We start from the raw sequence: 140,326 nt of genomic DNA on the forward strand, positions 1-140,326 counted from the left end.
CAAGAGGGCTGGCTCAGGGTCCAGAGAAATCTAGACAACGGTGGAGTGGAAATGACAAGGCAGCTTTCCCAAGACAGAAAAGCATGTGAAAAAGTGAGCATTAACTCTTTTTCCCCACTAGCTTTTAAATTTGTTAATTGTTGGCATCCTTAAAGTCTCACTTCCCTAGAGCACGGCCTTAATTACCCTGCCTTAGCTGTGATTCAATAATAAGGAAGAGTTATCGAGTGCATGCAATGGGCTAGCACCTACCCTTGACATTTATTATCTCATTAACTCACAGCAACCCAGTGAGGTGGAAGGAGCCAATGTATGCCAGAGGTTTTTGTGTGTGCGGTTTTTTGTTTTGTTTCGTTTTTAGAGACAGGTCTCTCTATGTTGACCATGCTGGCACTCCTCCTACCTTAGCCTCCCAAGTAGCTAGGACTACAGGTGCATGCCACTACATCCAGCAGCAAAAGGTTTCAAATGACATGCCCAAGTTTACTAAGGTAACAAATGACAGAGCCAGAGTGAATCCAGGAAGCCCACACACTTAATGGCACAGTTTTACATGGCACAGCTTCTCTGTGTGGTAATGGTCAACCAGTTAGAAATGTTAAAGATGGAAGGAGCCTTAGGAGTTCCCTAATCCAAAATTTCTCAAAGTGCAATATATATCCCTATCTGGTATAAGAGGTGACTTTAAGGGGTGTAGAAATAAACATTTTAAAAGTAATATGTATGTTTTTATATTAACGTATAGTAGAAAATATAGCTAACATATCAAAACTGTGATTTCAGTCACAATGTATTAATATGTGTAAAGTGTTGGTATATCATAAGTGTTGTGTAAGTGTTTGCTATGACAACCTAGATCATTACGATGAGACTAATTTTTTAAGAGTCAATCTTGAAAATAATAATAGTAAAAGCAGTACATAGAAATAGCAAAAGTCATGAAATTGATTCTTAAGTTACTAAAGTTTGAAAATACTAAACTCTTCCAACTTCTTTGTAACAGTACAAGCTTTGAAATACTGTTCAGAATTATTAGGTTGAGCCATATTAAATTGCCATTTGTATAGCTTCGGTATGTTGACTGGAAATGCTGTTTGGCTCAACCTATTATTCAAGGCTCTTTCTATGCTTATTAACTGTGAGAACGTGGGCAAGTTATTTAACCAGGCAATAAAGAGGGTCTAGCTCTTTGTCTATATTGGCTATTATTGCTCCTTTTGCTTCTCTTGCTAAATGTCTCTGCTCTCAGGCCTGGTCCTGCACTACGTATCATCTCCTGCTCTGGGTGGGCTCAGAGAAAGCCCCATTGTGGCCCTTTCCACTGACCACAGGCATGGCCATGGAGGCTTTCACTGCCTTTCTCAAGATCAGAATAATTAGTGGTTGCCTCTTCAGGTGTCTCCTAGCCAGCCCACGCTGAGGGTGCTACGAGCAACTGGGGGATGATTTTTATCATTCATGAAAACCTTGATTCAGTGTTGGGGAAGCTAACTCTTCCACTCCCTGATAAGGTTTGTTTTCCCTGTATCAACTCACAGTATAAGCTTCCATCCCAATCCTCTGTACTCTATTCAGTTGAGTTTACCCTTATAAAAACACAGATGAAATCCGTCATCCTATCATATGACAATTTCTGCCCTGAAACACACAGAAAATTAACCATGTGCCCTCATTTAAAACAAAACAGCTCCAAACTCAGACTGCTAAAGCTGGTGTATTCTACCTATAAGGAGATGCAGAAAGTAAAGGGTATTTTCCATTATTGTGTGACCTTCTTATATTGGTTAAGAACTTGACTGAAATTGATATCTGTAAGTATCCTGCCACTTGGACCTTTCTCTATTAGTCTTGGAGTGACATGAAAAGAATATTATTTCAATTATTGCTGGGGTAGGCTTCAGTGAGGCAAAAATCACATGCACAGGAAGGTATTTTTCTTTGTGAAGAACAAGAATGTGAGTTACCAGGCTAGGTGTGGTGGCTCACGCCTGTTATCCTGACACTTTGGGAGGCAGAGGTGGGCAGATCACGAGGTCAGGAGATCGAGACCATCCTGGCTAATTTGGTGAAACCCTGTCTCTACTAAAAATACAAAAAAAAAAAAAAAAAAATTAGCCGGGCATGGTGGCGGATGACTGTAGTTCCAGCTACTCCGGAGGCTGAGGCAGGAGAATGGCATGAACCCAGGAGGCGGAGCTTGCAGCGAGTGGAGATAGCACCACTGCACTCCAGCCTTGGTGACAGAGCAAGACTCCGTCTCAAAAAAGAAAAAAAAAAAAAGAATGTGAGTTACCAGATCAAAACTGACTTGGAAGGCAGAATTTTAACACATTCTTTTTTGTAAACTAAGTGAGAAAGACACATTTGGAAAGTGATCACATGCTGTTAATGAGCAACTTAATCAGTTTTGTTCTGAGTTTGAGGGTAATTAACTGTTAAGAAATCATGGTTCAAAACAATAGAACTTCAACACACAACATGAACATGTTCCAGGATGGTCACAAATGTCCATATTTGTGAACACAGAAATGTTTAGGCAGATGCCTGACCTTCTCTCAAATCATAGATCCCACTGAGAGTCTCCTGTTTTCTGTGCATATTCTCAAGCCACAGGTGTTAACTCCCTTTCAACTTCTACTAAAGTTTCCTGTCCTCTGATAGACATTTTTCACATGTGAAAACTCGTTTCCATCTTTCACAAATGCTACAAAGAGTGGAATTCAGCAAAGGCAAGACGAGACACAGCTGAGTGGTCAGCTAGGCATGCTCTTTGTCAAAATAACTCCAGTTTTCAAATACCTGTGATTCAGGATCACTTGAGGCCAGGAATGAGCTAATATGATTCAAGCGGCCTTACAATCTGTTCAACAAATATTTTGGCATTACAAAAAGAACCTTTTCAAATTTATTTTTTAGTTTCCTTGGCAAAGGGGTTAACCAAAAGGATTTTCTGTAGGTGGACAAAGATTGAGAAAACTAAGTAATTAGATCCCTTGAACCTATTGTGACAGAAATGCAGTGGTTTTGCATGGACCTAAATAACTTGGGCAACATAGCAAGACCTCGTCTCTGCAAAATAAAAATTGAGGCCGGGCGCAGTGGCTCACGACTGTAATCCCAGCACTCTGGGAGGCCAAGGCAAGTGGATTACGAGGTCAGGAGATCGAGACCATCCTGGCTAACACGGTGAAACCCCGTCTCTACTAAAAAATACAAAAAATTAGCTGGGCATGGTGGCGGGTGCCTGTAGTTCCAGCTACTCGGGAGGCTGAGACAGGAGAATGGCGTGAACCCAGGAGGTGGAGCTTGCAGTGAGCCGAGATCGTGCCACTGCACTCCAGCCTGGGAGACAGAGCGAGACTCCATCTCAAAAAGAAAAAGAAAAAGAAAAATTGAAAAATGAGCCAGGCATGACATGTTTCTGTGGTTTCAGCTATTTGGGAGGCTGAGGCAGGAGGACTGCTGCTTCAAACCCAGGCAGTTGAGCCTGCAGTGAGCCATGATTGCACCACTGCACTCCAGCCTATGCAACAGAGTGAGAGCCTGACTCCAAAAAACTAAAGAAAATATATGTAAATAAGTGACACAATAAATATAAAATACTCAAACACACATGATGGGAAGGTGTGATCTCAAACACACATGATGGGAAGGTGTGATCACTTGCAGAAGAGTTATCATTGAAAAAGTTAAATTCATAAAAACTAAGCGTCTACTGTAGCAAAAATTACGTATCAAGTGAGAATGTAATTGTTTAAAAGTGCCTGAAACAGGTGCAACGGCACATGCCTGTATTACCAGCTACTTGGAGAGCTGAGATGGGAAGACTGCTTGGGCCCAGAAGGCGGAGACTACCCTGCGCAAGATAGCTAGATCCTGTCTCTAAAAGGAAATAAAAGTGGCTGAAAGAAAAAAAAAAAAAAAAAAAACTTGCTGAACATCCTTGTGAACATCCTTGTGTTCCAGTGCCCCAACTGCAATCCATACTATAGAACTGTTCAGAGCCTGGAAGCTGCTGGAGCCAGAGGGTAGAGATGAGCCATAGGAGAAAACTGACCAGAGCTGCTAGAAGAAATAGACAACAATTTGACCTAATAACAAGGGCAATTAAAGAGATATAAATATAGCAAAATCAAAATATATTGGGGGGCTAACAAGCCATTATTTGTAAACCTCCCTTCCCACCCAAGCCACCTCCTTTATGTGTGGTAGGATGTCCCCAGTCTAAGATTTAATATATGTTCAACCTTCCAGGTTCTGTTTTAAACAGGTATAACCCTAGCTTTGGGATTTCAGTAAAGACTAACCCTTTTCTCACCATGGACTTTCAAAAGCCTGGTTTGAAACTCAGAGCTGAGCAACTCCTTTCTGCCTAGACAGTATCTGCCTTTCCTTTTCTAGGGCAATAAACCTCAGCCTCAAATTCTAATCTTCCTGTCAGAGGGGTTATGAGAAGAATCCATTATCAAGAAAAGAAAATACTTCAAGTGGCATTTTGACATGATACCAGGACACAAAAAATGATTATACCCAATTCCCAGATAAAATTGTATTATGAGCACCTCCTCAAATTTGCATTCTCTGGGACCTAGGGATACCTCCTTTAAAGGTGCATCAGGAGGGAACATGTCAGAGCTCAACACTCTTTCTTTCCTAAGTCAAGTGCATGAGACTCCACACTCCTTCTGATTGTATGAACTCAAGGACTGTGCGTCATGTTTCTTTGTGTCCTCTCTGCTTTAAGCAGCACAGTGCACATTGCAGTTGTTTAGATCCATATAGAACCACTGCATTTCTGCCACAATAGGTTCAATGGATCTAATTACTTAGTTTTCTCAATCCTTGTCCACCCACAGAAGATCCTTTTGGTTAACCACTCTGCCAAGAAAACTAAAAAATAAACTTGAAAAGGTTCTTTTTGTAATGCCAAAATATTTGTTGAACAGATTGTAAGGCCACTTGAATCACATTAGCTCACTAAAACATCTATCGCAAAGTCACAGTCTTACATTACTGGATTCTTAGAATTCTTATTCTCCTCTAATCCCACAGAAACAAAAATTGCTTAAAGTTCAATCTATCTTTAAAGAAAAGTATTCAAATTTGTAATATCTGTGGATAACTAGGAGGCAAAAAAGTTGAAAACTGAAACCCTGCATCATATATCACTAGTAGGTCTTACCTCTCATTGTTTCTTGACATAAAGCAATTATTGGATAATTCAGCTTGGTAGAGAGGCTGAACTGTGATATTTGGGGTATCATAAAAGGCAGTATTTGCAAGATCAAGTGGGAGACATAATGCACACAGTAAAAAATACCCAGGGATGGGAACTAGACTACAGGCTAGATAAACCTAACCCATGGATAACTGAAGTTCTAGAATGAGAAATAAAAACAGATAGAGACAATAGAGACAAGGTAATAATACTAAACTATTAGAAGACAATTTTCCTGAAATTAAGAAAAATTTAAATCTGCAGTTTGAAGTATTCAAGTATGTATAGGAATGCTGAAAAAAAAAAAGCCTGATAAAATTTCTAAACTTTTAGGATAAATTTTAAAACTTCCAGACAGAAAGAATCTATGCTATTATATTAATAAAGATGCTTTGTGGTGGCAAGTATCAGAAACATCAAAGTAACTTTAAAAATAAGGAAACTGTATATATGCATATCTCATGTACACACACGTGCACACATATACACACAAAGCCCAGGGTAAAACCACTCTAGAATTAGTTAATTCAGTGGTCTAACTGCATTAGTAAAGAAAGACCAGGGTTTTTTCAAACTAATAATTCTGCCTCTATCCTCACACTACCTTCTTTCATGGCAAAAGTTACAGCATCACAATTTCCAAAAGCAGCAAATGAATTGTCTCTCCTCCTGTCTTAGTGGCAGTAGTTGTTGATTACGTATCCAAGATCCACCATCCTCTTCTTCTTCACTAAAAGAACCTTGATTTTGTGCCCAGCTAAACACACTTTCTAAGACTTCCTTTTGGTCAAGGGTGACCATGTGATATAATTTTGGACTATAAAATGTAAGCAGAAGTTTGTGTGATGGTTAATTTTATGTGTCAACTTGACTGGACCATGGGGTCCCCAGATGCTTGTTTAAACATTATTCTGAGTATATCTTCAAGGGTGTTTATGGATGAGATTAACATTTTAATCTGTAAAGCAGATTGCTTTCCATAATGTGGTTGGGCCTTATTCTATCAGGCCTAAATAGAACAAAAAGTCTGACTCTTCCCTGAGTAAGAGAATTTTCCGCCAGACAGCCTTTGGACTTCATCAGAAATATCAGCTCTTCTGACTGACGACCTTTAAAGGGGGACATCAGCTATCCTTGAGTCTCCAGTCTGCAACCCACTTTGCAGATTGGACTTGCCAGCTTTCATAATACTGTGAACCATTCCTTATTTATATTTATTCATCATATATATGTACACACACATACACACATATATATAGGTAAATATATATATATACAATATTCCATATATATATTCTGTTTTTCTGAAGAACTCTGACCAATCTAATATATTTTGCTAAATGGTTTCTGGGAAACTATAAGCTTTCTTAATATGAAAGGACAGTAGCATGTGGTATAGACATTATCCTACCTATTTTTCCTTCTTGCTTTGAAGCGATGACTGGAGCTAGAACTGCAGCAGCCGTCTTACAACTATGAGGGAAAGGTCAAAGAAACTGCAGATATATATACCCTGATATCAGAAATGCAACATCAGCAACTGCCTGCCTCTGGGCATTTTTGCTATGTGAGAAAACTATCCCCCAATTTTTAAAGGTCATTTTTGTTTTATGTTATTTTGACTTGAAAACTTTCCTAATTGATAGAGTAGTGATCTCAAATGCTACAAAACTTTCCAAAAAAATATTTCTTAATAGACTTTCCTTGATGTATCATTGACTAGAGCACAGTCACATGCTCACTTCTAAGCTAATTAGAAGTAAATGACCTTTCCATGATTGACTTAAACAAGTCAAAATTCACAATTCCAGAACAGGAAATATGATAAATACCATGGAGAATGGGATAATACCTGAGAAAATCAGTGCTGATGTTAGGAAGCCAGTAGATGTTGAGTGGGTAACCAAGAGTGTCTGCCACACTTATAAAAGAAAAAGAATTAGATTGGCCTCAAACTTCCCGAATATATACTAAAATCTAAAAACTAATTAGGTTATTTCTATAAGCTACCTCCAAAAATGAGCTGAAACCCAAAAATTCAATCTCTAGCCCAGTCAGGATAAAAATATATATATAGGCTGGGCGCGGTGGCTCAAGCCTGTAATCCCAGCACTTTGGGAGGCCGAGGCAGGCGGATCACGAGGTCAGGAGATTGAGACCATCCCGGCTAACATGGTGAAACCCCATCTCTACTAAAAAATACCAAAAACTAGCCGGGCGAGGTGGCGGGCGCCTGTAGTCCCAGCTACTTGGGAGGCTGAGGCAGGAGAATGGCGTGAACCTGGGAGGCGGAGCTTGCAGTGAGCTGAGATTCTGCCACTGCACTCCAGCCTGGGTGACAGAGTGAGACTCCGTCTCAAAAAAAAAAAAAAAAAAAATGTATATATATATATATATTTGCAGACACTCAGGAATTCAGAAAACATTAATCACATACTTCATGTGAGAAAAACACTGCTAAACTACAAATGTTAGAACAGAGATTTCAAAATGAGGGGAGAGGAGAAGTAATAAGTATACATCTGTCTCTATATGTAGAAAAATATAAGCGAATAGTGGCAGAGTGGCCAAGAAATTATAATTTTAATTATAAATAAGGATTTTTGAAACAAAAACTACATACTGCAAGAAAAAATATAAAAACCTTTGGGTCTTAGAGTAATGAATATTTCAATACTTGGATCTTAAAATATGATTTAAAAAAACTCCAGGATTTGATAGTAGTGGGTGGAAAACAGATTATGGGAAATAAAAGCATTCCAACAACAAATTAATTAGTTACAGTTTCTTTTCTTTTTTTTTTTTTTTTTGTAATTTTTTTTTCAGGGATTTTTTTTTTTTTTATATACTTTAAGTTCTAGGGTACATGTGCATAATGTGCAGGTTTGTTACACATGTATACTTGTGCCATGTTGGTGTGCTGCACCCATCAACTCGTCAGCACCCATCAACTCGTCATTTACATCAGGTATAACTCCCAGTGCAATTCCTCCCCCCTCCACCCTCCCCATGATAGGCCCTAGTGTGTGATGTTCCCCTTCCCGAGTCCCAGTGATCTCATTGTTCAGTTCCCACCTATGAGTGAGAACATGCGGTGTTTGGTTTTCTGTTCTTGTGATAGTTTGCTAAGAATGATGGTTTCCAGCTGCATCCATGTCCCTACAAAGGACACAAACTCATCCTTTTTTATGGCTGCATAGTATTCCATGGTGTATATGTGCCACATTTTTCACTGGCCATCAGAGAAATGCAAATCAAAACCACAATGAGATACCATCTCACACCAGTTAGAATGGCAGTCATTAAAAAGTCAGGAAACAACAGGTGCTGGAGAGGATGTGGAGAAATAGGAACACTTTTACACTGTTCGTGGGATTGTAAACTAGTTCAACCATTATGGAAAACAGTATGGTGATTCCTCAAGGATCTAGAACTAGATGTACCATATGACCCAGCCATCCCATTACTGGGTATATACCCAAAGGATTATAAATCATGCTGCTATAAAGACAGTTTCTTTTCTTTTCTGTGTGGCTTGTTTTCTTTTCTTTACAGCTGGCTTTCATTTCCTTTCAAATTTAAAAGAGTGTATTTAACATTCCATGTTAAGGCAATGTGATAACCATGAAGTCTTTGCGTGAGAAAGGAAAGAGGGAGGTTAATTTATAATGAAAGTTGATAGTGTAGAGGAAAGGGCGTCTTCCCTGGCATCCTTCAACCATTTACAACATTTTACAAAACAATGCAGGTAAGGGAAAAGCTTTCACCCATAACGAGGAAAAAAGGTTCTAACTGCCTACATTACAGCAGCCTGTGATGTGACTCAAGCCTCGTAATTCACATTTTTTTAAGGCTCACAATAATTTAGAGTTCCAACAGCTTTGATTTTGAATTACTTATTTTTACAATAACACAAATAAAACTTGATATAATAAATGCATATATCCTTAGAATTGACAATATATATTTTATATGACCATGATTTGTACAAAAATTATATTTGCTGCAGAAAACATTAAAATATAAAACAGTAAAAGTTTTTAAAACCACAAACTCTGATCCTAATCCAATAAAATCAGAAACATATCATATAAAAATGAAGTGACCGAGATGGCAGAATAGAAGGTAACCCACTCACATCTCCCTACAGGAATTCTGCATCCATCTATGGTAAAAAGTCACTCTGCAGGAGCCTCAGGATTGAGGTAGGAGTTTGTGAAACCCTAGTGAAGTCCAAGACATCAGAGGATCACTTGCAGAGGGAAGACTTACACATAGGTGGCTGATCCACCAAGCTTGTTCCTGGGTTCAAGCCAGAAAATGACCCAGTCTCCCAAGGGATTTGGTTTCAACCCTACTTGGCCTTGATCCTGCAACCAAAGCCATCTGCCAAGGAGTCAAGAACAAATTGTGCACACTAGTAGAAACGCTCATCTACCCACTGACAGTCGTGTTGGCAGTCAATCTGAACACTGCTGTCTGGTTCTGCTCCAGCCCCCTCAGGTGAGGTACCAGCTCAGAGCTACTCACACAAGGACCCAGAGGGAGACTTGTCCATAACTTGCCGCTCAGTAGTCTGAGCCTCTCGGACAGGCTAGCGCTCATAAACTTCTGTTCCACAACAGATACCAAGGAGGCCCAGTCTCAGCTCTGGCCTCTCATACTGCAACCAAGGAACTATTCCATCTGTACAGAAACTTGCAAGGAGAATGTGCCTCTCTGAGCCAATGAGACAGGGCTCTCCAGCTTCTGCCCCACAGCAGATGTCAAGGGGGCCCCATCTCAGCTCCAGTCCATCCTGCTGCAGTTGGGGAACTATTAAACATCTATGCTGAGACCTGCTTGGAGATGTATACCTGTTTGAACCAATGAGAAGGGCTCTTCAGCTTCTGTCCCACAGCAGATCCTGATGGGCCCCAGTAACCGCTCTGACTCCTCCTGCTGCATAGAACTATCCCATCTACCTAGAGACCTACTATAAGATGCATACCCATATAAACCATTGGGATAGGCATGCCAGTATCTGTCACACAGCGGGTCCCTTGGAGGTCCAGCCTCAGCTTTGGCTTTTCCTGCTGCAAAGAATTACTGCTGGGCGATACATACATGTCTCAGCCAACAAGACAGGCCCATCAGCTTCCTTCCCATAACAGATCCTGATGAGAGAAGAGAGACAGACCCTGGCACCTAGGAACCAGACCCAAAACCAAGAAACAGACTGGAAACCAGGTCTGGGCCTGCCTGACCTAAGCCTGATAGTTAAAGATTAATCCCTGACCTAACCGGTTATGTTATCTATAGATTTCAGATATTGTATAGAAAAGACATTGTGAAACTTCCTGGTCTGTTCTGTTTCACTCTGAATTACCAGTGCATGCAGTGCCTGTCACATACCCCCTGCTTGCTCAGTCAATCACAACCCTCTCAAGTGGACCCCCTTAGAGTTGTGAGTCCTTAAAAGGGACAGGAATTGCCCACTTGGGGAACTCAGCTCTTGAGACAGGAGTCTTGCCCAATGCTCCCAGCTGAATAAACGACTTCCTTCTTTAACTTGGTGTCTGAGGAGTTTTGTCTGCAGCTCTTCCTGCTACACTTCTTTGTTCCCTGACCGGGAAGCAAGGTGATTGGTGGATGGTTGAGGCAGCTCCTTAGGTGGCTTTCTGTCCTGTGGAACATCCCTGCTGGGACTCCGACCAGTCTGAGCGACGTGCATCCTGAGAGCGCTCCCGGGTAGGCATTTGCCCCGGTGGGACGCCTCGCCAGAGCAGTATGTGGCAGGCCCCCATGGAGGATCAACATAGTGCCTGAACATTGAGAAGGAACTGGTACTTGGAGTCTGGACATCTGAAACTTGGTAAGACTAGTCTTTGGAACTTGCCTACTCCGTTTGAGTGGAAGCATGGCCTGATCACCCATGGCGTGCCTTTATCAGCACTTTGGTTTGGTTTTGGTTTTGACTTGATTTGAATTGCTTGACAGGACCAGTCTTGGGAACTTGCCCACTCCATTTGAGTGGAAGCGTGGCCTGATTACCCATGGAGTGCCTTTATCAGCACTTTGGTTTTGACTTGGTTTGAATTGCTTGACAGACTTGTCTTGGGAACTTGCCTACTCCATTTGAGTGGAGGTGTGGCCTGATCACCCACGGTATGACTGTACTGGCACGATGGTTTTTGTTTTTGACTTGACTTGGATTGCTTGATACTTTGGTGTTGGTTTTGACCTGGCTTGGATTTCTGAATACTCTGATTCTGGTTTTGATTTTGGTTTGGTGTAAACTGCAAAAGTGTGTGTGTGCCCTTTTTACCCATTCTTTGTTTTGTGGTGTGTGTGTGGTGTTAGCATGAGCATGGTGTTTTGTCTTGAAAAAGCATGGGTCAGGCACAAATAAGCCCACCCTACTAGGAACTATGTTGAAAAATTTCAAGAAAGGATTTAAGGGAGACTATGGAGTACTATGACACCAGGAAAACTTAAAACTTTGTGTAAAGTAGACTGGCCAGCATTAGAGGTAGGTTGGCCATCAGAAGGAAACCTGGACAGGTCCCTTGTTTCAAAGGTATGGCACAAGGTAACCTGTAAAGCCAGGGCACCCAGACCAGTTTCCATACATAGATGCTTGGTTACAGCTGGTTTTAGATCTCTCTACAGTAGTTGAGAGAACTGCAGCATAAGCGAGAAGAGAGAGAGAAAGAGACAGAGGTAAAAGGAAAGTCAAAGAGAGAGAGATAAAGTCAGAGAGAGACAGACAGAGTCAAAGAGAGAAAGGAAGAGAAAGAGATATATACAAGTAGTTAAGAAAAAAAACAGTGTACCCTATTCCTTTAAAAGCCATCTATACCAATTCCAAATTAATTTAGACAAAATAAGGTCTTATTAATAGCAAAGGATAATTAAAATCCCAAACTTACAAGGTTTTCAACAAAAGTAAAGTTTGCTAAAAGTTAACAGTGTAACATGTATTATACTAACTTCTATTCTTGTGACCTTAGACAGTCTAGCCCACAGACATAAAAGAAGTTCGCTTTAGAAAAGAATGGTTACCATCTTCAGAAAAAAGGAAAAAAAGGCGGGGCAGGGGCAGAATTTATGTAAAAAGAGTATTATATGGTAAATTCTTGTCCTGAAATAAACTAACTGGTTGTTTAAAGAAAAAATTATTCGTAATAAGTTAGAAAGTTAAAGCATGTCAAAGAATTGTCTGCAAAAGTCGTGAAAGAGAAAAATGTTATAAAAAAAACTTTATGCAAGAAATGTTCTATAATTTAAAAGTAACTAGGTCTCCTTAATATAAAACTAAAGAAAAACCAAACAAACAAAAAAACAATAGTTTATGTGTAAGGTATATAAGGAAAGTAAAATATACCTTTGGTAAAAGAATTATAAGGAGGCATAGAATATAAATTTTTACCTACATTAAAAGGTTAAAAATATGTGTATATTATTTTAAAGGTTTAATCAAGTTTTAAAATGTCAATTAACATTTTAAAGAAAATTCTGTGTTTCTGTGTGTAAACATTGGCTAAAGTTAGAGGTATCATCCAGTTTTTCTGTGAACTGGACATTAAAATAAAAGCAAAGCAGGCTTTTCTTAAAGCACCAACCTGCTCTTTAGCAAAAATTATAAAAGGTTAAAAAGAGTCTATAAAATCTTACCTTATGGTCAAACATTAAAAATTGGATAAATATGTCTACAAGATTCTATTAAAATTAAATTTAACATTAAAACACACTAATATAAAGGTAAAATTTAGCTTATCTGGTATAAAATCATACAAAAAGCATTGCTTAAATATAAAATGGTACTTGGTTTTCTTTGGTTTAAAAACTAATAAAAATAGGTGCTAAAAGAAATTACTCAGTAAAAAGGCACTAAGGACTATAAAGTCCACTGCGAAGATTCCCACATTTAAAACAAAAGGTCAATTTCTTAAAAATTATATACTTGGTTTATCTTCCACTTTCCTTTCCCTCAAAAACTAAAAGTCTTTTAGCACATGTACCACCCCTAGAATTGCCAGTAAACTAGCACCAGCCTGAAGATCATGTTCTCATCAAAGGGTGGAAAGGAGAAAAACTCAAGCCAGCCTGGTAAGGACCCTACCTTGTGCTGCTAACCACCAAGACTGCTGCTCGTACAGCAAAAAAGGAGGTACTCATCACATCCGAGTCAAGAAAGCACCACCCCCTCCAGAGTTGTGGGCCATAGTCCCAGGGGAAAACCCTACCAAACTAAAGCTAAGAAAAATATAACTCTTTTCATCTATTCTATTACTCTTTCTTCTTTCCTTGTTCTATTGCTAACAATCTAGTTATTAACATACCAAGTCAATTTCACCTCAAACTATTGCATTTAATGCTTGCCTTGTTATACCCTGTGGAGACTTGCCTAGTCAAAGACAGCTTTCTACTTCAGAAAAGTAATTCTGTCCCTCCTGACTCTCCTCAGACTAGGCATTAGTAAACTAGGACCATTTAATCTGGGGAGATTTTGATAAAGACCCCAGTGCCAACCAAGAGTCTTGCCCCCAATATAGAGCTTTTATGCTGTAGTTGGTCCAACATTCTGTGGACCTCTAAAGAGCAAGGATGGGCAGCCCCAACCAGTTTTTGTAATTTCCTAAAATCATACATTCATTTTACTAGAGGATCATAGAAGTTAAAGACTTAAAACAAACTTTAGCAATTAAGACAGGATACCAAGATGCAAATGCCTGGTTAAAATGGATCAAATATTCCAACTGCACGTTAAACAAAAGCAATTGTTATGCCTGTGCACGTGGCAGGCCAGAGGCACAAATTGTCCCCCTTCCACTAAGGTGGTCCTCCAGTCAACTAGGCATAGGCTGCATGGTAGCTCTTTTCCAGGATTCTACAGCCTGGAGTAATAAGTCATGCCAAGCTCTCTTTGCTATATCACAAAGTCTGGCACCCTGCGGGTCAGTCCCCCGAGGGCCATCCAGCTTCTGTCTCCCAACACTAAGTTCACTTCGTGTCTCTCACAACAGGAAGGAAACTTAGCATTCCTTGGAGACCTGAAGGGATGCAATGAGCTTAAGAATTTTCAACAGCTTATCAGTCAGTCAGCCTTGTTCATCCCTGAGCGGATGTAAGTGGTATTGTGGTGGACCTTTACTGGGCACTCTGCCCAGTACCTAGAGTGGCACTTGTGCATTAGTCCACTTGGCTATCCCTTTCACCCCAGCATTTCATCAACCAGAGAGAATGTATAACCCTAAAAATTGATAGAGCTAGACTCGATCTTCAAGTAAATATCGTAGTTTGAGAAAAAGTTTATAAACGCTCTCCTGAGCCAGTATTTCAAACTTTCTATGATGAACTGAATGTGCCAGGACCAGAAATTCCAGGAAAAACAAGAAATTTGTTTTTGCAATTAGGCAAGCATATAGCCCAGTCTCTCAATGTCACTTCATGTTATGGATCAGCACAAGTGTACTATATGAATCATTAGCAATCTATTGCACAGGAAGACATAAGTAGCAAAAATAAGAGTGAGAACTCCCACTAATAAAAAGTGAGAGTCTCAAAGGGGGGGAAATGAGAGAAGGGAGACAGACCCTCTCATATTGTTTTATACTCAGAAAAGAAAAGAAAAGAAAAGAAAAGAAAAGAAAAGAAAAGAAAAGAAAAGCAAAACAAAAGGCAGGTAGCCCAGTGCCTAAGAACCAGACCTGAAACCAAGGAACCAGACCTGAAACCAGGCCTGGGCCTGCCTGACCTAAGCCTGGTAGTTAAAGATCAACCCCTGACCTAACTACTTATGATATCTATAGATTCCAGATATTGTATAGAAAAGACATTGTGAAACTTCCCGGTCTGTTCTGTTTCACTCTGACCACCAGTGCATGCAGCCCCTGTCATGTACCCCTTTCTTGCTCAACCGATTATGACCCTCTCACGTGGACCCCCTTAGAGTTGTGAGCCCTTAAAAGGGACAGGAATTGCTCACCTGGGGAGCTCGGCTCTTGAGACAGGAGTCTTGCCCGATGCTCCTGGCCAAATAAACCACTTCCTTCTTTAACTCGGTGTCTCAGGAGTTTTGTCTGCGGCTCGTTCTGCTACACTGAGAGGGCCCAGTTTCAACTCCAGCCTCCCTTGCTGCAGTTGGGGACCCATCCCACATGTGCAGAAACCTGCTGAGAGTCATGCACAGGTGAGATGGGTCCCCAACTGGGGATAGCCATCCATCTTGGCCACCAGGACAGTCTTCTGGATTCAGGTCCCTGGCCAGCATTCCCACACAGCCCAAGTGCCCTCCTTGGGTCTTCCCCTGATCCATCTGGGCTGGAAAGCTGTGCCAATCTCATAGTCCTCACAAGACTTGCAGCAAGCCTGTACTTAGAGCATCTTCTAGTGCTGAGACAGCTGCAGAGGGCAGAAGCTCAGTGAACACAATAGTCAGACTGTATAGAATCCCTACAAGGATAGGCATAAACAAGGCTAGACTACAAAGACTAAAATATTAAATAAATACCTAATCTATCAATACGCAGACATCATTTCGTGTTCATAGCATCAAAAACATTCAAGGAAATATGACTCATCATATGGAAAAAATAAGGTGCCAGAGGCTGACCCTAAAGTGATAGAGATATGCACTTTCTTAGACAAATAATACAAAATAGCTGTTTTAAGAAGCTTGATTGACTTCCACGAAATACACAGAATCAATTCAGAAACTTATCAGAGAAATTTAACAGAGATTAAAATAATTTTTTAAAAAAATCAACCAGAAATCCTGGAGCTGAAAAATACAATGAATGAAAGGAAAAATGCAACAGACATTATCAACAGCAGAAGTGATCAAGCTGAAGAATCAGTGAGCTTGAAGACAGAATATTTGAAAATATACAGTCAGAGGAGAAAAAAGAATGAAAAGTATAAAGAAAGCTTACAGGAATGACAAGACAACATCAAAAGAGCAATCATTCATGTTATTTAGTTAAAGAGGGAAATGAGAAAGACAGGAAGGTAGAAAGTTTATTCAAAGAAATAGTAACATAAACCTTCCAAACCTGGAGAAAGATATAAATACCCAGGTACAGGAAGGTCAAGGGTCACCAATCACTTTCAACCCATATAAGAATACACTTAGGTATTATAATCAAACTGTCAAAGGTCAAAGACAAAGAAATGATTATGAAAGCAATGAGAAAAAAGAAGCAAATAACAGATAAGGCAGATCTGAAATGCCTGGCAGCAGACTTCTCAGTAGAAACTGTAGAGGCCAGGAGAGGTGAGATGATATTTTCAGAGTGCTGAAAGAAGTAAACTGCAAAGCAAGAATACTGTTTCCAGTAAAGCTATCCTTCAGAAATGAAGGAGAGATAAAGCCTTTCCTAGACAAACAAAAGCTGAGGGAATTTGTTGCTACCAGACCTGTTCCACAAGAAATGCTAATGAGAGTTCTATTTAGGTCAAAAGAAAAGGATACCAATGTGATTGTTACACTAATATTGTAATTGTGGTGTATAAATCAATTAAATCTTTACTAAGAAGACTAAAAGATAAAACTACTAAAAATAATAACTACAACAATTTATTAAGAGATTAGCAACATAAAAATGTAAATTGTGGTATCAAAAATTCAAAATGTGTGAGGAGAAGGGAATTAATAAGTATAAGGTTTTATTTTGTTTGTTTCTTTTTGTTTTTTGTGATCAAAACTAAGTTGGAATCAGTTTTAAGTAACTTGTTATAACTATAGAATTTTTTGTAATCTTCATGCTAACCACCAAACAAAAACTTATAATAGATATACTGAAAATAAAAAGCAATGAATTAAAACATACTAAAAAATCACTTAACCACAAAGGAAGACAGTGAGAAAGGATGGAACTGGAGGTCATTGGTAAGCCAGGCACAGAAAGACAAATATCGCATGTTCTCATTCATATGTGGAAGCTAAGAAAGTGGATCTCATGGAGGTAGAGGTTAAAATGGTGCTTACCAGAGGATGTAAAGGAAAGGGGAGAGAGGTAGGGATGAAGAGAAGTTGGTTAAAGGATACAAAAACATAGAAGGAATAGGTTCTAGTATTTGATGTAGAGTAGGGAAAGTTAACTTATTATAACTTATTGTGCATTTCAAGGTAGCTGGAAAAGAAGATTTATAAAGCTCCCAACAGAAAGAAAACATAAATGTTTGAAGTGATGGCTATCCTCATTACCCTGATTTGCTCATTACACATTATATGTAGGTATCAAAATATCTCATATACAACTTTATATATCAATTTTTTAAAAATTTAAAAATCAAAAAATACTTTTCTAAAAGAAACCTGTAAGTGCTAATGCCTGTGGAGTAACCATAATACACATGAAAGGAAAATAAATTTCTATTTGGATAAAAGAAATACATAATATAAATATGATCTTAAAAATCAGAAAAAGCAATCAAAAACCCAAACTAAGAAAATAAAAGCTAAAATTGATGAAACAGAAATTTTTTTACATGCAAGAAGAATGCATCAACTGAAAAGCTATTCCTTTGAGAAAACCAATAAAAACAACAAGCTTCAGAGCCTGATTATGGCAAAAATAAAATATGCCCACAAGAAAAAATATACATGATTAGGTATGCAAAATGATAACTATCAAAGAAATAAAGATTTTTTAAAAATTGTTTAAGAGCCAGGTATGATGGCTCATGCCTGTAATCCCAGCACTTTGGGAGGCCAAGGCAGGAGGATGGCTTGGGACCAGGAGTTCAAACAGCCTGTGCACCATGGTGACACCCTGCTTCCCACAAAAAAAACTAAAAAATTAGCCAGGCATGGTGGCTCATACCTGTAGACCTAGCTACTCAGGAGCCTGAGGCAAGATGATTGCTTGAGCCCAGGAGTTGAGGATGCAGTGAGCTATGATTGCACCACTGTACCCTAGCCCGGGTAGTAGAGTGAGACTCTGTCTCAAAAAGAAATATATATATATATATATATATATATTATATGCAAATCTATAGAAACAAGTTTGAAAACTAGGAGGAAATTGCTGATTTCCTAGCAAAATACAAATGTCTAAAATTGACCTAAGAAATAGAAAACATTAAAGGGCTAATTTCCATAGAATAGATTTGAAAGGTGATAAACCATAGCTCTCCAAAGATGTCTGTGCTCTAATCCCTGAGTATGGAATAAAGTATGTTATTTTATATGGCAAAAGGAACTTCACAGTTGTGATTAAGGATCTAGACATAGGAAAAGTGCCTTGCATTATTCAGGTGGCCCCAGTGATGTAATCGCAAGGGTCTTTACAAGAGGGAGGGTGGTACACTGAATAATGGCTCCCAAATATATCCAAGTCTTGATCCTTGGATCCTATGAATATTACCTTATATGGCAAAGGGATTTTGCAGGTGTGATTCTATTAGGAATTTTTTAGATGAAGAGATTATCCTGTATTAGCTGCGTAGGCCCTAAATATAATCACAAGTGTGCTTGTAAGAAGGAGAAAGAGGGAGATTTGACCACAGTAGAGGGTGATGTCATCGTGGAAGCAGAGAGATTTGACGATGCTATACTGCTACCTTTGAAAATGGAGGAAGGTGCCATAAGCCAAGTATTTCAAATGCCCCTAAAAGCTGGAAAAGGCAAGGAAACAGATTCTCCTCCAGAGCTTTCAGAGGGAGTGCAGTCCTGCTGACACCTTGACTTTAGCCCAGTGAAGCTGATTTTGTACTTATGACCTCTATAACTACAAGATAATAAATTTGTGTTATCTTAAGCCCCTAAATTTGTGGTAATCTGTTACAGTAGAAATAGGAAACTAACACAGGTGAATATTGATCTACCATTAAAACAAGGTGACAGGACCAGATGCTTCATAAAGGTGCTCTCTCTAACTCTTAAATAACAGATAGTTCTAATCCTATTTAAGTTCCTTCATTTATTTTATGAAGTTAGCATAATCCTAATACCAAAGCCAGATGGAGAGTATAAAAACGTAAAACTCTTACAAACAAATCTGGATATAAAAATGCAAATAAATTATTAGTAAACAAAATCTAGCCTCTAATAAAATGAATATTACTAAGTTGTGTATATTTTAGGAATGCAAATGTATTGAGAGGGGACAATGTGCTAGCAGCCCTCACTCTCAGCACCTCCTCGGCCTTAGCATCCACTCTGGCAGCGCTTGAGGAGCCCTTCAAACCACCACTGCACTGTGGGAGCCCCTCTCTGGGCTGGCCGAGGCCAGAGCCGGCTCCCTCTGCTTGCCAGGAGGTGTGGAGAGAGAGGTGAGGGTGGGAGCCAGGGCTGGGCGTGGCGCTCACGGTCCAGCACGAGTTCTGGCAGGCGCGGGCTCGGCAGGCCCCACAATCAGAGCAGCCAGCAGGCACTGCCAGTCCAGGGCAGTGAGGGGCTTAGCACCCAGGCCAGCCGCTGCGGTGGGTGTGCCGGAACCCCCGCAGTGCCAGCCCACTAGGGCTCTGCTCGAGTTCTTGCCAGGCCTTACCTGCCTCCCTGCCGGGCAGGGCTCCGGACCTGCAGCCCGCCATGCCCTAACACCCATCCCTGCCCGTGGTGGGCTCTTACGGAGCCCGAGCCTCCCCAACGAGCATCACCCCCTGCTCCTCAGTGCTCGGTCCCATCAACTGCCCGAGGGCTGAGGAGTACGGGTGCACTGGTAGGCAGCTCTGTCCACGGCCCCAGTGCGGAATCCACTAGGTGAAGCCAGCTGGGCTCCTGAGTCTAGTGGGGACTTGGAGAACTTTTATGTCTAGCTAAGGGATCGTAAATGCACCAGTCAGCACTCTGTGTCTAGCTCAGGGTTTGTAAATACACCAATTAGCACTCTGTGTCTAGCTCAGGGTTTGTAAATACACCAATCAGTACTCTGTATCTAGCTGACCTAGTGGGGACTTGGAAAACTTTTATGTCTAGCTAGAGGATTGTAAATGCACCAATCAGCACTCTGTGTCTAGCTCAGGATTGTAAACGCACCAATCAGCACTCTGTCAAAATTGAGCAATCCGCTCTCTGTAATATGGACCAATCAGCTCTCTGTAAAATGGACCAATCAGCAGGATGTGGGTGGGGTCACATAAGGGAATAAAAGCAGGCTGCCCCAGCCAGCCAGAGGCAACCCGCTTGGGTCCCCTTCCACACTGGTGGAAGCTTTGTTCTTTCGCTCTTTGCAATAAATCTTCCTACTGCTCACTCTTTGGGTCCACGCTGCCTTTATGAGCTGTAACACTCCCCACGAAGGTCTGCAGCTTCACTCCTGTCAGCGAGACCACGAACCCACCAGAAGGAGGAAGCTCCAGACACATCTGAATATCTGAAGGAACAAACTCCAGACACATCATCTTTGAGAACTGTAACACTCACCACGAGGGTCCACGACTTCATTCTTGAAGTCAGCGAGACCAAGAACCCACCAATTCCAGACACAGTATGATCTAAAGTCAATCACTTATCACTCATTACAACAGCAAATTATGAAAGATAAACTACATAATCATATCAATTCTTACTGAAAAGGTATTGATAAAATTCATCCATCTCACCTAATAAAATCTCAACATAACATAGAAATAGAAGGAAATCAATGAAAAAACAATGAATGGCAAATACATGAGATATAGTAAGTTCTCATTCATTTAAAATATATTTAAGTAGTTCCTAGTACCGGGCACACACTGGTGATACAACAGTGAACATGATAGATACAATCTGTGCTCTGCAAAGCTTACAGTACAATGGGAATAACTGGAAATTTACTGGAGGCTTTGACGTGGAAGAAGGATATGGAAACCCATCAAAAAACAGTAAGCTCAGTCAGGGCCATGTGACAAAAGAATTCCTGCAGACAGTGACAATTAAATTGAGATCTGAAAACTGAGAAAGATGTATACAGATTAAAGGGAGGTTGGTTGGAGAAAATATTTCTGGGATACAGAATAATCCTTACAAAGGCCTGGATAGGAAAGAACCAAAGTAAGTCAAGTATGGCGGAAGCACAGAGCAAGAGCTCAGGATGAAGTATGTGATACAAACTGCTGAGAAAGGCTCAGCCCAGATCAGGAAGGCTTTGGAAGCCAAATCTAGCAGCTTGGACTTTACACTATATGCAATGTGAAGACATGGCTGAGTGTTAAGTAGAAGAGTTGCACTAGTTCTTTTGTTTCCCATACCTCCAGATCCATTCTCCACCCTGGAAATTAGATCCCCATAGGGTCTGTCACCCACTCTCCCTTGCATACTGGCTTCCAGATGGGATCAGTCAATGTGGTGCCTTTTCCCTGGGTCCCCTTGCTTCAGTGCTACACCCCTGATAGTAAATGCATCCCTCCTTTAACATAGGCCCTGCCAGGCAGCCCCTTTGTGGCTCCAGCTTTCACTGAGTAACTATTTCTTGTCTCTTCAGGCTACAGATAAATATGGCTTCCCCTGTTTCTAGTCTCTTTAATTCTGCCCACACCTCTGTAAGCAGCCCTTTCATCAAAGCTTTTCATTTGAACCATTTGAATTAAAGTATATTTCCTTTTGGGACATTATAGATACTCAATAAATGTGCACAACCTTCCTTTCTAACTTTGTATATTTCTCAGGATTGTGTTAAGAATCCCGAGTTAATTAAAGTTCCTGGCTAAAGACAAAGCTATGTCTAAATGAAAGCAGCTGTTATCATACTTGCAGATGCCATATTTCTTTAAATAATGAGTTTTACATATTTACTGTAAAGGATTCTTTTGGTTCACATATTATTTCTCCTAAACAGCAAAGGATACCACCTTTAAACCAAACCAAATGAAATCATGCCTCTGAGTAAAGTCGTAGAATAATTTTTTTGAAACTTTAAAATTTTAATTTTCTATCAGTAAGCTAAAACAAAGCAGAGGCTACATTCCACAGTCTCCAGAAATATGGGAATTGCTATATGTAAGTGTATTAGTCCATTTTCATACTGCCCAAGACTGGGTGATTTATAAAGAAAAAGAGATTTAGAAACTGGGTGATTATATAAAGAAAAAGAAGTTTAATCCCAGCTACTCAGGAGGCTGAGGCAGGAGAATGCTTGAACCTGGTAGGTGGAGGTTGCAGTGAGCCAAGATCATGCCACTGTACTCTAGCCTGGGTGGCAGGGTGAGACTCTGTCACAAAAAAAAAAAAAAAAAAAAGAAGAAGAAGAAAAGGAAGGAAGGAAGGAGAAAAAGAGGTTCAATGGACTCACAGTTCCACATGGCTGGGGTGGCCTCACAAACATGGTGGAAGGCAAAGGAGGAGCAAAGGCATATCTTGCATGGCAGCAGGCAAGAGAGCATGTGCAGGGGAACTGCCCTTTATAAAACCATCAGATCTTGTGAGAGTTATTCACTATCATAAAAACAGCATGGGAAAAACCTGCCCTCATGATTCAATTACCTCCCATCGGGTCCCTCTCATGACATGTGGGGATTATGGGAACTACAACTCCAGATGAAATTTGGGTGGAGACACAGCCATATTATATCAGTAAGTTCATCCTGAAAGGCTGAGAGTAAAGCAATCATAAAGATGGGGATTTCCTGCTTTTCTCATTCTGTTTATATTTTTACATACTGTTTTGTCTAAAGTGTTCTTTCGAAACAAAGACCTGGAAAGAATTCCAAGTAGACTCTGACCTCTCTTGCATCTCCTGTACCCATATTGGATGTATTACAGATATCATACTTCTATGAAAAGAATGCAGGTCTTGGAATCAGGCTGACTTGGGCTCAAATATGAACTTCATCACTAACTAGATATGTGAGCCTTAATTCTTCTATCTTTGTAATGAAAACTTCTTTGGGGTTCTGGTCTGGATTAAACAAAACATTGTGTATAAAGCCCCAGGCACATAGTAGCTGCTCAACATAGTAAGTGCTCAATAAGTGGTAGTCACAGTGATATTTATTATGAAGCGGGCCAGACTTTGGGAGGAAGAAAGAATGGAAAGAAAGATATAGACCAAGTGGGAAGATAATGTCATGGCTTTAATTCACTTTTCGTGGAAATTAGAAGAGATTGTGAGTAACAGAAGGTCACTTGGGGAGCTGTCCAGGGTGCAGAGGATGCCAAGAAATATTCATCTGATTGAAGAAGAGAGTTCAAAGTTCATTAAAACTTCTGTTTACATTTGAGCAAAACCTCCTCTTAATGATTACTCTCAAAAGTTGCAAGCTAAAGTAACTAGATAATTTAATAAGTATATAGATACCAGGTCTGAGGCTCAGAAGGACTGTCCAGGGTGGGTCACCAAGCTCCAGACCACCAGACTAGGGACAAGAGTTAGGCTGCAATTCCCAGGAAGGAAGAATGGAAGCCATTATCCCAGAGGAATATAGAATAGGCTATATTCTATAGGGTGGAGGGAGGAAACTAGAGAACAGTACCTGGCAACAGGGACTGCAGGGGTAGCTGGTTTTGTTTGTGTGTTTGCTTCCCAGGAAGAATTCCATATCTTTGGGTGACAGATCCGTATTTTACTTTGCCAAAATTACCTCTCCTAGTGAAGGTGCAGGCCTTCCCAAGACTGACTGATTCATTTTCTTCCTTTGAATGTTGAATCTTCAGGAGATATTTAAAAATGAAAAATGGTCAGTATGAATTCCTCTGAGCAGGAGTGCTTTGCCGAGCCCCTATTCCATCCTTATTACCAGATCCTGTTGTTTCCTAAGCTAGATTCTCCAGGTTTCTTGTAGTTCTGTGAATTGTTCAATATCCTTCCAACAAATCCATTTTCTGCTTAAGTAAGTAAAAGACAGAGACCCAGTCACTCATCCCTGGGACACTGACTCACAACACAGTTTATATGAAAAGAGGGGATGCTCACCATCCCCTGAAGTTCAAGACCAGGCTGAGAAACATAGTGGGACTCTGTCTCTACAAAAAAAAAGAATTCTAAAACTTAGTCAGGCTTGGTAGCATACACCTGTACTCCCAGCTACTCGGGAGGCTGAAGCCAGAGGATCACTTGAGGCCAGGATATCGGGGCTGCAGTGAGCCATGATTGCACCACTGCACTCCAGCCTGGGTGACAGAGTGAGACTTTGTCACAAAACATAACAAAACAAATAACTAAATAACAAAACAAATAACAACTCCTGGGAAAGCTGACTTTTAGCTTAATTCCTGCCCTTCAATATTCTCTATATTGTAAGGTGCTAACAATTTGCAAACTAGATTCCTAAGTTTCCTAACTAGGTGGTTTCCAGTTAGATTTTCCCAAAGGCAGGTCTTGGAGAAAGACCAGAAGGCAAAAGGAAGAGAGAAGCTATTTTTTTCCCCCATTTTCTGTTTCTGGATCCGGCAGTAGCCACAGGCAGCCATAGGATACAGAAGTCTTGGCAGTGAGTCCAGTAACATCAAGGGGACTATGGGCTCCCAAGTTCTTGCAGCTTCTGTAAATGTACAAATTCTCACCCTCTTGAAAGGTAACAGCAGCAGTGGTTTTAATAGCAACAGCAGCAGCATTCACAAAAGGATGCTGGCAACCTCAGCAACACAGTTCTTTTGAATTCTGGGTACCATCACTGGCTCTTTTTGCCCCTCCTTGGATTTTATTCTCTCTGTTTGAATGCCTAGAGAAATTCTGCGTTTCTAATTGAACACCAATTAATAACTGAGAGTGATTTACTAGTAAACTTTTGGTGGGAATGTTAACACATGAGTACAATCAGTAAGATGCAATCCAATTGAACAGACTTGTGTTTGAACCAGGCTCCCCCACCTATTAGCAGTGTCATCTTAGGCAAATAACTTAACCAAGCCTCAGTTTTCCTTATCTGTAAAATAGGGATGATAGAATTCCTCATAGGAATGTTACATAAATTATGACATAAGGTTTTATATATAATGATATAATGTATGTAAAAAGTACCTGGCACAAAGGCATTCAATAAATTTTGGTTTCCTACATCTCTTTCACCCAGCACTTGCTTGGTTATGGCTTGGGTGCATGAACACAGACACATTCCAGAGATGTTTGTCTCAGTCAAGCTTCTATCAGGAACTAGGGTACAATAGAAATGGATTACATGAGGAAGTCAGATATGGAGGAAAAATTAAGTAGTTGCTGACAGGGAGTGTTAAATGGGATTTCCAGAAAGGACACTTCTCAGAAGAGAAACATGATGGAAAAAAATTTTTAAACCCTCACTTAGTGACAACCTAGTTCAAATCACAAACATAGGTCTATACTTAGAAAAATTATGTTCCTACATAAGCATGGGAATTAGACATTCTTTGGAAGAAAGAAACTCTGGCTGCTGGTCTTATTGTGGATACCTTTGTAATTCACTTGGAAGATGGAACAGATTGTTGTTGTTGTTGTTGTTGTTGTTGTTATTTGAGACAGGGTCTTATTCTGTCACCCAGGCTGGAGTGCTGTGGCACAATCTAGGCTCACTGAAACCTCCACCTCCCAGACTCAAGTGATCCTCCCATCTCAGCCTTTCAAGTAGCTGGGACTACAGGCATGCCACCACACTCAGCTAATTTTTTGCTTTTGTTTTTTTGTATTTTTGGTAGAGACAGCTTTTCACCATGTTGCCCCAGGCTTGTCTTGAACTCCTGAGCTCAAGCAATCTGCCTGTCTTGCCCTCTTATAGTGCGGGGATTACAGGCATTGAGCCACCGCACCCTGGCCAGAAGATACAAAATTATTTTGTATCTGTCTGTGGAGATATTTCACACTTACTATAATTTAGTGTAAGTCATGGTGAATGTAAAGAGACAAATATGGCTTTTCACAAGGTGCCCCTTTGATTCTTCAGAGCACTACATCTCTAAAATGAAGTATTTGGAGTCCAAAAGATATAAATAAGATAAGAAGTCATAACGGTGTCTTCATGAGAAAATATTAGGAATTAAAGATGCCTATACTGAAACAGAATTATAAGATATAGTACTGGATGATGCTTTAAAGACTCTCACCTCCCACACTTATACTTTAGATGAGAAAACCTAAGCTCAGAAGAGGAAACTGTTCTTAAATTACACAAAAATTTGGAGGCAGAAATGTCACCAGGTTTCTTATATCCAGGAAAGAGACCCAAAAAAGGTGTTATCCTTCTGGAACAGTCTTGGCCAGAGGCTTTCTCCTCTAAGAGTGGGACTGGACGATGGAGCCAGGTCAGTGGTGGCTGTGCCATTGGCTAGTGGAGAGCTCTCACATAAAAATATGCCACCCTTTGAGTGCAGCCACTGATGTTACAATCTAGTACTGAGTAAATGGACACTTGATTTTTACATATCTCCTTCAATATATTTCATCATAATATTAACAACTGCCATAACTACAAATTATCAAAAATTCCCTACTTTTGAAAAATATACATAAAATGAAGAATGATGGCTCTTCTCTGTCCTAGCAAGGGACAAAGATTGGCCTAGAAAGCAGGTCTCTTGATATCCAGTCCGATGTCTTTCCAGTTTCCCCAAAATAATAGTAGTATTCAAAGGTATTAAAATATAGTGCCTTACATGGGTCCAAAAGGCAGATTTTGTTCTTGCTTGAAAAAAGAGCTGTAATAAGTAGTCTAAATTTCTAGCAGGCACAGTAGAAGAACCTAAGGTAAATGTTTTAATTTTATGCTAATGGTTACTAAGGATTATCATAGAATTACCATTTTTGGAGAGCTTGAAAAATAGGTGTGACAATTTGAGGGATGAAAAGATAACCAAAAAATAAATTTAGCTCCTGCTGTTGCCACTGAATGTGATGACAAGTGATACAGAGAGGTCATTCTCACAAGACCTAGGCTAGGCCAAGGAGAGTGAAGAGGAGACATCGCACCAGCATTTAACTTAAGAAATCAGGTGTGTGGGTGGCTGTTGTGGTTGCTTTTAACGACTAGTTAAAAAAAAAAGCTTTATTTGAAATACACTAATAATTCACATACACACAATTCACTCACTTAAAAGTGAACAGATTGATGGTGTTTACTATATTCACAGAGTTGTGTAACTTCCACCAGAATACTGGAATATTTTGATGACCTCAGATTAAACCCCATACCCATTAGCAGTTCCTCCCTTTCTCTCCCTTCATCCCACCCCAGACCCTGGCAACCACTAATCTTGCCTATTCTGGACCTTGCATATAAATAGACTCACACAAAAAAATCAATGATATGTAGTCTTTTGTATCTTGCTTCTTTCACTTAACATAATGTATTACAGGCTCCTTCATGTTGCAGTATGTACCAGTACTTCATTGCTTTATACTGTCAAATAATATTCCATTGTATAGAGTGTATACTGAGGAGTGAATAACTGGGTCATACAGGAACTCTACGTTTAATCTTTTGAGGAACTTCCAGATTATTTTCCAAAGTGGCTGTACCATTTCACATCCCTACCAGCAAGATCTGAAGGTTACAACTCTCCACATCTTTTTCAATACTTGTTATTATGTCTCTTTTATATTTTAACCATCCTATCATGTATGAAGTGATATCTCACTGTGGTTTTGATTTGCATTTCCTGATAGATAATGATATTGACTCTTTTCATGTATTATTGGCTATTTGCATATTTTCTTTGAGAAATTGCCTTTTATTGAAAGATAGTTTTGCTGGACATAAATTACTTGATTAACGACTTTTTGTCTTTCAGTACCTTCAAAATGTTACCTTCCTGCCTTCTGGCATCCATTAGTTCTGATGAGAATTCAGCTATAAGTAGCATTGGCATTTCACTATACATGATCAGTCCTTTTTCTCTTACGCTTTCAATATTTTTGCTTTGGCTTTGCCTTTGGCTTTGAACATTTTTACAGTAATGTGCTGTGTGTGGATTTCTTTGCATCTATCTCACTTAGAATTAATTGAGTTTCTTAGATACATAGAGTAATACTTTGTATAAAATTTGGGGACTCTTCGACCATGAATTCTTTGAATAGTTTCTGCTCTATTTTCTGTCTCCTCTCCTTATAGTACACCAATTACACTTATGTCTGCACTGTTAGTGGTGTCCCACATTTCCCTGAGGCTCTGACACTTTTTTCCCATTATTTTTCTCTCTGTTCTTGAGACAATATAATCTCTCTCAGTCTCTCTTCAAGTTTACTGATTTTTTTCTTCCACCAAAACCAATACTTGAAGGTACCAAATAGAGAACAAAAACAGATAGATACTGAGGGAAGTCAATGCTGCGCAGAAAAGAACAAACATCAGCTCCCATTTTGTGTGTGGGGGTTTTCACCACGTGGGGTGACTAACACTCTGATAGAAAATCCTAGTTTTGCCGGGCGCGGTGGCTCAAGCCTGTAATCCCAGCACTTTGGGAGGCCGAGACGGGCGGATCACGAGGTCAGGAGATTGAGACCATCCTGGCTAATACGGTGAAACCCCGTCTCTACTAAAAAATACAAAAAACTAGCCGGGCGACGAGGCGGGCGCCTGTAGTCCCAGCTACTCGGGAGGCTGAGACAGGAGAATGGCGTGAACCCGGGAGGCGGAGCTTGCAGTGAGCTGAGAGCCGGCCACTGCACTCCAGCCTGGGCGGCAGAGCAAGACTCCGTCTCAAAAAAAAGAAAATCCTAGTTTTACTGGCTTAAGAATCAGAGAAAAGGACTTGTGTTTGGAGAACTAGATCCATTGCAAAGTGAAGAAGGAACTCCCAGAAAGGATAGAGCCAAAGAATGGGTCTCATACTCTAGGTACAAAATTTTCCCAAATCTCTGTGTGATCCTTAAACATGACTATTGGGGAAAGACTCAAAGCGAATTAGTTAAAAGTAAAAGAATTGAAGTAAAATTTCAGCTACACTCATCACAGTGGAGATACAGTGCTACAGTTTGATTCTATAAAAGTTAAATATATGCTTAAAATCAGTAGTATTCAGAGGAACATTCAGATTCTGGAACTTCTACAACACATCATTCACAATATTGAGGGTGCAATCCAAAATTATACAACATTCAGGCCGGGCACAGTGTCTCACGTCTGTAATCCCAGCAGTTTAGAAGGCTGAGGCAGGCAGATCACCTGAGGCCAGGACTTCAAGACCAACCTGCCCAACATAGTGAAACCCCATCTCTACAAAAATACAAAAATTAGCTGGGCATGATGGTGGGTTCCTGTAATCTCAGCTACTCAGGAGGCTGAGGTAGGAGAAACGTTTGAACCCGGGAGGTGGAGGTTGCAGTGAGCTGAGATTGCACCATTGCACTCCAGCCTGGGCGACACAGCAAGACTCCATCTTAAAAAAAAAAATTATACAACATTCAAAGAAGCAGGAAAACATGACCAATTCGTAAGAGAAAGATTAATAGAAAACAAGCTAGGATGACCCAGATGTTGGCCAACAATTATTTTAAAGTGTATATTAAAATGATGCTCAGTAGTAAAAAGGAAAATATGCTCACAGCTAATAAAAGGTGGGAAATTTCAGCAGAAGAAAAGAGATTATTTTTTTAAAGCCCAAATACAAATTCTAGAACTGAAAAACAAAACAGCTGAAATATAAAATGAACTGGGTAAGCTTAAGAACAAAATGGAATGATGTAGGAAAGAAACAATGAACTTAAAAGTCAATAGAAATTATCTGATTTGAAGACTGCAGAGAAATAAATTTTAATTAAGAAACCCCATGGATCTGTGAGACAATTCAAAATTGAAGACCTGAAAGAAGAAGAGAGAGAGAACTGAGAGGAAAATACATGGCCCAAATTCCCTAAATGTGGCATAAAACATAGAGTTACAAATTTATGAAGCTTAGAAAGAATAAGTAGAAAAAACACTCCTACTTATATCATACTCAAGCTATGGAAGAAAAATATTTGAAGGCAAAGAAAAAGGACACATTGAACACAGGGAAACAATTAAAATGATGGCTGCTTTCTCATAAGAAGCAATAGAAGGGGGGGTCAGAAGACAGTGAAACAGTATCTTTAAAGTACAAGGGAAAAGCTTGTCCACTTGGAATTCTGTATTCCGCAAAAATATCTTTCATTATTGAAGGTGAAATAAGAGTTTCAGAGAAAAAAAAATAAGAGAATTTATAACCACCATATCTGTGGTGAAACAAAACAAACAAACAACAAAACTGAAGTAAATTCTTCTAGTCTAAAAGGAAATAAACCTTCCTACGTGCCAGGGCCAACCTTAGGCACAGAAATACAAGTTTGAGTATAATGAGGTTCACTAGGGAGTTTATAGCTTACAGATGAAATGGAAACCAAACATTGTACTTCATGGCAGTACCAATGGGAGCAGGAATGCCTGGTCTCAATAATAATAGGAGCCAGAAACCACACATGTATTTACTAAAACATCTTTCAAGAGGGCACACCTATAAGTCTCTGCATTTTGCCACTTACACAACTTCATCTTTGAGTGCTTACATAGGGTCAGATTACCTAACAATAGCTGTAAGCCAAGAGAAAATTGGAGGAGGAGAGAATTAATAGATACCTGAGACAGGATATGAGGGCTAAGCTTTAGATTTTTCTATCCTGACTCGACCCAGGGTATTTGGTTTCTATTGTTTTTCACTAAATGAAGATAGGTTTTTCAACAATCCCACCTTCTGTGGAATTGGCGGAAAATAAACCAAGAACTAAAGACTCAAATGTACCTATTTACAGTAGGTACATTGCTGAAGTCACACTGTAACTGCCCAATGGGTTCCTTTTGCCTGCTGCCCAGATAAACTCAATGTATTAAGACAGGAATTGTAATAGACAAATAGTTTAATTCATGCACAGCCAGCTAAACAGGAGACAGAAAATTCAGAGATTGGAGTTTTTTAAGGGCAATTTGGCAGGTAGGGGGCCAGAGAACGAGGAGTGCTGATTAGTTGGGTTGGAGATGAAATCATAGGGGGTCAAAGTGGGTTCTTCTTGCTGTCTTCGGTTTCTGGACAGGATTGCAGAACTGATTTAGCCAGATTACTGGCCTGGATGGCGCTAGCTGGTGCATCAGAATTTTAGGGTCTGAAAAATATTTCCAGCCCCAATCTTAGGTTTTACAATAGTGGTGTTATTCCTAGGAGCAATTGGGGAGGTTTGGAATCATGTGGCCCCTGGCTGTATGCCTCCTAAACCATAATTTCTAATCTTGTTGCCAATTTGTTAGTCTTACAAAGGCAATCTGGTCCCCCGGCAAGAAGGACATTCATTTCTGGAAAGGGCTATTACCATCTTTGCTTCAACGTTAAACCACAAACTGAAGTCCTCCCAAAAGTTAGTCTGGCCTTTGCCCAGGAATGAACAAGGGCAGTTTGGAGGTTGGAAATCAGATGGAGTCAGTTAGGTCAGATCTCTTTCACATCATAATTTTCTCACTGTTACAATCTTTGCAAAGGCAGTTTCAATACCACAGTTAGATCAACAAATATTTTGAAAATGGGAAAAAGGGCCTTTTCAAATTAATTTTTTAAAGAGATAACCCCAGAAGGTCTTGTATGGGGTGGAGAAGCAATAGGAAAATGATATAATATGATGGTTCTGTGAAACAAGTGGGTCAGAAATAAGTGTTTACAGGTCAGGGCCTGGCGGCAACAGAATGAGCTCTTGGAAGTGGCTGGCTTTGTGTGTTGGGTCCATATGCTGGTGCACCCATGTGACTGCACACCTGATCTGGGTGGGTGCTGAGGCTAGGGAGCCTGAGGCATTGTCATCCCTGACCATTGCCTAGGCATTTCTTGTGGCCTGCTAGAGACCAGTCCCACACCCTTGTACCCTCCCTCCCCTGCACTCTCTAAGAATTTCATCTGCTCCTTCCAGGACTGTATGTAGCACTAATTACAATAAGGTCCAGATGCTTGAAGAGCACCTATGCAAGCACACGAGGAAGAGACCATTCATTTGTGACTATGAAGGGTGTGGCAAGACTTTCCTCAGGGTCTACCGCCTGAGTCACAACATCCTGATTCATATAGGAGAAAAGCTGTTTATGCACTAGTGACTGTGACAGAAAATTCAACACAAAATCAAACTTGAAGAAATATTTTGAACACAAAGATCAGATTCAGCAAACAACATGCATACAATTTTGAAGGCTGTAAAAAGATCTTTAAGGATCAGTAGCTGAAAATCCATCAGTGCCAGCATACCAACGAACCCAGAAAGGATGTGGGAAATACTGCCTGACCCAGCAGGCTAAAACAACACATGGAGGTCCAGGAGGGCTAAATGTCAAAAGAGATGTTCCTTTGTGGCAAAAACATGGGTTGAACTTCCAAAATATGTGAGGCAAAAAACCCATACAGAGGAAATAACATGGGAATATGGCAGAAAACTTTTAAACACAAAGATTATCTTAAGCAATATATGAAAACTCTTGCTCCAGAGAGAAATATTTGCCAATGTCCAAGAGAAGGCTGTGGTAGAACTCACATGACTGTATTTAATCTACAGAGCCATATCCTCTCTTTTCATGAGGAAAGGCCCCTATTTGTGTGTGACCATCCTGGCTGTGGCAAAAGGTCTGCAATGAAAGTCTCACATAGACATACCATTGCGACAAGAAGAGAATTAAACTCAAAGTAAAACCAACTCATGAAAAACGGAGTTCGGTGGGGTGTATGGCTCATGCCACTTTGGGAGGCCGAGACAGGTGGATCACTTGAGGTTAGGAGTTTGAGACCAGCCTGGCCAACACAGCAAAGCTCTGTCTCTACCAAAAATACAAAAATTAGCTGGGCGTGGTGGCGTGTGCCTGTAATCCCAGCTACTCAGGAGGCTGAGGCAGGAGAATTGCTTGAATCTGGGAGGCAGAGGTTGCACTGATTCCAGTCACGCCACTGCACTCCAGCCTGGGTGATGAAGCGAGACTCCATCTCAAAAAATAAAAATAAAAATAAAAGTAAAACCGGAGTTTGGCCTCTGGTCTCAGTGGATATACCCCTTCTAAAAGGAAACAAAAACAAGGTTTACCTTTGTCTAAAAATGGAAAGACAGTGAACTGTACTAGAGACATGGTGCAATAACTTACCCTCAACTAAATACCACATTACTTTATTTAAAGGACTACAAACCAGTGAACTTTCTTTCTTTCAGAAGCATATTTTTTAATTAAAATCACTGATGCAGAACAACAATGTGTTTTCCATGTGTACTTGGTTAACACCTACATCTTTACTATGTCTCCTATGAGCAGGTACTGGGCACAGAGGATGCAAAAAAAATAGAAATAAAAATGAGGCACCATCAGGGATTTCCTCCAGGAGGCAGTGTCACTTTAGGAAGACACCAGTGACCCAGGGATTATGTTACCAGCTTCAATTCAGTCTAGATTCCTGGCCCTCAGAGAGACATGACTGCTGAGGGCAGTAGCCTAAAAAAGGAAACCCCTGGCCCTTTGGCTGGATGCCTCTGTGCACCCCTCTGGGCCCACCCTCCACCTCCCACAACCCTGCTTTATAACCACAGAGGCTGACTTTCTAGGCTGCTCCACTGGGCAAACTTGCTGTCAGTCAAGGTGGTAGGATTTAGTGAGCTTTCACCAAGCGATGCTTCACGTCCAACAACCTCAAATTATTACACTAAATATCTCTTCCCGTTTCATGTTACATAAGGGCTTGGGGTAGGTGGTACCTCTGTGGCTCTATGGCTCAGCTGCAGTGTGGTGACACCGCAGGTCTGTTCCATACGTCTGTCTTCTCATCCAGGGACTCCTGCTAAAGGATCAATCACTCCTGGGGCATACACTGAGGTTACAGCTTTTCTTTCCTGAGCTTTCTCCTTACCAGGATTTTGTGGTTGGCAGATTCCCTGTACTGAATCCTTAGCTGCTGCCTAACAATCCCTTCCTAGAGCTGTGTTCTCTAGGCCCAGTCTCTGCTCCTCCTTGACTCTTGGCTACAGAAAGTAGCACCATCCTTGAAAGAAATGCAGCCCTGCCAGTACTGCGATCCTTGTCTGGTGAGCCTGGTGTTGGACTTCTCTGACCTGTAAGATTATACCTTTGTATTGGTTTGAGCCACTAGGTTTGTGGTTATTTATTACGGAAGCAATAGAACAGTAATAAACTCTCTCTCCTGTTTTCAGGAAGTAGATGAAATCTTGAGCCTTGAGAGGCACACCCCTGGAATGATTAAAAGAATGCAACCACTGAGTGTGCCAAGTAGCTTAGCATCATCCGCTTAGCTCTTCCTGAGATTGTAAACTGCTCTTCCTGAGATTTTAAACCACTCTTCCTGAGATTGTAAACATTGCTCAAGGCATTTACCTTAGACATAAGGAAATCTGCAGACTGTATAAAATATCCCCTACAGTGGGTAAAACTCATTGCTCAATCAGTCAAACAATAAGGCCTTGTGTAAAAGGAAAAATAATGTGAGTTGGGGCAGCCCAAGTGGGAAATGCCTCTGCATAGGGGAGTGGCATGGGAAAACAACACTAATGGAAAGGAGTAGGGTGGGTTCCATTGTGGGGATGAAGTTGCCCAAAGTAACTACCCTAACAATAGATGGTCTGGAAGAAAAGGACCATAGGCTGGTGCAGAAGCTATACCCAAAGTCAGACTACAAATCCTTGACTGTATCTTCTCCCTCCTCATTTCTCACCATGCTCAGTCCAGCAATACTCCAAGGAAGAACACATCTTTGGTGTAGCTCCCACGTATCTTCTCTCCTGGCTTGTGATATGCACCTGTCATAACTTCCTGGGAGTTGAAGACTGAAGGCTGTTGCTCTTAGAATATGCTGTTTCCCTTAAAATTTTCTCAGATATGAACCAATTCTGGACATTCCTACAGATTGGTGGTTCTCAAATCTCTTCTGCAGACACCTAGAATCTCGAGGCCTCCCACAAATGGGATAGTTTAAGCAATAGTGATTTTCCCCTTACTTCTCCTTCGACTGTAGGAGCTCTGCATCTATATGTTGACATGTATGAATTCTGTGTTAAGATTTTATTTGATGAAAGCTTGTTCTTTTAAGAAAAATCTGAAAACTACTGAGCTACCAAGTTTAGTAGCACATGGAGAGAATATTTTCTGTCCCAGACTTGCCTGAGAGCTCACTGTAGAAAAGACTGGGCATTTGATCCCAAGTACAGTAGTCCCCCTTATCCATGGGGGATACATTCCAAGATGCCCAGTGGATGCCTGAAGCCATGGATAGTACCAAACCCTCTATATTATATCATTTTCCCCCATATATACATACCTTTGGTAAAGTTTAGTTTATAAATTGGTACAGTAAGAGATTAATAATAATAAAATAGAACAGTTATAACAAAATACTGTAATAAAATTTATGTGAATGTGGTCTCTCTCTCATTCTCAAAATACTGTAATATTTTCAGACCACTGTTAAATGCAGAAAGTGAAACTGCAAATAATCAGGGAGTACTGTATCTGCTATTTCTCAACTGGTGCAGCTTATGGATTACTTTTCTAGGCACCAGGGATGGAAACAGAGAGGGAACTTGACCTCTGTGATTTCCACAAAACAAACAAAAACCAGGCTTATTGGTGTATAGCAGACTAGACGGTTCTAAATCCTGGCACCATTCATTTGACAGGCAGCATTTTCCTTTCTAACTGCATCTCTTTTCAAAGAAAGAATGAAAAGAGGTTCACAGTAAAATCAAACATTGGCTTGATGATCTCCCAGGAGGGCAGTTGTCTGCTGCCCAGCACTTCTCTTCACGCATAAATCCACAATACAGTAGGTTGGTATCTGTCCAGTGATCACTGAATAAAGGGCATGAGGAGCACAGGCAGACTACATATTCCAGAGATTTTCATTTTTATATACTGGATGCTAACGAGCAAACTTCTAATGGAGGATTCACTGATTATTTTTAAAAAGGGTTAAATACATGTGCTAAAAAAAAGTGTGAAGTAAAATTTTTCAGAATTGGCTACGGAGCATGTAACTCACTCTTCATACCATGTGGGGATGGTAGGCATTCTAGAATATCTTCCCTCTATCTCTCAGCTCCTCTCTCCCTCCGTCTTCTTCTCAATCCAATCATCTCCCCCTCACAGAACTCTCACTATGTGTCACGTCCTGGTATCCCTGTTCCCTTCCTCAAGACATACCATCCTTATCTCTCCACAATACAATGTAGATTCCAGTCCTATGTCGTCCAGAATCTTGCAACCTGTCACCCGAGACTTTGTATGGCTGTCACTAGGGGATCTGCTTTGGCTTCTGCTCAGTGTCCTCCACGAGGAAGCTCTGGTACCTTTGAAAGGGAGAGAAAGGAAATGATGGTGCTTCAATTTCAGCTCAGTCTCTTTCCATTAAGTTTCTTCACAAGAAGGCAAACACAACTTATTAATGAAAGAATGTCTCTTTTCTTCCTACTAGCTGTTCTGGTCTATGTGAGGAACATAGATCTTTACCATCTCGATTGTGACCCGACTTCTTGTGAAATAATCGCCTTGGTCTAATGATGCTAAAATACTTGACTTCTTTCCTGACCTGGATTTTTCAAATTAATGGTGTTTTATCATAATCTTTTTCTTGTAAGGACTAGCTTATTTGCCTTGTGACCAGAGAACATGGTTTGGTTGAAACAGCTTTTAAAAAAATGTCCACTTAAAAGTAATTTTTTAAAACTGAGGTAAAATTCACATGATATAAAATTAACCAATTTAAAATGTACAATTCAGTAGCATTTAGTACATTCACAATATTGTGTAAACATTACCTGTGTCTAGTTCCAAACAGTTTCATCACTCCAAAAGGAAATCTTGTATGCATAAAGCATCCATTCCCCATTTTCCCTTACCTCTAGCCCCTGGCAACCATCAATTTGCTTTCTATTTCTGTGGATTGTCCTTTCTGGATATTTCATATAAATGGAATCATACATTATGTGATATTTTGTGTCTGGCTTCTTTCACTTAGCATAATGTTTTTATTCATGTTGTAGCAAGTATAGCTACCTTATTTCTTTTTATGTCTGAACAATATTCTATTATGTGGATATGACACATTCTGCTTATTTATTCATCAGTTGGTGAACATTTTAATTGATTCTACCACTTGGCTATTGTGAATGGCATTACTGTAAACATTTAGGTACAAGTTTTCATTCAAATACCTGATTTCTATTCTTCGAGTATATACTTTGGGATGGAATTGCTGGGCCATATGGTAATCCCATGTGTAACTTTTTAAGGAACCACCAAACTGTTTTATGTAGTGGCTGCACCATTTTACATTCCCACCAGAATATATGAGGGTTGCATATTCTTCACATACTCAACAATAGTTATTTTTCCTTTTTTTTTTTTTTAAAAGAAGTATACGCATCCTACTGGATGAAAAGTAGTAATTCACTGTGGTTTTGATTGGCATTTCCCCAATGATTGATGAAACTGAACATGTTTTCATGTGCTTGTTAGCCATTTGTATATCTTCTTTGGAGAAATACCCATTGAAAACTTTTGCCCATTTTAAAATTGGGTTACCTTTTTGGTTTTGAGTTATAAGAGTTCTTTATATATTCTGCATATTAGATCCTAATTAGATATATGATTTGCAAATATTTCCTTCCATCCTGTAGGTTGTATTTTCACTATCTTGATAGTGTCATTGAACCACAAATATTGTAATTGTATTGAAGTCTAGATGTGGTGGCTCATGCTTGTAATCCCAACACTGTAGGAGGACAAGGCAGGAGGATCACTTGAGACAATTAGCTTAGGAAACATTGCAAAACCCTGTCTCTATAAAAAATACAAAAATTAGCTGTGTGGGCTCGGCGCAGTGGCTCAAGCCTGTAATCCCAGCACTTTGGGAGGCCGAGACGGGCGAATCACAAGGTCAGGAGATCAAGAGCATCCTGGCTAACACGGTGAAACTCCGTCTCTACTAAAAAATACAAAAACAAAAACTAGCCAGGCGAGGTAGTGGGCCCCTGTAGTCCCAGCTACTTAGGAGGCTGAGGCAGGAGAATGGCGTCAACCCGGGAGGTGGAGCTTGCAGTGAGCTGAGATCCGGCCACTGCACTCCAGCCCGGGCGACAGAGCGAGACTCCGTCTCAAAAAAAAAAAAAATTAGCTGTGTGTAGTGGCATGCACCTGTCATCCCAGCTACTTGGGAGGCTGAGGTGGGAGGACTGCTTGGGCCCAGGAGGTCAAGGCTGCAGTAAGTCATGCACTCCAGCCTACGCAACAGAGCAAGACTCTGTCTCAAATAAATAAATAAATAAATAATTGTAATGAAATTCAATTTACCTATTTTGTTTTTACTTCTGCTTTTGTTGTCATATCTTAAAAAATCTATTACCAAATCTAAAGTCATGAAGATTTACTCCTATATTTTCTTCTAAGAGTTCTATAGCTTTAACTCTTATATTTAGATTTTTAATCCATTTTGGTATATTTTATATATGGTGTGAAACAGAGGTCCAACTTCACTCTTTTGAATGTTGATATTCGGCTGTCCCAACAATGTCTGTCAAAAAGACTATTGCTCAAGACAATTCCTTTCCTCATTGATTTTTACTCCCTTGTCAAGAACCAATTGATCATAGTTGTGAAGGTTTATTTCTAGACTCTCAAATTTATTTCACTTATTTATATGCACATTCTCTGTCAGTATCATACTTTATTACTGTTACTTTATGGTAAGGTTTGAAATTGGAAAATGTGAGTACTTTATTCTTTTTCAAGATTGTTTTGGCTTTTCTGGGTCTAAAATTCTATATCAATTTTAGAATCAGCTTCTCAATTTCTACAAATAATTCAGCTGGAATTCGGCCTAGAGAATGTGTAGAATATTTAGATCAATGCGAAGCATGTTACTATTTAATAATATTAAGCTTTCTTGGTGATAAACATAGGATGTCTTTAAATTCATTAAAATCTTTTTAAATTTATTTCAACAATATTTTGTAGTTTTCAGTATTCAATTCTTTCACCACCTTAGTTAAATTTATTCCTAAGTATTTCATTTTTCACACAATTGTAAATAAAATTGATTTCTTAATTTTCTTTTTTGAGACATTTATATTGTATAAAAATACAATTGATTCTTTTTTATGTACTTATTATTATTATTTTTTATTATTATACTTTAAGTTCTAGGGTACATGTGCATAACGTGCAGGTTTGTTACATATGTATACTTGTGCCATGTTGGTGTGCTGCACCCATCAACTCATCAGCACCCATCAATTCATCATTTATATCAGGTATAACTCCCAGTGCAATCCCTCCCCCCTCCCCCCTCCCCATGATAGGCCCGGGTGTGTGATGTTCCCCTTTCCGAGTCCAAGTGATCTCATTGTTCAGTTCCCACCTATGAGTGAGAACATGCGGTGTTTGGTTTTCTCTTCTTGTGATAGTTTGCTAAGAATGATGGTTTCCAGCTGCATCCATGTGCCTACAAAGGATGCAAACTCATCCTTTTTTATGGCTGCATAGTATTCCATGGTGTATATGTGCCACATTTTCTTAATCCAGTCTGTCACAGATGGACATTTGGGTTGATTCCAAGTCTTTGCTATTGTGAATAGTGCCGCAATAAACATACCTGTGCATGTGTCTTTATAGCAGCATGATTTATAATCCTTTGGGTATATACCCAGTAGTGGGATGGCTGGGTCATATGGTACATCTAGTTCTAGATCCTTGAGGAATTGCCATATTGTTTTCCATAATGGTTGAACTAGTTTACAATCCCACCAACAGCGTAAAAGTGTTCCTATTTCTCCACATCCTCTCCAGCACCTGTTGTTTCCTGACTTTTTAATGACTGCCATTCTAACTGGTGTGAGATGGTATCTCATTGTGGTTTTGATTTGCATTTCTCTGATGGCGAATGATGATGAGCATTTTTTCATGTGTCTGTTGGCTGTATGCATGTCTTCTTTTGAGAAATGTCTGTTCATATCCTTTGCCCACTTTTTGATGGGGTTGTTTGTTTTTTTTCTTGTAAATTTGTTTGAGTTCTTTGTAGGTTCTGGATATTAGCCCTTTGTCAGATGAGTAGATTGCAAAAATTTTCTCCCATTCTGTAGGTTGTCTATTCACTCTGATGGTAGTTTCTTTTGCTGTGCAAAAGCTCTTTAGTTTAATTAGATCCCATTTGTCAATTTTGGCTTTTGCTGCCGTTGCTTTTGGTGTTTTAGACATGAAGTCCTTGCCCATGCCTATGTCCTGAATGGTACTACCTAGGTTTTCTTCTAGGGTTTTTATGGTATTAGGTCTAACATTTAAGTCTCTAATCCATCTTGAATTAACTTTCGTATAAGGAGTAAGGAAAGGATCCAGTTTCAGCTTTCTACTTATGGCTAGCCAATTTTCCCAGCACCATTTATTAAATAGGGAATCCTTTCCCCATTTCTTGTTTCTCTCAGGTTTGTCAAAGATCAGATGGCTGTAGATGTGTGGTACTATTTCTGAGGACTCTGTTCTGTTCCATTGGTCTATAGCTCTGTTTTGGTACCAGTACCATGCTGTTTTGGTTACTGTAGCCTTGTAGTATAGTTTGAAGTCAGGCAGCGTGATGCCTCCAGCTTTGTTCTTTTGACTTAGGATTGTCTTGGCAATGCGGGCTCTTTTTTGGTTCCATATGAACTTTAAAGCCGTTTTTTCCAATTCTGTGAAGAAACTCATTGGTAGCTTGATGGGGATGGCATTGAATCTATAAATAACCTTGGGCAGTATGGCCATTTTCACGATATTGATTCTTCCTATCCATGAGCATGGTATGTTCTTCCATTTGTTAGTGTCCTCTTTTATTTCACTGAGCAGTGGTTTGTAGTTCTCCTTGAAGAGGTCCTTTACATCCCTTGTAAGTTGGATTCCTAGGTATTTTATTCTGTTTGAAGTAATTGTGAATGGAAGTTCATTCCTGATTTGGCTCTCTGTTTGTCTGTTACTGGTGTATAAGAATGCTTGTGATTTTTGCACATTGATTTTGTATCCTGAGACTTTGCTGAAGTTGCTTATCAGCTTAAGGAGATTTTGGGCTGAGATGATGGGGTTTTCTAAATATACAATCATGTCATCTGCAAACAGGGACAATTTGACTTCTTCTTTTCCTAACTGAATACCCTTTATTTCTTTCTCTTGCCTGATTGCCCTTGCCAGAACTTCCAACACTATGTTGAATAGGAGCGGTGAGAGAGGGCATCCCTGTCTTGTGCCAGTTTTCAAAGGGAATTTTTCCAGTTTTTGCCCATTCAGTATGATATTGGCTGTGGATTTGTCATAAATAGCTCTTATTATTTTGAGATACGTTCCATCAATACCGAATTTATTGAGCGTTTTTAGCATGAAGGGCTGTTGAATTTTGTCAAAAGCCTTTTCTGCATCTATTGAGATAATCATGTGGTTCTTGTCTTTGGTCTGTTTATATGCTGGATTACGTTTATTGATTTGCGAATGTTGAACCAGCCTTGCATCCCAGGGATGAAGCCCACTTGATCATGGTGGATAAGCTTTTTGATGTGCTGCTTGATTTAGTTTGCCAGTATTTTATTGAGGACTTTTGCATCGATGTTCATCAGGGATATTGGTCTAAAATTCTTTTTTTGTTGTGTCTCTGCCAGGCTTTGGTATCAGGATGATGTTGGCCTCATAAAATGAGTTAGGGAGGATTCCCTCTTTTTCTATTGATTGGAATAGTTTCAGAAGGAATGGTACCAGCTCCTCCTTGTACCTCTGGTAGAATTCAGCTGTGAATCCATCTGGTCCTGGACTTTTTTTGGTTGGTAGGCTATTAATTATTGCCTCAATTTCAGAGCCTGCTATTGGTCTATTCAGGGATTCAACTTCTTCCTGGTTTAGTCTTGGAAGAGTGTAAGTGTCCAGGAAATTATCCATTTCTTCTAGATTTTCTAGTTGATTTGGGTAGAGGTGTTTATAGTATTCTCGGATGGTAGTTTGTATTTCTGTGGGGTCGGTGGTGATATCCCCTTTATCATTTTTTATTCCATCTATTTGATTCTTCTCTCTTTTCTTCTTTATTAGTCTTGCTAGTGGTCTGTCAATTTTGTTGATCTTTTCAAAAAACCAACTCCTGGATTCATTGATTTTTTGGAGGGTTTTTTGTGTCTCCATCTCCTTCAGTTCTGCTCTGATCTTAGTTATTTCTTGCCTTCTGCTAGCTTTTGAATGTATTTGCTCTTGCTTCTCTCGTTCTTTTAATTGTGATGTTAGAGTGTCCATTTTAGATCTTTCCAGCTTTCTCTTGTGGGCATTTAGTGCTATAAATTTCCCTCTACACACTGCTTTAAATGTGTCCCAGAGATTCTGGTATGTTGTATCTTTGTTCTCATTGGTTTCAAAGAACATCTTTATTTTTGCCTTCATTTCGTTATGTACCCAGTAGTCATTCAGGAGCAGGTTGTTCAGTTTCCATGTAGTTGAGCGGTTTTGATTGAGTTTCTTAGTCCTGAGTTCTAGTTTGATTGCACTGTGGTCTGAGAGACAGTTTGTTATAATTTCTGTTCTTTTACATTTGCTGAGGAGTACTTTACTTCCAATTTGTGGTCAATTTTGGAATAAGTGCGATGTGGTGCTGAGAAGAATGTATATTCTGTTGATTTGGGGTGGAGAGTTCTATAGATGTCTATTAGGTCCACTTGGTGCAGAGCTGAGTTCAATTCCTGGATATCCTTGTTAACTTTCTGTCTCGTTGATCTGTCTAATGTTGACAGTGGAGTGTCGAAGTCTCCCATTATTATTGTATAGGAGTCTAAGTCTCTTTGTAAGTCTCTAAGGACTTGCTTTATGAATCTGGTTGCTCCTGTATTGGGTGCATATATATTTAGGATAGTTAGCTCTTCTTGCTGAATTGATCCTTTTACCATTATGTAATGGCCTTCTTTGTCTCTTTTGATCTTTGATGGTTTAAAGTCTGTTTTATCAGAGACTAGGATTGCAACCCCTGCTTTTTTTTGTTCTCCATTTGCTTGGTGGATCTTCCTCCATCCCTTTATTTTGAGCCTATGTATGTCTCTGCATGTGAGATGGGTCTCCTGAATACAGCAGACTGATGGGTCTTGACTCTTTATCCAGTTTGCCAGTCTGTGTCTTTTAATTGGGGCATTTAACCCATTTACATTTAAGGTTAATATTGTTATGTGTGAACTTGATCCTGCCATTATGATATTAACTGGTTATTTTGCTCGTTAGTTGATGTAGTTTCTTCCTAGTCTTGATGGTCTTTACATTTTGGCATGTTTTTGCAATGGCTGGTACCGGTTGTTCCTTTCCATGTTTAGGGCTTCCTTCAGGGTCTCTTGTAAGGCAGGCCTGGTGGTGACAAAATCTCTAAGCATTTGCTTATCTGTAAAGGATTTTATTTCTCCTTCACTTATGAAACTTAGTTTGGCTGGATATGAAATTCTGGGTTTAAAATTCTTTTCTTTAAGAACGTTGAATATTGGCCCCCACTCTCTTCTGGCTTGGAGAGTTTCTGCCGAGAGATCTGCTGTTAGTCTGATGGGCTTCCCTTTGTGGGTAACCCGACCTTTCTCTCTGGCTGCCCTTAAGATTTTTTCCTTCATTTCAACTTTGGTGAATCTGGCAATTATGTGTCTTGGAGCTGTTCTTCTCGAGGAGTATCTTTGTGGCGTTTTCTGTATATCCTGAATTTGAATGTTGGCCTGCCCTACTAGGTTGGGGAAGTTCTCCTGGATGATATCCTGTAGAGTGTTTTCCAACTTGGTTCCATTTTCCCCCTCACTTTCAGGCACCCCAATCAGACGTAGATTTGGTCTTTTTACATAATCCCATACTTCTTGCAGGCTTTGTTCATTTCTTTTTCTTCTTTTTTCTTTTGGTTTCTCTTCTCGCTTCGTTTCATTCATTTGATCCTCAATCGCTGATACTCTTTCTTCCAGTTGATCAAGTCGGTTACTGAAGCTTGTGCATCTGTCATGTATTTCTCGTGTCATGGTTTTCATCTCTGTCATTTCGTTTATGACCTTCTCTGCATTAATTATTCTAGCTGTCAATTCTTACACTCTTTTTTCAAGATTTTTAGTTTCTTTGCGCTGGGTACGTAATTCCTCCTTTAGCTCTGAGAAGTTTGATGGACTGAAGCCTTCTTCTCTCATCTCATCAAAGTCATTCTCTGACCAGCTTTGATCCGTTGCTGGCAATGAGCTGCACTCCTTTGCAGGGGAGATGCGCTCTTATTTTTTGAATTTCCAGCTTTTCTGCCCTGCTTTTTCCCTATCTTTGTGGTTTTATCTGCCTCTGGTCTTTGATGATGGTGATGTACTGATGGGGTTTTGGTATAGGTGTCTTTCCTGTTTGATAGTTTTCTTTCTAACAGTCAGGACCCTCAGCTGCAGGTCTGTTGGAGATTGCTTGAGGTCCACTCCAGACCCTGTTTGCCTGGGTATCAGCAGCAGAGGTTGCAGAAGATAGAATATTGCTGAACAGCGAGTGTGCCTGTCTGATTCTTACTTTGGAAGCTTCCTCTCAGGGGTGTACTCCACCCTGTGAGGTGTGGGGTGTCAGACTGCCCCTAGTGGGGGATGTCTCCCAGTTAGGCTACTCAGGGGTCAGGGACCCACCTGAGCAGGCAGTCTGGCCCTTCTCAGATCTCAACCTCCGTGTGGGGAGATCCACTGCTCTCTTCAAAGCTGTCAGACAGAGTCGTTTGCGTCTGCAGAAGTTTTTGCTGCTTTTTTTGTTGTTGTTGTTTAGCTGTGCCCTGTCCCCAGAGGTGGAGTCTACAGAGACAGGCAGGTTTCCTTGAGCTGCTGTGAGCTCCACCCAGTTCGAGCTTCCCAGCGGCTTTGTTTACCTACTTAAGCCTCAGCAATGGCGGGCGCCCCTCCCCCAGCCTCACTGTTGCCTTGCGGTTAGATCACAGACTGCTGTGCTAGCAATGAGGGAGGCTCCGTGGCCATGGGACCTTCCTGGCCAGGTGTGGGATATAATCTCCTGGTGTGCCCGTTTGCTTAAAGCGCAGTATTGGGGTGGGAGTTACCCGATTTTCCAGGTGTTGTGTGTCTCAGTTCCCCTGGCTAGGAAAAGGGATTCCCTTCCCCCTTGCACTTCCCAGGTGAGGCGATGCCTCACCCTGCTTCAGCTCTCACTGGTCGGGCTGCAGCAGCTGACCAGCACCGATTGTCCGGCACTCCCTAGTGAGATGACCCCAGTACCTCAGTTGAAAATGCAGAAATCACCGGTCTTCTGTGTCGCTCGCACTGGGAGTTGGAGACTGTAGCTCTTCCTATTCGGCCATCTTGCTCCGCCCCTCTCAAAAATACAATTGATTCTTAAGTGCTGCTCCTGTATCTGCAGCTTTGCTAAATTCATTTATTATCTCTAACAGTTTTTTGTGGGTTCTTTGGGATTTTCTATATATAGAATTATGTCATCTGCAATAAACATAATTTTATTTCTTTCTCTTCCAATTTGACTGCCGTTTATTTCTTTTTTTCTTTTTTTGCCTAATTGTTCTGGCTAAAATTTCTGGTATGATGTTGAACAAAAGTTTGAAAAAGGGCATTCTTCAGCAGACACCTCATATAGGAGAGCTCTGGCTGGCATCTGGGAAGTGCCCCTCTGGGACAAAGCTTCCAAAGGAAGAACAGGCAGCAATCTTTGCTGTTCTGCAGACTCCGCTGGTGATACCCAGGCAAACAGGGTCTGAAGTGGACCTAAAGCAAACTCCAGCAGATCTGCAGCAGAGGGGCCTGTTAGAAGGAAAACTAACAAACAGAAAGGAAGAGCATATGCATTTAGAGACCCCATCTGAAGGTCACCAACATCAAAGACCAAAGGTAGATAAATCCACAAAGATGGGGAGAAACCAGAGCAAAAAGGGTGCAAATTCCAAAAACAAGAATGCCTCTTCTCCTCCAAAGGATCATAACTCCTCACCAGCAAGGGAACAAAACTAGACAGAGAATGAGTTTGATGAATTGTCAGAAGTAGGCTTCAGAAGGTGGGTAATAATAAGCTCCTCTGAGCTAAAGGAGCATGTTCAAACCCAATGCAAGGGAGTTAAGAATGTTGAAAAAAAGTTAGATGAATTGCTAATTAGAATAACTAGTTTAGAGAAGAACATAAATGACCTGACAGAGCTGAAAAACACACCACGAGAACTTGGTGAAGCATACACAAGTATCAATAGCCGAATCAACCAAGCAGAAGAAAGGATATTAGAGATTGAAGATCAAGTTAATGAAGTAAAGCGTGAAGACAAGAACAGAGAAAAAAGAATGAAAAGGAACGAAAAAAGCCTCTAAGAAATATGAGACTGTGTGAAAAGACCAAACCTACATTTGATTGGTGTACCTGAAAGGGATGGGGAGAATGGAACCAAGCTGGAAAACACTCTTCAGGATATTATCCAGGAAACTTCTCCAACCTAGCAAGACAGGCCAACATTCAAATTCAGGAAATACAGAGAACAACTCAAAGATACTCCTCGAGAAGAACAACCCCAAGACACATAATCATCAGATTCACCAAGGATGAAATGAAGGAAAAAATGTTAACAGCAGCCAGAGAGAAAGGTCGGGTCACCCACAAAGGGAAGCCCATCAGACTAACAGTGGATCTCTCTCCAAAAACCCAACAAGCCAGAAGAGAGTGGGGGGTGATGTTCAACACTTGTAAGGAAAAGAATCTTCAACCCAGAATTTCATATCCTGCCAAACGAAGCTTCATAAGTAAAGCAGAAATAAAATCCTTTACAAACATGCAAATACTGAGAGATTTTGTCACCACCAGGCCTGCCTAAGAAGAGCTCCTGAAGGAAGCACCAAACATGGAAAGGAACAACTGGTACCAGACACTGTAAAAACATACCAAATTGTAAAGGCCATGGACAGTATGAAGAAACTGCCCATTAGTTGATATGGGCAAAATAACTAGATAGCATCATAATGACAGGATCAAATTTACACATAACAATATTAACCTTAAATGTAAATGGGTTAAATGCCCCAATTAAAAGACACAGACTGGAAAATTGGATAAAGAGTCAAGACCCATCAGTGTGCTGTATTCAGGAGACCCATCTCACGTGCAGAGGCACACACAGGCTCAAAATAAAAGGATAGAGGAATATTTACCAAGCAAATGGAAAGCAAAAAAAAGAAAAGAAAAGAAAAAGCAGGAGTTGCAACCCTAGTCTCTGATAAAAACAAACTTTAAACAAAGATCAAAAGAGACAAAGAAGGGCATTACATAGCGGTAAAGGGATCAATTCAACAAGAAGAGCTAACTCTCTGAAATATATATGCACCCAATACTGGAGCACCCAGATTCACAAAACAAGTTCTTAGAGACCTACAAAGAGACTTAGACTCCCACACAATAATAGTGGGAGACTTTAACACCCCACTGTCAATATCAGACAGATCAACAAGACAGAAAATTAACTAGGATATTTAAGACTTGAACTCAGCTCTAGACCAAGCAGACCTAATAGACATCTACAGAACTCTCCACCCCAAATCAACAGAATATACATTCTTCTCAGCACCTCATCGCATTTATTCTAAAATTGACCACACAATTGGAAGTAAAACCCTCCTCAGCAAATGCAAATTATAACAAACAGTGTCTCAGACCACAGTGCAATCAAATTAGAAATCAGGATTAAGAAACTCACTCAAAACAGCTCAACTACATGGAAACTGAACAACCTGCTCCTGAATGACTACTGGGTACATAACAAAATGAAGGCAGAAATAAAGATGTTCTTTGAAACCAATGAGAACAAAAGACACAACATACCAGAATCTCTGGGACACATTTAAAGCAGTGTGTAGAGGGAAATTTATAGCACTAAATGCCCACAAGCAAAAGCAGGAAAGATATAAAATCAACACCCTGACATTAAAATTAAAAAAACGAGAGAAGCAAGAGCAAACAAATTCAAAAGCTAGCAGAAGGCAAGAAATAACTAAGATCAGAGCAGAACTGAAGGAGATAGAGACACGAAAAAACCTTCAAAAAATCAATGAATCCAGGAGTTGGTTTTTTTTTTTTTTAAAGATCAACAAAATAGATAAGACTGCTAGCCAGACTAATAAAGAAAAGAGAGAAGAATAAAATAGATGCAACAAAAAATAGATACAGGGGATATCACTACTGATCCCACAAAAATACAAACTACCATCAGAAAATACTATAAACACCTCTATGCAAATAAACTAGAAAATCTAGTAGAAATGGATAAATTCCTGGACACATACACTCTTCCAAGTCTAAACCAGGAAGAAGTAGAATCCCTGAATAGACCAATAACAAGTTCTGAAATTGAGGCAGTAATTAATAACCTACCAACAAAGAGTCCAGGACCAGATGGATTCACAGCCAAATTCTAACAGAGGTATAAAGAGGAGTTGTTGTCATTCCTTCTGAAACTATTCCAATCAATAGGAAAAGAGGCAATCCTCCCTGACTCATTTTATGAGGCCAGCATCATCGTGATACTGAAATCTGGCGGAGAGACACCAACAACAACAACAAAAAATCTCAGGTCAATATCTCTGATGAACATCAATGTGAAAATCCTTAATAAAATACTAGCAAACTGAATCCACCAGCACATCAAAAAGTTTATACACCACGATCAAGTTGACTTCATACCTGAGATACAAGGATGGTTCAACATACGCAAATCAATAAGTATAATCCATCACATAAACAGAACCAATGACAAAAACCACTTGATTATCTCAATAGATGCAGAAAAGGCTTTCAACAAAATTCAACACCCCTTCCTGCTAAAAACTCTCAATGAACTAGGTACTGTTGGAACTTATCTCAAAATAATAAGAGCTGTTTATGACAGACCCACAGCCAATATCATACTGAATGGGCAAAAGCAGGTAGCATTCCCTTTGAAAACCGGCACAAGACAAGGATGCCCTTTCTCACCACTCCTATTCAACATAGCATTGGAAGTTCTGGCCAGGGCAATCAGGCAAGAGAAAGAAATAAAAGGTATTCAATTAGGAAAAGAGGAAGTCAAATTATCTCTGTTTGCAGATGACATGATTGTATATTTAGAAAACTCCATCATCTCAGCCCAAAATCTCCTTAAGGTGATAAGCAACTTCAGCAAAGTCTCAGGATACAAAATCAATGTGCAAAAATCACAAGCATTCCTATATACCCCAGACAAACAGAGAGCCAAGTCATTAGTAAACTCCCATTTACAATTGCTACAAAGAGAATAAAATACCTAGGAATACAACTTGCAAGCGATGTGAAGAACCTCTTCAAGGAGAACTATAAACCACTGCTCAAGAAAATAAGAGAGGACACAAATAAATGGAAGAACATTCCATGCTCATGGATAGGAAGAATCAATATTGTGAAAATGGCCATACTGCCCAAAGTAATTTACAGATTCAATGCTATCCCCATCAAGCTACGACTGACTTTCTTCACAGAATTGGGAAAAATGCTTTAATCTTCATATGGAACCAAAAAAGAGCCCGCATAGTGACAGTAATCCAAGGCAAAAAGAACAAAGCTTGAGGCATCACGCTACCTGAATTCAAACAATACTACAAGGCTACAGTAACCAAAACAGCATGGTACTGGTACCAAAACAAAGATACAGATGAATGGAACAGAACAGACGCCTGAGAAATAACACCACACATCTACAACCATCTGATCTTGGACAAACCTGTCAAAAACAAGAAATGGGGAAAGGATTCCCTATTTAATAAATGGTGCTGGGAAAACTGGCTAGTCACATGCAGAAAACTGAAACTGGACCCCTTCCCTACACCTTATACAAAAATTAACTCAAGATGGATTAAAGACTTAAATGTAAGACCTAAAACCACAAAAATCCTAGAAGAAAACCTAGGTAACACCATTCAGGACATAAGCATGGGCAAAGACTTCATGTCCAAAACACCAAAAGTAATAGCAACAAAAGCCAAAATTGACAAATGTGATGTAATTAAACTAAACAGCTTCTGCACAGCAAAAGAAACTATCATCAGAGTGAACAGGCAACCTACAGAATGGGAGAACATTTTTGCAATCTATCCATCTGACAAAGGGCTAATATGCAGAATCTACAAAGAACATAAACAAATTTACCAGAAAAAAATGAACAACCCCATCAAAGAGTGGGCAAACGATATGAACAGATTCTTCTCAAAAGAAGACATCTATGCAGCCACTAGATATATGAAAAAATGCTCATCATCACTGGTCATTAGAGAAATGCAAATCAAAAACACATTGAGATACCTTCTCACGCCAGTTAGAATGGCGATCATTAAAAAGTCAGGAAACAACAGATGCTGGAGAGGATGTGGAGAAATAGGAATACTTTTACACTGTTGGTGGGAGTGTAAATTAGTTCAACCATTGTGGAAGATAGTGTGGTGATTCTTCAAGGATCTAGAACTAGAAATACCATTACTTAATTGAGGTTCCAAGATGGGCAAATAGGAACAGCTCCAGTCTACAGCTACCAGCATGAGCGATGCAGCAGATGGGTGATTTCTGCATTTCCAACTGAGTTTTGAAGACAGTATTGGCTCTCCCAGCATGGAGTCTGAGATCTGAGAATAGACAGACTGCCTCCTCAAGTGGGTCCCTGACCCCTGAGTAGCCTAACTGTGAGACACCTCCCAGTAGGGGCCAACTGACACCTTATACAGCCAGGTGCCCCTCTGAGACAAAGCTTCCAGAGGAAGGATCAGGCAGCAACATTTACCAGTCTGCAATATTTGCTATTCTGCAGCCTCTGCAGGTGATACCCAGGCAAACAGGGTCTGAGGTGGACCTCTAGCAAACTCCAAGAGACCTGCAGCTGAGGGTCCTGACTATTAGAAGGAAAACTAACAAACAGAAAGGACATCCACACCAAAACCCCATCTGTATGTCACCATCATCAAAGACCAAAGGTGGATAAAACCACAAAGATGGGGAAAAAACAGAGCAGAAAAGCTGAAAATTCTAAAAATCAGAGCACCTCTTCTCCTCCAAAGGAATGCAGCTCCTCACCAAAGTCTCAGGATACAAAATCAATGTGCAAAAATCACAAGCATTACTATACATCAATAACAGACAAATAGAGAGCCAAAACATGAGTAAACTCCTGTTCACAATTGCTTCAAAGACAATAAAATACCTAGGAATACAACTTAAAAGTGATGGGAAGGACCTCTTCAAGGAGAACTACAAACCACTGCTCAATGAAATAAAAGAGGACACGAACAAATGGAAGAACATTCCATGCTCATGGATAGGAAGAATCAATATCGTGAAAATGACCATACTACCCAAGGTAATTTATAGATTCAATGCCATCCCTGTCAAGCTACCATTGACTTTCTTCACAGAATTGGAAAAAACTACTTTAAAGTTCATATAAAACCAAAAAAGAGCCTGTATCACCAAGACAATCCTAAGAGAAAAGAACAAAGCTTGAGGCATCACGCTACCTGAATTCAAACAATACTACAAGGCTACAGTAACCAAAACAGCATGGTACTGGTACCAAAACAAAGATACAGACGGATGGAACAGAACAGAGCCCTCAGAAACAATACCACACATCTACAACCATCTGATCTTTGACAAGCCTGTCAAAAACAAGAAATGGGGAAAGGATTCCTTATTTAATAAATGGTGCTGGGAAAACTGGCTACTCATATGTAGAAAGCTGAAACTGGATCCCTTCCTTACACCTTATACAAAAATTAATCCAAGATGGATTAAAGACTTAAATGTTAGACCTAAAACCATAAAAAACCTAGAAGAAAGCCTAGGCAATACCATTCAGAACATAGGCATGGGCAAGGACTTCATGACTAAAACACCAAAAGCAATGGCAACAAAAGCCAAAATTGACAAATGGGATCTAATTAAACTAAAGAGCTTCTGCACAGCAAAAGAAACTACCATCAGAGTGAATAGGCAACCTACAGAATGGGAGAAAATTTTTACAATCTGCCCATCTGACAAAGGGCTAATATCCAGAATCTACAAAGAACTTAAACAAATTTACAAGAAAAAATCAAACAACCCCATCAGAAAGTGGGCGAAGGATATGAACAGACGCTTCTCAAAAGAAGACATTTATGCAGCCAATAGACACATGAAAAAATGCTCATCATCACTCGCCATCAGAGAAATGCACATCAAAACCACAATGAGATACCATCTCACACCAGTTAGAATGGCCATCATTAAAAAGTCAGGAAACAACAGGTGCTGGAGAGGATGTGGAGAAACAGGGACACTTTCACACTGTTGGTGGGACTGTAAACTAGTTCAACCATTGTGGAAGACAGTGTGGCAATTCCTCAAGGATCTAGAACTAGAAATACCATTTGATCCAGCCATACCATTACTTGGTGTATACCCAAAGGATTATAAATCATGCTGCTATAAAGACACATGCACACACATGTTTACTGTGGCACTATTCACAATAGCAAAGACTTGGAACCAACCCAAATGTCCATCAATGATAGACTGGATTAAGAAAATGTGGCACATATACACCATGGAATACTGTGCAGCCATAAAAAAGGATAAGTTCATGTCCTTTGGAGGGACATTGATGAAGCTGGAAACCATCATTCTGAGCAAACTATCGCAAGAACAGAAAACCAAACACCGTGTGTTCTCACTCATAGATGGGAATTGAACAACGAAAACACTTGGACACAGGGTGAGGAACATCACACACCAGGGCCTGTCGTGGGATGCAGGGAGACGGGAGGGATAGCATTACGAGATATATGTAACGTAAATGACGAGTTAACAGGTGCAGCACACCAACGTGGCACATGTATACATATGTAACAAATCTGTATGTTGTGTCCATATACCCTAGAATTTAATGTTCAATTAAAAAAAATGAAATAAATAAATAAATAAATAAAGGGTGACAGATTTTGTCAAGAGCTTTTTCTGCATCAATTGAGATAATTATGTGGGTGGGTTTTTTTTTCCTTCATTTTATGTGATTTATTACATCGACTGGTTTTTATATGTTGAACCACTCTTGTATTTTTGGTATTAACTTTCCTTAGTTATGACATAGAACCTTCTTAGAATGTTGCTGGATTTATGCAGCAGTTCTTATAGGGCAGGTCTACTAGTGATGAACTCCCTATTTTGCTCTGTTTTTCTTTATCTGATAACATCTTAATTTCTTAATGTCTTTCTCTCTCATTTTTAGAGAATAGTTTTTCCAGATATAGAATTGTTGGTTGACAATGTTTTTCTTTCATTCTTTTAAATATGTTGTCCCACTGTCTTCCAGCCTCCATGGATTCCGAAGAGAAACTAGCTAGTAATCTTATATATGAGTATCCCTTATACATGGTGAGAAACATCTCAGTTACTGCTTTCAAGATTTTCTTTTTGTCTTTGGCTTTTAACTATTTGGTTATAGTATATCTCAGTGTGAATCTTTTGACTTATCCTGCTTGGAGTTCATTTAGTATTTTGAAAGTTTAGAATCTTGGTTTCTCATCAAATTTGGAACATTTTTACCATCATTTTGCCAAATATTCTCTCTGTTCCATTCTCTCTCCTTTCCCTATAGGACTCTCATTGTGCATATGTTGGTATGCTTGATGATGTCCTACGGGCCTTTTAGACTCTGCTCATTTTTTCCCCAGTCTTTTCGCTTTCTGTTCCTCAGACTGGACCATTTCAATTGACCTATCACTGGTTCTTGCTTCTGACTGCTCAAATCTGCTACTGAACCCCTCCAGTGAATTTTTTCCTTCAGTTATTCTACTTTTCAACTTCAGAATTTATATTTGGTTCCTTTTTATATTTTCTATCTATTATTGATATTCTCTATTTGCAAAGACATCATTTTCATGGTTTCCTTCAGCTCTTTAAACATATTTAAGACATTTGATTTAAAGACTTTGCCTAATAAGTCATATATCTGGTCTTTCTCAAGAATGATTACTGTCACTTTTTAAAGTCCATACTTCATTGTTTCTTGGAATGTCTCATAATTTTGTGTTGAAAAGTAGACATTTTACACATTATAATACAGCAACTCAGGAAATTCAATTCTCCACATCCCCATGGTTTGTTGTTGCCGCTTGTAGTGGGTTGTTGTTATCTGTCTGTTTAGTGACTTTTCTAAAGTATTTTTCTACAGTCTGTATTCTTTGTTATGTGTGGTTACTGAAGTTGGTGTTCCATTAGCTTAGAGGTCAGCTAGTGACAATGATTTCCTTAAACTAGAGCCAAAAATAGAAGCTGAAGAAAAGAAAAAGAAAAAATTACTCTCCTAGTTTTTTCAGATTGGCTCTGTGTTGGGACACACCTTCAATGCATAGCAAAGCCATTTACAACTCTGCTTTGGTCTTCACTTCCAGAATGCGTGTAGCCTGAAAGTCAGCCAGAGGTGAAAACTTGGGGTCTTCTCAGCACTTTTCTGAACATGTGTACATTCCTAGCACTGAGTATTGTCTTCTTGATTCCCCAGTACCTGTGGGAACTTTTTAAAGTCCTTATTCCCCCTCATGTATCTCCTTTTCTAACCTCTTCCTTTCCTGGCTTTTTTGATATGTCTATTGCTTGTTCTGACTGTTATCCCTTGCCCCAGATTGCTGCAGCCAATATTTTTACCTTTTAATGCTTTTGACAAATGCCACCTGAGAAGCCATGCCAGCCCTGGAAACATTTTGAATCAGATTAAAAAAAGGCAACTCATCACACTAGTCCTTAACGGAGCCCCAGACAGGCTGAAACACACAATCACAATTCTTTGAGAAAAACGTCCATTTAGTCCCTCTGGCACTAGCAGCATGCACCTGGAATATGGGCTACCATCTTGATAACTACCATTGATCTGGGGGATGGCAGATAGGGATAGCAAGTAGGCAATTTAAAATGCCACAGCACTCTCTTCTGCACTGCATCAGCTTCTTCTTTCTTCATTAACTTTTCCATGGCTGTCACAAGTTTTCGACTATATGCAGAGTTCTGTGAAAGTTGATTTTGACAGTTTTTGCCAGCTTATTAGTTGCTTTTGTGGAGAAGTTCCTTATTCTGCCATTTTTGGTGACATCAATTGAAATAATTCTACAACTGACTTGATAGATAAGAATATGTTTAATACTGAAAATGTTCCATGTGTGCTTGAAAGGAGTATGTATTCCCCACCTGTTGTATTATTGTTTATATATCCATGTGTCCCAGCTCATTGTGTCAGCCAAAATTTCTATGTTCTTCCTAATGTTTTTCCTGCTTGGCAACATTGCTAAGACACAACAAATTTCCCACTAGGATAACAGATATTTGTATCTCTCCCTGTAATTACCTTTATTTTCACTTTATGTGGTTAAGACTGTGTTAACAGGTGTTTGTGAGTGGGGATTTATTTCTTCCCAATGAATTTAATGTTATCATTATTCAGTAACTCCTGTTTTGTTTTATTTTGTTTTGTTTATGAGATGGTGTTTCACTTTTGGTCTATGCCTAGTCTAGAGTGCAGTGGTATGTTCAAAGCTCATTGAAGCCTTAAACTCCTGGTCTCAAGCACTCCTACCGCCTCAGCCTCCCAAGTAGCTGGGACTACAGGCATGTGCCTCCATGCCTAGCTAATTTAAAATTTTCTTTTGTAGAGACAAAGACTTACTATATTGCCCAGGCTGGTCTCAAACTCCTAGGCTCAAGCAATCTGCCCACCCCAGCCTACCAAAACACTGGGATTACAGGAAGGAACCACCACGCCCGGTATATTAGTCAGGGTTCTCTAGAGAGACAGAACTAATAGAATAGATATATAAAGGAGTTTATTAGGTATTAACTTACACAATCACAAGGACCTACAATAGGCTGTCTGCAAGCTTGAGGAGCAGGAGAGCCAGTCTGAGTCTCAAAACTGAAGAACTTGGAATCTGATATTTGAGGGCAGAAAGCATCCAGGACAGGAGAAAGATGTAGGCTGAGAGGTTAGGCTAGTCTCTCTTTTTCATTTTTCTGCCAGCTTTATATTTGCTGGAAGCTGATTAGATTGTGCCCACCATAATTAAGGGTGGATCTGCCTTCCCCAGTCCAGTGGCTCAAATGTTCATCTCTTTTGGTAACACCCAGACACACCCAGGATTAATACTTCGTATCCTTCAATCCAATCAAGTTGACACTCATTATTAACCATCACACCTGGCCAGTAACTTCTTTGTATCTTTAGTATATGTCTCTTTAAAACAGCACTACATGGATCTTTTCTTTTCAAGTCTATTAGTTTCTTCGACTGGTGCCTTTAGTCCATGTAATGAGATTACTGATATATTTGTGTTAAATCTATCATGTTTTGTTTTTTCTCTTGGTATTACCTTTCCTATGCTTTGTTGTCTCTTCTTTCTTGATTTCTGCTGGATAGACTGCTATTTTCTTCTCGTTCTATTTTTCTCCTCTAATCATTTGGAAGTTAGTTACATGTCCAATTTCTATTATTCTGAATTTTTTTCTAGAAATTTAAAAATGAATACAGAGCCCAAAACTCAGGAATATTTTTACCCTCTTCCTGAGCAATACAATATACTTGGGAACTCTCATTCCTATCATCATCTTTCCAGACGTATAGGCTATTTTTTGTAATGTATTTGGTTCTAGTTTGTTTTTCTTAAACTTACAAGATATTATCATCAGTATTTACCACTAATATTGGTTAGCATTACCTCAATATTTATCATACTTTTTATTCTTCAATTCTGCTTATATCTCAGACATACCATTTAGGTCCACCTTCCTCCGTGTGAGGTATATCCTTTAAATTTTCATTTTTTTAAGGTCTATTGGCACAAAACATCAATTTAAACTTTCTTTCTTTGGGAATGAAATAGTGTCACCAAATTAAGTATATGTCTATGGGTCAGCAAAATTTTAGACAGTCACCCATATAGCTTGCATCTAGCCTGAAAGGAGAAAGTTAGTAAGGCAGATTTGGGATTTGGGAAGTAATAGGGTTGGGGATGAGGAACTATAAAAGTCATAAAACCTGGGGTGACCATATCTCAGTGTTTTCCTACTATTCTGGGTCAAATGATTAACAACATTCTTTTCATTCTCAAAAATTTATGATTCAGATAACAAGTTATATGGTTACTAGAATAAAGTCTGTACGACCTAACCCATAGTCATCCTGCCTTCTAGAGCCATGCTTTCATCTTCATTCAACTAGCTACTTGAGTAGCATGGAGTAACTTGTGGCAGTCCAATGTTACCATTGAGAATAACCAGAAAGGCAGATAAGGGGAGAGAGCTGCTGAAGCACTAAGGATGAGGGGCTAAGATTCCATAGAGAGATTAGCTAACAGTTATGCCTACTTGTCATAACAGTTACAAGAGCATTTGCCAAGGCAGGGAATCTGTATTTTAGCAAGGTAGGAGGTCAATGCCAGGAGACAGAGAAATCACTGTTGATTGGTGCTGTGGGAATGAAGAGACAAAATTAGAAATTGGAAGGGCCAATCCCCCAGCAAGAAGAGAGGGCTGGAGAACTCAACCTACATATAATGAGTTTCCTTTTCAAAACACCAGCTGAATTATGCAGCTGCATGGGGGTAAAGGCAAAAAAAAAAAAAAAAATCAGAAAGCCTCTTAAAAGCAGAGCTGTGGTTTTGGCAGGCTTTTTGCTTTTGTTCTTGTTTCATAAAGAGACTAGAGTTATAGTTCATGACTGCTGGGAGAAAATTGAATAATTTGTAAAAAATTGTTTCATCCATGCCGGACATGGTGGCTCACGCCTGTAATCCCAGCACTTTGGGAGGGCAAGGCGGGTGGATCACGAGGTCAGGGGATCAAGACCATCCTGGCTAACACGGTGAAACCCCGTCTCTACTAAAACATACAAAAAATTAGCCGGGCGTGGTGGCGGGTGTCTGTAGTTCCAGCTACTCAAGAGGCTGAGGCAGGAGAATGGTGTAAACCCAGGAGGCAGAGCTTGCAGGGAATTGAGATCGCACCACTGCACTCCAGCCTAGGTGACAGAGCATGACTCCGTCTCAAACAAAAAAAAAAATTGTTTCATCAAAAAAAGAGTATAAGACAGGGGGACGAAATAGGGGGAAAGAAAGCAAGATAGTAGAAACAAATTAAAATTTATCAATAATTACAACAGATGTTCCAGTTCAAAGACAAATGATTGTCAAACTGGTAAAAAAACAAACAAACAAAAAACTGTACACCTCATATATGTGACATATCTTAAATATAAGGACACAGAAAGTTTGAAAAAAAAAAAACATGAAAAGAGGAACACTATATGAATACTAACCAAAAGAATGTTGGCAGAACTCTGCTAATGGAGAAAGCAGACAAACGGACAAAGCAGACTTTAAGGCATGAAGCATAACTAGAGATAAAAAGAGAAATTTTTGAAACAATGAAGGAGGGTTCAATACATATCATAAAGACACATTATTCATCCTTTGTAATTTCCTCAGTATTTCCAAGAATTCCCAGAGTAGAGTATGCTAATATTCCCTGGGCTGTTACTCGTCACCCCTCCCTCCTATTTATTGCACACAGCTCAATTCCTGAGTAACTTTTGTCATGTTGGCATCCCATCTGCTTGCTTCACTGCTTTATCCAAAGGGCGGACACAGCCATCTTTCTTCATTTCTCACAAACACAACACTATCGCTTGTAGCAGATGATTGCTCAGGTTTGGGGATGATTAAAGGGGATTACTGCACAGAAAATGAAACAACTTTAAACAAGATAACAGAGTTCCTTAGTTGTTTTTTCCAAAGGGGACTCCACCACAGTCACATTTTTCCAAGCCTGGTCAGCCATCTATTGCTGTCTTATTTTCTCTTTCCCCTGGATTCCAGAACCCTAACATTCTATCCCTCAAAATGCCATGAGAAAAACTAAAAAATTCCTAATTCATTTTACAGTAAACTTTTTTCTGCTGTCCCTTTGTTTCAAGCTCACCCTTCTAATCTTATAGACTGAATGGCTGTAGGGGCTTGCTAGGGTAACAGTCCATCACAATATCCTTCTAAGTACAGCAGCAGTCTTCCTTCCAATGCATGATCTTAGGATGTAGAATCAGTCCAAGTCTTAAAAGAGCATCACCTCACCCCTTTATTTTCTGCTACAGATGCCAAACGAAATGGAGAGAGGATGAGTAGGAGCAAAATTTCGCATGAGGTAAGAACAATTTCTCATGGGATCTACAGTACAGGATTTGCTTTTGTAATAAAGTATTATCTTCTGTGAGATTTTTTAGATGAATAAAAAGAAAAGATGAACAGGAGCAGGAAGACACGTCAGATATGTTGGAATACAGAGTGTCTGACAGCTTTTATTTGCAGACGAGCTGCTTATTACTGATATGCCAAAGAGGGTCACAAATTTCTATTATAAAGGAATTTGGAATAAACTGATCTCTTAATGAAGGTTGTAAATTAAGAAGCCAATGGCCAAAAGTGAAAATATAAATGGCAAAAGAATTTCAAAATGAACAGTGCTGAAGTTGAAGTTTAGTTTAACTCCAAAGAGAGCCAAAACGTAAAGTTTAGGGGCAGAAGAATCGTAATTGCTGGTTTAAAATATTAAGATGGAGGGAGGACACAGAAAGTAATGAGCCTTAGAAGTTGACAGAATTGCAACTTTGTTGGCTCTTTACATGAGATTTCAAGCCTGCTAAAATCTCACCCGCCCAGATCTCCCTTCTAAGGCAATTTGGTTCTCTGCCAAACTTTGGTTAATAAAAAGAATCTAGACTCCTCTGAACACAGAGCTGCAGCTCTTCAGGGAAGAAATCAAAACAAGACCACAAGGTAAGACTGAATATTCCGGGAGATTTTTAGTCAGATTTTGCAGAGTAAAACCTTGGGAACCATGGAGAACTGTGTTTTTTTTTTTTTTTTTCCTGAAAAATAAATGATAAGGCCAATTTGTTATTATTGGTAATAGCAGTAAAAGTTGATGGAAATAGCTGTTACTAACATAATTCCATTTGCTTTCCTTTGGGTGATTTCTAAAATTAATAAATTGCTAAAAGAGATTATAATGGTTTTTATAGTAAATTCTGCCCCCTCCATGAAACTTTATTTTATTTTATTTTATGTTTTTTAAGAGAGAGGATCTTGCTCTATAGCGCAGGCTGGAGCACAGTGGTGTAACCCTAGCTCACTACAGCCTCCAACTCCTGGGTTCAAGCAATCATTCTGTCTCAGCTTCCCAAGTAGCTGGAACTATAGGCACACACCACTGTGCCTGGGTAATTTTTTTATTTTATGTAGAGATAGGGTCTTTGCTTTGTTGCCAGGCTGGAAACTTTATAAAGCAAGTTGATAATTCTACTTCAAACTCCTAATGCTTACTTAAGACAAACATGCTTGCAATTGTTTACAAGTGGTTTTCAGTAAAGCGGGGACATCGCCAAGCGTGGTGGCTCAAGCCTGTAATCCCAACACTTTGGGAGGCCGAGGCGGTGGATCGCCTGGGGTCAGGAGTTCACGATCAGCCTGGCCAACAGGGTGAAACCCCATCTCTACTGAAAACACACACACATACACACACACACACACACACACACACACACACTAGCTGGGTGTGGTGGTGGGTGCCTGTAATCCCAGCTACTCGGGAGGCTGAGGCAGGAGAATTGCTTGAACCCAGGAGGTGGAGGTTGCAGTGAGCCAAGATCATGCCATTGCACTCCAGCCTGGGTAACAAGAGCTAAATTTGGTCTCAAAAAAAAAAAAAAGTAAAAGAGGAACAAACATGTAATTGCCCGATGGGCTCTTCCTGCCCACTGCACAGACAAAACCAATTCGCTGAAACCATGGCATGGCAGTGAAGAGTTTAATTGACCCAAGGCCAGTCATGCCACAGAGGATTTAAAGTTATTACTCAAATCTCCCCAAAAATTTGGAGGCTAGGGTTTTTCCAGGTTAGTTCGACAGGCAAAGGGCTTAGGGGAATAGGTGCTGCTGATTGGTTGGGAATAAAATCATAGACATGTGAAAAATAGTCCTCGTGTGTGCGCTGAGTCTATTTCTGGGTGGGGGCCACAGAGGAGTCACTGGTCATCAGAAATGCAAAAACCTGAACAGACATCTCTAAAGGTCAATCTTGGCTTATGCAATAGTGATGTTATTTACAGTAGTCACTGGGGAAGTTGCAAATCTTGTGACCTCCAGAATAATGGTTGGTAATCATTTTTCTATGCCTACATCTTGGCAGAATTCAGGCCCCTCTCTAACTCCTAACTTGGTGGTCTTTCATTAGTTTTATCAAGGTGATTTACTTTTGGGGAAGGGTTATTATCATTTAAACCATACACTAAATTTCTCCCAAAGTTAGCTTGGCCCAAGCGCAGGAATGACCAAGCAATTTGGAGGTTAAAAGCATGATGGGGGTTGGTTATGTCAGATCTCTTTCACTGTCATAATTTTCTCACTGTTATTTCTCACTGTCAGTTTCAAATACAAGAACTGAGAGGTACCACCCCCTCAAAAATAAACTTTTGTGGAAAAATAAGGAATTGATACCCTAAATGGAGAAATTCAAAAGCTCATCAGTTTTGCTACTATTCTTCCTTTACAGACTTTCCTTTGAAGATTGTTTTCTTTTCTTTATTCCTTGCTCTCTGCCTCCTCACAATTTTCTCTGCCTTTTCTTTCCACACATGAATATATGCCTCCATACTATTTTAATTAAGAAAATAGCACAAATCCAAAAGTATGTCCTGTGGCTGCATACAAGTCCGAGACTTGAGAGTGAAGAATCTAGGGCAAAGACCCGTACTTCCTCTTCTTCACTGTGCTTCTGCCACCTGAAGCATCCTTCTGTGCCACACTGGGGTTCTATACTGTTTCCAACATTCTTACTTATTGCTTCTCAAATTTGTTTTTTGAATACTTAATGCTCCTCTTTTGATTTCCACCCAGAAAATGTACCGCTCTGAGTTCAGAAAACTTCAGAATCCTCTATTTCCCGAAGTTTAGGGTGCTTGAACTGAATCACACAGCTCGGTAGTGTCTTAAACAGTTAAGAACTTCTAGCACAAGCATCACACTTCCCTCAGATCAAATTTCACATTTTCTCCATTCTTCTCTGAAAGGATCCTGGACCTTCTACCAATCTTTGGTTACTTCGTAATTGATTTCCTAAGCAACCTAGATGTTCATCTCTTTCCCATCACTGTTTAGCTTACAGTATCTACAGCCAGAAAGTACCTCTTTCCCTTTCCCATTTATAGAGAGAAAAGAATCCTGAGGCAAACTTTCACTTAGGGTTTGAAATAGCCAGAACTGAAAATAAGGGAAGAGATTGAGAAACAGGAAATGTCACTCTTGGTCAGGGTTTCCCAGGGATTAAGGAAATAGAGCTTACAATTAACTTCGGGGAAATAGGCATGAAATTCAATTGTGAAAAGTTAAGTTCCATCAGGGAATTAAATCATTACAAAGAAATACTGAAGAGGAGTCAGCACTGGGAGAAGATAGATAGATAGATATCCATATATATAGATATTCTCCATATATATGTGTGTGTATATATATATATGTCTACATCAGAAAATACATATGTCAGTAAATCTGATACCATAAGGGTTTTTCTGGAGATGTGAGTCAGACTGTGCCAAAATCAATGTATCTTTCATTCAAGTTGAAATTTTGGCAAACATGGTGGAAATCAAGAGGATTATTGGAATTCACCTTCTTTGTATCTCAGTTTGTAGCAGGAACATTTAGAAACATTAAGACCAAATATAAACTCCTGGAACAGCAGAAAGAAACATACCTTAATTGTATCAACAACAAAATGATTGGGTTAGGTTCAAGAACTTCAGGAAATCATGGTAGAACCTCTAATCTCTTCGGTTTCCTGTAGGTTCTCTGGTGCTGACATCTGTAAGCAAAAGTAACTTTTAAGGGGACACAACCTTAGTGGGCCTCAAAAAGTTCAGGCAAAGTTCAGTATGCAGGGATTGGTAAGGGGGAGTGAGGAATTGGGGGTGCTTCCTGGCTATAGCAGACTCCTGGCACATGCTGCTCATGTTATTATTGGTAGATTACACTATACCTATGAAGGTATTTATTTTTGTTTTGTATTTTTTTAAGTGAAGAGTGCAATATAGCATAATAGTAAAAACACAAATTTTTAGAGGCAGTCAGGCCTCCAGTCCATCATCCATCAGGGATCAGCTATGTAATTTTGGATCTTACTTAACTTTCCTGAGCCTGAATTTTTTTCTCCTGTGTAAAATCTGAAACAAACAAGCAACAAAATCCCACTCAAGACAGGTGTTGTGATGGGTAAAACAAGTTAGAAGTAGTCATCAAATGTAGTTTATTAATCACTGACCATTTACTAAAAGTGAGACTTTTATCTTCCACATTAGCCCTCACAGCACCTCTGTGAGGTAAATACTATCTCTGTTTATGAAATTGAGACAGTGGGATTTGAAAAGATTGTAGTACTAACCCAAAATCACAAAGTCAGTAAATTTCAGACCAGAGATTAAAGTCCAGGGTCAGGTCCCATTAAGAAAAAAGAACTAAAGAACAATTCCAAACTACTTCATTTAGTGCATCTCTAATCCTCTTCGTGAAGCTGTTTTTTTACTCAAAGTTTCCATCATTTTCAAATATGAAAATATTAATGAGGTGACATTAAAACTTTCTATCTATTTCCTTCAGGGCTACATTCACTGTTGCCTGAGGGAAAGAGTTCCTGCCAGCCATCATTCTCTTCTGTAACTTTTTTTTTTGCCATTCCCATTGCTATTTTCAGAACAAAGGAGAAGTTCACTTACAAACTTGGCAGAGTGCTTTACTTTTAATCAGCACCCAGTTTACATCTAATTCCCCTCCACTTTGAACACTCCGTAAATTAAACGATTGTCATAATTTTCCCTAGCCATATTAGTGCATCTGAGACCTTTTGCAATGGTAAGAATGTTTTGCTCATTATTTCCCACGTAGTTCCTAGCAAATATTCAATATTTCCTTAAAAAGTTTCACAGAACTTCATAGTTTTGTGTGTCTGTTGTGCTCAAATCTCAGCCACTCTAACTTCTTAGCCTGCTGACTTATTAATGGCAATTGTTTAAGAAATGCCATTTAAGTTGTTTATAATTTCTTTTTAGAGGACTATATGCTTTTCTCCCCTTGTTCTTTTCTTTGGAGAATTATTAGACCCAAACATGAACTTCCTCAAATCTGAATTTACTAGTTTCAAAGTTTTTCCCCCCTAAATTTTATTTTTCCATTATCTCTTATACATATATATTATTTGTCCACATTCTTTAACAATCCTGTTTAACAATACTTGATCAGTAGTCAGCATCACTACTTCATATTGGTAAATAATAATTATTATTATTATTTATTTTTGATACAGAGTCTGTCACCCTAGCTGGAGAGCAGTAGCTCAATCACAACTCACTGCAGACTTCACATCCTGGGCTCAGGCTATCCTCCCACCTCAGCCTCCTAAGTAGCTGAGACCATAGGCCTGTGCTACCTCACCTGGCTAGTTTTTTTACGTTTTATAGAAATGAGGTCTCACTATGTTGCCCAGGATGATCTCAAACTCCTGGGCTTAAGTGACCCTCCTGCCTCAGCCTCTCCAAGTGCTGGGATTACTGGTGTGAGCCACTGTGCCTGATTCATAATTTTAAAATTTCCTTTAGTAATACTTCATCCTAAGCTTTTGAACAAGTTTCAGGCACAGAAATAAGTACCAATATTCATTCTTATGTAATTTAATGACTATCTCCAGCTTCCTGTTTTTTCCCCTATAAGAAAAAAGGTCCATATTACCTGAATGTATGGCGGCATTATTTTTTCTTCACTGACTTATTCAAGAGCCATATGGTGTGTGGAACCTTAATCATAATTATCAGTATGTAGTGGTCATTTAATATAATAAATTAGATGCTATTAAGTCAAAGGAGTATCAGCTGTTTTACAAAAAATGTTTGGAGGATACCATGCCTAGGATATGACAGGTAATGCTTACATCTGGCTGTCCAATTATTATTACTTTTCATTATGTCAAGTGGAAGAATTTCTGCTCAGTGCTATAAGGCCCATGAAAGCAGATTCAACATTTAGAAGCATTTAAAGTCATTTGCACTGTGATGTGACAGAAAAAAATATTTTTAAGTCTTTATATTTCTTAATTCATAAAAGTATCTTAGACAGAAGTCTAATATTTTGTCAGCATTCAATTTTTTTCTAGGTATTTATGGCAAAAGCTGGTAAAAGGGCATCTGGGTTTAGACCCATTGGTTCTCCCTACTGTCTAGGTGGAACCATGCAGCAACTAGTAACCTCTAGAATGGCAGTTCACTGTACCTATTTTATGAAAAGTCTCTTGGCAAAGGAAAGGCTACCAGTTATATTTATTTATCTGTACATCAGTGGGTACACTCAAGAAGAAGTCATCTGTCCACAGTGGGAAAATAATTTAGTCTTATCTTTGGGGAGAAGAGAGGTGTTTAACAGAGTCTTTTCACTTTAGTAGATTTCCCACTAAGCCCAGCTACCAGGTAAGTAAGGCTGAGCCAACTAAGAATTCCACAGAGAAATAATGAAGTCAGCAATCTGGGGAATAGCTGGAGCAGCCCATGAAGGAGACAAAGTGAAAAGCTTGTCATACCATGGTGGTCAAGCTTCCAGACCTTTGAGTTGCATTTTCAGATCACCACACAAGGCAGTTCTGTTAAAACTTTATGGAAATGAAATATCCAGGGTGTAGATTGTGGCTTATTTTATTCAGATAAATGGCCAGGAAGTTTCATATCTATGAGAAGAAGGCCTCTATACTCTTAAGTTTTAAATGGCTTGTAATAATCACATTTAATTTCATCTAACAATGTTGTGTGTTAGCAAGCAGCCAATTGGTTGTACAAGAAAATCTCATGCTTTCTACCCAGGTGATATTCAAAATATTTAATAGCTGGCATGGCATTAGCAAAGACAAATAAGAAAGGAACCAGCCTTGCAGCATACCAGCTAAATACTAGCATTGGGAGGGACTCTCATTTTGGCTTTTGACTATGCCAAATAAGTTGGATGGTGTGGCAGTGAAAGTGTTGTGGAATATATTACATGCTTTACAAAACTTTTAATAACTTGTGCTATAATATCAGTTATTTCTGTCACTATTCAAAAAGCATACCTCAAACACAAAAAGAAAAGCCTGCAACAGTTATGCTATCTGTAACTTTAGTCTTGGCACAAGGAAAAACTTTCACATATTTTTTTGTTTTAGTCAAATTGTCACCATTTAGCACACGGAATCCCCTTTATACTAGCTCACTTGTTCTTTTAAAATATAACCACAGAATTTTAAATAATGCATTCCTGCTGTCAGGCAGCAATTTCTTTTTAATTTTGAAAGTGTTGATGTCATATTAACTGATTTTTTTTTTTTTTCACTTGGTAGCTACATTTGTTCCTGGAGGATAGGGAGTCTGCTTAACAGTTGACTTTATGAGTAGAATGTTAACTGAAGATTGATTTTCTTTCTTTCAAGCTTTTTAATTAAGAAATATATCATACACATAAACTAATATATGGAATGTATATGTAAGTGTAGGTTCTGGAGAAAAATAAGGAAACAAATACCTGTGTATTTATCATGCAGTTTAAAAAATAGAATATTCCTTATACCTTTGAAGGCTCCTCTGTGTCACTACCTAATTGCATCTCCTTTGGTTTCCCCCAGACGTAACAACCAAGAATTTGTTTATTATTCCTTCCTTTGCTTTAGGATTTTATGAAGTTTGATTTTCAAAGTCTTGGCAAGTCATTTCATTTTGTCACTATTTGTCCCACGATGACTTAAGGCGTGACTTACATGTATACGATATTCATAATCATTTTATAGACAAATTTATATACACTAAATGTTTTGTAAACAAATATAACTGATGTTTTACTGTTTTGCAAAAATAAAATAGTAATAACAGCACTATTACGGGTAATCTGCACTTGTTTTTTTTTTTTTTTTTTTTTTTTTTTTTTGAGACGGAGTCTTGCTCTGTCGCCCAGGCTGGAGTGCAGTGTGTTTTTTTTTTTTTAAAGAGTACCTCAAAGAGTTACTTATAAGTTTTTAAAATCTTGTTCTGAGACAACAGATTTTCAGTTTATTTTTTCTATTTTTTGATATATCATGCTTTTCTATCATATTTAATATTATTTTCCTGATTTTTAGCACATGAATTTACATATCCATGTTACACTAAAATTTTCTTTAAAACATAACATTATTTAAACATTAAAATGTTTAAACAATTCAACTATAATAAAGACATTATTAAAGCAATGTCCAGAATACATTAGTTATTTGCCATTTCTTTTTAGGATTTAGAAAAAGTCAACGCAGATTATACTTACACAAAAAATAAAGAGAATTTATATCACTTGATATACTTTTAGCTGCAACTGGGGAACACAAAACTGAACGAGGCTTAAAATATAAGGACACTTTTTGCTCACTTAATCAGAAGCAGTCTCAGAGTTGGTGTCAAAAATCAAGCATATCATCAAGGACTCAGGGTTTTCCCACCCTTCTACTCTACCATCCTCAGAGCATCTACAATCTCTCTTCATGGGAAAAGATGGTTGGCCCAGCTCTGAGCATCAGACACTCAGAGGAGCCAAAGGAGTAGAGGCCAAGAAGCACTTACTCCTCACATGCCCCTTATTTCAAGGAGAAAAATGTTCCCAGAAGTCCCAGGCCAACCCCTTCTCTTGGTCCTAAGTTTTAGAGACTAAAGTCCTTCTTTCCCTATTTCTATAAGCACCTAATTCATCCTTTCAGAAACTCCTCTTGTTATTCCTTGTTATTTCCTAAAGCTGCCTTCAGATGAAGTCTCCCAGAATCAATTCCAGAAGCATCTAGTGGCATCTCTATGTAGTGGGAATAGAACTTAGGCACACTTTCACTGGCTCTAACTATATAACGGTAAAATCTGGAATAAATATCTTATTAATGTTTTATGTGCTTGAAAAATGTGCCATACCCAAATTAGCCTGCTTTCCTACAAAGAAACTAATTTAAAAATATATATTGCATTCTGTTTCGAAGATGGGTATCAAAATCCAAAGCTTTGCCATCTGCAAATCTCATGCTTCTCTTTCAAAACAGACAGCAAATCAGCTGATAGGATTTAGAGTACTGCCCAAAGAACTATTCTTGTTAGCTTTTGTAATTAAGTCATGCAAACCACTTTAGGCTTTAGAATCTGGGTACTATTCCCAGAATCAAAAGTGACTTAATAGGCAAGTTCTCATCCTTGGTTAAGCAATTTGCTTGATTGTACTGTTGCCAATTACAAATGCTCTCCTACTTTTTGGCATGTATCTGTGATAAATTATGTATAGAAATAATTTTTCATGCATGCATGCACATACATGCAATAGTATCTTTTCATGAATAAACAGGGTGATACATTTTGATATATCGGCGTTACCTACCCTTGCAAATTATTTTCCTTTGTGGATCTAAGGTACGAACTTTTCAGAAAGCAAACCAAGCCAGGTCCAAAGCAGTGAACTCAGGCAGAATAGATTCTTTTATTTTACAGTTTTGTGAATTTATTTGACCTACTGACTCAGGTATATATAATACATGCTGTGACTTGGCACCTGCCTTTCCCCTATGTATTTCTCAGCAAAGTCTTTGTATGTGCTGAGATTTGCACCCACCTTTTGTTACCCTCACCACCTTCTACAGAATGCTGTGCCATAACTGATTTCCATGACTCAGATTTAATCACATTTTCTAAAACTTTCTTACACTCCCCTCATACTATGTTATAAGCTATAAGGGAACAAATCAAGACTGCATCCCCTTACCCCCATCCAAAAATGTGAGCAGTTTCATTGGTTCCTGGCGATGGGATATTGCACTGTGTAAGAATGTATTCAGTTATTAAATTCTATACATAAAACATAAGGAATCACCAAAAAGTTCCAATGTAAACTGAAACTCTACTTTTCTTCACATTTTGTTTTTCTTTGTTGTTGAATAAAGAAATGGCAGCAGGATGGAGGGAAGAGCAGTCACAACTATTGCTCTGTGAGTTGAGAGACCTGAGTTCTGGTCCTGGCTCCACCACATACCCATTCACTAGCTGTGTGACCTTGGAGAAGACCCTTCGCCTGCTCTAAGTGGCACTTTCCTCATCTGTAAAATAAGGAGTTTTAGGCCACCTCTGCAGTTTTAAATAATGCTCAGTTGACTACAAGATGCACCTTGGTTCTGCAAATATCAAATGTTTATTTCACAAGTTCTAGGGCTACTCTATAAGACTGTAAACTTCCATCCATATGGATGGGTGATTTTTTTCCTCCTCCAAATAGTTTTATTGTCCTCAATGACTGACATTACAATCTTCTCTCTTCTTTTTTCTTTTGAAACAAGGTCTCACTCTGTCACCCAGTGGCTAGAGTGCAGTGATGTGATCACAGCTAACTATAGCCTGGACTTGTCTAGCTCAAGCGACCCTCCTACCTCATTCACCTGAGTAACTGGGACCACAGGCACATACCACCATGCACAGCTAATTTTTCTTTTTTATGTTTTGTAGAGATGGGGGCTCATTATGGTGCTCCGGCTGGTCTTTTTTTCTTTAATAATCTGCAATTGCAAAACTAATATATCAAGATGTGGATTTTTCTTTTCTCTCTCTCTCTTTTTAGACACAAGGTCTTGCTCTGTAACCCAGGCTGGAGTGTAGTGACATAATCTTAACTTACTGCAGCCTCAAACTCCTGGGCTTAAGCAATCCTCCCACCTCAGCCTCCCTACCAGCTGAAACTACAGGTGTCCGACACCACATCTGGGTCATTTTTTTTTTTTTTTTTTTTTTTTTTTGAGACGGAGTCTCGCTCTGTCACCCAGGCTGGAGTGCAGTGGCCAGATCTCAGCTCACTGCAAGCTCCGCCTCCCGGATTTACGCCTTTCTCCTGCCTCAGCCTCCGGAGTAGCTGGGACTACAGGCGCCCGCCACCTCACTCGGCTAGTTTTTTTTTTTTGTATTTTTTTAGTAGAGACGGGGTTTCACCGTGTTAGCCAGGATGGTCTCGATCTCCTGACCTCGTGATCCACCCGCCTCGGCCTCCCAAAGTGCTGGGATTACAGGCTTGAGCCACCGCGCCCGGCGCTGGCTAATTTTTTTAATTATTATTTTTTTGTAGAGATGGGGTCTTACTATGTTGCCCAGGCTGGTCTTAAGACTCCTGGCCTCAAGAGATCATCCCACCTCAGCTTCCAAAAGCGCTGGGACTACAAGGCTTGAGCCACCACCCCCAGTCCTTTCTTTCTCTCTATCTGCTTGGGATTCATTGAAATTCTTAGATCTGAGGATTAGGATCTTTCAACAATTCTGAAATGTTGTCAGCCATTATTTCTTCAAATATTGTTCCATCTCTGTCCTAGCACCTCCTTCTACCATTCCAAATAGACACAAAACTGTCTCATTTTTCTTCCAAGTCTTTTGCCCTCTTTTCATATTTTCCACCTCCAAGTATCTCTGGATTGTATTCTATGGAATACTTCAGACATGTTCTCTAGGTCACTGACTCTTTTCACTTGTGTTTAATCTTCTGTTTAATTGAACCATTGAGTTTTAATGTCAATAATACATCTTTTATATCTAGATATTCTATTTCGATCTTTTACAAATATACATGTTTATTGTTTGTATTTTCAATCTTTTAGAATACTATCTAACAATATTAAAATCAGTTATTTTATGTTATTTCTGCTTGTTCTAATACACAAAGTCTTTGTGGCTGGTTTCTGCTACCTGTTCCTTTTGTGGGTTCTCACCATGGTGTCTAGTATTCTTGTTTGCTTTGCAAATTTTGACTGCAGACTACTCATTTGTCCTGAAGGCTTTTCTGAGGAAATGCTTGGTGGTTTGTGTAGCAGCTGAGTTCTTCAAGATAAGATTTGTATTTGCCTTGGGGCACTGCCAACCTAAAACTATGTTATACTTAATTCTCTATTTCAGGCTTTCGGAAGCACACAACTAGTATGATTTCAGACTACAAACCCATGTAGGGGCTAACTTGTCCTGAGAAGATAAATTCTTAGAGATATGTGTTTCCTTCCAGCAAGGGCTGGAGCTGAGACAGACAAGGTTTCCGGCGATTCCCTTCTTTGGAGTTTATTTATCTTGATCACCCTCCTATTGTGAATGTGGCCCTTTGAGAGTCCAGGTTTATGCAGCAGTTTCCTGTTAGACTCCCCATCTTAGACATATCCTGAGCTTTATCTCCTGGTCTTGGTTCTTTATATAATTCTTCCTCTTTGTCTCTAGGATATAGTAGACAACTTTAGAAAAAAGCCAAGGTTGCTAGCCTCCCATTCATGCCCCCTCAATGTTGTTTGAAAATATATTTTAAAATACTTCTTGCAGCATTTGAGTTGTTTTATCAGGAGGGCTGTTCATGGCAATTAATCCATTATTATGCTGGAAACAGTATATTTCATTAAATAACTTTATAATGAGTAAATATAAATGTAAACTTATGAAGCATATTTATATTAATAAATTAATGATTTTGTCTTATCTATTTGGCTTCCTATGCAATTTTTTTTTTTCAGAAAAGGATTCTACTCTTTACAAAGTTTTGCAAACTTCTTCCAATCATTAAGGATTTAGTGGCATCCTTACGATGCCACTAAATCTTCTCTAGCTTGACTACCACGGATGGTATATGAACTGGGTCTCACTCTATCATCCTCCTTATAGGGTCAAATAATTCAGGTAGCATGGGCCTAATGACATATTTTCAAAGTTTTAATTTTGTTTTCTTACCAGTAAAACCTCTTCTACCTAGAAAACTTTCCAGGTAGGCGTTTTCTGATCTGGATGCAGGGGCTAGGGAGGAAGATCTGGAATGCAATGGATTTGGATTCCTCCAACCGTTTCCTGAAGCACCTCATGAACTCTGAAAATGTTTGCTTGGGGTTTCAGCTATGAGGCCTTGGGCATTTACTTGATTCCTCTGTACCTCAGTTTCCTCATATATAAAAAAGGGATAACAATAATGCTACCCTAACAAGATTGCAGTAATAATTGAATAAGTTAAATATGTGAAGCAGTTACTACAGTTCTTGGCACATAGTAAACACTATATAAGGGCTAATTATAAAAAATACAGGAGAGCTAGGTGGCTCATGCCTCTAATCCCAGCACTTTGGGTGACCAAGGCAGGAGGATCACTTGAGGCCAGGAGTTCAAGGTTGCAATCAGCTATGCACTTCAGTCCAGGTTACAGACCAAGACTCTGTCTCTAAAATAAAAAACAAAAACAACGAAAAAAGGAGAAATTTTATTTAACTCTACATACTCTTGCTAAATATTTCATACTCCTTTGAATTTTTACATTACTTGTCCAATTTTATGTAAAATGCATTTAAAAAGTAAAAGAAAAAACTGATCCCAACTTTAAACTAAAACCAAAGGTCTCTATGCACCATGTTGGATTTTTTTTTTCCATACATTGCTTTCTTCCAGCACTGAGAGCTTTCTGAATCCATTAAACAATAGCCAGGCATGGTGGCTCACACCTGTAATCCCAGTGCTCTGGGAAGCCAAGATGGAAGGATCACTTGAGGCCAGGAGTTTGAGACCAACCTGGGTAACAAAGCGAGACCCTGTCTCCACAAAAATGAAAAATTAACTGGGCGTGGTAGCACAGGCCTGTATTCCTAGCTACTTGGAAGACTGAGGCAGGAAGATCCCTTGATCCTAGGAGTTCAGTGAGGCTATAATCATGCCACTGCCCTCCAGCCTAGGTGACAGAGCAAAACACTAACTCAAAAAAAAAAAAAAAAAAAAAAAAAAAAAAAAAATTCAGCTTTCAGATATTTGGGTACTAAAGAAAAAAACAAATAAAAACAAAACAAAAAAAATGCTGCAGACTCTGTTGACTTTTCTTTTCACTGTAATTTTGTCCTGCTGTAAGGTTAGTAGAAAGAAGAGGAGATCACAGGGCTGAGGCAGAATTTGTATGTTTTCTGAGGATGGCACCCTTTGTGTTAGTGGAGCTGCCAGGATAGAAGGGGCCCTGGGAAAAGGAAAAAAATGGGCTAAATGAGGAACCTGTACAGGAACACAGGAAATAGTCAGGGAGGAAAATGCTGGCTTTAGCATACCCTCCTTGTTTTGAAGACAAGGAAACTGAGACCTGGAGAGCTGCAGGGACTTGAGGGAAGGGAGAAAATCCTGGGTCTAAGCTTGGGAAGGGGAGGCCAATCTACCTTTGCTTCTTCAAAGATTACTACAGACTTGATCCACTGGGGCTCCCAAAGTATGTGAGGCATGGGCGGGGGCCCAGGAGGGGAATAAAACAACTTGAACTGAATAATTTGAAATGTTCAGTCACACTAATACTGCAGAGCCACAGGCCAGCTGGAAAGTCAGCTTTTGAAAATGCTTTACAAAGAGCACTGACCCAAGAACAAAAAGATGTGAGTCCTAGGAGACTGAGGCATATAAGACTGTCATTTCTGTAGGTCAAAAATGGTGAAGTAGTGCCAACCTTATAACAGCTCAACCAGGGAGTCTAGCTCCACTGCTCTGCAGATCTTTGGGATTTGGGTAGGATCCCCACATCTGCCTAGTGGATGATGCCTGCCTTACTTAGTTTATAGTGTTTCCGTAAGGACTGATCCAAATTACAGAACATTTACTGAGTGCCTGCTGTGGATAATTTCTGGGGAAATAAAGACGATTAAAGCACAACCCTTGTTCCCAAGGACCCAGCAGTGGAGGAGGTAGGGAAACAAACAGAGTTGGATATATTATGTATATAATATATGAGGAAGGGAGAGAGGAAACAATAAAGTCAGCTTGATTGTGGGTTGTCAGGGAGATCAAAACATTTGAATTGGGCTCCAACGGTTAAACAGAAGTTTCCCAGATCAAGGGAAGAGGTAGCACTAGCAAGAGAAATAGTTTGAGCAAAGCTATGGAGGTGTAAGTGCATGGTGAATTGAGGAACAGTAAACAGTCTAATCGGTCAAAATGTAGAGAGTATGGAGGAAGGGGTAAGTAAGGTTGGAAAGGTTGATGGGGCAGGTAGTGCCAATGTATAAAAATGACTGGATAAGACCGCATCCAGGAAAACCAAGGCAAAGCATAGACGTGCTTTACAAATGATAAGTACTGTTTACCTTAAAGACATAAAAGAAAGCTTCCCTAAAATCTCACACCATCCCTCCCTCTTCTCACAAGGAGTTTGGCTTGACTCATAGATTGATCAACTAGATATCTTTATAGAGTATTTCCTTTCCCTAGGAGAAGTGTTCTCCCCAGGGTCCAGGAAAGTAGCAGATGGAAACTTTCAGAGTGGTGGAGGGTAGCGGACTGGAAGTGATCCAGTTTGGGTGAGGAGGGTGCTATCTCATTGTTCCCCAAACTTCAATCTTCCCTTCTTCCATATCACGTATTCTAATCTCCCTTAAGAAAGAAGTGAAACTGCTACACCCAAGGGAGTACAGGATTGGTGTGACATCCTCCTCTGTGCTGCCACCCCCGCTTCTTCTCCACTTCTGCCCCTTTGCAAAATCTCCCAGAATGAAGTCATATTGTGTTGGCAAACTTAGTCATAATCCCCATTTTCTCTCCCTATCAGCCAGGACCAGTCTTCTTCCACTGGTTCCACTGGTATTGCTTCCAGTACCCAGCAATATGTTCATTCATCCCACTATATCCCCATAGATCCTATTCCCATTCAAGGAAAAGCAAGCTTGACAAAGAGGTGAATGAAATACAAGGTCCTGGGATTCAATTATGCCCCATTCTACCTATGTTCTCCATGAACTAAGAGGAAGAGCCAGATAGCCCTAATATCAGATTCTGGCTTTGCTACTTCTTACCTATGTGACCTTTTGCAAGAGCCACTATTTCTTCACTTCTAAAAGGGAGACAATCATACCCAAACTCCAGAATCACAGTGACATTAGAGATAATATATGTAGAGCATCAGTCTTACAGAAGACGCCAAACACTGTAGCTAGTACTATCATCATTATCATCATCACCACAACCACCATTATTAAGCATCTGAATTAATGCAGACTCCTGGCTGGTCTCATCCCTTCCCTCTTATTGCCCTCCGTCTGTTTCTCACATGATAGTCACAGCACTAATTTAAAAATAAAAATCAAATCACATCCATGTTACTCAAAACTCGTCTATGGCTTCTCAATACACTCTGAATAAAATCCAAGCTTCTTCCTCTGGCCTCCAGGGCCCAGCCCAACCGAGCTTCTATCCCCTTCTGTCTCCAACCCCTTCACATTATACTCTCCCCATTGCCCATTCTGCTCCAGCCACACTAGCACTCTCTGTTTACTGAGCACTGCGGCTTCTGTCCATCTCAAGGCCTTTGCCCCTGAGGTTCTCTCTTCCCTGTGTCTCTTCCCTTTCATATGTTCCTCGTACCCTTTAGGGTGCAGTTTAAATGTCACCTTCTCTGACTACACTACCTTAGTACCATTCTACTTTATCTTCTTTACCAGTCCAATTCTTATTTATCACTGTTCATTAATAACATATTTGTACAACTATGTGAGCAACTTCTATCTCCCCAATAGAAAGTAAACTCCAGGAGGGCAAGACAGTTTGCTTTGTTTAGTACTGTATCCCCAGCACCTAGCCCAGTGCTAGAAGTAGTATTTTATTTATTAATGTTTTTAGGCAGCACTCCATGCTGTAGTACAAACAGATGCAAATCCAGCATCATTTGTGCCCTCAGGATCTCAGGGAGGTTAGGATTTCCTTACAATGATTCCCAGTTGTGTCTCTTTTCAGATAATTTAACTACTCTCTAGGACATCAAAGGTCAAACTTTCTCTTTTCTGTATTATCTAAATTTTCCATAATGAGTATGTATTTTTAGTAAGAATTTCTCATAAACTCTGCATTGTAACAAGACTCATCACAGCAAATCATCTGATCAAATGAATTTATTTTGAAAGTAAAATTCAGAATAAAAGAAGAAAGGCCAACAGCCAACTTAACATTCTTAAATGTATTAGCATTTAAAAGTGGAAAATTGCTAATCAAAGAGCATTGTCCAACATATAAGAGGTGATTCAATAAATGATTTTCCAGCTGATCAGATGTAGATAATATGACAATGTGAAATGAAAATATTCATGCAGCACCTCATGAGTTAATGCTGGTGGAATACAGAGTCCCTGGCATGTAAAGGGTGCTCAATATTTCTTGAATGTAAGTTTCTGGAAGATTTCTTCAGCCAAAAAGACAACTATGTGAATTTGCAACTTTGAAAAAGACAATACCTCATATATTTCTCATTGTTGTTGTTGTTCAGAGGTGAATGACCAACTAATAAATTTCTATTTAAATTATTTTATTTAATTATCATTTCTTGACAGGTTAAAATCTTTCACGTTGTTTCCCTAATTTAAATGTATGTCATTTCCTCTGGGATGTTCCCCACCCACCCACATGCATACTCCTTACTCTCTCCCTCCTTTTCCTTCAAAAGCACTATTTCCTATGATTATCTAAAATGTGACTTTCCCCTGGTGATGCCATATTCTGAAAACCCACTCCATTTTCTTGTGTGCACATTTCCCAGGGCTAGTAGAGAAGGCCTTTCTAACCCCATCCCCAACCCTGGGCCCAACTACTTATACTAATGTCTTTCCTTTGCGGTCACTAGGGACCCTGACCTCCTTTTCTGTCCACTGTTGCCTCTGCTGTTGTCACCCTTGGCAACTTCATTGCTGTTGTCACTCTCAGTCATTGCTTTGACTCTTTAATATTCCTCAGCAGTTCACCCAAAAAATCTCATTCTGACCACCATCATCATCAGAACATCTTTCTCTCTAAGACAAGGAACACTGGAATTCTTCCATTTATGAACAAACTCCCATCTTTCTACTTCTTACACTCCCATTTAAAAACTCTTTTTTGAACCATTTTTTAAAATTGTGTTAAAACATACATAATATACAATTTACCATTTTGACCATTTTTTAAGCGTACAGTTCAGTGGCATTCACACTGTTGTACAATCATCACCACCCTCCATCTCCAGAATACTTTGTTATCTCCCAAAACTGAAATTTTCTATGCTCACTGAACAATAATACCACATTCCAAAGTTAATTCTATTTTATATTCTCTAAGGATCTGTTTCAGATTTTTCCCACTTATCCTTAAAACTTCAAACCAATGCTTATTTCTGTAAATCTCTGTAACTCTTTCAGAACCTACATTACAAAGATTGAAGCCAATTTATAAGACCCTTAAGTTCACGTCCCTAGACCTTAAAACCTCACATCTTCTCTCATTCTCTCACTAGTTCCTCCTCTCCTGCAGGAAGAAGTGTGCCTCTTCCTTTCCAAGCTGATCCTTCCACTCGTGTTCCTTCCCCCTCTCTTCTCTGTCTCCTCTGGAAATATTATATAAATTTTCCTCTTTTCATTGGCTACTTTCTTTCTGCATTGAAGCATACTCAAGAGTCTATCACATCCCAATATAAACCTCAATATTAATGACAATAATAATAATAAACATATTGAGTTTCTACTGTGTACCAGCTACTGTGCTAAGTGCTGAAAATATATCTTCTCATTTAATTCTCACAACAACCAAATGAGTTAAAATTATTATGAAATTATTATGGGTAATATAACAGTTATTATTATGAAAATTATCATTATTATTAAGAAACTGAGGCTTCAGAGACATCAAGTAACTTGCCCAAAGTCACCTAGCTAGTAGGTAGCATCTTCCCTTCTCCACACTACTATGTAAAGATACCATTCTTTCTTTCCTTGTTCCCTTTCATTACTGTATTATACCTCTTGGAAATGTCGTACTTCCTCCTTCTCCGCTCTGTGCAGTCCAGTGCAGTTGTTTTGAGAGTCCCACCATACTTAAATGACTCCTCCAATGTCTCTTAATCTCCAACCAAGTCTCTATAGTACTCATTACCAACTGTTCCTGCTTTTTGAGACAGTGTTCTCTCTTAGCCTTCATAACATGAACTCTTTTTTCTGCTTCTCTGCCTGGTCTTCTTACTAACTTCGTTTCTCCTCTTTCCCCTTACATGTTAGATATCCCAGAGTTTTATCTTCTCAGAGCTTTCTCTTCCTGCTCCACACTCAGCCAAGACAACCTCATTCACTCCCACACAATCAACTATCATGCCTTCACAAATGAAGAGCAAATCCACACGGCTAATTTTGGCCTCTGGCCACCTAGTTCCAACTCCCTGCTGAAATGTCCATATAACTGTTCCTCACGTATCTCAAACTCCATCTGCCCCACATCAAACTCATTCACCATCCCTGTCACTGAACTCCCCACCTGAGTTTCCCATTATTAACCGCTAGAATTATGTTTACTTCCCTTCACCACCCTGTTTCCCCTCTTCCCCAGTCCAGAGCAGGTACACCCACATCCAGAAAGAGCTGAAGAAGTATTGTGGCAGATATGCCCCTAAAATGGGAGTGAGACTTGGGTTTTAATCCTGACTCAGCCACCCGGTAACTGCATGACTTAGTGGAACTAGAACAGGAATCTCTGGGGCTCTTACTCACACCAACCTGCAAGGACTCTATGAAGTACGTGTAGCACTCATCATTCCATCCCCTCCTCATTAGTCCCATTAACATTGCCCTCACTAGGTCCTCACTGCTTTTTGCCTGGGATATTTTAATTGGCCTCCTAACTATTCATTCATTTCGCCTCCCTCTCCCTTCTTTCCTTCCTTCAGATGGTGCTTCACACAGACATAAAATTATATTCATAAAACACTCTCTAGATGATGTTTCTCATTTGCTTTAGAGACTTTCAAAAGATTCGTGTTGCCCATAGGATAAAATTCAAACTCCTTATTGTAGCATTCATAGCCCTCTGCATACTGGTCCCAAAATAACATGTGAAACTTCACTTTGTCTGAATTGAATTTCAAATGTAGTTGGGGTATGTATTTGGAAGAAAAAAAAAAAATCCCAAACGTATTCTTTTTTCATTATCTTTATTTTTTTCATTTTTGGAGATAAAAGTCTCACTCTGTGGTCCAGACTGGAGTATAGTGCTATCAGAGCTCACTACAACTTTAAACTCCTGGGCTCAGGTAATCCTCCCACCTCAGTCTCCCAAGTAGCTAAGACTGCACATGCACACCACCAAGCCCAGCTAATTTTTTAAATTTTTTTTTCTGTAGAGACAGGGTCTCTTTATGTTGCCTAGGCTGGTCTTGAACTCCTGGTCTCAAGTGGTCCTCCTGCTTAGGCCTCCCAATGCACTGAGATTACAGGCATGAGACACACACCCAGCCCTAACTTATTCTTTATACCAAAAGTAATAGTGAGTCAATCAAAGATTTATGTATAACGTATTAAACAATAAAGTTTTAGATAATATCGTAAGTAAATTTATTTATAATCTTGGAAGAGTAAAGGTATTTTGAAGCAGAACACAAAACCAGAAGTTCTCAAAGAAAATACTGATTATATTTTACCACATAATATTTGAAAACTTACGTATGACCAAAAAATGCCGCTACCAAAATCTAAACATAAATTACACAGGGGAAAAAGTTGTAACACATATCACAGACAAGGGTCTAATTTCTTAGTTTAGATAGAGTCCTTAAAAAATCAATAATTTATAGAAATTGACAATACACTTTTTTTTAAAGATAATCTTACAAAATAAAGGAATAAAATTCAAAACTATAAGATATTTTACACTATTTAGAAAGTCAAACATTTCAAAGGTAATGACACTCATTGCTTCTAGAAGGATGGAGAAAAGGGCACTCCCCAGGATTGTTGACAAAACTGTAAATACAAGCTTTCAGAAGTCAACTCATTAGTATCTGTCAAGCTATAAGATACATGTACTCTCTGATCCAGCAATTCCACTACTAGGAGTTTATGCTACCAATGAACTTATAAATATTTTCAAAGAATCACAACACCTACCCACTCACACCCATAAACCCATACACACACACACACACACACACACACACACACACACAACTCTCAGTTGCAACACTGGCAATATTAGAAAACAAAAACAAAATCTGGAAACAATATTAGATAACAAAAACAGTTAATCAATAAAAGACTGGTTAAGATCTATTTCTATGATTGAATACTATGTATAATGTTACTTGTAAAAGAATGTTTCTAATATGTGAAAATATTTATGATACAGTATCAATTGGAAAATGGAAAAAACAGCTTATAATATATTTGCAGTATGATTCTATTTTTTAAACAAAAGAGATGTGTATAATTTTTTTCTCCTATCATTTTATTTTATAATTATACTTCAAGTTCTAGGGTACATGTGTACAACGTGCGGGTTTGCTACATATGTATACATGTGCCACGTTGGTGGGCTGCACCCATTAACTTGTCATTTACATTAGGTATATCTCCTAATGCTATCCCTTCCCCTTCTCTCCACCCCACGACAGGCCCCAGTGTGTGATGTTCCCCTTCCTGTGTCCAAGTGTTCTCATTGTTCAATTCCCACCTATGAGTGAGAACATGTGGTGTTTGGTTTTCTGTTTTTGCAATAGTTTGCTGAGAATGATGGTCTCCAGCTGCATCCACGTCCCTACAAAGGACATGAACTCATCCTTTTTTATGGCTGCATAGTATTCCAGGGTGTATATATGCCACATTTTCTTAATCCAGTCTGTCACCGATGAACATTTGGGTTGGGTCCAAGTCTTTGCTATTGTGAATAGTGCTGCAATAAACATACGTGTGCATGTGTCTTTACAGCAGCATGATTTATAATCCTTTGGATATACACCAAGTAATGGTATGGCTGAGTCAAATGGTATTTCTAGTTCTAGATCCTTGAGGAATTGCCACACTGTCTTCCACAATGGTTTAACTAGTTTACAGTCCCACTAACAGTGTAAAAGAGTTCCCATTTCTCCACCTCCTCTCCAGCACCTGTTGTTTCCTGAATTTTTAATGACGGCCATTCTAACTGGTGTGAGATGGTATCTCATTAAGGTTTTGATTTGCATTTCTCTGATGGCGAGTGATGATGAGCATTTTTTCATGTGTCTGCTGGCTGCATAAATGTCTTCTTTTGAGAAGTGTCTGTTTATATCCTTCACCCACTTTTTTACCGGGTTGTTTTTTTCTTGTAAATTTGTTTGAGTTCTCTGTAGGTTCTGGATATTAGCCCTTTGTCAGATGAGTAGATTGCAAAAATTTTCTCCCATTCTGTAGGTTACCTGTTCACTCTGAAGGTAGTTTCTTTTGCTGTGCAGAAGCTCTTTAGTTTAATTAGATCCCATTTGTCAATTCTGGCTTTTTTGCCATTGCTTTTGGTGTTTTAGACATGAAGTCCTTGCCCATGCCTATGTCCTGAATGGTATTGCCTAGGTTTTCTTCTAGGGTTTTTGTGGTTTTAGGTCTAACATTTAAGTCTTTAATCCATCTTGAATTAATTTTTGTATAAGGTGTAAGGAAGGGATCCAGTTTCAGCTTTCTACATATGGCTAGCCAGTTTTCCCAGCACCATTTATTAAATAAGGAATCCTTTCCCCATTTCTTGTTTTTGACAGATTTGTCAAAGATCAGATGGTTGTAGATGTGTGGTATTGTTTCTGAGGGCTCTGTTCTGTTCCATTGGTCTGTATCTCCGTTTTGATACTAGTACCATGCTGTTTTGGTTACTGTAGCCTTGTAGTAGAGTTTGAAGTCGGGTAGCATGATGCCTCCAGCTTTGTTCTTTTTGCTTAGGATTGTCTTGGCAATGCGGGCTCTTTTTTTGGTTCCATATGAATTTTAAAGTAGTTTTTTCCAATTCTGTGAAGAAAGTCATTGGTAGCTTAATGGGGATGGCATTGAATCTATAAATTACCTTGGGCAGTATGGCCATTTTCACAATATTGATTCTTCCTATCCATGAGCAAGGAATGTTCATCCATTTGTTTGTGTCCTCTTTTATTTTTGGGGGCAGTGGTTTGTAGTTCTTGAAGAGGTCCTTCACATCCCTTGTAAGTTGGATTCCTAGGTATTTTATTCTCTTTGAAGCAATTGTGAATGGGAGTTCAGTCATGATTTGGCACTCTGTTTGTCTGTTATTGGTGTGTAAGAATGCTTGCAATTTTTTTTTTTTTTTTTTTTTTTTTTTTTTGAGACGGAGTCTCGCTCTGTCGCCCAGGCTGGAGTGCAGTGGCCAGATCTCAGCTCACTGCAAGCTCCGCCTCCCAGGTTTACGCCATTCTCCTGCCTCAGCCTCCCGAGTAGCTGGGACTACAGGCGCCCGCCACCTCGCCCGGCTAGTTTTTTGTTTGTTTTAGTAGAGACGGGGTTTCACCGTGTTAGCCAGGATGGTCTCGATCTCCTGACCTCATGATCCGCCCGTCTCGGCCTCCCAAAGTGTAATCCCAAAGTGCTGGGATTACAGGCTTGAGCCACCGCGCCCGGCCGCTTGCAATTTTTGTACATTGATTTTGTATCCTGAGACTTTGCTGAAGTTGTTTATCAGCTTAAGGAGATTTTGGGCTGAGATGATGGGGTTTTCTAAATATACAATCATGTCATCTGCAAACAGGGACAATTGGACTTCCTCTTTTCCTAATTGAATACCCTTTATTTCTTTCTCTTGCCTGATTGCCCTGGCCAGAACTTCCAACACTATGTTGAATAGGAGTAGTGAGATAGGGCATACCTGTCTTGTGCCAGTTTTCAAAGGGAATGCTTCCAGTTTTTGCCCGTTTGGTATGATATTGGCTGTGGGTTGTCATAAATAGCTCTTATTATTTTGAGGTACGTTCCATCAATACCGAATTTATTGAGAGTGTTTAGCATGAAGGGCTGTTGAATTTTGTCAAAGGCCTTTTCGGCATCTATTGAGATAATCATGTGGTTTTTGTCTTTGGTTCTGTTTATATGCTGGATGACATTTATTGATTTGTGTATGTTGAACCAGCCTTGCATCCCAGGGATGAAGCTAACTTGATCATGGTGGGTAAGCTTTTTGATGTGCTGCTGGATTCGGTTTGCCAATATTTTATTGAGGATTTTTGCATCGATGTTTATCAGGGATATTGGTCTAAAATTCTCTTTTTTTGTTGTGTCTCTGCCAGGATCAGGTATCAGGATGATGCTGGCCTCATAAAATGAGTTACGGAGGATTCCCTCTTTTTGATTGGAATAACTTCAGAAGGAATGGTACCAGCTCATCTTTGCACCTCTGGTAGAATTCGGCTGTGAATATGTCTGGTCCTGGACTTTTTTTGGTTGGTAGGACATTAATTGTTCCTTCAATTTCAGAGCCTGTTATTGGTCTATTCAGAGATTCAAATTTTTCATGGTTTAGTCTTGTGAGGGTGTATGTGTCCAGGAATTTATCCATTCTTCTAGGTTTTCTAGTTTATTTGCGTAGAGGTGTTTATAGTATTCTCTGATGGTAGTTTGTATTTCTGTGGGGTTGGTAGTGATATCCCCTTTATCATCTTTTATTGCATCTATTTGATTCTTCTCTCTTTTCTTCTTTATTAGTTTTGCTAGCAGTCTATCAATTTTGTTGATCTTTTCAAAAAACCAGCTCCTGGATTCATTGATTTTTTGGAGGGTTTTTTGTGTTTCTATCTCCTTCAGTTCTGCTCTGATCTTAGTTATTTCTTGCTTTCTGCTAGTTTTTGAATGTGTTTGCTCTTGCTACTCTAGTTCTTTTAATTATGATGTTAGGGTGTCAATTTTAGATATTTCCTGCTTTCTCTTGTGGGCATTTAGTGCTATACATTTCCCTCTACACACTGCTTTAAATGTGTCCCAGAGATTTTGGTACGTTGCATCTTTGTTCTCATTGGTCTCCTGAATACAACACACTGATGGGTCTTGACTCTTTATTCCATTTGCCAGTCTGTGTCTTTTAATTGGAGCATTTAGCCCATTTACATTTAAGGTTAATATTGTTATGTGTGAATTTGAGCCTGTCATTATGATGTTAGCTGGTTATTTTGCTCGTTAGTTGATGCAGTTTCTTCCTAACATTGATGGTCTTTACATTTTGGCATGTTTTTGCAGTGGGTGGTACCGGTTGTTCCTTTCCATGTTTAGTGCTTCCTTCAGGAGTTCTTGTAGGGCAGGCCTGGTAGTGACAAAATCTCTCAGCATTTGCTTGTCTGTAAAGGATTTTATTTCTCCTTCACTTATGAAGATTAGTTTGGCTGGATATGAAATTTTGGGTTGAAAATTCTTTTCTTTAAGAATGCTGAATATTGGCCCCCACTCTCTTCTGGCTTGGAGAGTTTCTGCCAAGAGATCCACTGTTAGTCTGATGTGCTTCCCTTTGTGGGTAACCCAATCTTTCTCTCTGGCTACCCTTAACATTTTTTCCTTCATTTCAACTTTGGTGAATCTGACAATTATGTGTCTTGGAGTTGCTCTTCTCGAGGAGTATCTTTGTGGCATTCTCTGTATTTCCTGAAGTTGAATGTTGGCCTGCCTCGCTAGGTTGCAGAAGTTCTTCTGGATAATATCCTGCAGAGTGTTTTCTGACTTGGTTCCATTCTCCTTGTCACTTTCAGGTACACCGATCAGATGCAGATTTGGTCTTTTCACATAGTGCCATATTTCTTGAAGCCTTTGTTCATTTCTTTTTACTCTTTTTTCTCAAAACTTCTCTTCTGCTTCATTTCATTCATTTGATCTCCAATCACTGATATCCTTTCTTCCAGTTGATCGAATCAGTTACTGAAGCTTGTGCATTTGTCATGTAGTTCTCGTGCCATGGTTTTCAGCTCTATCGGGTCATTTAAGGACTTCTCTACATTGGTTATTCTAGTCAGCCATTCGTCTAATCTGTTTTCAAGGTTTTTAGCTTCTTTGCGATGGGTTTGAACTTCCTCTTTTAGCTCGGAGAAGTTTGATCATCTGAAGCCTTCTTCTCTCAACTCATCAAAGTCATTCTCTGTCCAGCTTTGTTCCACTGCTGGCAAGGAGCTGCGTTCCTTTAGAGGCGAAGAGGCACTCTGAATTTTAGAATTTTCAGCTTTTCTGCTCTGTTTTTTCCCCATCTTTGTGGTTTTATCTACCTTTGGTCTTTGATGATGGTGATGTACAGATGGGGTTTTGGTGTGGATGTCCTTTCTGTTTGTTAGTTTTCCTTCTAACAGTCAGAACCCTCAGCTGCAGGTCTTCTGGAGTTTGCTGGAGGTCCACTCAGACACTGTTTGCCTGGGTATCAGCAGTGGAGGTTGCAGAAGAGTGAATATTGCTGAACAGCAATTGTTGCTGCCTGATGGTTCCTCTGGAAGCTTTGTCTCAGAGGGGTACCTGGCCGTGTCAGGTGTCAGCCTGCCCCTACTGGTGGGTGCCTCCCTGTTAGGCTACTTGGGGGTCAGGGACCCACTTGAAGAGACAGTCTGTCCGTTCTCAGATCTCAAACTCCATGCTGGGAGAACCACTACTCTCTTCAAAGCTGTCAGACAAGGACATTTAAATCTGCAGAGGTTTCTGCTGCTTTTTGTTTGGCTATGCCCTGACCCCAGAGGTGGAGTCTACAGAGGCAGGCAGGCCTCCTTGAGCTGCAGTGGGCTCCACACAGTTGGAGCTTCCTGGTGGCTTTGTTTATCTACTCAAGCCTCAGCAATGGCGGGCACCCCTCCCCCTGCCTCACTGCAGCCTTGCAGTTAGATCTCAGACTGCTGTGCTAGCAATGAGGGAGGCCCCATGGGCGTGGGACCCTCTGAGCCAGGCGCGGGATATAATCTCCTGGTGCGCCATTTGCTAAAACCCTTGGAAAAGCACAGTATTAGGGTGTGAGTGACCCGATTTTCCAGGTGCTGTGTGTTACGGTTTCCCTTGACTAGGAAAGGTAATTCCCTTACTGCTTGCGCTTCCCGGGTGAGGCGATGCCTTGCCCTGCTTTGGCTCTCGCTTGGTGGGCTGCACCCACTGTCTGGCACACACTGTCCGACACACCCCAGTGAGATGAACCTGGTACCTCAGTTGGAAATGCAGAAATCATTCATCTTCTGCATTGCTCATGCTGGGAACTGTAGCCTAGAGCTGTTCCTATTTGGCCATCTTGGAACTGTCCCCCTAATTTTTTACACAGAAAAAAGAATGTCAGGGTCTACCACACATACACTTTCCTCTCATTTACACATTTCCAGCCTGGGCAGCAGAACAAGACTCTGTCTCAAAAATAAAATAAAATAAAATGAAAGTGCTGCAGCTAAAATAATCTCTGTTTAGGATCTGATGGTAGGAAAAAGATAAGCTCCCACATGTTCTAATGCATTTAAGTAACTCCATCTGCATTGCCTCATACATCAAATGCTGTCATCCAATGTTGCTTAATCCATGTGTGTGTCTATATAAGTAGTACTGGGATGTAACTGCCTTAAATACTACAATTGCTGACTACAGGAAACCACATCATCTGAGACAAGCACTTTATAACTTAGGTGAGTATCATAACCAGTGTGCAGGGATATTTGCTGTATATCACTGGGAATAGCAGCAAAAAAGAACCAGTGATGTTTCCATTTCCATATGTTCTAAAATATTTCTGTCATAAAAATAGGAGAGTAATGAGTAAATTTTAGTCTGAAAAAAAATGGTGAAAACAGTGATCAAGGCAAAGAATTTGCAGGTTATTTGAAGAAAATACTTTTTCAGAATAGGATTTGAAAATACTATGCTTTTGACTTATCATGCGGTTCTATAAAGGGCGTTGACTTTCTCTGTGTCAATGACTCCATTGTAAATGTAGTATTTTCAGCTTCTCTATCTTGCTCAATTATGCAAGCCAATACTGGTTTATGGTAAAGTTCTTCCAAGTGCATTCTCTCAAACTAGTCCATGAGGGTGATTAGAGGGGAGAAAAAGGTTATGAGATCAAATAACTACTGAAAACAATAGTTAAACAAAGGTACCCATGATTCTTCAATAAAGGACTATCAACACCTTTTCTATGCTAACATGAGTCTGACTCTCCTAGAGATAGAACGTAGATTGGAACGTTTCCCATATTTATTTGAAAATGTAACATTTTTATTTTTAATTTTTTTTTTTTTTTTTTTTTTTTTTTTTTGAGATGGAGTCTTGCTCTGTCGCCCAGGCTGGAGTGCAGTGGCCAGATCTCAGCTCACTGCAAGCTCCGCCTCCCGGGTTTACGCCATTCTCCTGCCTCAGCCTCCCGAGTAGCTGGGACTACAGGCGCCCGCCACCTCGCCCAGCTAGTTTTTTTGTATTTTTTTTTAGTAGAGACGGGGTTTCACCATGTTAGCCAGGATGATCTTGATCTCCTGACCTTGTGATCCGCCCATCTCAGCCTCCCAAAGTGCTAGGATTACAGGCTTGAGCCACCACCACACCCAGCCAGAAAATGTAACTTATTTTTATTAAAATATTCTAAGATTATAACAAAAGAAAAAGTAACTTTCTTTAATGACCAGGAATTGTTTTTTCTCGGATGTAAGTATCCTTGGGTAGAAGAGAAAACAAACAACATCACGGCAATGCAGTTTTTATGTTAGTAAAGTGTTACTTCATTATCTACTGTGTGCAGGTTACTATTTAAATTATTTTATGTACAACTTAAAATGTAACTACAATTGGATTCCCTATCTTATTATTCCAAATGTGTGATTACAAATTAACAACCATATTCAGAAACTTATTATTTCCAAGAAGTTGGACAACTGCTTTGTGTATAAGAAAGGCTGAGTGTTTGGAGTTAAATTCCCAGTTCTGATTATTTTCTTCCTATTTTGAGGAGGAAAGGGAGAAAGAACAGAGGCAGACAGGATGGGGAAGTACTGGCATCAAGATGGAAGTCAGGAGGCTAGATTCTGTTCCTGGTTCTGTTGGTTCTGTTTCATAATCCTGGGCAAGGCACTTAATCTTTAGAGTTTCAGTCTACTCATCTGTAAAGTTAGGGGCTCAGTAAAATGATATGTAAGATCCTCTGTTTCTAAGCATTCTTGACCAACAAAGGTGGGAGAATCAGAGGAAGAAAATAAGGTTTGATGTGAAGTCTTCAAGCTGTGTGAGCACAACACTTACTCCCATGGCAAGATTGAGGGGCAGAATAGGTAGTCTTTAACTGGCTGACGATCGAGGATTTTGCCCATGGGACTGGATGTAAATAGGTAGCATGCACATAAGGTTATAGCAGTTCTACCTAGACAAGATCATTTGGAGTTTCAGCCTCCACAAGTTTGTCCAGGAACAAAACAAGGGTGCATAAAGTTTACCTTCTAATGAGTCCTCTAACCCAAGAACTCAATGCTCTTCTTTTAACTGCTAGAAGAGATTGTTCATATGAAGTTTGTAAGGGATTTACGTTGTAACCACTGCTGGCATAATTTGGTTTGTTTGTTTGGTTTGTAGTGTAGCAAAACAAGAGGCCAATACTTAAAAAGAAGAAGCAATAATTATTGATAGAATTGCAGGCAATGTCAGAGAGTTTAAGACTGGAGAAGAAGTCCTGCTCCCTCCACAAACCACAGCACAGTGTCATACCCTAATGCTGAAGCCAGATTGCAGAACCATACTAAGAGAATATGGAGTTTTCTTCAATTTATGATACAGAACTCCATATTTTTTCAGTATGATACAGTGACCCAGCTTGATCATCAAGGTTTCATATCAATTGATGTCCCTTGCTTGAATCAAGTATTAAATTGGAGGTTGCAAGATGGTGATTTGTCTGATTCTGAGACAGAAAGAAAGAAGAAAACAGCTAGGCAAATAGATCAAGCCACAAACATAGATAAGGAAGCAAGCTCCAGTACAAAAGAGTGCCTTCTGTGTAATTTCATATACATTCAGTTGGCCTCAGTGAACACATTCCTTTCCTTCTTTGGATATATTCAAAAAAGGAAGCCTGCTTAAGAGGGCATGCTTGGAACATGCCTGTAGCTACACAGAGAAGAGGAGTTACAATGAGCTAGGCATGTCCACAATGGAGGATTCTACCCCCAACACATGTGCAGTAAGGGAAGTTAAACAACATGAAGTAACTTAGGCTACGAGCCCACATACACACCGGAAGGACAGGGTGGGGGGTTGTTGTCAGGAATTCATGCCTTCTGCAAATGACACACCTAGACCTAACCAGTTTTTCACACCTTATGTAAATAAAGCACCCCTTTCCCACTAGTTCGTTTATAAAAACCCTTGTATTCCACTATAGAATAGCAACCCTTACTCAGGACCCCTCTCCACAGCAGAGAGCTTTGTCTCCTTCTTTCGTTTATTAAACTTCTGCTCTAATCCCACCTTTGGTGTGTCCACCTTCCTTGATTTCCTCAGTCATGAGACCAAGAACTCTGGGTGGCACCCCAGACAATGAGGCCAGTTTAAATGCTATCATTCCTTCTGTAATGACTAGACCCCTCCCTATTCATTCAATTCCTGAGAAATGCTATGAACTTCTGGGTTTCTTTAAATGCTTTATGGTCAATTACCACCATTATTCTTTTTGATCCTTAAATTGTATCAAGTTTGGCCAGCAGGAGATTTTTCCTGGTGGCTTGTGTATATGCTTCTGACACAACCTCACTAGTTTTTTAGTGACTCTGCTTTGTGGCACAACAAGATGTTCCATGTTCACCACTATTTTACAGCTCCAGATCTGGAGCCGCTGTTCCTTTCAGTGCAGAAAGTATTAAGAAACTAAGATATGGGCACACTGATATTGCTGACTCAAATTTAACATTCCATAGGTTTTCTCATGACTTCTTTTATGTTTGTATCTCCTTTCCCCTACAGTCAAAACCATGTAACATAATATATCTCCTTATTTCCTCTATACTAAAGTATAACAAAACAGTCTCAGAATTGCAGTACCAATATTTCCACTGTCTACAAAAAGAGTCAAACTTTGTAAAATAGTTGAAGAGATTTATTCTGAGCCAAATATGAATGACCATGGCCTGTGACAAAGCCCTCAGGAGATCCTGAGAACATGTACTCAAAGTGGTCGGTGTGCAGCTTGGTTTTATGCATTTTAGGGAGACATGAGACTTCAATCAAATACATTTAAGAAATACATTCATTTGGTCCAGAAAGGTGGGATAACTTGAAGCAGGGGATGGAGGGGTTCAGCTGGGAGATGGGTAAGGGATAAAAGGCTACAGTCAACTGGGATCAATAAAAAGGAATGTCTGGGTTAAAATAAAGGATTGTGGAAACCAAAGTTCTCATTTGCAGAGGACGCCTTCAGGTTGCAGGCTTCAGGAAGAATAGATTATAAAATGTCAATTCTAACACAGCAGTATTTGTGTATCTAAACATATTTAAACACAGAAAAAGTAAAGTAAAAATATGGTATGAAGATTAAAACATGGTACACTTGTATTGGGCACTTAACCATGAATGGAGCTTGCAGGATGGAAAATTAGTCTAGGTGAGTCAATGAGTAAGTAGTGAGTCAATGTGAAGGCCTAGGTCATTACTGAGCACGACTATCAACTTTATGACCACTGTACACTTAGGTTAAGCTAAATTTATTTGAAATTGTTTCCTTTTTTCCATAATAAATTAACCTTGCTTACTACAACTTTTTTACTTTATAAACTTTTAATTTTTTTAATGTTTTGACTCTTATAATAACACTTAGCTTAAAACACATTGTACAGCTGTACAAAAATGTCTTCCTTTATACCCTTCTTCTATAAGCTTTTTTCCATTTTTGAAATTTTTAATTTTAATTTTTTACTTTTTATGCTTTTTCCTTAAAATCTAAGACACAAACACACACACCCTAGTCTAGGTCTACACAGGGTCAGGATCATTAATATCACTGTCTTTCGCTTCCATATCTTGTCCTACTGGAAGTTCTTCAGGGGCAATAACATGCATGGAGCTGTCATTTCCTATAACAATGTCTTCTTCTGGAATACCTTTTTGACAGACCTGCAGGAGGCTGCTTTACAATTAATTTATTTTTTTTATAAGTAGAAGGGAGGGGCGGAGCAAGATGGCCGAATAGGAACAGCTCCAGTCTCCAACTCCCAGCGCGAGCGACACAGAAGACCGGTGATTTCTGCATTTTCAACTGAGGTACTGGGGTCATCTCACTAGGGAGTGCCGGACAATCGGTGCTGGTCAGCTGCTGCAGCCTGACCAGCGAGAGCTGAAGCAGGGCGAGGCATCGCCTCACCTGGAAGCGCAAGGGGGAAGGGGATCCGTTTTCCTAGCCAGGGGAACTGAGACACACAACACCTGGAAAATCGGGTAACTCCCACCCCAATACTGCGCTGTAAGCATACAGGCACACCAGAATATATCCCACACCTGGCCGGGAGGGTCCCACGCCCACGAAGCCTCCCTCACTGCTAACACAGCAGTCTGCCGCGATCTATCCGCAAGGCAGCAGCGAGGCTGGGGGAGGGGCGCCCGCCATTGCTGAGGCTTAAGTAGGTAAACAAAGCCGCTGGGAAGCTCGAACTGGGTGGAGCTCACAGCAGCTCAAGGAAGCCTGCCTGTCTCTGTAGTCTCCACCTCTGGGGACAGCGCACAGCTGAAGACCAACAGGGGAAGTAGCAGGAGCCGGTGCAGACGCGAACGACTCTGTCTGACAGCTTTGGGGAGAGCCGTGGATCTCCCAACGCGGAGGTTGAGATCTGAGAACGGACAGACTGCCTGCTCAGGTGTGTCCCTGACCCCTGAGTAGCCTAGCTGGGAGACATCCCCCACTAGGGGCAGTCTGACACCCCACACCTCACAGGGTGGAGTACACCCCTGAGAGGAAACTTCCAAAGGAAGAATCAGACAGGTACACTCGCTGTTCAGCAATATTCTATCTTCGGCAACCTCTGCTGCTGATACCCAGGCAAACAGGGTCTGGAGTGGACCTCAAGCAATCTCCAACAGACCAACAGACAGTCCTTCTGACTGTCAGAAGGAAAACTATCAAACAGGAAGGACACCTATACCAAAACCCCATCAGTACGTCACCACCATCAAAGACCAGAGACAGATAAAACCACAAAGATGGGGAAGAAGCAGGGCAGAAAAGCTGGAAATTCAAAAAATAAGAGCGCATCTCCCCCTGCAAAGGAGCGCAGCCCATCGCCAGCAACGGATCAAAGCTGGTCAGAGAATGACTTGGACGAGAGGAGAGAAGAAGGCTTCAGTCCATCAAACTTATCAGAGCTAAAGGAGGAATTACGTACCCAGCGCAAAGAAACTAAAAATCTTGAAAAAAGAGTGGAAGAATTGACAGCTAGACTAATTAATGCAGAGAAGATCATAAACGAAATGACAGAGATGAAAACCATGACACGAGAAATACGTGACAAATGCACAAGCTTCAGTAACCGACTCGATCAACTGGAAGAAAGAGTATCAGCGATTGAAGATCAAATGAATGAAATGAAGCGAGAAGAGAAACCAAAAGAAAAAAGAAGAAAAATAAATGAGCAAAGCCTGCAAGAAGTATGGGATTACGTAAAAAGACCAAATCTACGCCTGATTGGGGTGCCTGAAAGTGAGGGGGAAAATGGAACCAAGTTGGAAAACACTCTTCAGGAAATCATCCAGGAGAACTTCCCCAACCTAGTAGGGCAGGCCAACATTCAAATTCAGGAAATACAGAGAACGCCACAAAGATACTCCTCCAGAAGAGCAACTCCAAGACACATAATTGCCAGATTCACCAAAGTTGAAATGAAGGAAAAAATCTTAAGGGCAGCCAGAGAGAAAGGTCGGGTTACCCACAAAGGGAAGCCCATCAGACTAACAGCAGATCTCTCGGCAGAAACTCTACAAGCCAGAAGAGAGTGGGGGCCAATATTCAACATTCTTAAAGAAAAGAATTTTCAACCCAGAATTTCATATCCAGCCAAACTAAGTTTCATAAGTGAAGGAGAAATAAAATCCTTTACAGATAAGCAAATGCTTAGAGATTTTGTCACCACCAGGCCTGCCTTACAAGAGATCCTGAAGGAAGCTCTAAACATGGAAAGGAACAACCGGTACCAGCCATCGCAAAAACATGCCAAAATGTAAAGACCATCGAGGCTAGGAAGAAACTGCATCAACTAACGAGCAAAATAACCAGTTAATATCTAATGGCAGGATCAAGTTCACACATAACAATATTAACCTTAAATGTTAATGGACTAAATGCTCCAATTAAAAGACACAGACTGGCAAACTGGATAAAGAGTCAAGACCCATCAGTCTGCTGTATTCAGGAGACCCATCTCACATGCAGAGACATACATAGGCTCAAAATAAAGGGATGGAGGAAGATCTACCAAGCAAATGGAGAACAAAAAAAAGCAGGGGTTGCAATCCTTGTCTCTGATAAAACAGACTTTAAACCATCAAAGATCAAAAGAAACAAAGAAGGCCATTACATAATGGTAAAGGGATCAATTCAACAGGAAGAGCTAACGCTCCTAAATATATATGCACCCAATACAGGAGCACCCAGATTCATAAAGCAAGTCCTTAGGGACTTACAAAGAGACTTAGACTCCCATACAATAATAATGGGAGACTTCAACACTCCGCTGTCAACATTAGACAGATCAACGAGACAGAAAGTTAACAAGGATATCCAGGAATTGAACTCATCTCTGCACCAAGCGGACCTAATAGACATCTATAGAACCCTCCACCCCAAATCAACAGAATATACATTCTTCTCAGCACCACATCGCACTTATTCCAAAATTGACCACATAATTGGAAGTAAAGCACTCCTCAGCAAATGTAAAAGAACAGAAATTATAACAAACTGTCTCTCAGACCACAGTGCAATCAAACTAGAACTCAGGACTAAGAAACTCAATCAAAACCGCTCAACTACATGGAAACTGAACAACCTGCTCCTGAATGACTACTGGGTACATAACGAAATGAAAGCGGAAATAAAGATGTTCTTTGAAACCAATGAGAACAAAGATACAACATACCAGAATCTCTGGGACACATTTAAAGCAGTGTGTAGAGGGAAATTTATAGCACTAAATGCCCACAAGAGAAAGCAGGAAAGATCTAAAATTGACACTCTAACATCACAATTAAAAGAACTAGAGAGGCAAGAGCAAACACATTCAAAAGCTAGCAGAAGGCAAGAAATAACTAAGATCAGAGCAGAACTGAAGGAGATAGAGACACAAAAAACCCTCCAAAAAATCAATGAATCCAGGAGTTGGTTTTTTGAAAAGATCAACAAAATTGACAGACCACTAGCAAGGCTAATAAAGAAGAAAAGAGAGAGGAATCAAATAGATGCAATAAAAAATGATAAAGGGGATATCACCACTGACCCCACAGAAATACAAACTACCATCAGAGAATACTATAAACGCCTCTACGCAAATCAACTAGAAAATCTAGAAGAAATGGATAATTTCCTGGACACTTACACTCTCCCAAGGCTAAACCAGGAAGAAGTTGAATCCCTGAATAGACCAATAGCAGGCTCTGAAATTGAGGCAACAATTAATAGCCTACCCACCAAAAAAAGTCCAGGACCAGATGGATTCACAGCTGAATTCTACCAGAGGTACAAGGAGGAGCTGGTACCATTCCTTCTGAAACTATTCCAATCAATAGAAAAAGAGGGAATCCTCCCTAACTCATTTTATGAGGCCAACATCATCCTGATACCAAAGCCTGGCAGAGACACAACAAAAAAAGAGAATTTTAGACCAATATCCCTGATGAACATTGATGCAAAAATTCTCAATAAAATACTGGCAAACCGGATTCAGCAGCACATCAAAAAGCTTATCCACCATGATCAAGTGGGCTTCATCCCTGGGATGCAAGGCTGGTTCAACATTCGCAAATCAATAAACGTAATCCAGCATATAAACAGAACCAAAGACAAGAACCACATGATTGTCTCAATAGATGCAGAAAAGGCTTTTGACAAAATTCAACAGCCCTTCATGCTAAAAACGCTCAATAAATTCGGTATTGATGGAACGTATCTCAAAATAATAAGAGCCATTTATGACAAACCCACAGCTAATATCATACTGAATGGGCAAAAACTGGAAAAATTCCCTTTGAAAACTGGCACAAGACAGGGATGCCCTCTCTCACCACTCCTATTCAACATAGTGTTGGAAGTTCTGGCTAGGGCAATCAGGCAAGAGAAAGAAATCAAGGGTATCCAGTTAGGAAAAGAAGAAGTCAAATTGTCCCTGTTTGCAGATGACATGATTGTATATTTAGAAAACCCCATCGTCTCAGCCCAAAATCTCCTTAAGCTGATAAGCAACTTCAGCAAAGTCTCAGGATACAAAATTAATGTGCAAAAATCACAAGCATTCTTATACACCAGTAACAGAGAAGCAGAGAGCCAAATCAGGAATGAACTTCCATTCACAATTGCTTCAAAGAGAATAAAATACCTAGGAATCCAGCTTACAAGGGATGTAAAGGACCTCTTCAAGGAGAACTACAAACCACTGCTTAGTGAAATCAAAGAGGACACAAACAAATGGAAGAACATACCATGCTCATGGATAGGAAGAATCAATATCATGAAAATGGCCATACTGCCCAAGGTTATTTATAGATTCAATGCCATCCCCATCAAGCTACCAATGAGTTTCTTCACAGAATTGGAAAAAACTGCTTTAAAGTTCATATGGAACCAAAAAAGAGCCCGCATTGCCAAGACAATCCTAAGTCAAAAGGACAAAGCTGGAGGCGTCACGCTACCTGACTTCAAACTATACTACAAGGCTACAGTAACCAAAACAGCATGGTACTGGTACCAAAACAGAGCTATAGACCAATGGAACAGAACAGAGTCCTCAGAAATAATACCGCACATCTACAGCCATCTGATCTTTGACAAACCTGAGAGAAACAAGAAATGGGGAAAGGATTCCCTATTTAATAAATGGTGCTGGGAAAATTGGCTAGCCATAAGTAGAAAGCTGAAACTGGATCCTTTCCTTACCCCTTATACGAAGATTAATTCAAGATGGATTAGAGACTTAAATGTTAGACCTAATACCATAAAAACCCTAGAAGAAAATCTAGGTAGTACCATTCAGGACATAGGCATGGGCAAGGACTTCATGTCTAAAACACCAAAAGCAACGGCAGCAAAAGCAAAAATTGACAAATGGGATCTAATTAAACTAAAGAGCTTTTGCACAGCAAAAGAAACTACCATCAGAGTGAACAGGCAACCTACAGAATGGGAGAAAATTTTTGCAACCTACTCATCTGACAAAGGGCTAATATCCAGAATCTACAAAGAACTCAAACAAATATACAAGAAAAAAACAAACAACCCCATCAAAAAGTGGGGAAAGGATATGAACAGACATTTCTCAAAAGAAGATATTCATACAGCCAACAGACACATGAAAAAATGCTCATCGTCACTCGCCATCAGAGAAATGCAAATCAAAACCACAATGAGATACCATCTCACACCAGTTAGAATGGCAATCATTAAGAAGTCAGGAAACAACAGGTGTTGGAGAGGATGTGGAGAAATAGGAACACTTTTACACTGTTGGTGGGATTGTAAACTAGTTCAACCATTATGGAAAACAGTATGGCAATTCCTCAAGGATCTAGAACTAGATGTACCATATGACCCAGCCATCCCACTACTGGGTATATACCCAAAGGATTATAAATTATTCTACTACAAAGACACATGCACACGTATGTTTATTGCGGCACTATTCACAATAGCAAAGACTTGGAATCAACCCAAATGTCCATCTGTGACAGACTGGATTAAGAAAATGTGGCACATATATACCATGGAATACTATGCAGCCATAAAAAAGGATGAGTTTGCGTCCTTTGTAGGGACATGGATGCAGCTGGAAACCATCATTCTTAGCAAACTATCACAAGAACAGAAAACCAAACACCGCATGTTCTCACTCATAGGTGGGAACTGAACAATGAGATCACTTGGACTCGGGAAGGGGAACATCACGCACTGGGGCCTATCATGGGGAGGGGGGAGGGGGGAGGAGGGAGGGATTGCATTGGGGAGTTATACATGATATAAATGATGAATTGATGGGTGCTGAGGAGTTGATGGGTGCAACACACCAACATGGCATAAGTATACATATGTAACAAACCTGCACGTTATGCACATGTACCCTAGAACTTAAAGTATAATAAAAAAAAAAAAAAAATAAGTAGAAGGAACACAAACTACAATAATGATAAAAAGTATAGTATAGCAAATATATAAACCGGTAACATAGTCATTTGTTATCAAGTATTATATACTACGCATGATTGTATGTGCTACACTTTTATACAACTGGCAGTGCAGTGGGTTTGTTTACATCACCATCACCACAAACACGCAAGTAATGAATTGTTCTAGGATGTTACAATGACTACAACACCACTAGGTGATAAGAATTTATCAGCTCCATTATAATCTTGTGAGACCACCATTGTATATGCAGTCCATTGACCAAAGCGTCATTATGCAGTGCAGAGTACCATATCCTAGTATGAATGCATAGTTAGAATACTATGTTCAAACTTTACTGAAATAATTATTTCCTCTATATGGTTATGTTACCAATTTGGTAGTAAGCTAGCCACAGTTGTTTCTATTTGTTTTTAAGTTGAGACAAATGAACTAATATTATATTTTAATCCAATAGAAGCCTGAAAAATGAAGCCAAAAATGAAGTATTCAACCAACAAAATTTCCACAACAAAGCAGAAGAACACAGCAAGCAAAGCCTTGTGTTTCAAGCTGGGAAGTAAGCACTTAAGTGTCTCTGAATGTTTTACACACATTTTTATCTGTTATCAAATATTTACTACTCCAATGTTTATACATGCTATCTTATCAAAATCTACTAAGAATAGAAGAACTGAAATAAAAAGGGATGGCACATAAGGATATAATACAGCAGACTGGTTTTGAACAGACCATATATAGCCAACTTTGGCATATTTGATACATCATCGGGCAGGAATAGCTAAGATAATCTGAACCTGTGAATAGTGATACACTTAGTTATAGCCTTTTATATCAACCATTTCTTGCTCCACACACGTCCTGCCGCCAAACCCCCAAAACCTTTTCCCTGATAAACTAGCAAAATTTTAAGCAGGTCCACTTTTATTCAACAAATATTCATTAAGACCTTTGGTGGTATCAGGCATGTGGTCTTAAGTTGCAACTACTGATGAAGAAGAGAATAACAGATGAAGATATTTGAATAATGATCTTAGTCAATTTGTGTTGCCATAAAAATATACCTGAACCTGGGTAATTTAACCCTTCTCCCATTTAGAAAAAAAAAGTGCAGCTTGCTGCCAGTCCTTATTTAATTTTACATAAACATCTCTTTGAGGCAGAAGCAAATCTGATTTTCAATGCAAAACCAGAATATAAAAACTGTTCTTGGAGTTATTTCTAAACAGAACTACCATCAGCATTGTCTATTTCAGATAAAATGAGATTCACCAAATGAAACATGAAGGGGGCCAGCCCCTCCACACCTGTGGGTATTTTTCATCAGGTGGGACAAGAGACTGAGAAAAGAAATAAGACACGGAGACAAAGTATGGAGAAAACAGTGGGCCCAGGGGACCAGCGCTCAGCATACAGAGGACCCGTGCCAGCACTGGTCTCTGAGTTCCCTCAGTATTTATTGATCACTATCTCTACCATCTCACAGAGGGGAATGTGGCAGGACTATAGGGTAATGGTGGGGAAAGGGTCAGCAGGAAAACATGTGAGCAAAGATCTCTCTGTCATAAATAAGTTTAAGAATAGGTGCTATGCCTTGATGTGCAGGTAGGCCAGATTTATGTTTGACTTTACACAAACATCTCGGTGTATTAAAGAGCAGTATTGCCTCCAGCATGTCTTACCACTAGCCATAAGGCGGTTTTCTCTTATCTCAATAAATAAAATGTACGATCAGGTTTTACACCGAGACATTCCATTCCCAGGGACAAGCAGGAGACAGATGCCTTCCTCTTCTCTCAACTGCAAAGCGGCTTTCCTCTTTCACTCATCCTCCTCAGCACAGACCCTTTACGGGTGTCGGGCTGGGGGATGGTCAGGTCTTTCCCTTCCCACGAGGCCATATCTCAGGCTATCACATGGGGAGAAACCTTGGACAATACCTGGCTTTCCTAGGCAGAGGTCCCTGGGGCCTTCAGCAGTGTATTTAGAGAACGGTGATGACTTTTGCCAAGCATACTGCCTTCAAGCACTTTTTTAACAAAGCACATCCTGCACAGCCCTAAATCCATTAAACCTTGAGTCAACACAGCACATGTCTCTGCAAGCACAGGGTTGGGGCTAGGGTTACAGATTAACAGCATCTCAAGGCAGAAGAATTTCTCTTAGTACAGAACAAAATGGAGTCTTTTATGTCTACTACTTTCTACATAGACACAGTAACAGTCTGATATCTCTTTCTTTTCCCCACATTTCCCCCTTTTCTTTTCAACAAAACCGCCATCGTCATCATGGCCCATTCTTGATGGTCGCTGTCTCTTCGGAGCTGCTAAGTACACCTGCAGACTAACAACAGACAGAACAGGCACACAAGGATTAATATGAATTTATAATAGTAGTACTTTCGATGGTCTTAACCCAAGTGACAGGGTTAAGATTTGCGAGGCCATCAGCAACTCCCGCGATTGTCTCAGTTCCTGGTACCAAATTTAAATGGGCTTTTGATGCTTCAAAAATTTGTTCTCTTCTCTGTAGATGGCATCTAACCATGTCCCAGTAATGCTCAGACTCATTATAAACTCGGGGTGTAATACAAAAATCTGACATATTCCAGTCAAACTGTAACTGGAAATGATGTTCTAAGCTCATGAGCCTATCTCCCATCCAAATGGCAGTTTATCTAAGATCATTAATTTGATTTGCTAATTTTTGATCAATACCAGATTGTGAATTCCACAATCTTGTAGAATTCTTTTGCCAGTCGTTAACAAAGTTTACTGTCTTAACAGAAGAGTGCAATGCAACTCCTGCCACAGTGGCCGTAGCTGTGGCTGCAATTAATCCCATAATCATTGAAATTAAAGTAAAAATGAATCTTTTGGATCTATTTAAAATGGCTTTTAATACTTCAGTAAAATATGGATGGATGTCAAGGCCTCCCACAGTTGGTCCATGGACACAGGAATCCACATGCCTTCTCTTGCTCTCATTAGCAGAATACAGTGTTGCCAATGCCTTCTCTTGCTCTAATTAGCAGAATACAGTGTTGCCAATTGAAAGTGGAATCAATGCAAGTAAACAATCTGCAATTTTCACAGGTTGTAGTTTGGAAGTCTGGTTTAGTAACTATATTTCCTAGAACTAGAATATAAGGGGGCTTTATACAACTTTGCAAAGGAACGGTTAGACTGGAATTTAGGTCGATAGTATAAAATGGCTTACGATCTCTTGATCTCTTGTTTCTACAGCTTGATTTCCAGACCAAATTCTAATGCGGTATGAGGCCACAGTACGCCTCCATAATTCTGGATGTTCAGGGCCAGAAACAGGACTTATTATTTTTGGTCTTGGAGTAGAGATTCCTTTTTCTCCCCATTCCCAAGGGTAGAAAGACTAATTTTTTGTGCTTATGTTCATTTAAACTTTCTGTTAAGTCACTATCAATAGCTGGACTCACTTGTGCACTGGGACACGATTGAGTTTGTCCGTGCAATTGTGGTGGGATTGACCTCAAGATGCCCAATCTATAATAGTTTCGAATTCATTGTTTTGTAATATCACCACACTATTGGCCACACATTCTTCCCAAACTAAAACTTCTGTGCCTTTTGATCTTTTTGGAATGTCTTTGGAGCAAGGCTTTCATTTAGGCCTAAATTTTAATGATCTTTGATAAGAAAAGTCCTATAAATAATTTACCTGTACCCTGAGTGACATTCCACTTACCATGTGATAAGTAAATCTACTGATGGTACTGACAGTAGGTACTTCTACCAACCAATTTTGGATTGCAGGGAATATGTACCAAGACACCCAATAGATACCTAAACAATGGATAGTACCTAACCCTACATATACTATGTTTTTTCCTAAAAATACATACCCATGATAATGTTTAATTTATAAGTTAGGCACAATAAGAAATTAACAATAACTAATAAAAAAGTAGAGCAATTAGAACAACATACCATAATGAAAACAATGTGAATGTCTGCGCACTCTCTCTCTCTCTCTCTCAAAATATCTTACTGTATTTCACTGTGGGCAACTGAAATCATGGAAAGTAAACTCACAGATGGGGGCAAGTGGGATAGAGCTACTGCACTAAAACTGTGATTGTTTAAACAATCCTGGTGAAAAATCTGACAGATATCCCTGGGGTATGTGACAGGTGTAAACTGCTTCTCAACTCAAAATGCAAGATGTGTCATACCTTGTTTTTCTAAATAAGCTTCTTCTCTAAGATCCCAAGAAACAAGGCAAGAAAGCACATTTAATTCCTTCTCTTCTCTTTAGCTACCAGGATCTGACACAAGTCACAGTTCACAATGCCACAAAACTTAGTAGCCAACCACTGCAGGTGTCCCCACAATCAGTCCCACATTGTGGTCACCCCCACGGCATTTTGCCTCTAATGTCAACAGGGTACAGGACTTCATGGCCTGGAGGAAAGCCTCTCTCACAACCCTTCCCTTCCCAGTTTCCAGGAAGCTACTTTCCAGGGTCAAGTTTTTCTCTTCTCCTACTTTCTCTCCCCCACATCTGTCAACACTTTCTCTTCCCTAAAAATCCAGCCGTCTTCATTCATGGATCTAGCCAGAGGTCACAATATGGGAGCCTTGGGATAGATCCATCCAGCAGGAGTATTTTATTAGGACTGAACAGTGTTACTGATATTTTCTAATTGAGTCAATTTTTTAAAAATAGGATATTTTTAATGAAAATCTAAATGTGTATAGTTTCTCTAAAAAATCCAAAGATCTAGAAACACTGGGTCCATATGTTGCATGGCAATAGTTAGCTAGAACTGAGTAGAGATCAAACTCTTTAGCTTGAGTCTATCCATAGAAGATCTTCTGTTACAGTAAAGGAGATTTGACTTTATCCTGTAGACAGTAGGGAATCATTGAAAATGTTGAACTGAGGAATGATAAAATATTTTTACTTTACAGATACCACATTGGTGAAGTGTGATGATAAAGTGAGGAGGCAAGAGTAGAAACAGAAACTGGTTAGAGGTCTACTGCACTAATCTAAGGGACTAATGATGAAGGCGTGACCTAAGACAACAGAATAGAGAGGACAGACTAGATTTCAGATATATTCAGAAGGTGAAATCAAAAAGACTTAAGGACAGATTGAATGAATTGTAAGAATGGAAAGAAGGAAAAATAAATGATTCTCAGCTTTTTTTATTAAAGAATTGGGTAGAGGCCAGGCGTGGTGGCTCACGCCTGTAATCCCAGCACTTTGAGAGGCCAAGGCAGGCGGATCACAAGGTCAGGAGATCGAGACCATCCTGGCTAACACGGTGAAACCCCGTCTCTACTAAAAATATAAAAAATTAGCCAGGCAGGGTGGCAGGCGCCTGTAGTCCCAGCTACTCGGGAGGCAGGAGCTTGCAGTGAGCCGAGATCGTGCCACTGCACTCCAGTCTGGGCGACAGAGTGAGACTCCATCTCAAAAAAAAAAAAAAAGAAAGAAATGGGTGGATAATGATAGATAGCTCTACTATTTCTCAAGATAGGCAATTCAGGAGAAATATATCGGGGGTAGAAAAGAAAAAGAAATTTTTTATTGTAAGTACTGCCATGGTTTGAATGTCCCCTCCAAAACTCATGTAGAAATTTAATTACCATTGTGATAGTATTAAGAGGTGGAACCGGCCGGGTGCGGTGGTTTATGCCTGTAATCCCAGCACTTTGGGAGGCCAAAGTGGGTGGATCACAAGGTCAAGAGATTGAGACCATCCTTGCCAACATGATGAAACCCCGTCTCTACTAAAAATATAAAAATTAGCTGGGCATGGTGGCACACCCCTGTAGTCCCATCTACTCGGGAAGCTGAGGCAGGAGAATCGCTGGAACCTAGGAGGCAGAGGTTGCAGTGAGCCAAGATTGCACCACTGTACTCCAGTCTGTCAACAGAGCAAGGTTCCATCTCAAAAAATAAAAATAAAAAAAATAAAAAAAGGAGAAGAAGAAGAGAGGTGGGACCTTTAAGAGGTGATTAGATTATAAGGGCTTTGCCTTCATTAATGGATTGATGCCATTGTCGTGGGAGTGGGTTAGTTACTGCAGGATTGGGTTTCTGATAACAATGATGAAGTTCAGTCCCCATCCTTTCTTTGCCTCATGTGCACTCTCACCATGTGATGCCTTCCACTATGTGACGACACAGCAAGAAGGACCTCATCAGCTACAGCCCCTCAATCTTGGACTTCCCAATGTCCAGAACCAGACACCAAATAAAACTCTTTTCTTTATAAATTACTCAGTCCATGGTATTCTGTTATGGCAGCAGAAAAGAGACTAAGACCAGTGAATCTTAGTTTAAGGTAGCTGTATCTCACCCAGGTAGAGATATCCAGAATTCAGAAGATATACACAGAAAGAGACAGCGATGCTTTAAAGTAGCTGGGTCAAAATGACTTGTGGAGAAAGAACAACAGATAGAAAGCTCAGGAAAAAGACCAAAGATAGAGTTACAGTCTAGGGAGTCATCAGCCTCTAAAAAGGTGATTGAAGTCATTGAAGCAAGCATGATTTCCCAGGAAGAAAGTTTAGAGTGAGAGAAGAAGAAAAAGTCAAAACCCTGAGAAACACCAACATTTATGAGCAGACACAAGAGGGATAACTAACAAAGAGACAAGGTGCACTAGTCAGAGAGAAACAAGAAGAACCGAGGGAAACTGGTGACATGGCATAAGGAAAGAGGGGTTCAAAGAAATAAGTAGTCCTGAGAGTCCATTGCCACAGACAGGTAAAGGGTAGTAAGCAGTAAGAAGACACCTTGGTAAAATCCGTGCTTGGGGAGAAATGAAAGATGGAGTGCTTCACCTCTGTGGTTTCTATCAGCCATAGTCTTGTTCTCTGAGTGGCAGAATTATAGAAAGATTTCCAGGATCCTTCCTATTTACTCACCAGAAATTCCTGAGGGATTTATGCTGCTGTTATGATGAAATTAGCTATGGGAATTTTCTTAAAATTCATACTAAGCTATTGCCCTCAGGGAGCAGGCAGGATAGAAACATAGAAAGTGGTAACAGCCCTTATATACATTAGAGCTGGCTCTTTGACCCCAGTGGAATGCTCCTTCCTGCAAAGTCCACATGTCCATGCCAGCTTTACACTTTCCTCTCCAGAACACAAACCTCACACTTTCAGCTTCCCAAAACACCAAAGCATATGTTCTTCAAAATTCTCCTGATGCAAAGTGTTTTCAATACTTCAAATGTAGTAACCCCCATCCTTGAACTGTAAGCAGTGCTTGTCCAATAGATGCTAGCCCTCACACCTGTATCTTTAACTCTCTTCTTATCTCCTAAAGTCTTCTACATCTTCAGTACTTCCTCAGTATTGTGATCCTCACTTTTAACTACCCAGACTGATATCCTGTTCCCCCAGAGCCCACACTCAGTATTAGGCATGCCTATCATGTTCCCATGTGATGCTGACTAAAATATAAAGAATATAAGGAGTGAGCATTCTTTCAGTTATCATATTATGCCTTTTAGCTTTGAAAAGACAATGTGGTATAGTTGCTATGGTTTGCATGTTTCCACCAAAACTCATGTTAAAATTTAATCACCATTGTAACAGTGTTGAGAGGTCAGGTCTTTTTTTCTTTTCTTTCTTTCTTTTTTTTTTTTTTTTTTTTTTGAGACAGAGTCTCACTCTGTCGCCAGGCTGGAGTGCAGTGGTACTATCTCGGCTCACTGCAACCTCTGGAGAGGTCGGATCTTTAAGATGTAATTAGGTCATGAGAACTCCACTATCATGAACAGATTACTGCTGTTATCATGGGAGTGGTTTGGTTATCAAGAGACTGGGTTTGTTATAAAAGTGAGTTCGCCGGATTTCCTCTCTGACTCATGTACTCACTGCTGCCCTCCACCATCAGATGATCCTCACCAGATGCCTGCACAATATTCTTGGATTTGCCTGCCTCCAGAAGTGTAATAAATAATTTTCTCTCTGTTTTTTCTTTTTTTAGAGACAGGGTTGCACTCTGTCACCCAGGCTGGAGTGCCATGGCATGATTATAGCTCACTATAGCCTCAAACTCCCAGGCTCAAGCAATCCTTTGGTCTCAGCCTCCCAAGTTGCTGAGACTACAGAAGCAGGCCACCATGCCCAGCTATTTTTTTTTTTTTAATTTTTTGTAGAGACAGGGTCTTACTGTGTTGCCCAGGCTGGTCTTGAACACCTAGTCTCAAGCGATTTTCTCGCCTCAGCCTCCCAAATTGCTGGGATTACAGGTGTGAGTCACAGCACCTGGCCAACAAATTTTTTTCCTTTATAAATTACCAAGTCTATAGTATTCTGTGAAAGTAGCAGAAAACGAATTAATACAAGGGTCAGTAAAGTACTGCATTAAATTACTTGCTAGGAGAATAAGTACAATGCTGGCTCTAGCACTAGTTTTCTTTATAAATTATCTTTGTAAGTGTAAAAGCACTAAAATATAAATACAAGATACCACAGTTGATATTTCTGAATTGAGAATCAATGGCAAAGAGTTCCAGAGTGGGTGTGAATATAATTCAGTGGTCTTCCCTTGTTAAATCAGTTGAAGATAGTTAAAGGTACCTACTCTGAATTGGAGGCAAGATGTGGATTAATTCAAAATAACAACTAATAAAAGCTTTTCCACTTATCTTTGAAAAGCATTATTTTAGGAAGGCAAATCCTCTGGAGAATTTTTTTAATTCATAAAATGATTCCCAAAGTCACAAATAATTATTTTATTTTCTGAATTACTGTGACTAATTGAAATTTGACTTTACTGTGTAAATTGCTTGATAATTAATTTACTATATAATGTTAAAAATTGAGGTCCTGTGACTCATGTGTTATAATTTTCTTTTCTACTTGATTCTGAAAGATTTTTTATGATTTTCCAAGTAGCAAATTCAATTTTCCTTTTGAGACTTAGATTTTTCTTTAGCAAAATGAAATAATTACTGAATAATCAATTAACTTTTTTACTTCAACTGATTTAATTTGAATTTGCATTTTGTTAGTCCCTCAAATTGTAGTGTAGCATTTTCTTAGATGACGGTAAGTGGATGGTAATGGAAAGAATAGGTTTGATTTTAGACACACTTCAATCACAACTTCTCGCCAGCCCTGTAATCTTGGGCAAGTGTCATGACTGACTCCTGAGAGCCTCAGATTATCATCTGTAAAATGGGGTCAATAATGCCTATCTTGCAAGATTATTATGAAGAATTAAATGGAGACATATGTAAAATCATTAGCATGGTGTTTGGCTCACTGTAGACACTTAGTAAACAGTAGTTATTTTAATATCAATAACCTTCGTAGACTTCAGCAATCCCCCCAAAATTATTAAAAGTGTATTCTAGATAAGGAGAAAAGATTGCACATTTCATATGAGTAAAAGATCCCCCTCAATTAGGCAAAGGTTGATATATGTTGGATACAGGTTCACACTCCCTCATATGGAATTCTGAAAACCAAAATTTTTTTCTAAAGACCTAAAGTTTTTCAGAACTTATTTGACAGCAAAATATGACCTAACCTCATTTATTAGTTAACTCCTGATGTGAACTAACATGAGGTCTTTATTTTACTTTGTGTAAATTTTCCTATGTTTCAACATAAAATTAACTAATTTTGATTATGGAGTCCTGCCCTCTCTCTTCTGGGGTGCTACATATATACAGTATATGCTCTCTATTACAACCCTAAAACCTAAAAAATTATGAATTTTGAAACACAGCTGACCTAAGGGTTTCTGATAAGATACTGTGAACTAGGACTTGCTTTCTGGGTCTGCTACACTCAGGATTTGTAAAAGGATAAAGATGAATGGAATGAAACAGTCTCACAAGTTTTTCAATTGTTTAGAATCCCAACAGAAGGCCAAAGAAGTTTGCCACGTGTACTTTATGAAGCTCCGCTCTGGCCTTACGATAAAAAAGGAGGCCTGTTACTTTAGGAGAGAAACCACCAAAAGGCCTTCACTGAAAACAGGTAAGGGGAACTGTACATTCTCTGGCAATAGTGATGGGGATCTATTTGCCTTTGCTTACCACATCTAAATATGCAATTATTTTTCCTCACTCCAAGGTTCCTTTTAGAAAATATTAAGGATGACAAACTGGTTTTTAGCTATTTTAAAAAGGGCAAAGAATTTTCAATAGCATGAGAGAAATGATTATGTTATAATGTTAAGTGAAAATTAAAGATACACAACTATGTGTAAATATGTTTACAATATTTTTAAGTGAATTTTTTTAATTTAAAGGAAGTAGGTTTAAGTGTTAATAGTGCTTACCTTTTGGGTGTTGAGATTGTGGGTGACTAGTTTTCTTCCTCCTGATCTCTAATGAATGTGCTTCTACTGGGGTATAAGTGTGCCAGGAGCTATCAATCCCTTTGGTCCACGGAGTGGCCAAAGCCCTGGAGTCAAGCACTACTCTCAGCAAGAAACCTTCACTGGGAATTCTCAAAGGGGTGTTTGTGCAGAGTGGGGATTGATGGTCCATCCCTAATCCCATCTGGTCTGCAGGTAGAAAGTACAAAGGACATCTGGTACTCGCTGCCTGTCAACAGCAGTCTACTGTGGAGTGCTTTGCCTTTGGTATATCAGGGGTCCCGAAATATACTAGAGCACTTCATGATTCAAGTATCACAGGTATGACTGGTTACAGGAGTGATGTGGGAGTGAGGAGGGAGGTGTGACACAGGACCGTGGAAAGTGCTACTCCAGGTAGCAGTCCCAAGTCTGTGTCTTTAATGTGTACCAGAAACTTCTGCCCATTTGCAGCTGATGTACTCATCTAATAGTATCCAAAGTGGCACAAGGTAGCTGTTCTAATAATGCACAGGCATTCTTTAGTTAGCACACCATCATTATTTTGAAATACTTGCTATGGATTGGAATCCCATGGTCATTAGTTTTGGTGAAAATATGTTATATTTTGGGGAAAAAACACATTTCCCCCCCAAATTTCAACATTTTGACCATTAAAGAAAAAAGCTATTGTATTTTTAAACGTAATTCTAACACTTTATACACTTTAAGTAGTAGTTACAATGGTTTTAAATTTTATCACATCCTTGTACAAGGTTCCAAGTTGATGATGACTATCAGGAAGTGAAGAGATCATCATTAAAAAAAAAAAAAAAAACTTGGCCAGGCGTGGTGGCTTATACCTGTAATCCCAGCACTTTGGGAAGCTGAGAGGTTGACGGATCACCTGAGGTTAGGAGTTCAACACCAGCCTGGCCAACATGGCGAAACCCTGTCTTTACTAAAACTAGAAAAATTAGTCAGTTGTGGTGGTGTGCACCCATAATCCCAGCTACTTGTGAGGCTGAGGCACAAGAATCGCTTGAACCCTGACAGAGGTTGCAGTGAGCCGAGATCATGCCAGGGCACTCTCGTCTGGGCAACAAGAGCAGCTGTCTCAGAAAAAAAAAAAAAAAACTTTTCCTGGAATTGCAGTTGCCATTTCAAGCATTATTCCTGCTATAAATGTCCTAAATTCCCACTGAAGTTTAGAAACACTGAAGTTTCTCATTCAGTATTTCTAAATCATTTACTTTAGAAGTTCATGTACAAATTCAGTATTTAACATTCTCCTTAATATTTTGTATACTATTTTTTTCCAGGCCCCATATAGGTAGTCCCTAAATCTGCTCCAGTTTACCACAGCAGCCTATAAAAATATTATCATTTTCTATGTGTATTTTGACACTTTTTAAAAGTTAAGAGCACTGCACTAAGTGTCCCCGTGATTTAGCCAGAGGAGAGAACAGAGCTCATACCCACATTCTCCAGGACTGCCAGAAACTTCTGGGTAACTCCATACTTTATAGATGAACATTTATTTATCCATGTCTATCAAAATACAGTTCCTTCTTTACCACAGTCCCCAGACCATGTGGTGTCATGAAGTGAAGTTTTCCTCAAGCAGTGTCTGTTGGTTTCCATTTTCTTTTTCCCCACCAAACTCTCCCATAAGCACACTCACATGGCCTCCCAGGGCCTTTGTGCAGGACACTAGCACCTTTAATCCCATTCAAGGGTTACATCTCAGCCTTTGAGCTATGTAAAACTTATGCCAAAGGCTTTCATCTAGCCAACGGTGACATATAAAATGCAACTCAAATTGCAAAAATGTTTTTTGAGAGAGCATTTTTTAAAAAGGTTGCCAAAAGAATTGTACCTGACAAGTTTTTGAATTCTTAACAACAGGAATTTCACCTATTACAGAATCTCTTGCTTCTCTAAGCACATACAATGATCAATCCATTACTTTTGCTTTGGAGGATGAAAGTTATGAGATATATGTTGAAGACTTGAAAAAAGATAAAAAGAAAGGTAGATTATTTTCTTTTTCTATAATGATGTAATAATGACTAATAAAAGTAAAATGTTTTAATAAAACCAAATCTACCAAACTTTAAACAATAGATTAACTTAGACATGGCAAACAAGTCATGCTGTATGCTAACTCTAATGCATTGGCAGTGGATGCCTGAATCCACTTCTATGTTAAGATGGATTCAGAAGTTTTGTCAGGTTCATCAGAGAAGAATGCTGACATTGAAATGTAGTATCTGTTGTGAAAGATGGAAAGAGGGACCACAGGTATTTGCTATCTTTAAATTATCCAGCAGATCTTTCTAGCCTTATTAGTATCACCAAAGTACAACCTCTTTGTCAATGCTATGAAAAATATTTTAAATATTTTAATAACAACTATATTGGAAAATTTGTCAGAGCATATTCATGCATTTTTGAGACCTTTCTCAAAACCACAAAAGTTTTGCTTTTATTGATATATAATAAAACGGGAGGATATTTTCTGATGTTATATATGTGTTGGAACTGAAAACTTAAGAAAATTGTGTCTCACCAGAGGGATTTTCTGTATTCTCTTTCAGATAAGGTGTTACTGAGTTACTATGAGTCTCAACACCCCTCAAGTGAATCAGGTAATTTGGAGGGCTGGGTAGCTATAATGCTTGAATTCTTAAGTATGGGGTAAAGATAAATAAAATCCTTTTTGCCCCATAGGAAAAAAGATAGTCTCAAAAGGTTATCTCCAACCCAAGCTCATGGTAAAACCTTAGATTCTCAGAGGATGCATTCTCATCCATTTTACAGCTTAATCGTTAGGATAAAGTTTTGGCTATACTTAATAGAGATCCAAAACAAGAGTGGCTTATGCTAGATAAAACTTTCTGTCTTAGCCAGGGCTGGAATGGCTCAACAAGTTGTCCAGGGAACCCATCTCCTTCCATCTTGTGGTTCTGCCAACATCTACGTGGTTCAAGAGTACTTGGGAGCATGACAATGCCCGGTCAACAGGACAGAGAAAAACAGATGCATGCATTCTATTTCCCTTTAAGGGTACAACCTAGAAGTTGCATATAACACTTCCTCTCATCTCACATTGGTCAGAACTCAGTTGTATTACTACACTTAGCCATAAGAAGGCAAGCTGGGGAATGTTGTATTACCATCCCAAAAGAGGAATGAATATTGGGGGACACTATGAGTGGCTTTACATGCAGACAGGAAATCTGATGCCCAGAGAAGTACCCATTAGGGTCACAACTCTCCAGTTAAAAAAGCATATAAGAAAACTAATTTCTCTCCGGTTTATAAGCACCCTCTACTTATCAGTCCCTCTTGAATTTGAGTACAAATACTTCTAAGTTACCTGTTAGTGAATGAAGTAATTATTTTAATGTAATGTCTTAGAGTCTTTTCCTGGGTGCTGAATTCATTTAAATAAAGATGAGTTACAGTTCTTAACTTTATCATTTATACTTTCTTAATTGTAAGGTGATGGTGTTGATGGTAAGATGTTAATGGTAACCCTGAGTCCTACAAAAGACTTCTGGTTGCAAGCCAACAACAAGGAGCACTCTGTGGAGGTAAAAAAAAAAAGAAAAAACTTATACATATATATATGATTACATAACTGTCATGCATGACGCCACCAACTTGTGTAGATTTGGGTGTTGGGGTATTTTGCAGAAGGATTTCTTTTGTGCTATTGTATATAAAGCACAATCACTTACTACAAATGACTTTCTTCTAGAGTAAGGAAGGCAGGAAAGTGGCATGTATGACTTTGCTACTGAAAGTCTGCTCTCTGCCAGCAGCACAGCATCACCTGAGAGCTTGTTAGAGATACAAGATTCCAAGCCTCCCAGAAATAAATCGGAATCAGCATATTTTAACAAATCTCCAGGAAATTCATATGTGCCTTAAAGTTTGAGAAGCACTGTTATATAGAATGATCTCAAATCCTTGCTATTTGGCTTTAGGAACTACTATGTTCCTCTAGGAAACATTTCTTTGTATAATATCGTTTTCTTAAACAAATATGAAAAAATAATTTTCCATTCTGAGCCTGCTTAAGGGAGGGTCATAAGTGTTTCCATGTGCCAAGATTTATAAATAATCTAACATCTACATTCTGAACATAGGATTCATTGCATATTCTTCTTTAGTTAATAAATGGTATTATTATATTGGTCATGATGTGTAATTATAACTATTTTGACAAACAAGTCAAAGGTAGAGGCATGGAAGAAAACAGAAGAGCATAATATAGAAGATAAATTATATAAATACACAAAATTATAAAGCTAACTAACACAGCCATGTAAGGCCTTATTAACATAAACAGTGGATAGTAACCAGTATCTTCCTAATAAAATATTCCTAAACATATATAATCCAGTGTTTGGAATGTATAACTACTCAATAATAGAGCTACTTAGACTGAGCTCTATTATATAGCAAGCACTGTGCTAAATGTTTTACAAATATTATTTTATTTAATACTCACAGTAACTCTACAATGGAGTTGTTGTATTGGTCAACTGTTGCTATGCAACAAACCATCCCAAAACTCAGTGCCCCAAAATAATAATCATTTATATTTATTCATATTCTGTAGGTATTTTGAGGATTGACTGATCTAGAAAACTAGTTAGACTAAAAAAATGAGGCTTGAGAGATAAAGCAACATGCCCAAGGTCTCAGAGATAGTACATGTCAAAAGAAGGGCACAAATCCAGAACTGCTGCATCCAGATCCAATCACCCCAATCCATACTGCCTCTCTAACTATATTGACTATCAGTGAATCAAATCAAATCCACCCTCCATCCCTCTGGCCCTGTACTCACTTCTCCTCATCTCCCCTCTGCTACTCACTAAGCAAGTGTGTTAGAAATATCAAGTCATACATAAGTATTCCCCTTTAGTTTCCAATACAGGCAGGTAACGTTGACTCTGAACTTCCCATTCACATATGGATTGCTTTCTCTCTTGTTTCCTCAGCTCCATAAGTGTGAAAAACCACTGCCAGATCAGGCCTTCTTTGTCCTTCATAATAAGCCCTTCAACTGTGTTTCATTTGAATGCAAGACTGATCCTGGAGTGTTTATAGGTGTAAAGGATAATCATCTTGCTCTGATTAAAGTAGACTCTTCTGAGAATTTGTATAGTGAGAATATCTTGTTTAAGCTCTCTGAAATTTAGTTGATGGAAACTTGTGGGTCTTGGGTTGAGCACCCAAATGCTACCACTGGAAAAGGAATGAAAGATAAAGAAAGAGACGGTGACATCTAAGGGAAATGAAGAGCGCTTAGCATGCTGTGGAATGTTTTCCTTATTATACATAAAAATATTTTTTCTAATGTTTCAGTTCTTTTTTTATTTCCCTCTGTATAACTGCATATTCAATGCAAATATCAGTATATTAAATAGGGTATTGGTAAAGAAACTGTCAACATTCTAAAGAGATACAGTCTGACCTTCACTTTTCTCTAGTTTCAGTCCAGAAAGAACTTCACATTTAGAGCTAAGGCCACTGAGGAGAGACAGAGCCATAGCTTGTCTCTCTGTATTCAAGGATCCATTTTAAAGAGCTACTTGGAGAAATAATTTTCCCCCGTTCCAAACAATAGGCTCAAACACTAGAGCTGCTAGTAAAAACAAGAGCAGATGCTTCACAGAGTTATCATTTTTTCAACTGGAATAAAACACCAGGTTTGTTTGTAGATGTCTTAGGCACCACTCAGAGCAGCTGTCCCTTACTGTCAGGGGATACGGAACTTCAAAGGCCCACATGGCAAGCCAGGTAACATAAATGTGTGAAAAAGTAAAGATAATTGAAAAATTAAGACAAATAAATTCAGTACTTATAAAGTGAATAACTTCATTTCTAATTGTTTAATTTTTAAAATTCTGGTTTTTATATATTGAGTTTACTTTAAGCAAGGCATTCTTACATCAGGAAGTGAAGTAAATTTTAGTTCAGACATAAAATTTCATTTATTGGGAATATGTAACATGCTAAAACTTTTTTTTTTTTTTTAAGTACTAAGCCACAACATGTTTTAGAGCATTCGGGTACCATATAATCCAACTACCATGGTAAGGCCAGAAGTCCTCTAACCTACCAGAGCCTAGATGAGATACCGAATTAACATTAACATTTCAGTAACTGACTGTCCCTCATGTTCGTGGCCTACCATCCCTTCTGACCCTGGCTTCCACGGACCTATGTCTTTTGATATACTCGCAGTCACACTGGGTGAAGTTGCTTTTAATCCTTGCTTCCCATGTGCTCAAGTCTTTTTGTTGTCCAGATTCCTGAAAACCCTGCTTACTGCGGAATATTCATTTGACATCTGTCTCTTTTCATTTCTTTTAACTACCATGTCCTTGATATATCTTTTGCACCCCCTGAATTTCATTTCTATATCACCTGACCTCTGGATGCCAACACCTTTATTCTGCTTTTTCTATTGTAGAATTTTAGATAAACCTATTAATGGCAATATTTTTTGCTAAACATCTTTGTTTTTTACTGTCACTAGGGCAATACAATTTATACTCAACGATATAACTTTTTTTAACTACTAAAGGAATAGTTTTAAAAGTCTTAGCAATTTCTTTTGCAATTTTTCTTAGACTTAATACTTATGATAAATGACTAACATAGTAACAGAATATGAAATATGACCTTTTCTGAAAGTATGTACTTTTAAATTTCTACTTTATTGAAACCTATTAGATGTAAGTGCTGGTAGAATATAAGATAAAAAAGGCTGAGAATTACTATACCAGGGTATTACAATTGTAAAACAATATATCTTTGTTTCATTGTTTTGTCAATAATTGTTACCAAGAGATAAAAATAAAAGCAGAATGTATATCATCCCTTCTGAAAAACACTAATTATTGACGTGTGCATCTGTACGATAAACTTAAAATGATTATTAAATAACCAAATGTATCTACTACATTGTTTATATTATTGAATAAAATATATTTTCCAAGAGTATGTGAGACTATAATGATTTTATCATACGATGACTTAATATTCTGAAATTCTTAAGTGAAAGTAAGCATATTCCAACCTACCAATGTTGGTATCCGGAGTAGGTCATTACCTGATAATTTTGGTGATTCAAAACTAAGTAACATTTTCAAGAGAAGAGATTGTGTCTTTTTCACCTGTGTACTGTCAGTGCCCATACTGGTGGGTGACACAAAGGTGTTCAGTGACTTTTACTCAGGATCAAACAGCCAACAGGTCCTGCACCAGAACCTTGATCTTATTATTCTGACTCCTTATGTAGATAACTTTCAACTCAGCACACTTATTTTCTGTGTTTAATTTTCCTTTTTTTAAGAAAAAAATTCCACCATCATTATAGTCAGTACAATTTGATTAAAATATTCAAATGTGGGGTGGCATTTTTGTCACTTACCTGTATGTGTTTTGATGGTCCAAATACACATTACTGGAAATAATTTGTTCATTTAATTGTATCAGAAAGGATAATTGTGTCAAAACTTACTTTTTCCTCATTTTATTTGTGTTCTTTAGGTTTTTATGTATTTACTGAATATCTTGAAATATTGTCAAGAAAATTTTATCTGAATGAGTAAAATGACTTAGAATTGGGAAATAATAGGTAAGAGTTGAGATTTAGGTGGAATTTGGAAAGAAAATTGCCAATCTAATTAGAAAACAGCAGCTTAATTTAAGACTAAAACAATTTATTCATAATCCCCACTTTGCAGAACAAAATAAGCCAAAAAATAATTTCAATCTTTGTGCCTCATGCTGAAAAATTTCATGATGGATAGAAATCTTCAGCTGCAATCCCATTGCTGGGTATATACCCAGAAGAATAGGAATATAAATCATTCTACCATGAAAATACATGTACACAAATGTTCATTGCAGCACTATTCACAATAGCAAAGACACAGAATTAACCTAAATGTCCATCAGTGATGGACTGGATAAAGAAAGTGGTACATATACACACTAGAATACTATGCAGTCATAAAGAAGAACAAGATCATGTCTTTTGTGGGAATATGGATGGAGCTGGAGGTCATTATGAACTTATAAAGACAAGCAGACTGGGGTCTACTTGAGGGTGGAGGGTGGGAGGAGGGAGATGAACAGAAAAAATAACTATTGGGTACTGGGCTTAATCCCTGGGTGATGAAATAATCTGCACAACAAACTCCCATGACATGACTTTACCTATGTAACAAATCTTCACAAGTACCCTCAAACCTGTAACAAAAATTTTTTAAAAATTAAGTAATTTAAAAAAAAAGAAATCTTCAGATGTGGTACTCCAGTGGGAGTTGGAGCAGTAGGCTTGTCCCAAAACTCCTTCTCCCTTCAAGTATAAGCCTATACAGCCCTGAAATCTCATCTTCCAGCAGTTATACATCAAATAGGCGCCATATGTACTAGACTTTGCTAGGCACCATGACAGCACAAAAGAAACCTAAGCCATGCTCCTTGTTCACATAGAAATTAAAACATATAAAATATGTAGTATTATTACTCTTTTTAAACAGAGTCTCACTCTGTCACCCAGGCTGGAGTACAGTGCCATGATCTCAGCTCACTGCAACCTCCGCCTCCCGGGTTCAAGCGATTCTCCTGCCTCAGCTTCCCGAGTAGCTGGAACTACAGGTGCCCACCACCAAGCCCAGCTAATTTTTGTATTTTTTAAGTAGAGACAGGGCTTCACCATATTGGCCAGGCTGGTCTTGAACTCCTGATCTTGGGATCCACTTGCCTTGGCCTCCCAAAGTGCTGGGATTACAGGCGTGAGCCACCGTGCCTGGCCCCCTAAAACATGTACCATATGTATTATAACTCCAATTCTGCAGTACAGTTGTGCAAAAGTGAGAAAGATCAGTGTGGGTTTGTCATCAGGGAAAGAAATATAACTGAATTGTCTATCCCCATACCCTAAAACCCACCCTGATCTATTATATCCATTCTCAAGGTCTTGTTAAGCAGGTTCCTCATGCAGGTCTTAGGTAAAAGGGGTAAATTCAGTTGTTTTAACCCCTTTAGTGGTCAGGATTTGGTATGGGGACTTAGGAATCTGAGGAAATACATCAAGAGATGAAAGTGAATGCAAGTTGGTAAAGAGAAAATCGATGAATTATTTCCTGCTGAAGTGCCAAGATGACTATGATGGTTAATATTAGGTGTCAACTTCACTGGATTGAGGGATGCCTACATGGCTGGTAAAGTATTGTTTCCGGGTGTGCCTGTGAAGGTGCTGCCAAAGGAGACTGACATTTTTGTTTGTTTGTTTATTTTTGAGACAGGGTCTCACTCTGTCACCTAGGCTGGAGTACAGTAGAGCAATCTCAGCTCACTGCAACCTCAGCCTCCCAGGCTCAAGCAATCCTCCTACCTCAGCCTCCTGGGTAGCTGGGACTACAGGCGTGTGCCATCACATCCACCTAATATTTGTATCTTTTTGTAGAGCCATGGTTTCACTATGTTGTCCAGGCTGGTCTCAAACTCCTGGGCTCAAGCAATTCGCCTGCCTCAGCCTTCCAAAATGCTGGGATTACAGGCTGAGCCACAGCATCCTGCCAAGATTGACTTTTGAGTCAGTGGACTGAAAAAGGAAGAACCACCCTCAATGTCGGTAGGCACCATTCAATCAGTCACCAGCACAACTAGAACAAACCAGGTGGAAGAAGGGTGATAAACTTGCTTACTTAGTCTTCTCATTCTCTCTTCCCTTGCCAGGTACTTGCTTCCTCTCCTCCTATCCTTGGACATCAGACTCTAGGTTCTTCAGTTTTTGGACTCTGAGATTTGCACTAGTGGCCTCCTAGGGGCTCTTGGGCCTTCGGCCTCAGACTGAGGGCCACACTTTCAGCCTCCTTGGATTTGAGACTTTCGGTCTTGGACTAAACCACTCTACCAGCTTCTCTTTTTCCCCCAACTTGTAGAGGGCCTATTTTGGGACTTTACCTTGTAATTGTGTGAGCCAATTATCCTTAATAAACTCAGATAGATAGATAGATAGATAGATAGATAGATAGATAGATAGATAGATAGATAGATAGATAGATAGATATAGAGTGTATATATACATTGTGTGTATGTGTGTGTGTATATGTCCACATATATATATATATATATCTCCTACTGGTTCTGTCCCTTTGGAGAACCCTAATACAAAGATGAAACACTCATCCAAGCTTAATTACAGTCCCTAGCACAGAGGATGCTCCCACAAAGAGATTATGTGAATCAGTGTCCAGTGGATTAAGAACAGGGTTGGTTTGCTGCTTATAGGCTGTGCAACTTTGGCAAGGTAAGTAACCTCTCTCAATATCTATTTCTCCTCTGTAAATAGGGAGCACCAAATATTGTAATTGTCTACCTAATATCCACAACCACCACCCTTACTGCTTTACCAATAGACCCTCATTTTTTTTTTTTATCAGATAACAGTGCACATAACTAAAAATACACTCTTTCCCAGATTCCTATGCAGCTAGATGGGGTAACCATTTGGCATAGTTCTGGACAATAAAATATAAGCAGGATAATGGTTTAAGAAAAACTTCTTTTAAAAAGACATATTTGACTGGCATGCCCTTTTTCAGTCTTTTACTCCTTCTTCTCTTCCTGCCTGAGCCATAGATAGGATGCTAAATGCAGAGCAGCCAACTTCTGACCACAAGGTGATGAGCATGAGGACAAAGGCCTCCACATTAGAAGAAGTGGCAGGAGGGGCTGGACCAGGCTCACGCCTATAATCCCAGCACTTTGGGAGGCCAAGGCAGGCAGATCACTTGAGGTCAGGAGTTCGAGACCAGCCTGGCCAACACGGAGAAACCCCATCTCTACTAAAAATACAAAACTTAGCTGGGTGTGGTGGTGCACTCCTGTAATCCCGGCTACTCAGGAGGCTGAGGCAGGAGAATCGATTCAACCTGGGAGGCAGAGGATGCAGTGAGCTGAGATAATGCCACTGCACTCCAGCCTGGGTGACAAAGCAAGAGTATATCTCAAAAAAATTAGGGAAAAAAAAAAAGGCAAGAGGGAAAGATAAAGGAATCCTGGTGTAGTAGATGATATTGGTGCTCTGCCCAAATTCCCTTGAATTTCTTTATATTGGATTATTTGATACCATTACCATATGTGCCACACACCCATACCACCACCATCTTCCATGTTCTTTCAATATCCAGCACTTGCAGCTCTTACAAGGATTGCCTTTGTTGTAGTGATGCTGCTTTGCCCCCTTGCACAGAGAGATGAAAATGTCTACGAGTGTGCATCACTCCCACCAGCCTCACAAGGTTTTTGAAAGCCCAGCTTCCCAATTCTTGGGTGGAATACCTCTGTCTTAAATTTCACTCAAAAATTATCCTATGGGGCTCATGCTAAATCTGCCCTGTGCTGCACTTTAGCATGAGATCACATTCTTAGATTCCTGTTCATTCCTGCCCTGTCTTGCCCTGTCCTGCCCTGACTGCCTTATCAATATTTCTCGGGAATACTTCCTTAGTAAGTCACATTATCATAATCCTTAACTCAGGATCTGCTCCTGGGGAACCTAATGTAAGATACCAGGTCACCGGTGACATTGGAGAGCTGCCACATCAATCTTCTAGTACTAACTGCAAACTTTATGTTGAGAGAGAAAAATAAACCCATGTGTGCTTAAACTAGTGTTGGGCTTTCTGATGAATATGCCTTAAAGCAAAATTTACCCATAGAAGACATGATGTTAACACCTGCTCCTTAGGCCACTGATAAGAATTTCCTGGAACACAGCAAGCACTCAGTGAAAGTTAGCTTAGAAAAACAAACCAACCTGACTGATAAGGATAACGACTTTTCTTAGGTACAATTAGAACACAGAAAGACAATCAAATGACTCCACAACTTTAAGAGAACTTATTTTCTGAGAGATAAAGTAGGAGGCAGAAATTAGAAGATGAAATCTGCCAGGTATTAATCTACAAAACAAATCTAAGAAACAAATAGGTATTTATTTATACTTCTCAACCTACAAATAGGTTACATAAATTCTGTCATATATGTCTTAGCTCATTCAGGCCACGATAACAAAACTGAGTAGCTTAAAAACAACAGCAACTTATTTCTCACAGTTCTGGAGGCTGGGAAAACCAAGATCAAGGCACTGGCAGATTCATTGTCTCATGAGGGCCTTTTCCCTGGACAGTGTCTTTTGGTTATAACCTCACACGGCCAGAGTGAGGCCACCTAACTCTCTGGGGTCTCCTTTATAAGGCACAAATCCTACTCATGAGGGCTCCACCTTCATGACCTAATAACTTCCCAAAAGTCTCACCTCCCAATACCATCACCTCGTGGGTTAGGATTTCAACACATGGGGGGACACAACCATTCAGACCATAACAATATGCATCGAATATTACATTATAAATATAAGAAAATTTAATAGTAAAAATGAAAGACTGATAGTCCTTCAAAAGATCATTGGACAAAAGTGCAGATGTTCCAAGATACAGGAATTGGATAACTAAAAATTTATATAATAATTTATTAATATTAAATAGGTCAGAAAAAAATAGAGAAATCAAAAGCTGTATATTGAAGAAAAATCAATAAAATTGGTAAACCTTTGTCCAGACCGATCAGGAAAAAAAAAAGAAAGAGGACACAAATTACCATTATCAATAATAACAGAGTTGACATGAGTAGAGATTCTAAAGATATTAAAAAGAATAAGATGGAAGTATTATAGACATCACTACATCAATAAATTTGACAACCCTAATGAAAACAGACAAATTCCTTGAGAGGCACAGACTACCAAGATTCACTCAAGAAGAAGCAAGAAACATTAATAGCCCTCTATCTATTAAGGAAATTAAATGTAAAGTTCAAAGTCTCATAAGAAAACTTCACCCTTCATTAGTGAATTCTTCCAAACATTTAAGGAAGAAATAATATGAAATCTACACAAACTCTTTCAGGAAAACTGAAGAGGAGGAAGTTTTATTGAATTTTTCTATGAGGCAAAATACACTGATATCAAAAACAAACAATACAAGAAAACTACAGACCAATGTTTTTCATCAACATAGACACAAGAATTCTACAGAATTCCACAAAAATTTTTAGCAGCCAGGCATGGTAGCTCACACCTATTATCCCAGAACTTCGGGAGGCTGAGGCAGGAGTATCGCTTGAGAAAATGACACTGTCAGAAACAGAAGTGAGGAGGTGGAAAACAAATAAGTACGAAGGAAGATAATGAGTTTGTTGGGACAGGTTGAGGGTGAACTGACAATGGGATTATTAAATGGAAATACAGTTGGAAATATAATTGGTACATTCGAAAATCTTGAAGCACAGTTGGTAATCAAAACATTAGTTATCTTCCACCATCCCTTTATTCAACTCCTCCCTCTTACAGTTTTCCATTCATTCTTAAGTAGTAGACAGTCCTGTTGTCATATTAAGTTGCAAATACAGCCTCAATTCAATAATTAGAATGTCCAGGTCCATGAACAGACAAACCTCTGAACTCAATTTAGCCTCCCAAAGCCTCTGCTGGTTCACTTTGCTCTATGTGGCCCCTGATGGCATGTGGGGGTGCTCTTTCCCCACCCTGTGTGTACATGTGACTAATAAACCACTGCCAATCTCATCTGACCGGTGCTGGCTGTTGTGTGTTCAGCCATCTCAAGGTCCTCCCTTCCCTTAACTAAGAGAGTGGATAGGAAGTGTTCAGAACAGCTGGAAGCCTGCTGCCGGTTGAGGAAGGAGTAATTAACAGACATCAAGGACTCTTAGACCCCAACCCTCTTCATTCCTCACTCCACATTGCCTTCCACACTCCCCTGCCCAAGATCATCAGCTCCCAGGGTTTTAGCTGCCCTTTTATTTACTGATAACTCTCCAGACCAGATATCTTTCCTGAGTTGCAAGTCAATGGTGCTTCCAATTGCCTATGGGACAGCATCATTTAGATATGATGCATGGTCACTGATCACCTGGACTTTAGGTTACTTCTTTGCATGATCTTCTCTCTCATAGCACGACCTTTTGGGTCTATAATATCTGAGACCCAAAAGGATTTGTTTTATCCTGAATTCTGACACCTGGAGTTGCCTGCCTGCCTGTAAGCTTGCTCTTTGTCAATCTTTGGACTTTCCTAGTCCTCCCTTCTTGCCTAGGCTGAGGCCCTAAGCTGCTGCTCATTGTTCAATCCTGACATTGAGCCTAATATTTGCAAAGGCTGGAGTCCAAAGAGATGTCAGTATTGTACAACGTCAAACTTATCTAAGACAAAAATATTCAGGTTCTGCTTAAGTTACATGACATGATCAAAGCTTCCCTAACACACTGAACCTAAAGAGAAATGTGGCATTTTTATGGATTCAACTGCCAATCACATTTGAGCAGGACCATTCCAGAAACCACAGAACTAATCAATAAATCAGCCATGGATTGTGGGTTACTTTTGTGCTGGGCCTCCATATTGGTAGAAGCATGATGGACAACAAAGAGTATGAACTTTGGTACTAGAGAGATCCTGGTTCTAATTTCAATTTCTTCCAGCTATGGGACTTCATTCCACTCCGAACCTCAGTCTCTTTGCCTATAAAATGGGGCTAATATTTCACTTAAACAGAGATCTTGAGAAGATGGGATAAGGACATGGCCGTAAGCACTTACCACAAAGCCTAGCGTATATTAGGTCAACCAATGTTAATCCTATTTCTCCTCCTCTGCATTCATTTATAATTTAAAACCCACCAGCCTTTTCCTTTCCCCTCAAAAGAGGCCTACTTATCAAAGAGTCACACTTAAGGAAAACAAACAAAAATGGCTAAGTTTCCTGTTCCTTAGGCTCAGAGGAACTGGCCAGATGTTCCCTTAGGTCAGAACGTTGCAGCTGTATGAGTCCTCAAACAGAGTATTTTTTAAGTTAAACACAGCCAAGAGAGCTAAGTATGTTTCTATTTGTTGGTGTTGATAATATGATATTGTGCAATACTGGCCTTTGCTTCTGTGAAAAGAATTATTTTATTCTATGACATTAAACAAACAGTTTGGAATTTTGGAATGAGCCTTAGCTAGGACACTGCCAGTTTGGCCTAAACAGTGTCTACTCAGTGAGAAATCTTAAGTAATTATGGTAAAGCATTTTAAGGAGAACAGGATAAACTGATTTAGTAATTCAGTTTCATGCAACTACAACTTATTTAATAGAATTTTTCCTATTTTTCCCTGGAACTATCACTAAGACCCCATTGCTGGAAACAATAAAGTATCCAATATTTGAAATTCAGCTATTTGGGGCAGCAATCTCTCCTTTGACACATCCTTCCCCTTCTGTATAAAAGAGCACTAGGAGGTGACAGAAAAGTCATGTTACTTTTTTTTTTTTTTTTTTTTGAAGCAGGGTCTCGCTCTGTTGCCTAGGCTGGAGTGCAGAGAGGCAATCATGGCTCACTGCTGCCTCAACCTCCCACCTTATTAAATGATCCTTCTGCCTCAACCTCCTGAGTTGCTGTCACTACAGGTATGTGCCACCACGCCTGATTAATTTTTTTCTTATTTTTTGTAGAAATGAGGTCTCACTATGTTGCCCAGGCTAGTCTTGAACTTGTGGCCTCAAGTGATCCTCCCCACTTGCCCTCCCAAATTCCTGCGATTACAGGTGTAAGCCACTGCATCTGGCCAAAAAGTCATCTTTTTGAGGAACACCAAGTTTGTAAAGAGAAAAAAATTCCCTTCCCTTTATTTCTTGGAAACCAAAAGTGAACATTTCCCATAAAATCATAAAATATGGCTAAATTTGGGGAGCCAGCCAAAGGACACAAATATTTGATTACTTGGCTGGTGCCTGCTCTACTACAGGCCCTGCCCAAGTACTACTGAGCCAGGGAAGGCATGTTTAGGAAAGAATATGCAATGGTCACAATAACAGTTTGAGAAACTTTATAAGACTGTTCTTTCAGTATTTGACAGAATAATTATACTTAAAAAAAAAAATAATTAGGGAGAGAGAAGACTGACTATCAACTAAACACTATCAACTAAATTGACCTAGTAGGACATATACAGAAAATTCTACCTAACAATATCCATTATTTTCAAGGCACCTAGAACATTCACCAAGAAACACAAAACAACTAAAATCATATTAAGTATGTTCTCAGCCCAGGGGCGGTGGCTCACACCTGTAATCCCAGCACTTTGGGAGGCTGAAGTGGGTGGATCGCTTGAGGCCAGGAGTACAAGACCAACCTGGCCAACATGGCTAAACTCCAACTCTACTAAAATACAGAAAAAATAGCTGGGCACGGTGGTCCCCACGACTGTAGTCGTAGCTACTCGGGAGGCTGAGGCACAAGAATCTCTTGATCATGGGAGGCAGGGGTTGCAGTGAGCCGACATCATGCCACTGCACTCCAGCCTGGGCAACAGAGTAAGTTTCTGTCCAAAAAAAAAAAAATTATCTGACCACATTGGAATTAAATTAGAAGTCAATAAGAGAAAGATATTTGGAAAATCCCCAAGTATTTGGAAATCAAACAATACTTTTCCATAACTAATTTTCTAACAAAAATTAGTAAATATTTTATTTAAATGAAAATAAATATAATATGACAAAATGAGTGGGGCACAGCTACAGTAATGCTTAAAGGGAAATTTACAATATTAAATGCTTATTTTAGCAAAGTCTCAAGTCAATGCTATAAACCTCCACCTTAAAAACTAGCAAAAGAAAAGCAAATTAAGCCCAAAGCAAGAAAAGATATAATAAATGGGAGAAATCAGTGAAATAGAAAACAAACAAACAAACAAAAAATAAATAAACCCTGGTTCTTTGGATAGCTCAGAAAAACTGACAAACCTGCCACTAGACTGACCAACAACAACAAAAAGATGTAAATTATCAATATCAGGAATGAAAGAAGAGGCATCACCATCAATCCCATCGGATAATAATAGAATACTTTTTAAATATTTTTGTTAATGTACTTGAAAGCTTAGATGAAATGGACAAATTCCTTGAAATCATTACTACACTCACTGAAGAAGAAATAGATAACTTGAATAGCCATGTTTATGAAAGAAATTGAAATCATAGTTAAAACTTTGCCACAAAGTGAACTCCAGGCCTAAATCAGTTCACAGGTGAATTCTAGCCAACAATTAAGGAAGAAATTATACCAATTTTACACAAACTTTTCCAGAAAAATAGAAAGGAGGGAAACACCAACTCATTTTATGATGACAGCATTATCCCCAATAGCAAAACCAAATATGTTTCAAGAAACTAAAACAGAACAACCAATATCCTTCCTGAATATCAACTCAAAAATATTTAACAAAATATTGATAAATTGAAACCAGTAATATATAAAACATAATACATCATTAAATGTGATTTATTCCAGGTATGCAGGGTTGGTTCCACATCTGAAAATCAATCACAATCAAATTCATCATATCAACAAATTCAAAACCAAAATGGTATCTTAATAGATACAGAAAAAGATTTGCAAAATTCAATATCCATTTGGGATTAGAAACTATTAGCAAACTAGAGAGAAAAGGGAACTTCCTCAACATGATAAAAATCATCTACACAAAACATAAATTTAACCTCATCTTCAATTCTGAAAGGCTGAACACTTTCCTTCTATAGCAATCAGCAAGGACGTCTGTTCTCACCACGTCTACTTTAATATTGTACTGGAGATACTAACCAGCACAATCAGGCAAGAAGAAGAAATAAAAGACAATAGATCAGGAAAAAGCAAAACTATCTTTGTTTGCAGATGACATGATCCTATATATTGAAAATTCTAAAGAAGCAACGAAAAAAAGCGATTAGAACTTACAAGTAAATTTAGTAAGGTCACAAGACATAGGGCCAATATACAAAAATGTGTTCAGTATACATTTCTTATATACTATCAAAAATAATTATAAACTAAAATGTGAAAAAATATATACAATAGAATCAAAACAAAAAATATATAGGAATATACTTAACAAAATATTTCAAGGCCTATACCACAAAAACTATAAAATATTACAAAAATTAATTTTAAAAGACACAGACCTAAATATAAGAACTAAAACTATAAACCCTCCCTAAGAAAATGCACGAAAAAAATATGTACGAAAGAAGACATCTGTAAGAATCTGTAAGGACATCTGTAAGAAAGAAGAGGGAGGGAGATAGGGAGGGAAGCAGGACAAAAGCATGGAGAGAGGGAAGGGAAGGAGAGGAAAGAAGAAAAGGTAAAGAAGCAAAGGAAAAAATGAACATCTGTCTTTATTTCATGTTATACACAAAAATTAATTTACGAAGACACAGACCTAAATATAAGAGCTAAAACTATAAAACTTCCCTAAGAAAACACAGGAAAAAAAATTGGCACCTGACACTGAGCAGCCGAGTGTGGGACATGGCCTGCACCTTGCACAGGGCCTAGGAACCCGTGGCCGCCTTGAGGGCTGAGGGCAGGCACTACTGACGCTGCCACGGCCAGGTTCAGCCCTTGTTGCATACATTCACCAAAAATAAATAAATAAATAAATAAAAATAATAATAATAATAATAATAATAATAATGAATGGATAAGAGAAAATGGTATTGGAACAGTGGGAATCAGCAATTTTGCACAGGAAGCTTTGTGGGAGATGTTTACTGTAGTCTGCCTGAAATTGGGACAAAATTGAACAAACAAGACTAGTTCAGTGCTTTGGAAAGTGTGAAAGCTGCTACTGAACTTTACTCTCCTATATTAGAAGAAGTTACTGAAATTAATGAAGCTCTTGCAGAAAATCCAGGACTTGTCAACAAATCTTGTTATGAAGATGGTAGGTGGATCAAGATCACACTGAATAACCTTTCAGAACTAGATGAACTAATAAGCACAGAGGCATATGAGAAATATGTAAAATCTACTGAGAAGTGAAACTGGAACCCCTAGAAAAACTAGTATGAAACAAAATTATTTAAAAAGAGTGCACACTCTATGATTCTATTTATATAGCATTCTAAAAAGCCAAACACTATATAGACAGTAGTGGTTGCCTAGGGCAGGGATGGATTACAAAAGGACAACCTTTTGCAGTGATGGAAATGTCCTACATCTTGATTGTGGTGGTGGTTATACATCTGTATATTGCTAAAACTCATCAAACTATATACTTTAAAATGATGAGTTTTACTGTATTAAAATTATCATTCAATAAACCTGACTAAAAAGTAAAGTAGAATGGCAGTCAGACTGATGCCATGCAGTGTGGAATTTATGTACTAGCCTGTGAGTGAAACCTTTTGACATTTTTAGAGAGGACTGAAAGTACAATGGTTTTTATAGGGTCTCCTTGTTTGTTTGTTATTAACCAGTTTGAAGTCTGGTACAATGCTAAATTCCGCAGTGGGATTGGAATTTGGTTTTGCCTAGAATAACAGGAAGATGAACTGCTGCTTATAGTGAGAGGTGGTAGAATATAATGGTTAAAAAGAAAACATGATTAAAATGAGATACAACTACATACCTATTCAAATGGCCAAAATCCAAAACACTAATAATACCAAATGCTGGCAAGGATGTGGTGCAGCAGGAATTCTTATTCTTTGCTGGTGGGAGCAAAATGATACAGCCACTTTGGAAGACAATTTGACAGTTTCTTACAAAAGGAAACATAGTCTTACCATATAATCCAGCAGTTTTGCTCCCAAATAATTACTCAAATACTTAGTTAAATTCTAGTCAAATACTTGAGTTAAAAACTTAAATCCACATAAAAACCTGCACATGAACATTTATAGCAGCTTTATTCATAATTGCCCCAAATTAAAAGCAACCAAAATGCCCTTCAATAGATGAATGGGCAATCCAGACAGTGAAATACTATTCAGCAATAAAAGGAATGAGCTATTACGTCACAAAAAAATATGGAGGATCCCTACCTTGCTAAGTGAAAGAAGCTAGTCTGAAAGGCTACATACTCTGATCCCAACTACAGTCATGTACCACACAATGACATTTCAGTCAACGATGGACCACATATATCACTGTATCACAGAGGATTATAATGGAGCTGAAAAATTCCTATTACCTACTTATGACATAATCATAACATCCTAGCACAACACATTCCTCATGTTTGTGATGATCCTGGTATAAACAAACCTACTGCACTGCCAGGCATATAAAACCATAGTACATGCAATTATGTACATAACTTTTTTTATGTACATACACAAACATTGTACAGCTGTATAAAAATATTTTATTTATATCCTTATCTATAAGCTTTTTTCTATTTTTTACATTTTTAAATTTTTTTACTTTTTAAACTTTTTTGTTAAAAACTAAGACACACACACCTTAGCCTAGGCCTACACAGAGTCAGGATCATCAATATTACTGTCTTCCACCTCCACATCTTTTCCCACTGGAAGTTCTTCAGGGGCAATAACACACATAGAACTGTCACCTTCTATGATAATGATGTCTTTTTCTGGAATACCTGGAAAAATCTGCCTGAGGCTGTTTCACAGTTACCCTTAAAAAAACAAATAGAAAGAGCACACTAAAATAATAAAAAGCCTAGTATGGTAGATACATAAACAAGCACAAGAGTTTCTTTATTATCATTATTGATTACAGACTTTAGTTAGTAACAATGTACCAATATTGATTCATCAATTATAACAAATGTAACACACCAATGCAAGATGCTAATTATAAAGGAAGCTGTTGGGAGGTGGGAAGCAGTATACGTGGGAATTCTCTCTACTTTCCACTCAATTTTTCTATAAGCCTAAAACTGCTCTAAAAATAAATTTTATTAATTTATATATATATTTGTAAATGTGGATGACAGATGCAGACTACCTGAGTTTAAATCTTGGCTTTGTTCCTTAGTTGGGTGAACTAGGCTAGTGATTTAATCTCAACTTTCTTGTGTATAAATTAGAAATACTGCAGTGACTACATTATAAGATTGTTTTGTGGATTAATATGCATAATTTCCTTAGAAACTTCCTATTTAAAATACGGTTCTTAGACATACAACATTCTCATTCACCTGGGAGCAAGTTAGAAATGGAGAATTTCAGCGGGGTGCAGTGGCTCACACCTATAATCCCAGCACTCTGGGAGGCCAAGGCAGGCAAATCGCTTGAGCCCAGGAGTTCAAGACCAGCCTGGGCAACATGGAGAAACCCCATCTCTACAAAAAATTTAAAAAATTAGTGAGTGTGGTGGCCCGTGCCAGTATTCCCAGCTGAGGTGAGAGGATCGCTTGAGCCTGGGGAGGTCAAGGCTGCAGTGAGATGATTCTGCCACTGCACTCTGGCCCGGGTGGCAGAACAAGACCCTGTCTCAAAAAAAAAAAAAAAAGAAAAAAAAAAAAAAGAAAGAGAATGGAAAATTTTACACCTCATCTTGGTCATACTGAATCAGCATTTTAACGAGATATACAGACTACTTATACACACATTATTGCACTGATTCATGTGAATGGTTCTCCCTAGTCATGCAACATAGGGTCTCTGAGGAAAGCACAATAAAATTTGAGCTCTATCCTAGCCTCCCAGAGATTTTTAACCTCTACTTCCTCCATGAGTTTTTGTTCCTGGACTTAGAAGTCAGGGCAGAGGCAAGCCAAGAAAGGCAGCAAACCAGTTTAAACCCCTCCTCTCTCGTTGTCTTATATCTTCTTTTGCCCCTTTGCTGTCTGCCCCAGTCCTCACATTAGTTAACAGCTACTTTACCCAAAAATCAAACTAGCCAGTGAAGCTACTGAACATGGTCATTAAAAAAAAGAACTCTCTTGGCCAGGCGCAGTGGCTCAAGCCTGTAACCCTAAGCACTTTAGGAGGTCGAGGTGGGCAGATCACGAGGTCAGGAGATCAAGACCATCCTGGCTAACACGGTGAAACCCCGTCTCTACTAAAAATACAAAAAAAATCGCCGGGCATGGTGGCGGGCCCCTGTAGTCCCAGCTACTCGGGAGGCTGAGGCAGGAGAATGGTGTGAACACGGGAGGCAGAGCTTGCAGTGAGCTGAGATTACACCACTGCACTCCAGCCTGGGAGACAGAGACTCTGTCTCAAAAAAAAAAAAAAAAAAATTAAATTAAAAAAAAAAGAAGAACTCTCTCAACCAGTGAAGGGGTGGCCTGGCCCTCCACACTTGTGGGTGTTTTTCGTTAGGTGGAACGATAGACTTGAGAAAAGAAATAAGACACAGAAACAAAGTAGAGGGAAAGAAAAGCGGGGCCCAGGGGACCGGCGCTCAGCTTACAGAGGACACACCCCGGCCCTGGTCTCTGAGTTCCCTCAGTATTTATTGATAATTATGTTTCCCATCTTAAAGATAAGGGAGTGGCTGGACAATAGGATCATTGTAGGGAGGAAATCAGCAAGAAGACATATGAACAAAAATCCCTGTAACATGAATAAGTTTAAAGGAAAATGCTGTGCCTTGAGATGCATATGCAAACATCTCCATAAACCTTTTAGCAGCATTGCTCCAGCAAGTCCCACCTTATTCCTAAAGGCGGTTTTCTCCTTGCTCAGTAAACAAAGCACACAATGGGTTTTTACACTGAGATGTTCCATTGCCCAGGGACGGGCATGATTTTTAACCAGCAAGCTGCCTTCAGGTACTTGTTTAACAAAGACACATCCTGCACAGCCCAATATCCATTAAGCCTTGAGTCACCACAGCACATGTCTCTTGCAAGGACAAGGTTGGGGGTAGGGTCACAGATTAACAGCATCTCAAATACAGAACAAAATGGAGTCTCTTATGTCTACTTCTTTCTATATAGACACAGTAACAGGCTGATCTCTCTTTCTTTTCCCCACAAACCAGGAAACCTCTTTAGCCATTACTCTTCATGGTTGGGTTGTTTTTGACAATACTAGGACTTGGCCAATCTAAAATTCTAACAAAGCAACTTGCCAAAACTGAAAGGATACTGACAATCTGCCAGACATTGCCATCACAGCTTCCATTCTCATGCTCAAAAACAAAGGCTCCTTCACAGTGTGCCAAAGATTTATAATGTGTCAGTCAAATTCTAGCTAATAAGACCACAATTGACTGAACTCTTTGCTAAAGCAACCGTCCTCCATACAGATGCCTTTGTTTTTTTAAAAAAATATATTTTTAATTTTTGTGGGTACATAGTAGGTATGTATATTTATGGGTTACATGAGACATTTTGATACAAGCATGCAATAATAATAATAATCACATCAGGGTAAATGGGATATCCATCACCTCAAGCATTTACCTTTTGTGTTACAAACCAATTATACACTTTTTAGTTATTTTTGAATGTACAATTAAATTACTTTTTACTATAGTCACCCTGTTGTGCTAGCAAATACTAGGTATTATTCATTCTTTCTATTTTCTTGTACCTAGTAACCATCCTCACCTCCTCCCCAACTCTCCCTGTTCCATTACTCTTCCCAGTATCTAGTAACCATCATTCTATTCTACTCTCTGTCTCCATGAGTTCAATTGTTTTTAATTTTTATCTCCCACAAATAAGTGAGAACATGCAAAGTCTGCCTTTGTGTGCCTGGCTTATTTCACTTAACACAATGACCTCCGGTTCCATCCACATTGTTGCAAATGACAGAATCTCATTCTTTTTTATGGTTGAATAATATTCCATTGTGTATATATGCTACATTTTACTTATCCATTCATCTGTTGATGGACACTTAGGTTGCTTCCAAATCTTGGCTATTGTGAATAGGGCTGCAATAAACATGGCATAAATACGTCTTCAATATATCAATTTCCTTTCTTTTGAGCATATAACTAGGAGTGGGATTGCTGGATCACATGGTAGCTCTACTTTCAGCTCTTACAGGAACCTCCAAACTGTTCTTGATAGTGATTGTACTACTTTACATTCCACCAACAGTGTATTAGAGTCCCTTTTTCTCCATGTCCTCAACAGCAGTTGTTATTGCCTGACTTTTGGATAAAAGCCATTTTAACTGGGGTAAGATATCTCATTGCAGTTTTGATTTGCATTTCTCTGATGAGCAATGCTATTGCACACCTTTTCACATACCTATTTGCCATTTGTATATCTTCTTTTGAGGAATGTCTATCCAGATATTTTCCCCATTTTTATCAGATTATTAGATTTTTACCTACAGAGTTGTTTGAGCTCCTTACATATTCTAGTTATTAATCCCTTTTTAGATGGATAGTTTGCTAATATTTTCTCCCATTCTGTGGATTGTCTCTTCACTTTGTTGATTGTTTCCTTTGCTGTGCAGAAGCTTCTTAACTTGATGTGATCCTATTTGTCCATTTTTGCTTTGGTTGTCCGTGCTTGTGGGGTATTACTCAAGAAATCTTTGCCCACTCCAATGTCCCAGAGAGTTTCTCCAATGTTTTCTTTTAGTAGTTCCATAGTTTGAGGTCTTAGATTTCAGTCTTAATCCATTTTTATTTTATTTTTGTATATAATGAGAGATAGGGTCTACTTTCATTTTATGCATATAGGTATCCAGTTTTCTCAGTACCATTTATTGAAGAGACTGTCCTTTCCACAATGTATTAAATATGTTATTGGTACCTTCATCAAAAATGAGTTCACTGTAGATGTATGGGTTTATTTCTGGCTTCTCTATTCTGTTCCACTGGTCTATGTGTCTGTTTTTATGCCAGTACCATGCTGTTTTGGTTACTATAGCTCTATAGTATAAATTGAAGTCAGGTAATGTGATTCCTCCAGTTTTGTTCTTTTTGTGTAGAACAACTTTGGCTATTCTGGGTCTTTTGTGGTTCTGTATAAATTTTAGGATTGTTTTTTCTATTTCTGGGAAGAATGTCATTGACATTTTGATAGAGATTGCACTGAATCTGTAGATTGCTTTGGATAGTATGGACATTTTACCAATATTGGTCCTTCATATTCATGAATATGGAATCTCTTTTCAATGTTAAGGTCCTTTTCAATTTTTTCATTAATATTTGATAGTTTTCATTGTAGAAATCTCTTACTTCTTTGATCAATTCCTAGGTAATTGTTTTATTGGCAGCTATTGTAAATGGAATTGCTCCACTGTTTCTTTCTTACATCGTTCACTCTTGGCATATAAAAATGCTACTGATTTTTGTATGTTGATTTTGTATCCTGCAACTTTACTGAACTTGTTCATCAGGTTTTTTTGGTAGAGTCTTCAGATTTTTCCAAAAATAAGATTATATGATCTGCAAACAAGGATAATTTGAATTATTTTTCAATTTGGATGCCCTTTGTTTCTTTCTCTTGTCTGACTGCTCTAGCTAGGACTTGCAGTACAATGTTGAGTAAAAGTGGTGAAAGTGGGCATCCTTGTCATGTTCCAGATCTTAGAGAATAGGCTTTCAGTTTTCCCCACTCAGTATGATACTAGTTTTGGGTCTGTCATATATGGCTTTTATTATACTGAGGTATGTTCCTTCTGTACCCAGGTTTTGAGGGTTTTTATCCTGAAGAGATGTCAAATTTTATCAATGCATTTTCAGTATCCATTGAAATAATTGCATAGTTTTTGTCCTTCATTCTGTTGATATGACGTATCACACTGATTGATTTGCATATGTTAAACCATCCTTGCATATCTAGGATAAATCCTACTTAGTCATGATGAATGATCTTTTTAATGTGCTACTGAATTCAGTTTGCTACTATTTTGTTGAAGATTTTTGCATCAATATTCATCAGGGACATTGGTCTGTAGTCTTCCTTTTTTGATGTGTCTTTGTCCAGTTTTGACATCAGGGTAACACTGGCCTTGTAGAATGCATTTGGAAGTATTCTCTCTGCTTCTATTTTTTGGAATAGTTTGAGTAGAATTGATATTAGTTCTTTAAATGTTTGGTAGAATTCAGCTGTGAAGCTATTAGATTCCAGGTTTTCTCTGCTGGGAGACATTTTATTATGCCTTTAATCTTGTTATTTGTTATTGATCTGTTCAGTTTTTGAATTTCTTCATGGTTCAATCTTGGCACGTTGTATGTGTCTAGCAATTTATCCATTGCTTCTGGATTTTCCAATTAATTGACATACAGTTGCTCACAGTAGCCACTAATGATCCTTTGAATTTCTACAGTATCAGTTTTAATGTCTCCTTGTTCTTCTCTATTTTTTTTTATATGGTGTATTAGTCAGGGTTCTCTAGAGGGACAGAACAAATGGAATGTGTGTGTATGTGTGTGTGTGTAGCATGTGAGTTAACACTTAGTACACTTAAGTCACCACTTTATATATAAAGGGGAGTGTATTAAGTATTAACTCACACAATCACAAGGTCCCTCAATAGGCCATCTGCAGGCTGAGGAACAAGGATAGCCTGTCCGAGTTCCAAAACTGAAGAACTTGGAGTCTGATGTTCAAGGACAAGAAGCATCCAGCACGGGAGAGATGTAGGCTGGGAGGTTAGGCCAGTCTCTCTTTTCACATGTTTCTACCTGCTTATCTTCCAGCTGTGCTGGCAGCTGATTAGGTTGTGCCCACCCACATTAAGGGTGATTCTGCCTTTCCCAGCCCACTGACTCAAATGTTAATCTCCTTTGGTAACACCCTCACGGATACACTCAATATCAATACTTTGTACCCTTAAATCCAATCAAGGTGATACTCAGTATTAACCATCACAAGTCCACCCCTTGTCAACTTTAACACATACACATCTCCTAAGATCACACATAATCTTCAAATAAAGACAATAATGAGGTCATAATTACACCTAACCTAACACAACTATCCTACATACAACCAGAAACGCATCAATCCCCAACCCAAATACTATTACATAAAGTTAACAACACTTAAATGCTGATGTGAAGTCAATAAATCTTATGTCACATGATAAAGAAGAAAGGAAATAAAATGAAGATATTTTCTTAGTACAAGTGTATACATGCACAAACATGTTTTTAACAAAAGAAGGAGGAAATAGTCATGACAATTACAGTCCCCATTTCTGCAGCTGGTCCTGTGGTTGTAGCTGGTACTGACAACTACCTTCTTCTACTATCCATTCTGTATTGCCTTTGCCTTCAGCAAGCACCTCAGCAGGTCATAGTTTTTTTCCTGGTGGAGTAACCCAAACCTTCATTCCTGAAGAGTCTGGGTCATTTGCAGTCCTGTCTGGATTGGGCTGTTGTAGTTTCCCATTTACCTAAACCACAGAGCATGATAATACTAAAAGACAGCGTAATGGATCTCCTGTATTCCATGCATACTCTTCTTTACCTCCATTGTGCAGTAGTAGACTGATTTCATCTTGATAGTCTGGGTAAATCACCCCAACCAATACTGTAACTCCCTTCTTCTTAGCCTGTTGACTTACAGGTAGAAGGAACCCAAAGTGTCCAGGTGGCAATCTTAACTTCCAGTTTAATGAATCGTTGTGTCTCCTGCTGGCAATTTTCCTCCCTCTGGAACTAAGACCTCTAGGCCAGCAGAACATAATACCGTGGGAACAGGAAGCAACTATTTTGCTAGTGGATCACTAAGGGTGATGGTAAGTGGTGCCACTTCCACTTCCACCCCTTGATTCCTGGACCCATGAATCCTGCTTATGGGAGAAACAGTACCATATATTGGATACTGATTCAGAGCATACATGGCCTTCTGGAGAACCTTGCCCCAGCCCTGCAAAGTACTGTCACCTACTTGGCATTGTAATTGTGACTTCAAAAGGCCATTTCTCCATTCTATCAATCCAGCTGCTTCAGGATGATGGGGAACATGGTAAACTTGAGTACACTGCTGCAGTTCTTTAGCCATAAAGTGAGTGCCTTGGTCAGAGGCAATGTTGTGTGGAATACCATAATGGTGGATAAGGCATTCCATGAGTCCACAGATGGTAGTCTTGGCAGAAGCACTGTGTTCAGGGCAGGTAAACCCCTATCCGAAGTGTTTATTCCAGTGAGGACAAACCTCTGTCTTTTCTATGATGCAAAAAGTCTAATATAAACAACCTGCCACTAGGTTGATCACCCCAAGGAATGTGCCACATTGAGGGCTCAGTGTCGGTCTCTGCTGCTGGCAAATTGGGCACTTAGCAGTGGCTGTAGCCAGGTCAGCCCTGGTGAGAGGAAGTCCACATTGCTGAGCCCATGCATAACCTCTAACCCTGCCACCATGGCCACTTTGTCCATGGGCCCACTGGGCAGGAACAGGAGTGGCTGGGGAAAGAGGCTGAGTGGTGTCCACAGAATGGGTCATCCCATCCTCTTATTAAAATCCTCCTCTGCTGAGGTCACCCATTGGTGAGCACTCACATGGGATACAAATCTTCACAGTTTTTGACCACTGAAAGAAGTCCATCCACTTACCTCTTCCCCAAATTTCTTAGTCACCAATTTTCCAATCACACTTCTTCCAAGTCCCTGACCAGCCAAACCACAGGCTACAGCCCAGTAATATAATCACACATCTGGCCATTTCTCCTTCCAGGCAAAGTGCACAATCAGGTACACTGCTCAAAGTTCTGCCCACTGGGAAGATGTCCCTTCACTGCTGTCCTTCAGAGATGTGCTAGAAAGGGGCTATAGTGCTGCAGCTGTCCACTTTTGGGTGGCACCTGAGTATCTTGCAGAATCATGTGTGAACTAGGCCCTAGTCTCTTCTTCCTCGTCAACTGATAATAGGCAAATCTCCATGAAGTCATCACTGCAGACTGAGGGAGAGAAGGCCGGGTGGCAGGAATGGAGACCAAGGGCATTTGAGCCACTTCCTCATGTAACTTACTTGCACCTTCAGGACCTGCTTGAGCCCTATCACATATATACCACTTCCATTTGATGATACAGTGCTGTTGTGTACGACCCACTTTATGCTAGATGGGTTAGAAAGCACTCAGTTCATGGCAGGCAGTTCAGGTTGCATGGTGACTTGATGACCCATAGTCAAACGTTCAGTTTCCAACAAAGCCCAGTAACAGTTGAAGAGCTGTCTCTCAAAAGGACAGTAGTTACCTGCAGAAAATGGCAGAGCCTTGCTCCAAAATCCTAGAGGCCTTCACTGTGATTCACCTAGGGGCACCTGTCAAAGGCTCCAAACAACAGCGCTACATGCCACTGACACCTCAAGCACCATTGGATCTGCTGGGTCATATAGCCCAAGTGGCAGAGCAGCTTGCACAGCAGCCTGGACCTGTTGCAGAGCCTTCTTCTGTTCTGGATCCCATTCAAAACTGGCACCCTTACGGGTCACTCGATAAATGGGCCAGAGTAACACACCCAAATGAGGAATGTGTTGCCTCCAAAATCCAAATAGGCCCACTAGGTGTTGTGCCTCTTTCTTGGTTGTAGGAGGGGCCAAATACAGCAACTTATCCTTTACCTTAGAAGGAATATCTTGACAGGCCCCATACCACTGGACCCCTAGAAACTTTACTGAACTAGAAGGTCCCTGCATTTTAGTTGGATTTATTTCCCATCCTCTTGCACTCAAATGTCTCACCAATAAGTCCAGCGTTTGCTACTTCTTGCTCACTGGATCCAATCAACATAATGTCATCAATGTAATGGACCAGCGTGATATCTCACAGAAGCAAAAAACAATCAAGGTCTCTCTGAATAACATCATGACACAAAGCCAGAGAGTTGATATATCCCTGAGGTAGGACAGTAAAAGTATATTGCTGGCCTTGCAGTTACCCTGATAAAAGGCCAGAGGTCTCCTTGGGGAAGGATGGGAGAAAGGTTCACTGCATAAATTGTTGGTAATGTAGTAGGGTCCTTCCTCAAGGGGACAGGGCCTCCCCTTCATTCAAGGGTTTGTGGGTCTGTAAACTGGCTCAAGTCTGGAAATTGACTGAGGGGCTGTGATTCTGTTTTTAGAATTCAAATTAGTCATTCATCCATTCAACCTAGAAGTTTTCTGCTTATATAAATTAAGTAGGAATGTAGTAGGCTTCCTATCAATTTCACTTCTAGGAACACCATGATTAGCCAATGCCAGAGCTCTACGGCACTCAGACTATTCTGGTTGCCACTTTGCCTCTGCTGTCCATTATGGTAGCTATGCCAGCTTGCCTTTGACAGTTGAGAGCTGGGACTTGGACCCTGCCACCCGGGATTCAATTATTCCCATTGTATTTAAACTTTCTAGTTGAGTGACTGTGGTCCCCACTGTTAGATCTGACATACAGATCAGAGCAATTACAGAGCTATTCAAAGATACATGCACTGCCCTCACAAATCTATTTCAAAGGGTATTGGTCAAGGGTGTATCTTCTGGACCCTCCGAGCTGGGATGAGTATGTCTGAAGTGACCAATCTACTCCACCATCCGAATCTCCCTAAGCCTTTGGATCCCTTCCTCTACATTAAACCAAGGGAGATCAGGCATTTCCAGCTCGCTCACAGTGGGCCATCTTTTAATCCATATTTCAGCTAACCAAGCAAATAAACTATTAGAACCTTTTTTAACTCCCCAAGCTGCAACATTAAATGCATAATCCCTACTTAGTGGGCTCAAATCAATAAATTCATCCTGATCCACTTATATGTTCCTTCCATCATTATCCCTCACCCTTAATATCCATTTCTGATGCCTGTTCTCCAGATTTCTGTTTATATAAATGAGAAAACTCAAGCAGTTCTTTTTCTAGTGTAGTGTACCTTCTCATGAGTCACACTCCCAGCTTCACCTCTAGGGACCCGCTGAAACTTTAGTCTAGTTACATGTCTAGAAGCAAACAGGGGTGTTGGGGGATGGCTCCTGAGGAGGATCAACATTATATTGCCTGGTAAGTGCCTCAAAGGAGGCCATTACTGTTGTCTCAGGCAGCACAAGGTTTATCTCCTCAGACAAAGGTGGAAAGGTTGATTGCAGCAGGGTTTGGGGAGGGGATGTTGCCACTACTGGGGATAGGGAAGCTGTTTCTTCTGGAAAAAAAGGTTCATCAGAGTTTACAAACTCAGTGTCTCCAGCTTCATCAGGGTCCTCTCACACATCCCCATTCCAAGTTGCAGGCTCCCATTCTTTTCCAACCAATGCCCTCACTTTAACAGTAGACACCTGGTGAGGCTGTGCATGCACCTTTCATTGCAGGTCAGCCACCTGCACAATAAGAGCTTGTGTGTTTTTCCACAGTTTGAGCTCTTTCTCTACAGGAGATTAGATTCTCACTCAGGGCAATCTTAGCAGATTTGAGGCTCAGTATCTGCTTCTGAAGCCAGGAGACAGAATCCCTGAGTTCATTTTCTTTCATCACTTTGTCCACTAAACTTAGGAGCAATCAATCAGCTTCACTATGCTCCTTGGTTCTCCATATATGGTCAAAGGTATTGTGTACAGAGTCACTAAACTCCTTGCCTCTCATGAATGATGAATCAGGAATGTCAAATGTATTTATTTTGCATAACTCTCTAACCTGTTCATGCCAAGGACTATCAGTGTTCTCTATACTATTAGAAGTAGAGTCCTTAGCATTTTGGGGTCTAATTATATTAAGCAGCCAACTCCAGAAACCCCAAAACCAATGAAAGATCTCCATCCTTAATATTCTGTTCTTCAAGAACCACTCCTGGTACCAAACTCTGTATTAGGGTTCTCTAGAGGGACAGAACTAATGGAATAGATATACATAAAAAGGGGAGTTAATTTATTAAGTATTAACTCACACGATCACAAGGTCCCACAATAGGCCATCTGTAGGCTGAGGAGCAAGGAGAGCCAGTCTAAGTTCCAAAACTGAATAACCTGGAGTCTGATGTTCGAGGGCAGAAAGCATCAAGCACAGGAGAAAGATGTAGGCTCTGGGGCTAGGCCAGTCTCTCTTTTCACATTTTTCTGCCTGCTTTATATTCTAGCTGTGCTGGCAACTGATTATATTGTACCCACCAAGATTAAGGGTGGGTCTGCTTTTCCCAGCCCACTGAATCAAACGTTAATCTCCTTTGGCAACATCCTCTCAGACACATCCAGAATCAATACTTTGTATCCTTTAATCCAATCATGTTGACACTCAGTGTTAACCATAGCCTAAGGATTCACATCCTTCCCCAACTCCAAAACAAAGTAGAGAAAAATTCACTTCTGCCCTGTATTGACAGGACAGGGCATTATTAGATTAAGAATCTTGCAAAACACTCAATACAACAAAAATAAACAAGAGCAAAATTAACAAATCTACAATGTTTAATGCTAAATGTCGTAATTCATGATAAAGATATAACAAGAATATTTATGGATTAGATATTACAGAAACCAACTTTATGAAACAAAATCTACGTGAGCTGCAAGGTGACTTAGAAACATGCTAATAATAGAGTATTTTAAAATACTAACTCTCAGCACAAAACAAGTAAACATTAAAAGTAAGGAGATAGCCAATCCAAACAACATATGTAATAACATATCTCTTTTAGACTTATGTTGAACCCTATACCTCAAAATAGAGAATATAACTTTTCAAGAGCCTATGTGACACAAATACTGATCATATATTAGATCACAAAGAAAACACTACTAATTTTCGTAATGTAGAAGTATTACAAACAACACTCTGATCACAATATGATAAAACTAGAAAATACTTACAAAAATAAAATCAGAAAGGTCTTTCCACCTGGAAATATTAAAACCTTCTACTATTAAACAACTCTGGGTGAAAGAAGAAATACAACTGAAATTATAGAATATTCAAACAATGACAATGAAAACAACTACATATCAGAATCTGTGGGATACAT

General features: G+C 39.3%; 1 protein-coding gene across 3 annotated transcripts; it reads left to right on the forward strand.

Moving 5' to 3' along the window:
• The first annotated feature begins 10,966 nt into the window (after window positions 1-10,966).
• On the forward strand, window positions 10,967-114,590 carry IL33 (interleukin 33). Of its 3 annotated transcripts, none has more exons than XM_030920386.1 (8): window positions 10,967-11,072; window positions 97,696-97,797; window positions 107,111-107,236; window positions 107,775-107,900; window positions 109,467-109,592; window positions 110,159-110,209; window positions 111,066-111,157; window positions 112,577-114,590. In XM_030920386.1, exons 2-8 carry the CDS (start codon window positions 97,707-97,709, stop codon window positions 112,775-112,777), a joined length of 813 nt encoding a protein of 270 aa, XP_030776246.1. In that variant the 5' UTR covers window positions 10,967-11,072; window positions 97,696-97,706; the 3' UTR covers window positions 112,778-114,590. The 3 variants fall into 3 exon arrangements, with proteins under 3 accessions (XP_030776246.1, XP_030776245.1, XP_030776247.1); XM_030920385.1 differs by lacking the exon at window positions 10,967-11,072 and adding an exon at window positions 91,062-91,123; XM_030920387.1 differs by lacking the exons at window positions 10,967-11,072; window positions 109,467-109,592 and adding an exon at window positions 91,062-91,123.
• Window positions 114,591-140,326: the final 25,736 nt, after the last annotated feature.

Source organism: Rhinopithecus roxellana, chromosome 16 (assembly GCF_007565055.1).
Source record: "Rhinopithecus roxellana isolate Shanxi Qingling chromosome 16, ASM756505v1, whole genome shotgun sequence".
In the NCBI taxonomy this organism is placed as follows: Eukaryota; Metazoa; Chordata; class Mammalia; order Primates; family Cercopithecidae; genus Rhinopithecus; species Rhinopithecus roxellana.

What these genes read in the sequence shown, in the direction of transcription:
- IL33 (XM_030920386.1), top strand. Translation starts at nt 97,707, where the DNA reads ATGAAGCCAAAAATGAAGTATTCAACCAACAAAATTTCCACAACAAAG. An exon ending in CTTGTGTTTCAAGCTGGGAA is followed by an intron (nt 97,798 to 107,110) that starts GTAAGCACTTAA and finishes TCAATTGTTTAG; the next exon opens with AATCCCAACAGAAGGCCAAA. An exon ending in GAAAAAAGATAAAAAGAAAG is followed by an intron (nt 109,593 to 110,158) that starts GTAGATTATTTT and finishes ATTCTCTTTCAG; the next exon opens with ATAAGGTGTTACTGAGTTAC.